Genomic DNA, 105,611 nt, shown 5'->3' on the forward strand with positions numbered 1-105,611 from the left:
CAGTATGCAATGCGTACCCGGCGCCGTCGTTTCCACCATCTTTGGCGCGGGGCTGCGGGAAAACGAAACACATATTCACCCCACCACCCCCTACCAACCCGAATACGAACCAGTTGCTCGGACCGTGGTAGGATGATATTATATATAAAAAAAAAACTTACCTACGGCAAACACGTAGGTAAACTGGAGATGATAATAAAGATAAACGGCCAGACCGAGACGTCATCGCGTCGCCGTCCAAAGACGTCCAAAGTAGTCGTCGGCCGGTCCGTCCATCGGTCGTATCGCGCGTCGGCCGTAGTGCGTGCGTGCAATTCGGTACCGCGTCGCGTGGTGCGTGCGTGCGTGCGCATACGGGGGAGAGAGCGACGGCCGGCTCATTCCAGAGGCGGCAAACGCAGTCAACAAGTAGGTAGTGCCGTGCGACGTGACCGCCGACCGGTAGTTTATAGTAGTGACTTGTACGCGCGCGCGCGACCACGACGTGTGTTCCACGTTTCGTCGTCCGACTATAGTTTATTGTGCGTCGTGATAATAGTAATACGAAATTTAATAATAAACGCATCATACTCCCCCATAATAAGAACAGTGTGCTGCAGTGCTTCATGCGATAATCGGAATCGTACCAATAATAACGCCGTATACGCGATTGTCGTTCGAATTTCGGTCTGTTTTCTTAGACTTTAGCCGCAGAGATTTTTTCGGTTTTCGCGCGTGTACCTGTGCGCGACCGTCCGCTTTTTATCCCGCCGTCGACGCGGGCTTTCCCGGGAACGTGCGGCCCGCTGTGATGTTCTGAACCGACCGCGCCCGCACCACTTTGAACGCGCGCGCGGGGCGATGGTGACTCGACGAACGCCGATCACGGCGGCGGCGATGACGTTGCGCTCGGCGCACGTCTTGGCCGCCACCGCGGCGGTACTCTTGCTGGTGGCCGCGGGATATGGACGAGACGCGGGTAAGTTCGAGAATATTTTCAAAACCACGATTTGTTATCATCGAATATTATATAGTCTTATTTTTTGATATACAATTATTGATAAGCTTTATGTGAGTAAATGTTGAAACGATTACCGGCCTGGCAAAATGAAATAGGACTATGGATACGTCCGAGAAGCGGATTGTGTTGTGGTGTAGGTATGGCATCGTCATAATGGATATATTTTGAATGTCTGCCGTGGATAATAAACGCCGCGAGTTTGTCGTAACACCACGGAGGGATCTGTTGATTCTGATACAATTACATCAATCAACCGCCCGCGGGGTCTCTTGTACTATAGCGTTATATATTTGATATTATTATGAGGAGACTGGTTTTTATTTTTTATTTTTATTATTATTTATTATTATTATTATTATTATTATCATCATCATCATCGTAACTTCGGCCCCACTACCACCTGCTATACTCTACGGATCGTTTACTATGCAGTTGCTGGCCGGCCGACAATATTTGAATACGTCCCGACAACAATGCAACGCGTTACGACTGTGATATTATTATCTATGTATTGTGTGTGTACCTAACGGAAATCCCGCCGGCGGCACTGTGACGTTATATGCAATCCACCAAAATACCAAACTTACAGATTTAGTTTTCGGCGTTTTGCTTGTACTATATTATATCATATACATACCTAGGTCACGTTTCTAATATTTTAGACGCAGATTCTTATCGTAAAATTCGAGACAGAAATGTAAGTGTTGGATATTCTTTATAGGTAGGTACGACTAGTTGGAGTAAAAAAAAAAAAATAAGCTTATATCATCACGTGATGATCTTTTAAAATTTTATCAGGCCACATCTTGAAGTTATTAATAATTTGTATTCTACTGATTTTAACTTTTTAAGCAGGCTTCATTGTTTGGGAGGGACAAGGTTATAGTTTACTGATGTTCGTTTGAAAAAGAATGGTTTGAATAAGCCCCCTACGCCACTCCTATAAGCCCTCCCTGTGGTAGGTTGTACAATTGTATATTATTATTTATTATGGATGTGTGTACGTCGGTCGTCAGTGCTGGTTGTGCAGGTGTACGGTTTGTGTATTATAATAATATTAATATGACGAAAAAAATTGCACCACCGCGTTACGATAATTGATAGGTATACCTGTCTCTATAAACACGTTATAATATTTCGTAGATACGGGGACTCACCGGTTGAACTTCGAAGTTCACTGATGATTATTTATTTCTTATTATAGATGACCTAATGTGTAGGTACTGTAGTAATAATAATATTATGTCTATATATTTGTGTATGCTTTTACAAGCAACTTTGTTTAGGTTTTCAGTAATGATTTATTACTCATAATATAAATAGTCTTCTATTCAATTTATTGTCCGCATTTATATGTCACAACAACATCACGATCTAACATAATGAATTTGGAAACACAATGAAATAAAATGCTTTAAGCAACCAAGTGTAAAATAAAACATTATACAAGTTAAATAACTCTTCAAAAAGATCTTGTTATTAAGTATAATATAAAAATAAATTTGTACGCAGGTTTGTATTGAGATTTATTTACTATTTAGACTTATGATCGACAACTGGCGGACCGCGGTCTGAATTCGGACCGTGGAAGGCAGAAAACTAAACCTTTAACATATCTTAATCTTTTTATCTTCATAAACTACTACAAAAATATAAAGATTTGACAAAAATTGTTTTCGTTGGACCTCATTTATTTAATATCTTAATCATCCGGTCTCTATTAGAAATTACTTGCCGACCCCTGATTTAGACTTATGCATCTATATCCGTACCACAAAAACAGTAAATTATTTTTCCTGAAAAAATATGATTTTCCGTATAAGAGGGAGGGGGGTATTTCACACCAAGTGACGAATTCATATTTTATTTTAAAGCTGCGGGCTGTTGACATTTCACTATTTATACCAAAACTTAAATAGGTGGTAGGTAAATATATAAAGGTTTAAACATTTCGAGGTGAGTTCCTACGAGATTTTGGAGATAACAAAAATTAAAGTTTTTAGAAATCACACAAATGATATGTTATCAAAAAGGGTTACTGACAAAGGGTTTTAGAAGAGGTGAATTATAGAGAAAAAAGTTGGTTTTTAGAATACATTTTCAACGACTAAAAACAACCTTTTTCACGTGCGAATAATTTTGTGCTATTATCTTTTAAGTAGGTATGTCGGGACTAAATTATTTGCTGACTATTATGTTATTACACCGGTATCACAGGTTTTCTACTTGATAGTATTGTGCAAATACCTAATTTAGTTATTTACTTTTTGCTCGTTATTATTCCATTCAATGTTTTTTCACAATAGAACAAAAATTAAATAATGAATTTCGTTTTAATTGTTCATGTTTTGGTTGTCTTTTTTTATATTTTTCTCCTTTCATTACTATTTTACGGTTTGACCGTTGACTAGAAATCGAGTAGTAAATTAATAGAATATTATCGAATACCAAGTTTCTTTTGAAATCGATTTTTAATTGAACGTAGTAAAACATTTTTAAACGTTGCAGTTTACTTCATGCATACGGCTGTTATAAAACCATGGTTATTTTATCAAATAATAATACAAGTCTGACAATTTTACATGTTAACCGTGTTCCGTACAGTGATCCTAATTCCTAGGTATCTTCGCGCGTATTATGCACTATAGGTTAGACATAAATCGCGATGTGGGTGTGTGTGTGTTCATGTATGGGACCGTTCGGGATTTTCTGTTTTATTGTCAACGCCATTGATAATCTGAATTAAAACTTTAAAATATAACCTACATTTTTTTTCCTAATATGTATATTATATATATATTTTTATAGTATGGATACAAGTTTTCTACTTCAGTGCACACAGTACCTAGGTTGTCTGGAATCATCTGTTTTCCGTGTATAATGTATACTTTACCAATGATAACTGGAAGGGAAGGTCACACGGTGAAGAGTGCCGTAGCGAATGACGATGCCTCCTCCCCTCTCGTCATCACGAATAATGCTTACCGTGTCTTAGATCGCCCCCGTAAAGAGACTACATCACTCCTCGCACTGTTTACTAGTGTGCGATTTACACAATGATAATTAATATGTGATTTTTTGGGTCTTTCCTATTCAAGAACAGCTCTGATTTAAATGAAGATTAAAAAACCGGTCACTACCGTTATATGAGTACCTACTGGCCGTCAATATTATACAGGTTTAAGTGTAATGAGCAGTGGACGAAAGAAAAAAATCAACAATACATTATAATTTTACGAAGAAAGCAGTAGTTTAAAAAAAAATTTAATTCATAGTTTCTGCTTATTACACTTGGTATAGTTTTACATTCTAATTCTGAGCAAACAGGTACCTAACCTATTCTAAGCATAATAGTTGTTTGTCGCAGTAATGGCATAATGCGTTATAACAACAACGAATTATAATAAGACGTATACACAATATCCTGTAAACCGTTATAAAATATTGAATTTAATGTTATATCGTTATTGACTACTTAATCTTAATACAATAGTTTTTTGAGCATTATTTTACTAGACTGAAACATCTACATTCTACATCCTCCATTGATCAAATTTTTTTTTAAAGATAGGTAGGTGTGATTTTAAAATGAGTATGCTAAAAATGATAATATTATTTCATCCATGTTTACATGTTTACTTGATCGTATTATTTAATATTATATTTGAAGTAGGCACAGTAACTTACTTTAATTTAACTGTCAACCACTGTAATGATATCAATTAATTAGTTATACATTTAGAATTTAGAAAACGCATAATATGATATGTCGATAATTATACTTTTTGTTTTTCTTCCATCTTCATAACTATAAGTGTATTTGCGATAGGCCTCAATATGGTTGACTCGTTGAGTGTTTCAAAAATAATATTGTTAGCGTGTTACCGTAAAAACCGCCATAATAAGGTTGTTTGGAAAATAATAAATGTGGTGCTGATAACGAGAACTTCTAATCAGTTGCGATGGACTATGCAATTGGATTTATTACTGGGAACGGGTTCCCGAGATAACCGGTTTTTCGCTAGCCAATTTAATAACGCCACCACATTAGCTCAGCACAATATATCCGACTTGCTTTTCCCCGCGAGTCTTGTTGCGCATGCGCGCACATACTAGCGTATTCGAAAAACACATTGCACTTGTCTTACGGCACGAATACCATGACATTTTTTTTCCTCGTAATCCGACTTGACGTCTTGGAAAGGGCAAGGTAAACTGGCTATTTAATGTTATTTTTTTCTATTGTGAAGTCCCGGTGTTGATTTCGTTTGGTTTTTTTCCACCTCAATATCAAATGTATTATTTCACGTACTAACAACTAACAAACAACACACCGTGCAGGGATGTGTAGGGGTGTTCGAACAGGTCATAAACAACACAATGTATATTACGTTTATTGTACGTATTGTATCGCAAGGATTTGATATTTTCTTATGTAATTTGTAAGTTAAATATTCGTTATGCACCACCTTGTACTCTGTTGACACACACACAAACTGGTATTAATCGAACGAGGTTTACGAACTGTTGTTTTTACGTTTATGCATTATGCTTCCTTTAAGAAGGATCTTGTAATAATTTTACTAGGTACCTATAAAAACAACGCAGGACGTCGGTTACCTCTGATGGGAGCGGCCCCCGCGGTATGCCTGCATAAAAGACGGTTTTTCTAGTACGTCTTAACATAGTGTTACCTACGTTACTTTTTACTCACTTATTCGCGGTTATTCTCGGTTTTCGACGAAGATATAATAGGGATATAATTATTGGGATTTATATGCTTGAAAAAACAAGAAAATTTAATAAAATTATTGCAGATATAGCAGGTTGTAAAAAATGCACTAAAACGGTTTCTTAAAATTATTTTTAACATTGAAAAAATTTGTTTTGTTATAAATTTATAATACTAATTCTTATTAGTTATTCATATGATTTTATTATTCGTCTTCTCTTATCTTCTTTTTACCTTGAAAATTGTATTGGTAAAAACGAAATATAGGTATAATATTTTATTTTATTTTTGTAGAATGAATAATTATTATAATAAATATATTTGTATCAAATTGTATCCATTATTTTTTTTTAAATGACCTGAAAACATAAAAATTCAATAATATATAAAAATCACTATTGGCGTGATTCCCTAATCAGGAAGGGATTTTATGTTTTTAGCAAAATCTGTAAGCCTCGTACAGTAACCTACCTCATAATATAAAATGTTAGCAGTAAAATAAAAGTTTGGGGAATTTATCCTCCTCTGCATCATTCCTAAATTACGCTACTGAAAGTCGCATTTTTTAATTCTTTGGTATATTAAATTAATTTTGTGCTGAGAGTGTAATGTTTTCGAACATATACTGACAAAAATGAAATTTGGATTCAAATCCGTTATTTAATCTTAACAGCATTTTATCTCTAAATAGGTTCAATCCATTCGGTGATTGACTTCCATCGGTGAATAGGATACATTTTTCAAAGGTAAAATCTGCGATGTTCGAATGAAGAATAAATTGTTTATTATGCATCACGTACGACTGTGCTAGGTATCCATAATATTATAATATATTTGAATAAAACAATATTTCTAAACAACTGTGAAGTTTGTTTCAGGCGACTATTACCGTATAATAGGTATAACTATCTGAAATAACGTTTTATACATATACCTACTATACATATAGAATATACGATATTCTTGTCATAGTCTTGACTATTGACGGTATTCGTAAAAAATATATGACTACTGCGTATTAGTAGTAACAATGGGTGTTATCATATGTATGGTCAATTTTACAGAGTACTACTTGTTATATGACGTTGTATAAATGTCCGTTAATGTTCGGCGGGGCCTATTGCGTGAAACGATTTCGTTGTTTTGTACATCTGCACGACCATTATAATACATTTTTAGTATTATTTATAGTTAATACCGATATGAATGATATGATTATTGACTATTCACATACAGTATTCGTTTTATTGGTAAGAAATCGAGAAATACAATTTTTTACAGTTCCATGCAACGATAGTGCATGATAGGTACCGCTTGGCCATTATACATAATACATATAATATATATACCTATATATATATGTATAATATATTATATTGAGTGTAACAAACGGAAAATATATAAACAGTCGACCGTGAGATCTGTTATTATCTGTTTATCATATACGCAACTTATATTCATTTAGAGACACACGAGATTTTTATATAGGTAATATTGCTAATAAAACCGCATCATAAATTCATACATAAAATATATTATATTATAAAGTGTTCCTTGCATTGTTGTCCCTCGTCCATGCTCTGCCGCGTAAGTGCAAACATGATAATATCGTTATAACTTAAAATAATATATATGAATCCTATTGCGTAACGTTGCTTATAATATTATATTTTTTTCTAATAATTAAAACCATCGCCGTGAAAGTTAGGTAATATTATTATACGAGTCGAATGAATGTCTGTGATGAATGAGGATGGATAATATTTGGAGACAAAACGTGCCATATTACATTTTTAGCAAGGAATAATGAGATCGTGCGTTTGCAAGTATTATTATTTATTATACATTCGCTATGGCATTTTCGGTATGCATCACGTGCATATAGTGCGTATATATTTTTATTAGAATCAACCAAGATAATCCATGACAAAATGTTGACCTAATAAGATAATATTAAGACTTATATTCGTTCTAACCTTATAGTTTTTTTTTAAATATATAACATAGATCTTATACAGTAATAGATAGACAATAGCGTTTGTTGGCGTGTTGGTTTCTTAGCGACAGACAACGTTTAGAGTTGATCGATTGATCCCACCCCCTACATGCCACCCCTGCCATTCTGTGAGTATAATATGCGAAAACGGTACAACGATTAAAATAGTATGCATATAGTATTTTAATTTATTCGTCAGTACTCCCACTTTTGAATTACGATAACAATGGATGTCAATATGCACCCACTAAAAGGTTTACTGGTGATATACTTCCTATTATGTTATTATACATCGCGTGATCGGCATAGACAATCGAATAACGAAGTAAATAAAAAAAATAAATTTATATTCATCGCACATTGTTTCCGGTTATATTTAAAGATTTTAGGCAAACATAATATATTTATACCGATGAACGAGATGAACTCAAATATATTAGTTATTAATTAGGTATACTCAATGTACTTTTATATTTTATATTCTCTCTCCAGTATTGGTTTATCATTCGGTATGATATGTTCATAAATATTATATAACTACCTACTTACTTAAATGGGTGAACAATAAAAATACATAATGGTAGTTTATATTTATATGATAATGGTTTTTTATATTTCAAGGTGATCTTGTTTCCCTCGTAGATTCAATAACACATTTACAAAAACAAATTATTTTTATTTGATTTCCTGCTGTCTCTAAAATTTAATCACGATACGTCAAAAGATTTTCGACGTTATAAATTTTCATTTCGTAGAGACGAATTGCGGTCACCTTCTTTAGGTATCGCATTACTTGTTGAAAATTCATAAATGTCTTGGACAAGTGCAGTCATTGTCAATAAAAATATGGCCGGCGGAAAAAAAAGTATGAAAGAAGGAAGAAGGAAAATGAATAGGTGCCTGAACATATCATCATTAATTATTAATATTCTATAATCTATTTTATGTATAATATATTATTGTAGGTATATAATGTGCATATTCCATTATGCACACGGTAAATTATATATACGTTTATCCATTGTTAATACACGAGTTATTATGTTATATTGTTTCAACTAATTGAATATCTATTGATTACAATTTACATGCAATACTAACTAAAATTTATACAAGGGTTCTGAGTACCTATACCTAGGTATCCATATTATGTTATTTTTCATTAAAAGGCCTGCAATTCTTAATATTTTGTGTTCAATACAAAAATTAGACGATACATTTTAAATTTAAGTTTGAAGAATACTAATAGGTTCCTAATTATATACAAACAGCATATTTGGATAAATAAATTAAAGTAGCATCTTAAATGTTAAATATATTTAAATGATAACGTACCAACACGGTTTTTGATAAAAACAATACTGGATACATTTTCAAAACTTTTAAATATGAATTGATTCGAAAATCATAGTTAAAATGACCCTCAGAAATTCCGTTGCTTAGAAATTGATTACCTAATATTCTCAAAATATTCTAACATTCTTATACCGATCAAACACCTAGTTTGTTCGTAAAAACCAAAGTTCAATTGATAATACTCAATAGGTTTATGGACTTTTAAATTACATATCTTATTCAGGTTTAATTTTGGTATTTTATACACTTATGGGTAGGTATGTAATTCGTTTTGTAAATAACTTATTTAAAATGCTTCTAGAAATGTCCGTTGAAAAATAAGAACGGTAATAGTTTTGAAATTGCTTACTGTTAGCCGTTCGTACCTTCTCAATAATATATTGTATATTGTATTACTAGATACTCCGTACATCAGAACTTACATGAGTTTAGTTTGAGAGATCTCAATATATTAAGTGTGAAAACTCGTCGATTTTTCGTTTTTGTATATCACAAACTGTTGTTATACAATGTAGAGTGATGTTAAACCGAGTGTTGTTGTTATTGAAAAACGACACTAGGACAATTATTTATTTCCTATACCGTAGACGCAGTACTGTATGTGATAATAATCGACCGATGACACACTTACAGTCGAATCGGGTTTACAAAACAATTCAATTTTACCACTCGACATATGAGGCATACAAGAAGAGAAGTCTACAAGTGTGTCACGCGGACTAAATTATTATTATTATTATTATTTTAATGTACAAAATAATGGCACTATATTATAGTAACGTCCAAAATGTGTTTGAAAAAATACTAATGTTCTTCTAAACATGTATTTTTAGGAGATTAAAAAAAAAGTTAATGTTGAACATTACAATGTGGATTGCATTTAGGTTTTTTCACCATAATATATTATTTATCTGAGCGATAGGTGTTGTGTCGAAAAACTATTTAAAATTTTTACCTATTCAATTTTTTCGCTATTGTTATCAGGGTAGAAAAATAGCGTTTATACTATTTTATTTTCGAAACCGTTGTACAATCGGATATCCGGTCGGTCGGTTTGAACGTTCGATGTGTGTCAGTGGCGACCGTGAAAATCGGACTTGTCCACAACGCGTGTGGGCCACCGGAGAAGGGGTGACCCAGTTACTGGCCATGAAGAGATCACCAAAGCTTAACGATAAATAAAATTACAAAAACATATTTCACATTTATAAATATTAATAATACAGTAGTATGCAGGTATTATTAAGTATAATATACAAGTGCAAAATAACAATGTGTTAACACAATAGTTCCACCAATATTATCTATACATTTATAATGTAATATGGGCCTGATATTGTATATTTATTTCGATTATATATTTGTATCGATAATAAGTTTTCAAAACTCAAAAGAATTTAACCGGCTTTTAAACAAACTTATGCAATTTATCATTTATGTCGGTTTTGATTTATGATCTAAAAAGTATCGAAAAAATATTAGAACAGCGCGCATTGTTGATTCTGTTTTTTTTTTTTTTTTTTTTTTTTTTGTTAGACACACATAATCATTAAAATCTATTAAATTGTAAAGATTTGCAGGACAAACTTAGCAATTATTCTTACGCCTTAGGATACTGCTTACATACTCGTATTTGATGATATTGTGTGATAGTGAAATCTATTAATTGTAACGATATTAGTTATTTGTATTGTTGAGTATCTGTATATGTACCTACTTATTAAGTAAAATGTAAGAAAAATAAACGATTTTTTAAGTGGAAAATATTTAAAAAACAATTATCATTTCAAAGACAATATTTTTATATTATTTATATTTATTTCTTAGTATTTTAACCAAGGTGTAATAGATAGTACCTAATATAACCTAATCATTACAATCGCACATAATTTATAATATAATGTATATTATATGATTGACTAGCTTCCAATAGTGATTTTCAGTATCCTTGGATATTTTTACACTTAAGTATTTTAATTTTTCATTGATTATTATAAATTGAATAATTAAATGTATACTAATTAAATAATATTTTTAGATCAAAATTGTAATGGGTAATTAAATTAAATTAAACATTATATTAAGTACTTATACATACGTCTACATATTTTTTTTAATATACTAAATTTTATCAATATTATGCGTAATTAGCTTTAAATAACTTAATTAGACTATATAAGTAGACGAATAATACATTTATACTTTTGCGTTTTACATTTTTCTAATTAGTCCTAATGAAGCTAAATATTTATAAATTTAATATAATAATCATGAAATTATAGGTATAGGTAGATGAATGTTTAAGCAATAGCAGGCTATTTATAAAATAAATAAATTTACTTAATTATAATCAATATAATAAAAACAATGTTATAGGTTTTTTTAAATATCTAAATATTTTGCAAGCTTATAATTCACCATAAGGCTGGGACTATACACGACGTATTAGACTCGGAATCCGCCCGACGAATTTCGCGGCGATTTCCGCTGTCGTCGAAAACCTATATGTTTAAATCGGAGAGGCTATACGATTACGCCGCGAATTAATCCGCCGCGATATTCGTCGTCGGCCGACGATTTTTTTAAAAACCAATCCGTAAAACCGCAAAACTGTCTATTTCCATAACTTTTAATGTTAGTTGGTATACAGGTATTTTGATTCAACGAATTTCGCTGCGATTATTACCATAGTACGGTATTTTAATACAATATTATTGTAGATAATATCGTAAATATCATAAACATAATATATCTAAACAAATTATTTCACTGGGTACGAAAAAAGTATATACATATATAAAGTAAACGAAAATGACTGAAAAATGAACAGGTACCGTACGTGCTCACACATGCAATGTGAATGTTCTTGACTTCTTGAACTAAGCCCACCAGATGGGTGTAGAATTTGTATTATACAATTATATTATTAACTTCGGAACTGAATCATGACAAAATTATGGTAGAAATATTTTGAAAATCACGGCGAAAATATTGAACGAATCAGTCTTGCGAATTCGGTGTGTATAGCCTCGCAGGGCGATATTCGCCATGTATAGCCCCAGCCTAAAGTTTAAAATGTTGAAAATAGCGATAATGTCGTTACCTTTAAATTTGATGACAAATAAATTTTATTACTATTATTGTTATTAATTATTATCATAATTATAATGCAATTATTTATACATTTGTTAAACCAAATTCCTACTATTATACCCATAATCATCTGTTAATTATTATTTATATTACCTATGTAAAATGGATTTATCTTTTTGTAAATAAAGAATAATAATTTATAATATTATAATATTTTATAATATTAAAACTTTGTATCGAAATTAAACGTGCACTAGTGACGTAAAATTTGCTATATATGCTTTTAAAAGACGTAGTCAAATTGCGTTAGCCATAAAAAATTATTTAAAGAGGACCAATTTAAATCGTTATTTTTATAATTTTTAAAATATTAAATTTCTTTTAGTTATTATAAATTTACTTTCTAATCTCGCAGTTCGTCCTATTCTAAGGAAGGTAATTTAATGCACCAAAGCAACATATTATTAAGTAAGTAATATTAGTATTTAGGTATAGTGTCGAAAATAAACTGAAGATATTTTTAAAAATGTTCACTTGAGTACCTATATGGTACGTTTTTCCTTTTAAAAAAGTTGGTATACTCTATATAGTTTTTACTCTATCACTTTATACAATATAAAATAAATACTATAGTTGTGCCACTGCAATGTATAGTTTAAATTCTTATCAGCGTGTGATCAGTGTATTCTGCTTTATAGTTTTTATATGCAACAAAGAAAGTATTTATTTAATTATTATTTTGCTAATTTATAATAAGTAGAATAGCTTGATTAGTTTTATTTTTTTCTCAAAAATTATATAGAAGATTTATAACCAAAAACAAATTGTATTTGTTGTTTTACAATAGTCTCTAGAATGTCTACTAGGTATTATTTTGGCATAAAAACTATATAACATATTTATCACGAACACAATACACATTATAAATAATATAAATCACAAGTATTATGAGATTCAATTTTATTTGGTCATAATATATGTGATTGATTGTGCGACGTGTCATCATTTTAATTATTCATCTGACTTATTTTTATACATATCCACAAAAATGTATTATAACATAAAACCCTATTAAGCGATTATATTATTATATATTCCTTGCAAATAGATTACGATACATGTACATCTCCTATTCATGTACGATATACTCGCGTCTTTTATCTTTTGTGCATGCTTTTGCCTTGTTTTCCTTGTCTATTTTTTTAACGGTGAACTTTTAACGTTAGGTAATTTTTAATGGTTAATTCTGCAAAAATATAGCAATTACTAATATTCCATTAATAATTTAAAAAAAAAACCATTTATAAATAATAGAAGGTACTCAAGGTATTTGTTTTATATTTAGGTACGCTTTTTTTTAAGTGTATCACTAATAAATAATCATATATATTTTCCATAAGCTATGAAATGAAATATCTAACGAAATAAATCAAATATAATAATAATATGAATTTTGTTATTTATTTTTTATTCTGCGAGGGGAAATATTGAATAACTCAAAGAATAACTGTTTATAATATAATAACATATAATTATAATTATATATATTTATAATATTACATTTATGATGTCGGTATTGGGTATAAAATATATACATTAAGTGATGTAAGTTTTCTTAATGGATTTCATGTGTTGTATGCTCAGAACGATTTGAAAATATATGTTAAATGTTTATAGTAAAAAATATGTTTTCTGAACAACATTATTAAAATCAAATATTTGTTATTGTTATACAATCCTAATCCTATAGTGACTTTAGTTTTATGTAGATACCTATACGGAAATTAAGCAGATAAATAATATCAAATATTATCACACGAATTTGATTTCAAATATAACATTTTAAAAAACGTGGCTTCCCTTCCCACGTATAGGTGCACATTTTTAATACTGCGTAAAACTGTTTGGGTACCTACTAACTAGTTGGTATTATAATAATACTGTATTAGATTTATACGATGAGAGTTAACTCGATGCATCGTGAATTTTAACAGTAATTGGGCCGAAGAACGGTTGAGTCGCTTATTTTTCTCATTCGTGTAATAATATTAATTATTACGTTTTGTGTAAAAAAAAAAAAGTTATGTGTAAAAAAAAGTGAACTTAAAGATTTCGAAAGTCATTAATTTGTTAGGAAAACGGTTCTTATACCACGTTTACATTGTTATATTTTGTTACAAAACGTTTCGTCTTATGAACTCCAAAAACGTATTATTTTTAATAATAATCGATATTGATTCGCGTGGTTATATTATAATACGTCGTATATAGTGTCGTATCTTCATACGCGCCGGTTGATTAAATCTCGCATAATGACTGCAGTATTTAGCATTGGATGTTGTGAAGATAGGTATAATATTATGAATGCGATTAGGAGTTAGACAAACGAGAAAGTAACTTTAATTAATTCAATGGTGTTAATTATACATATAGAACGATGTTCGACAGCGACAGCATAAGTGAGTTATAAGTTACAGGTTGTATAATATTAATATAGATGTATATTACACAGGTGTATGACAGTATATATTCATATCGTCGCGCGCGAAGCATAGAATTTTCGTCCCTTTTTAATTGAACTACATATTAATATTATTGTATTATACTGAAATTGAATTCCCGCCGGGGGACCGTGTTTCCAATTAATTACGCGATAAAAAGTCTGTATAATTATTCGGGTTGGTGAACCCTTTTCGGATGGTGTGCGATCGCCGCGTCAAGGTCGAAACCGCGGGGTAATACGCATCGCATACTTTCGTACATCGTTCGCGGTGCGTATATTATGTACATTGTGCGTACGTACATAATAGACGTGAGTCGACGGCTCCTTTATACGATTATTATTATATAAAATACACCTGTGTGTGTGTGCGCGCGCGCGCATGTAGACGATGACGTAGACAACACACATCACCTTACTCGGACCCTTTTCATACCTATACAATGAGATTGCCTTTGACTGAAGAATGCGCGTAAGCAATTTATACACATAAATACAATATAAAAAACCATACACACAAGAAATGAAAAAAATAATATTAATTTGCGTATACAGAGTGATTCTCCAAGTATTTTCATTGTCACTCCTCCATGTTTACTTCAATAATGCATATTTTATTCAAATGATGATTTTTGGGATTTTTAAGTATACTAAAATACCTACCTATCATATTTTAAATTACTTAAATTTTTTATATTATTAAAGCCATCAATGGAGTGTTCTAAGGTGAAGCCTTAGGTGATATTTTTTGGAAATGTTAATGTATCTAAATTGAAATTTGAAGGAGCAGTTTCCATGATATTAAACATTATATTGTACTAAGGGTAATAACCAGTCCATGATAATGGGGGGTTTAAAGATTAACGATAAAAAAATTGTAGTTATTAATAAAAGTATATAAATATTTTGTTATAATATTATCTGAATAAAGTAAGTACCTATATTATATTTATTTTATATTTTTATCAAACCATTTTAAGGACTATTTTTTTTTTTTTTTAATTATCCCCAGGCAACTAAGGCCATTGGGAAGGGGGTGTACTGTAGGTTCTTATGGAACTGTAGGTTGGTTTTACACGTGGGTGAGAGTTTTGGCAGAATTTCTATTGGGCCACCCGTTGGTTTCTGCCATGCCCCGGAGTGGGGGGATGGCGGCACTTGTTCTCCGGACACCGTGACTTGCCCGGAGAAAAATGCCGCCTGATGGTCGAGGATCGAACCCGGTCCGGCTGAACCACAGCCGACGCGGTAGACAACTCGGCCACCTCGTCCCCCTTAAGGACTATTATTCATGGTATAAACATTTTAATAACTTAGAAACTAATCGTTCAGATTTCGATTAAGATAGATCATCATTTTCCAAAAACTTATATGTAGTAAAAAAGTGAGATTCTCGTTTGAAAAACTAATGTTTGTCTCACCACAAGACATTCATTGTATGGTTAATAAAACTAAGTATTTAAAAATATTATGGCCTTTAAATATATAGGTACCACTTGGATATTCCAAAAAACAGAATTCGAATAAATGCATTATTAAATGGTAAAAAGGGTGGTTGGGATGAGCATGCTTGGTAAATCACCCTGTATAACATACCTATCAGGTTTCTGTTCGAGGCGTCTGGACGTGTGTGGACCACATACATCATCGCAGCATCAGGGGACCATTGATTTATTATAATTTATGATTATATATCTTGGGATACTATGTTTTATATTAGGACACGTTGAGTATTAGGTGTAAGTCCCGGTGTAAGTATACGAACAGTAAGTACTACAATATTTTGTTGTACTACGATTGTCATTGTACATGTATCGATTGCCCACACGCTTTTTCTGCCGATACGTGATGTTGGTCATCCCCACCCGATTGTCAATTGATCGCTGTCGCGTTCTGCTTTGGCCCATCGCCAAATAGGAGACGCCCAAAGAATTTTTCGCATCGCGATTTGTAGAAAAGCGAGCAGAAATGATAAAAATCAGATAACCCGGCAATAATCGAATTAATTATATTGTTAGTTGTATTGAAGACGTGAATCTTGACAAATCTATAACAGGTCGTCTCATCGCCAAGTTTCTGTATCGGTAAATTCTTTCATTCGTATTGACAAGACGTTGGCCACGTGCCTCTTAGCGACAATTTTTCAACTCAAACTGTTTTATATAACGGTTGTGGCATACTGGCATTTCTAATCACTGTGTAATTTATTATTATCCGTAAGATTATTGAGTTTTGCGTAGGTTTACAGCTTGAAATAATAACATATTAACACATAGACATTTGTCCGAAGCATTGTAACACGTACGTTCTCCACAATTTGTACAGGAATTTTATTCCTCATTATATTATTATAAATACGGATTTATTCGAAGACTTCAGAATGAACCGATTTCGCGGTGTACGAGTATTGTGTTTGAATATTATATTATATGAAATAATAAGTATATTTTTTTTTTTTTTTTTTTTTATTAATTAGCTTTCAGTAAAAAAAAAAAAAAAAAAAAAAATAATAAGTAATAATGCAATATTCGAAAAATCCACGTGATTTATTGACCATATAATATAATACTTAATACTATATTCATTATATTGATTGCGCAATGTTGGGCCAGTCTGACATATAATTTGCGGTAGCCGAGTAGGATAAGAACAGCAATTTCACCCGGAAGAATGTATTTTAAATCTAATTACTTTAAGCAAAATGAAAATGCCATTCATACTTTTGCGGTGCTCGTTTTTTTTTTGTCGGGCATTTTCATCTGAGCGTGAGTGGCTATATAGATTATGATGGTTCCGTGGTGTGTTATACGTCAATTATTATTTTCGGTAACCCTTTCCGCACGCGTTTATAACATAATATTATAACTTCCACAATATGACGCAGCCTTTTCTTCATAACAATAATAATCATATTAATAACACGCCGACCTATAAATGTTAACAACCGCTGGACCGGTGGTGTGTGCGTATCACTTAACTCTATAAAAAGAAGTGTCTAAACTAATTCTTCCGGCCAATTTGGTGGTCATCGCTCGTGTGCGCTAGCCCCCAGGCCTTATAATAATAATAATCATAATAACGTGCGAGTATAATATGTATGATAATAATAATCGTTGACGCTCTCCGGTGGCTGGAAAAAATACACTTCGTTTGAAAGGCCGTGTCACCATCATAATATGGTTGTAAAGTTAAAATAAAATTAATTTTCTTCTTTACTGTTATTATAATTTACTCCAATGACCAAACCTTTGTTTCGAAACATTTCCCCGTCGGGATTAGGGAAAATACGCGCTTGCAGACGTACTCGATCGGTGTGAACGCCTACTGTGTTGTGGCGATCGAAATCATTTGGGGTCCTGTAATATAATAAAAATAATAATGATTTAATAATTTAGGCAACACCACGTGGTACAGGCAAAATGTATGTTGTAAGCAAAATTTAAAATCGGCCAAACTCCAAAAAACACGGAGTATACTCGGTACTTGATCAAAAATTATATTTTTAAGCTTATCGGTGAGAGAGGGGAGGGTAAACCGAGTGGTATCCAACATCACTTCTGAATATTTCATATCATAAAATATAAATATAAAATATATTTTTATTATTAAATGAAGATAACGTTATGTAGGTATTCTAGGTACTATATTTTATAGTATCAATTTATTCAATATAGTAATGATTAGTTTGTGAATTTCTTTATAATTTTTTTTAAATTGTTAAAATTAACAATCAACAATAATTACCATCATAAGCTCAAATAAGGGGAAACTGGGAGGTCTAACGTCTAAGCCTCGCTAAACTTTGTATAGCCCCCTAAAAAAAAACTAGTTTCATACATCCACCACATTATAATAGTGTCCAATATATAAACCTCACAAATCGTAAACACTTTTTGTGCCTATGATTACCATAGTCCATGACTTGAGTATATTATATAATAATATTGATTTTATCATAATGTTTGTGCTATATGAAAAAAAAAACATAGTGCCTATTAATCGTGTGTTGGTCATAACTAGGTTTTCTCGAATAAGTTTACGTTTCACCTGGGTATTTCCGAATTTGAGGTTTGCCCAATTTCAACTTTTGTCCGTATAATAACATAATATACAATAATAATATAATATATCGTCCTAGTAACGTTTATGAAAGACCAAGGGCGTCGCTTATTTATTCCCTTAACCATGGTCGCGAGGCATTGTCGTCGTCATGTTAACCGAAAACCGAAAATGTCGCTGATCCGTATTCCGTGACGATCGAGACGCTTCGGAACGATGAAACTCGTGGTGTGTTTCGCAATATGTAATATATTATGGTTTAAACGTAAGTTTTATCAAAATAAAATTATATGTAATATATAATTCTAAGGTACTATCACTACTGCAATCGTCGTTACGTGATTTGTCAAAATGTATTCGTAATCTGCACGCGTGCATACGCATTCGCCTTTCGGACATGAGCCCATACTAATTATAATTTGGAGTTATTTGAAGTAATGGAATAGAGCCGTCTATGTGGATAAGATATATCTGTAATATTATATAGAATATTTAAATTTACAAATTTTCAAACAACGTCTATCGGCCAAACAGTGGCATACCTAGGCTTTTCTTACGGGGCGGGAATATATTTTCAACCACTCGTAAAATAGAAAATTACTTAAGAGTACAATAAATTTATTAATTGAGTATAGACACATGAATTAGGCTATTTTATAACTAAAATATAACTGTAATACATAAAATGAGAAATTTTATTTATTTAAATATAATATAATACATGTTTATAATACAAAATCCAATTTCTGGTTTTTCATATTAGAAAATCTTTCAATGATATCATCAACTGTTATACTGATTTCCTTGTAAATATGTAATAATGCAAGCCCACATAAGCGCTCTTGGCCCATTTTTGAGCGTAGCCATGTTTTTAGTCTATAGCACGTCAAGCATAAAGAAAAATAGTAAATATAAATAATTAAAAGCATTAATACCTAGATTTATAAGCAAATTATGTAGTTTAGAGGATTGGTGATTAAAAAATAATATATTCTGTAAATATTCAACTCACAGAACTTTTTTTTTTTTAAACAAGAAGTAGAAAATATAAAAGCAATTAGAATTCAATTATATTTTTTAAATAATGTTGGTTCCTAAACTTATCCAGCTATGTTATAATAAAAGTATATTATGATAGAACACACTATCTATAAACTAAAAATATAAGTATTAGAAGATAATATGTTACCGTCAAAATTATAAAAACACTAAAAACAACTACTTAATAACAAAACACACTTATTATACGGCCCAGGGGGGGGGCGAATGCCCCCATCGCCCCCCCCCCCCCCCCCCCACAGATACGCCACTGCGGCCAAAAACATACGATCGCCGAAATTTATCACTTATAATTCTTGTCGTTTTGACAATAATATCGTTTTGCATATCCGTTCCACTAAGCTGTGAAAGTACAGAAATCAATGATTGGTTACGTTATATTAATGTGTTTAGGATAACCTATTTATTTGTGTATACTCGTATTATCTAGTATCTTCAAGTTCTAATCTAAACAAAAAACTGATAAATAGTTTTTTTTATAGATATATTAAGTTTAAATATAAATATTTAAATGAAGAATAACAAATTTAGTTATTTCGATGATATTTATTTATAATATTTTTATTGTATACTTCACATTTTTAAAGTAGGTATATTTTTATTTTTTATTTATACCTATAATGCAATTTTAAAATGCAATGTTTTCGACAATAAATTATTTTGATGGCAATAAATGCTAAAATATCAAAAAATAAATACTTAGCAATAATATAATTAATATAGGCTGTTTCTCAGAATCGTTTTTTGTATACCTACAATGATTTTGTATAATATAATTATTAATTCAAATTTAACACAATATCTGTTACATGAATAGTCACCTGATATACAGTAGAACGGTTATCACTTGCTCACCTCTTTTTAAAAACCATAATTTAACTGGGTTATATTTCTTGAAGGCTTAATAATGTGGGCACAAACATCTAATTTTATTGGAATAATGTTATGTTTGGTAAAAACTAAATATGCTTTGGGATCAATATTAGTTATAGTCAGTAAAATATCAGCGTATATAATTGAAAATATAACTATAATAATTTAATTAAACACATAAAAAATGCATTTTTATATTATTAGATTTTATGATGTTTGATGCACGCAAACAAAAATGAATTTTACTGAAGTAGAAACATTAATAATTAGTGGTGAGTGGTTAACCTTTGACTATTAAAACTTGTTTAGTTCATGTCAATTATTTTGTTTTTTTCCAATCGTATTGGAGTGAATGAATTTTTACGATGACATTTAAATAAGTAATTCTGTTTAGATCCATAAATTGTTATAAAACCAATTCTTTTTTCTTAGTCAATTCACTGAAAAAGATAATATAATAACCATTATTAATTAATATAACCCAAGTTCCTAACGAGGAGTATTTCTTAATAGTCATCAAATATTCATATCATTAAGTTGTAATGTATTGTAATAGAAATAACGTGCAATCAGATAACCGCAACATAAATGTATAATGTATATGTCGCATCCACATAGTAAAACCACTTATTTAATGAACTGGATATCCAGTTGGTGAAATTTGTTCAGTTCACGAATTTTGACGAAAATACATTATTTGGAGATCCATTTCATGAAATGGATAATATCTATATCATGTACTTTGTGTTATTATTATAAAACAAGATTTTTATGTTACTATATCATAGTATTATAATTTATAACTACTTATATAATATAGGTAATTTTCTATATTGTGCTATTAACAAAAGTATAGCAATTATAGTCAATAAACTATATCATATCATATTAGCTTATATTTTTATTTTATTTTTCATAAACCATACGCATATTTATTTTATAAGCGACTAACATTACTATACTTACATAACATACTTTTCAATAAAAATAAAGATAATATTTTATCCATGATCTATATCTTAGATCATATACAATGGATGAAGCCATCGGGCTAATTCTTGAAGCCAGAATAACCCAGAGCCCCGACTGTTTGTGCGCATGCGCGTAATTCTGATTGGTTAATAAATTATCACAAAAATGAAAAAATAATATCATATATTAAGGCTCTAAATACATATATAGAGCCTTACATATACCATAATATACTATACTATTATCAGTCATTTACGCATGCACAGCAATAACCAAGGCTCTAGCGTTTTCAGTCATTTTGGCTTCAAATCTAATACACAAGCATATACCGAATGGCTACATCCATTGTATATGATCTAAGATCTATATTATGTGAGAGAGATATTAGATTAAATTTCGGTAATTCCAAAAATTGGTGTGTTATGAAGACCTTTTTGATAAAATATAGGACATAGGTAACATTGTTGTTTATAAGATATTAAAATTATAATATACATATGGTTTTTGAATAATAAATTATTGTAATATGATATAATTTATTTACTGTAATTGCTATATTTTTGTTTATAGATCAATATAGAAAATTACCTATATAGTTATAATAAAACAATAATTACGCAAAGTACACAAGTACGCAAGTTTCGTCAAAATTCATGAACTGGACAAAGTTCACCATCTGGATATCCAGTTCATGAAATGAGTGGTTTCATATTATGTGGATTAGAAATATACAATATCTGATTATTTTCGTAATTTATTAGTTACACTTACGGGAATATTCACTTTGCTTATTTTGCAGCTTTGCCTGTCAGACTGAAGAGTCATGAACTATAATAATATTTCAAATTTTAGCAACAAATATATATATATATATTTAGAATAGATAACACTTTAGATATTCCTATGTAAAAAAATCTTTGAACGTTATTTTGTTAAAAATTTTCATTTTTAAATTATGCTTATACATTTTAAATTATTATATTTAATTTAATTATACATCTGTACCATAATAATTCAGATACAAATTGAAAACATATTCAATCATTCGGACATTTTAATAGCTAATATGTAGTTAAATAGTTTTAAAAATAAAGAAAATGTTAACTCAATATTTACTTTGAACCAAAAGCCCGAAAATCTATAAATCTTATTAAATTTTGATCCTTTTTTTATTGAATTAACTTTGAATATCTTTAAAATATATAAAATAATGTGTCAATAATCACTTGCCAATTTTCAAACTCGAAGAATATATTTTACGTGTTATGTAGATAATCTAATTCATGAATAGTGTAAAGAATCGATTATAAACGTTATGAATCAAACTAGAAAACGTGAAAGTTTATCATCAATTGATAAGAGTCCGTTCTATCCCCTGTATATGTATTAATTCATGTCTTTTATCCACCTTAAGGGTTAGAACATTATCTCATTGTTCTTTCATTGACCTTTATACAATATTTTAACTTTAAAGTGATTTATAAAATACTATTTAACTGTGTCACTTATTTAAATTCTAATTAGATATCAAAATTTTGCTTTTTCCTATTAAAAACTTAGATTTTTTATTAAAAATGTTTATTTCGATAGTTATTCACATATAAAGTTTTACTCATTATATCAATATAGATAGTATAAAATTGATATTTTTCACTGTTTTTAACATATTTCATAATATCGTGAACTGCAACATTGTAGTGTTATAACATGAATGAAAAAGGCTGGGTGAGATAATTAAGCACAAACCTAAGGCCCCAATAACAGATTTATGAAAGATTATCAAATATTATATTATAAATCATAATATTTCTTAATAAATTATTAAATGCTAAAATAGCGCGTGTCTTAAATTATAAGGTAAAATTAATTTTTAATTTCCACAATTGAAAATTGTCTAAACTATAATTGTAGACAGGTTAGAACATATTTTTTATGTTTCCTTTCTCCCTCCTCAAAATATTTCGATACTAGGCCGTCATATTTGATTTGGTTCCTATTAGGAACACTTTTCCCTATTGTGTGGAATTAGTACTATCGGCAATGTTCGTAGCGTAAACATTTAGATATCTAACATTTAGATATCTAACATGCTAATGCAGATATTTTGGCGTCGAATAGTAAATTACATTAAAAATGTAATGCATCATCGAAGGCATCAGGTTTCGTGCGCGCGCACGTGTGTGTGTATATATATATATATGTATGTATGTATAATAATTACACTATCGCAAAACTACAAAAAAATGGCTGTATATGTACATATATTGAACGTAATTTATCAGAGCGACTACTGGTTGGTACAATATTATAGGTTATTTGGTCGTTAGGAGGTATGTAGCTGTACCTATAATATGCATCAAACTCGGTAATAAATAATAATTTAATAAATGACTACTTCATCGACGACGATAATATAACAGTAATATTATACTAATATAGATGGCCTATAGTCTATACTCTATAGTGTCTCTATACAGTATACGACCGGAATGTACAATATCGATGAAAGAAAGTGGCTCATTAACGAGGGTATTATTATTTTAATAATTGCAGGACACACTTTCTGTACATATAGGTATCATATATATTCAGTGTGCTTCAACGTGTTTGTTCTTGTCAACACTTTTTTTCAAAACAATGTTTTTGAAATATGATTTTGGATAATTATTATTGCATTATGGAAAAAAACAATTGTTATACTAACATCCATGTGTGGAACTTGAATATACAATAATAATAATATATTAAATGTATTGGATTTTGTGTTTCGTTATAAAATAAAGTTTTGAGGTCCCAAAAACGGCTACAACCAGTGCCAGTACTAGTGCTCCACCTGCATGACGACTATTATTATACTGCGTCGCAAGTGCGATCAATAACGATGGACCAAGGACGTCTGTTATCGATCCACGTACGATATTATAATAATATTATACAGCGTACATAGCTGCAATTATTAAGTGTGCAAAGCACACACTCGCACACATGCTCTCAAAGAATTAACGATCTTTTTTTATAGTCACACGGATGTTTTCTTTTTTCCTTCATCTTCTTATTATTATTTCTCGCCTCTCGCCGTGCAATGGCGTCGTCGGCCTACGATGACAATGCGAATTTCGGACGTTTTCACGTACATACCTACCTACCATACCTATATATACCTATCGCCGGTCGACTAATCTCGCCGGGCAATTATTCACATTGTTGAACACACGTCGTGTTCGTCGTCACACAACGACGGTGCATCCGTGGAGGAATATGACCTCGTCATTATTATAATTTTTTTTTAAGTTTATAAATGCACTTTATACATTTTATTATTAGCGAGATGTGCGATAAATTTGACGCTGTATTGGAGTTGCGAAAATAACTGCGCAGTCTGCAGTTCCGTCTTTCCGTTGAATTTCCATCTGGCAAGGTCGAGTTCGAAATACCATTATAATATGAGTATCAGTACGTCACTTTCGTCTCCATCTTAATGTCTCGCACGCCCTCGTGAGACTTTAACGGACCTGCTGACTTAAACAACCCTCAATATATTATATAGGATCGATGAAAATCACGCGAGACTTAATTAGTTATTGTCGTACAACAACAATAATTACAATAATATGTGTAACAATAATATCGAGGAATAGACTACCAATATCATATTATATAAGGTACTATATTATTAAAATATATTAACAATCTACATGACTATGGGTACCCGTCGAGATATTATATTGTATGTAGTCGACGAGGTCGCATGTTATGACGTGCAGCAGACGTCCTGCGGCGACAGCAACAGTTTGTTTACATAGCGCGTGAGTCCTTCGAGAGAATATCGAAGTGCGTATCGTCCGCACCAAATTTTTATCTTGAACATCGATAGAGTCACAGTCTTAATTTTATCAAGAGTGGTCGTCAGTATGACAGTCATCTGCCAGTGACATCTTTATGAGAGTTTAAAAGAATGTACAATTTCCCCAAATGTCAAATTTTTGGTGTTGGAAATATTTTCATAAGATGTAGTGCAGTGGCGTGATAAGATAGGATAGATATGACAATAGTCTTTAGTCTAGATAAAATAATCTGATAATCGTCGAGCGTCGTCGATCCACGATAAAATAATACTTTACTGCTCGGGGTTTATTTTTGTACCACTACACAATGCATTGTACATAAGTGCAATTTAAAACGAACTAGGTACGAAGTATTTATGTACAACTAGCATAAAGGATTTGTTTTTTTTGTATTATTTCTTTAAAGTATAAAATATAGACTATTTATAATAAAATTAATTCGCTGAGGAATTTGATTTCAATATAATATATATATAAAAAAAAAAAAAAATAATATTATTAGATAAAGAAGTACATAGGTGAATGTAGTTAACCAGTCTTAAAAAAAAGGTCATGGGGGGGATACGACACCCAAATCCCCCCCCCCCCCCGTAATTACGCCACTGATGTAGTGTATAACCTCGTACTAACTTATGAGTGATGTTTTTAAATAAACATTTTACAGCTTATTATTTGAGAGCAAAGTTATTATTTGTGATTGGTTCCTTTCATAATATTGTCCTGCGTGTACTCGTAACAAAACTTATATCAAACGAATTAAGAATTTAAAGCTTCGGTGATATACTAAATTAAATACATACTTGTATTTTACGTTTTACTGTTGGGGCGTTCGATTCCGTACATTTTTTTTTTCTAGGAAACTAGGTGTATGTATCTATCATAATCTTTGACCAAATCTATAATCAAAATGTCTATCTTGACCTATATATATTCTAGCGATAATATCGTCGTGTATATAATTTAGGAGGAGCACGCACGCTGCATGAACATAATTATGAAACATGCGGAATTAATAATGCCGTGTCTATTACGTCTATGATGGCCAATTGAAGAACGTAAATTTGCGATTGCGTACCAAATCGTAACTTGAACGTAGGTAGGTGCATATACATGCATACGCCTGAATAGATGCAAACCCTACATTATAATTTAATATATTATTGTATTATAAGTACAGCGGTTCTTCCACACCTCTTCATTCCTCGACAACGCGATTTTATTATTATTAAGTTCCTTGGGCGCAACATCAATCGATTCGTTTCGACATATTATTATGATATTGTGTAAAAAAGAAAATCATTTGTGCGCACTGCATGTCCGGTGCATTCAATAGGTAGTCAATACCCCGACGTAACACTGCAGGCTTACAGGTTAAGTGCATATTATAAGTACACGGAAACACTAATAGTTTTATATTTGTGAAATGATGATTATATCTACATTTATAGTTGCACCGTATATATACGTATACTATTAGATATCTAATTTCGATACTTGCACTTAGATTTGTATTTGTACTTTTGTAGTAGGTAATTATACATTGCTCTACAGTTGTTTATACAAATTTGTCCGTCGTACTATTGTCGTTAAATTTGTAATATCATAATATGAAATGTGTCTGGCGGTCGTACTACGCCATTGTCGTCTCTTGTCAGGACATGAATCGTTTCAAAAACTTTTTTTTTTCAAATCGCTCGAACACAACAATTATTATTATCGCATATAGGCACACTCGTCCGGTGTTTTTGCTCCGAAATTATAATGTATGGACTTATGTTAAGCTGGAACAGACTTGGTCTCGCGTAACGAACTTGTGCATTGCATATCAGAGTACCGTACCGTTTGTGGAAAACTGCTGCAGTGGGATTATAAAACACGATCGTCCGTGAGCATTCGCATAAAATTACTGTAGAAATATTATTGTATACATACGTTGATGGCGCTAGGCGCAATACAAAAACGTTATTCATTATAGTCGTTATATTTTCGCGACTTTCAACGCACACTTGTCTCTTTCAGCCTTATTATATATTCGATTCAAAATTTAGAAACCTTTTGTTATTTATAAGGCTTCAACTACCGCGCAGTTCACACACACTCACATACATACACTGTGAATTTCCACGAGCTCCCGACTGCAAATGTGCAAGAATGGAAGTGAAAAAATAACTCACCGTATAACGAATAGTTATTATCCCGCGATGTTTGATTTTCGCTGACCAGGAGCGCAACCTAAGCAAGCCCGTCCGAGCAATCAATAATAATCGACGCGTTATTATTGCGTCACACCATTATTGATCATTAGAGGGAAAGCGTTATAAGATAATAGTCCGTATATGTTATAATAAATTGTATTCATGTTTTTTTCATCTTAAATCGAAAATGGGCAACGCACAATTTGCGGCATAACGTATAATATTGTAATAATAATAATGACTCGGAATCGCGTATTATATCGGTATGAATTATTTTGTCTGTGGTTTTACGTATGTGTCTTACCATATGGTACGTAATACGCTGAAATAAGACTGGTGGACCGCAAAACCCACGTGCAAGTTACACGCATGGTAAACGTTATAATAATGCACGCACGAAGATCGGAAAATGTATATATTTAAATTGTTAGGTTTTGGGCAAAAGAGATTTGATTTTTTAGTAGTTTAACTTTATAAAATATCTGCAATTAGGTATATAGGATTTAAAAAGAGTGCGTAAACCGTTAAATTCGACACGACCTCCACCTCCCGATGTATGTATACCTATTATAATAGATATATAAAGTGCAATTGGTGCGATTAGAATCTTTATTTTATACTGTAGATCAACATCGCCGTTTGTTGATGATTCTCACTGGCATATTTTCTTGATACCATAATAATATTTGTCTCTAGCCGCTGGCGTTAAAGTCACCGGTGTGCTGCCAATAATCGATTGCGTTGAACAGCTCATAAGCTGCAAATACATATTAATAAATTAAAATTTGTTTATTCAGGTCATAGGTATAGTTGATTTTAAGCGACCGACTGTTATTTTCTCAGTTAATATTATAAGCTTCAGTATTGTCGACAGAAGAACCGTCTTTGTTTTAATTCTTATTGACTCGTTTTTTGGCGACGGTGATGACTCACTTGGCATTCTATCCATCGTAATATTATACGCTCCAATGAGATGCTGAGCCATTTTTTATTGGCCTTTACAGTAAAATCAGTTGACTATATAGTATATATTTCACTGCGCTTAATAATATTAAAATGGCTCTTGATACCTTTGATGAATAAATTGCGAAATAAAAATATCCGTGAAAAAATCTCAGAAATACAATAGTATATACCCACACAGAATTTTTTTAAAAGTCATTGAATAAACATTTTTTAAATGTTTACAAAATTAATTATATGTATGCACTACAAATATTTAAGTAAGTTGCTTATGATATATCATATTTAATTATTGTATAGGTAATAGTTAAAAATGTATTAAATATTATTAATCCTAAGAATCTTTAAATTTAAAAAACCAAGTTGTATTTTAATGTTCAAATAGATACTGAATAGAATTTATTTTTAAACTTTGCTTGCATTATTATTTTAGGTAATTTTTGTCTTGGGGATTTTTTCCTAGAATTTTTTTCCAATTACCATTTTTGAAACAGATGATTCAGTATAAAAGTTTTCAAAAAAAAAATATCACTCAAGTTGATCATTTTTGATAAGAGCACTATATTTTTACTTCAATTACAATCTCGGGTGTCACTTGATATTATACACTATACTCTACGCGCTTACACCGCGGATCGTGTCAACCGAATTTACCGAGGACACTCCCTAGGCGAATTTTACCGTTATATAGTCAAAATGAAAAACGAAAACCATTTCCGTAAGCATACAACCTAGCATCCTACACAATATTATAAATAATGTAGTAGGTATTATTATTATTTTAAATACGAGTCGTATCTACCTATATCATTGCGTTTACAGCGATGTGCTGCCTTATCCCCGCAAGCTCTATATTATATAATATTGTATGATCATGACGTGTGTTGACGTCGTGAGCGAGCTGGAGGAACGATCGAACTCATATCAGTTAATGCCTTTAATGGGCTTGTTGTTTTTCAAAAAATTCTTACCGTTCGCACAGGCCGCGGTGATATCAAATGCAACCGACCGGGTTGGCGTACCTAATATATACCACCCGCTCGCCACCGCGTTAATGGCGTTTTAACGATAAACACGCGTATAAAGATATGACTATGTACGTGCTTATAGGCTTGTGTGAGCGTGTTTGTACACGACTCGGCGGCGGCGCAGCGTCGTGTACCCGAAGTCGTAGTCCCCCCTTCCCATAGCGTTTGTTCTCCCTGCCGGGTACGAAACCAGTTAGAGGTCGGCTCCGCGCAGATGGGTGTGACCCGGGGAGCCGGGTGAACGAACTCCCGGCCGCTCTCGGGCTGGATGCAGGTCATGTGTGTGCGTGCCTGTGTGTGTATGTGTGTATCTACGAAAAAAGAAACCAAAAGTACAGAAAAATCGACTAGAAAATATATCATATTGACGTTGGGGCTCGATTGATGGTGTACCTATTAAGTAGGTTGTTTTATGTCTATAGCTTTTTTTTTTTTAATGATTTATATTATTTTATAGAGCAATATTTTCGATAATTTTTTTCGATTTATTTTTTACTCGCGTAGTCATGCTACATTATATGAAAATAACGATCACATTATAGTCACTATGGCCACGGCAGCGCCGTCCTTCGATATCCGCGTACACGCGCACTATTGTCAATGGAGCGCGCGCTCGCGAGTTTGCGTGTGTGAGCTATGTTTCCTGTAATTACCGTGTTTGGTAGCCCTTCAACGTCGCTAATACACTCTGTAATACTGTTTCTCGTTCGTTTGTCGACAATATTGCAAACCGTCCACATTCTGATATGATATATAGATAAGATTTGTATTGACCATATACAATAACTACACTGCAGTTGAGTTATTGTCGTTGTTATTGTTATTTATCTGATAACAATATTGACATGGATGAGAGGACTTCACCTACACGACCCATTCAATCGGTAGGCCAAATAATATTATATTGGTATGTACTATGTGCTGGCTAAGCACCTATGGAATATAGTAAATAATAATCATTGTAGTCGACACGAAATGTCACGCACCATGGAAAGACACGAAATGGATAGGCCATTCTTATGCTAACAAAATAAGGATCCGCGGGCTGGGTATTTGAATGAGAGACGGGTTGCTTTTTTTTATATAATGCTTCCATTTCAGAAAGGGGTTTTTATCATAAATTTTTTCTTTGTTATATAATTGATGAGACTCCTCAAAACTTCATAACATAAAAATGTTCATTCTCGCGTTATAAACTCTGGTGGTCTATTTATCTTTATATTATATATGAGTGAGGCGGACAATTTGGATGATTAAGATTATGTTTTCCTATTCGTTGTAATATATTATTATTTATTATTATCTATGTTTAAACTACGTTTGAAATTATCTCAAATGCTACTATGTACAATACACCACAGGCAACCCATATTGGTCGAATTAGGTTAAAAATTAAGTTACCTCGACGTTGAGTTTCTCGTGAATCGAGGTATACTAAAACCGAGATACATCTACATATATTATAGTGCTGTATTTAATGTTTGTTAATTTGTTCCCGGGTAAAGTGGATTATTATACCTATACAGCTAGTCATAGACCTTATATTAATAGATGACCGAGTGAATTATTAGTATCAAATGTTAATATCATACACAAATTATTACACTGTCCGTGATACTAGTATAATAGAACTAATGAAAACAGTAATCGTACAATATTGTATATATGGATGTGTCGCTACTGCTCATGTGTCACGTGCTTCAGTGTGCCGTGAAATCCTACCTGTTGTGGACGGTGTGAGCTACACTATGTTCCGTCTGTAAGTTTAAGGTCAATGATAATGTATACATATAATATACACAATTACAATATAATAAACACTATAAGAAATACAAAATAATGTAGTATAATGAGACATAATAATAAAATAAAATAATATAACCTTAAACATTACTCTGAGACTAGGTAGTTACTGTTGAATACCCATAGCTATCTAAAGTTGACTGACAGTAAATTTTTGTGGTAGGTATAGAGTGTATGCTAAAATATTATTGAGTTTTGATTTATAATAGACAGAATAAAAATAATTGAGACATCGCATGGTAGTGGAATTATTAAAAATAAATCGCACAATTATTATGAACAAAAAAAATGAATAAAAAAAGTACCTATACCTATATGAACATAAAAAAATAAAAACACTAGAATGGAACATCTAGCTAAAGATGTTTATGCTAATAATAATATATACCTAAATTTTTTTAGTTTGGGAGTTGTATATTCTTTTATTATTTACAACTCTTTATTATAATCATCATTATCTAGTTGGGGAGAAAATGTCCCACATTAATGTGTTCGTATTTTCGTATTTAATGTAGGAATATATTGTAAAGCAATGTATGATATCACTATTATCACTTGAATTTTTCCCATTTTGTAATAACCACACATCGAATATAGATGTTTTAACAGAATCGTATACGACTTACCGATGTTTGACCTGCTAGTATAGGCTAATACGTGTTTTATACCGGTGCGTGTACGCTGTTATTTTTTTCATTTTTTAAACGATAAACTCGTGACATTTTTGAAATATATAATTTGCAGGATTTAGACAACATCACAACACGTGGATGTGTATAATACTATAATATATATATTTGTATATATTTAATTAAAGAATTCATTTACGATCATAGTAGACCAAGAGTACAATAGCCAATGTAATATAAAACGTACCTTTAAACATGCACATATTATGAAGTAAATAAGAACATAAGATATACATTAGTTAATTAATACTAAACTATGTAAATACTTTTTTTTATATTTTAGGGCGTAACGTTATAATTTTAATTTACCATATTTTACGAAATTACAATTATTTAAACCGTTACAGGAGTTTAAGATTCGATACAGGTGGTTAATTAGAACAACAATTTTTACTTTGGGTTCGACGAAGAAACAACGGAAATAACTGCAATGCATTTTCGGACTGTCAATGTACCTATTGATGAGTTTATACACAAAAAAATATATCAATAAAATTATGTCTCGATTTCAACGAGTTCATATAATAACATTAACAGTTAACTTTACAGATAACCAGCTAAATTAATTGTATGCCACTACCATGCTACATTCGAAATTATTGAAGGGCGTATCAGATCTTCGCTAACGTATAAATTCTTTGCTTATTTTTATAATATCCGCATAATAATAAGTTAATAGGTAGCCGCATAGAACTGACGTAAACGAACTTGAACAAAATGATAAAAATCGCACCGTTTTAGGTGTTCTGCAAGACTGCAAAACAGCAGAGGTTCGACAGTTCGAGATGTTTTATCAAAAGAAGTTGTAAAACATTAAAATATAGTGTAGGTACTTATATATAATTATACTAATCTCATGATTTTCTGGAAATTCTATCATTGCCGTCAAATGTTTTTATAATGTATGTACACGCATTACATTATATTTTTACGTTCATTAGTCAGTCTATCTAGTCCTATACCTAATGATTTGAGCCTAATGGCATATAATGTTCGGTTAATACATTCTCCAGTGCATGCGTGAAATCGGTGGCATTGATATTTCAAAACGTTTCGTATTTTACTATAATAATAATAAATGTTTTGTATCGACGTTTTAACATTTATGTAGGTATATTTTACATTATAAAACGATATTTAATAATAATGCCATGTTTAATATTGGAATAGAAAATATATACCTAATATGCAAAATTTGCTTGTCGATTGTTGAGTAATGCGCAGGTCTGTTAAAAACAAATAAAATATATTATAATTATAAATAATACCAGTTTGAAAATGACGTCACGTTCGGGAAAATCCACTATCCAGGTCGTTAGAAGACGAAAAAAATAACGCCAATTATTATGGTCTTATATATATTCGACGAGTATAGGTGATTATAATATGCGTTATGGATTTGTTTTTTCTACTGCTGTTTATAGTTTATATTATACATTTTATACACATCGGGTTTTCTCTTTTGCTTAGATGAAAACAGCATCTGTGAAAACCATTATAATCAAATTTTTTTGGACATTTTTTCCATTTTTCCACTATTATTGCATTACACGTGAAATTTCTCAAGTTAACCTATATTGTTATTACACGTATGTATAATATATATATATATATATATATATATATATATATATTGCAGCACGGATACGTGGACTGGAAAAAATTACGAATCGTTACATTGTTGTGGTAAATTTGCTTTCACTTCGGATGACACCGAAGAGAGGTGAATGTTGTGCATTCTTTTTTTCTTTTTCGTTTTATATTATGGTAAAACCACGACGACCGCGCTGAAAGAGTACCTTCAATCTTGCCGCTCGTCACGATTTAACGCGTTGTGTGTGTGTGTGTGTGTGTGAGTATGCAAATATTATAAGAATAATTGTTGATAGGTATTTCCGTCGGAGAGCACGCACGAAGGGGTGTTGTGGAACGGATGGGGAGGACGGATAGTGAGAGAGCTGGAGAAGAACGATTTTTTTATTTTGTTTTAAGATATGCTAGATGCCGAAAGATACGAACACTATTGTATTTGGTGATTGATTATTCGTATCATATTGTTTATAAGACTCATTGTTTGTGCGCGAGAGATTTTTGGCCGTCCTGGTGCACGATTCGTCGATCATATTACCCATAATATATACTTGTACTCATATTATGCAATAATTTTATGCTAGTCAACCGCAGAAACACCAGTTTAAAAGTTTTTAATCTAGACACCTTATTCTCATCGTAACCATATAATATAAGCGTGCAGTACAGTAAATGTGAACTATTAGAATTTTTTTTAATTTTCTCGGAGAAATTTTATACTCGTAAAATGTAGAGTTATAAAGCTGTGTAATTTTACCGTGAAAATAAAAAACAACTACACACACAAACATTTTAAATTGGTAAACGAAATGACGTAGATACCTATATAGAGTTACGGAACATTATGTCATCAAATTACTGTTTATCTTTGTTATGCTATTACACTATACTATATTGATCAAATCGTGTTTGGTCGGTTGGAAATTAATCTGTTATCGTCACATTGGCGATATTATATCATTATATACTTGTATATTGTATTCGGTGTTTTTATAATTTAAAATTAAAATGTATTTATAAAAAAGTAACAAGATAATGGGGTATGACGTACCAATCTGTCTTCGTTCTTCGCACGAATATTCAATCCAGTAATTATTGATTTTCATTATTATTACCTATACATTTTTTTCATGAAAATATGATGATAGACATTTATTTATAAGTGTATATTTTTATTTCAACAATTGGTTGTATTTTTTATGAGAATAATGGAAAAAAAACTATCCGAATATGGAGTTTAAACTACGGTTGAGTTAAGTTTCCAATGCTTCTTCTTTTATGGGTTTTTTTCTTTATCGAACGCACTTACCTACATAATAATTATGCATTTAATGGAATATCGCATATGGTTAATGCATTAATCGGATTGAATATCAACATTATCATATTGTATAACTGTTAATTTTAAGCACGATCAAATAACCCGGTTTTTTAAGTATATTTTTATATAGCTGTATATAGCATTATTATAGCATCTTGAATTCTGTATAATTTGTATGTCACGTAAGTGAATAACTTGATATCATGCCTGTGTAAAGTTTAAACGATGTCATGTGTGCATCCCGTGATCATTAGGTATAACAATAATTAATGTAAATAATAATTTCTAATACAAGTAGGAAAAAAAATATCGTTTAACGCGCTGTCGAACTGCTGTTGTTTACAAGGTCGACAAATTTTTTACGCAAGGACGAATAATTATACTTAAAATTGTTGATTATGAATTTTAAAAAAATTTGTAAAATTCATAATAACACCTACGTTGTTAATAGTTATATTATAACTATTTGTCAATATTTTATATGATAATGTAAACAGCAAGTTCGTTATTTTTTATATACTTAAATAAATAAACTTCTATGTAGGTATATAGATAGATTGTCAAATATATATTTTATACAGCACAAGGTGATCAGGGTTGAAATATTATTTATAGGTACATCTAATTCGTTCTAAATGGAAATACATTTTACGATACCCTTTAGCATGACAAGGTCGCGTATAATAAATTAGAACTTTTTTTTTGATAAAGATTAAAATAATAATAACTCAACATCATTATACTCGAATACTATTATGTTAGCTTTAATAAATTGGTAGTGTATAGGTACAAGAGACAAATAAAATAATTAGTTACAGTAGGTATAATATGATAGATGATAATATGTAGAACATTATGCTGCTGTTGTTGATGTATATGTAAGATAATAACATTTTATTTTTTAATCACCATATTCGTTAGGGACTTTATTTTGCACGATGGCAGTATGACATGGACAATTTTGGTTGTAGCTATTTAATAATATGTAGTTGTATCAAATTATATAATTCGTATTGCGACGGGCTGAATAATATTAATTTGATTTATACTAAAATATTTTTACATACTTCAAAAAAATCTAATTGCGTGCATTATACACGATATATACGTAACATTTTAGTATATTATTATATGTTGTGAACTTACATATCATATTTAATATGAAATGTGTAGATATCGTAATTTAACTTTAAAATCTATATCGTGTTAGATATTTAACTTATATTTTAAATCAGGCAGGTTTTTAATAGATTTAACCTAGCAAATGTTTTATTTTCTATTTAAAAAACAGCATTATTAAAATAAAGATTTTATGTAAGTTATGATATATTTGGAACAGAATGTGTAAATTGTATTAAATTATTTTCAATGACCGTATCCAATATATGAGCGCGAAAGGATGACCTATGTATTGAATATTGATTACTTACAAACTACGAGTATATAGTGTGAAACTTCACATTATTACTTATAGGTACCTATACTATTATAATATTAATGTTATAGTCATACTTGGTATAGTATTTTATTTATTAAAGTAAATTTAATACGTTTAAAGCACGGTTCAAGAATATCCCCAAGCTGTATACCATGTATTCAATACGCATAATGTTGGGTTCAAGTCTGCAAGGTGATTTGGTGTTCGACTTTGTGTCGACACGATCCTATAATATATTGTATGGAGCGATAGCGTATAGTTCGGTTATTAGAACTGACATTACTATCGTGAACTTTGCAACGATAAAAATATGCAATATATAGGTATAGAAAGCGGCAGGCTAAGATGATATACTTCTTACGAACCTATTTCAATGATCTCTCATATCGACTGCTGTTAATCTCATCGTCAAGGAGAGCTTTATATAGACCACGGTGACGACACACGTACTTGAACATGTTAATTAATATAATTTATAATATTATGTTTGTCTGTACACGCGAGTACGATGTATGATGTATAATATTACATTGTGCTAACACCCCGGAAGCGTGTTTGTGTCAAAGGCTGCAATGCAAAACAAAATTGCTTACACAGGCTGTGTATAATTTACGCATGTCAGCGGAGTATCTGATGAGTATGGCCAGTATGGGTGGGTAGCACAAAGATAACATTATATTTACGTTAATGTTCTTTATAATTAATTTTCTGTTATTAGAAACAATGTTTATAGTGCTAATCTTAAAAGTGTAACGAAGTAATTTCGTAAATAGCTCAACGTTCCAATTTTGTTGTTTTTACTAAGGGTGTAACACTGTAACCGTAAAGGTAAATACCTAGGAGAATAAATTAAAAGTGTTATATATAATAGCGATACATTTAAATAATACCAAGAACATTTCATCAAGTTACGAACAAGCCTTTGCCTTCTCCCCCTAAAAAAAATTCCGTTTTTGATCTATTATATATTGTATTGTTCTTATATAGAGAATAGAGTACATAATATATATTATTAAATAAAGTAAATGATGTCGGAGAAAGTCTTCGTAGACAACTTCACAACGGCCGCGTGGTATGAAAATGGTAGGTAGAGGTATACACGCACTGCGACACCGTGAAAATGTTATTTTATTGCATGTTCTATTGCACTATAGGATAAGTTATTAATAAATATAAGAGTATATATACATATTTATAATTAACATGAACATATTGTATCATATTATTAATATATATCTATTACGTATTTACATATTATGTATTATAACTTATACTAACCGGCTGTATAATTTATAAATATACTTATATACATTATACATATATACATATATAATATATATATATATTATTTATATATATATATATATATATTCAGAAGGTAAATTAATCAATTTTCCAGTGTCATAATTTTATATAGTAAAGAGAGAACTAGCAGGACACTTTATATAGGTTTTATTTACGACGGGGTGTCGGATTCGGATAAGAAAAAAAAGTAATTTGAGAAGTGTATAATCTTGTATCGTCGTCACTTTGATATATATCTATATAAAAGATTATATTAATATCAAGACAGAGAGATACGTAGATTCTTATATATAAATATATTATATTATTATGTCATTTAATATCTATAATAGTAATTACATACATGTGGCACGTATAATACATTGATTTATTTGTATTTATAGGTATTAAATAGTAAATACGATTGCGACGAAATGATTGATACGCCTGCAGTGTGTTAAAAAAGTATATTATACTTGTATTATACTTGCACAGCTTGTGTTTTTCTCAGTTGCTTTATTGAATATTTATGAATTCTGATTTTTACATTCATGTATGAATATCGGTACCCTCTTTATTTAACTTCTGAGTAACTATTATTTATCAATAGCCCCAATAATATTTTTCATTTTTTTGATGGCAACTGCTATATTTGATGTTTTTTATTCTAGCAAATAAATAGTAAAAGAAAATTATAATACCATTTGAAATTTTTATTAATTTATACATAAGAAACTATTTTTGATGAATTTACCGATAAAATGATAGTGAAACAAAAATATATTTACTATTATAGTACTTATATTTCCTTATAGTGCCATGACGAGTTGAATGACGTCATATTTATTCCACACAATTATATAATCGAACTTTTCGCGTGCTCGATCAACAATAATATTTTAGTAGTGTGGGTTAATTCGCAAACGACCTGATTTTGCGGGCGCCCGTAAAATGCGGGCCAATATAACAATAATATAGTACAAATAATTACAATATAATAAACACTCATGAAACAACATTTTTTTATTGATGTTCAATTATAGTAAAAAAATAATCGTATTTTTTTCCGCTTCAAACAATACTAGTGCATGCACCGCACTCATAACTATGGCGAACGGCGGTGACTTCGTCCCATATAAAAATAATACTTACCTATGTATATGTATGTAAGATAGTATATACATAATATAGGTACATATTGTATTATGTATATAAATACGCGTATTGTGATCGTGTCCTCTGCCGCTGCCGTGTTTCAGTCGATTCATTGGTTCGTAAACCCGCGAAAATGTGCATTTGAAATTATGTTGAAAACTGCTTGTATTTTCTGACCTACCTGGTTCACATTTAGGGCCGACGAAAGCTAAAGGAGAACAGGGCGATTGCCCAGGACGCTAGCGCGGAAAGGGCGCCATACTGAAAATTATTTGTAAATAATTTATCTTTTATATTTAATACTCATTAACAATCTATACAAGGATACTTTTACATATTAAATTTGTGTTCATGCTGAACTAATTTTATTTTTCAATTTCGTAAATCATAGGTAGGTACATAGTTTAAGCTTTAAACAATAGGATTGGGTTAATTTAAAAATAATTTTTCATTTTACATTTTAAACTTGTAAATTACCATATTTTCAACAGTTTCCATGGAATATGTTTGTAAAAATTCTCTAGTCTTCAGAACCACCCAAAATTCCTAATCAAGTTTATTAATTATATTTTTATTTTATTGAATATTTTTAATTTATAAAATTCATCTGAAATCGTTTATAAATTGTCATTGCCAAATATTCAAGTCAAGTCCGATATAAGTCTATGAATAGTTCATAATGTCGTCTATCACGAATGTTAGTCAGTAGTTTAAACAGTCAGTGGCGTAGCCAGGATTTTTTTAGGGGGGGGGGTTTGTAATAAAATGTAACTTGTGGAGGATTTCACACTTCCTGAAATGTACTCATAAATTGTTTAAATAAATTATAATATACGTTTAACTTTTAAATATTTATTTAAAATAATTTTTTTTCTTTTTTTACTTTCTTATTTGAAGAATCCATAACAACAATTGTCAATTAGCAAAATATTAAAAATTATTAAAAATTATTATAAAAACTAGAGAAACATCCAAACATGTGTCCATGTATTTTATAATGATAATATTGTTCTGTGATAATATTCATATTGATAACAACTAGACCGCAGAACTGTAGATAAATCTACAACCATGGTAAATTAATAATAAAATAATTGAATGATAATGATTATTATCATCAGTGCAGTCGATAACGTAAATTACACAATATGATGGTGTAGTGTAAATATTATCTGCACGAATGCAATAATACGACACTGTGTGCACTGTTTAAGATAAAGTTTATCTTAAACCGTGGTAGTGTGTGAATACGGCATAACAGAATACATTTTACCACGACCAAATGATTGTATTCCTATATTATAAACATTATATTTTTGATATAAATACGGCTGAGGGGGAGGGTTATAACACCCCCCCCCCTGGCTACGCCACTGTAAACAGTTGTTTACTATTATACATAATACCTACTCCTCAACTTCTGAGAAAGTTACTACTAATGAATCTACTCAATACTTCAATAATATAATATGCCACGCTCAACGTATACAGTTTTACTACGTTATAATACATATATACGTATGTTCGTGTACGTAATATATACCATACATTATATAATCGTGCCCCTAAGGTGTAAACTGAATATTATTCATGTAAAAACAAAAAAAAATCATTACCTTCGCGTGTGGGCGTAAGTGAGACGCATCTGATTCGATTATTATTTCTATTTTTATTATTATTAATTATTATTATTATTATAATCATTATCCGAAGACGACGTCGACCAGTGACGGTGACGGTGCGAGGCATTACTTACGTGTTGTACATATATAATGATATACAAGTAGACGGAGCAGTGATATATTTTATTACTTACCAGTTATCCGTAAATGTATATTTTACTGTATAGCTATAGTATTAGGTACCCATATTATAATATATATATATATATATACGTTTCTGGCGTCCGTCCGTCCGAGAGGTGTGCTCGAAACACAATTCTCTGTAGTTGTACAATATAATTTATATGTATACCTATATTAGATATTATGTCGCCGTGTGTCGTTTATTGTGGACCCGGTGCAGGAGTGCCTAAAGTGCGCATGCCCGTGACGGACGGCGGCCGATTTTCTATTTTTCGTGTATACATTTTACGACTCAACGTGCTAATCCTTTTGTTTCCGTTTTTGTATTACAGTAGCAGCGGAAACGACGACCGGCACTCCGGCGATGACAACATGCGGTCCGGGCATGTTTCGATGTTCGGACGGAAAGTGCATAACTTCCGACTTGCTTTGCAACATGCAAAAGGACTGCGACCGAGGAGAGGACGAGTTCCAGAGTTGCCGTGAGTAATAATAATAATAATAAATATTATTACTGTAATGATTGAGCAGAGAATGTTCACGTTTTTCACAATTAAATTTTTTTCTTTCGTCACCCGTGTACACTTTTAACGTATACTGCAGTCTGCCAGTCTATTATAGGTGGACTTTCGATTTCATATCTTAAGACTAAAATGCTTTCTAAAATAATGCAATGTGTTAGAGGGATGGCAATGATGGCATTATTTTGTAGTGTTCGAAGTAGAAATATCTTTGGCTTAAAGCTTATTGAATATATTGATAGTTAACTAAGAGTAAATTATTTAACCAAAAGGTATTAAGAATGCTAATTTCACATGCCTTGGGGGTGTCATGTATTAGGCATTTATGACTGCAAATATTATTATTTTGTTGAATTTCCAATAAATTACTGGCATATGGTTTGCTATTATTTAATTTTATCATATGTATATTCTGAAGTGTAATTTAATGAGAAATCGCAAAAAACTACTGTTGCCGTTTGAACTTTAAATTGTCTGGTTCTCATTTGAACTTTTATGCATAGGTAACCCTTTCAACCTAGTAAACAGCTTATTTAATGGTGATTTTATGCTTAGATAGAGCTGTTTTAGTATCGTGGTTAATGTCGGTGACACATGATGCACGATTAGGCACACTGACCCCGCGCTCTGCGTTGTTTTTGACAAGCCTTGTATTATACAGACTGGTCAGTGACGAAGAAAAACAAATAATAATTTCGTATCCTGTTTGATTTTCCATTAGCTCCGCCCGAGTGCGAACCCACGCTGTTGCCATGCCGTCAGTACCATTGGAACAAGACGTACTGTTACCCTCCGCACTATCGGTGCGATGTTACCGTCGACTGTGTTGATGGCTCTGACGAGGCCGATTGCAGTGAGTATACAATAATATTATGTACTATTTAACCCAAACTTTTCCTACACGCCTAATTATACTCGTACAATACTTATACCATTGATTTCAATTGGTAAATATGAGGTACAAATAACTTGTCTTCGATCGCAGTATAATTATTATGTTGCCGTTGGCTGTCATTTGCGCATTAGTATATTAAACAATAAAATGGTTTTAATCTGATATCTATATGAATTTGCGATTATTAGAAGATTCTAATTCATGAAATTAAATAAATGTATATTTTTAAATTAAAAAAATGTGCATCAAGTATTAGTTTTTTTGGTTCCCAATAGTTTTCCAGATATAATTTTAAATATGCCGATGAAAACGATGTGCAACTGTATTACAAAAAAAAGTTCAAAAATCAAAATTAATAATAGAGATACTCTAACGATGTGCGGCCAATTTATATGCATATTTTATAATGATTATTATTTTTGATTCGTTTGCAGTGTTTACAATTGTTTGATAGTTATTAGTTGGGCTCGCGTGTTTAAACGTGTATATATCTGAATGCGGCCGTCAACGGTTTGAAATAATTGTGATTTTAGAAAAACCCAACGAGATAGTCTCGCTAATATAATATTATTATTTTTTGCTTCCTCTCCCGAGTGCGTCATCTTTTTAAATATTTTTCGAGTGCCTGCGGACACCACGTGTTACAGTCCTATGTGGTTGTCTGTCAGGAGAAAAAAATAATATAACGAAGCAGCGCCTCGCACGCCCATTCCTCGCATACAATTTGTTTACAAATTAGTCGGTTCGACAATTATATAGAGTTAAAGTAGGTACATAGTTTATATACTTACTCATATATAATGTTATCATAATCCACGCTGTGCTGCCAGTGTAATAACATCGTTGTATTGAAAAAACGCAACGATTCGCGGTGATGAGGTTTTTTTTTCACCATAAAAAAACGCGATTTGGATTCCCGCAACTCGCGAATATATAGTTATGGTTGTAGAGAGGGGAGGTAGGGTACATAATAAATGGCCTATTATGGTAATTAACGAGTTCTCTGAGAATTTTCGATGATTCTAATCTAAAAGTCGATTAATACGTGTAGCGCGTATATATAATAACATGGCTATAATATTATATATATTAGGTACATACATTTTCCAAAAAAAAAAAAACGGCAACCATCACACGGGGCTTAATTGTTTCATCACGTGTCTACTTTAAAAAAACAATTTGCGGAAATAGGACGGGACCATCAATCATAATTGGTCATCGTTTTCATTTTAACTTCGTGTATCAAAACTCACGCAAAAGCCTATGTCTGTCGTGTATCTCGAAATGTTTTGATCTCCCTCGTCCTGATTTCCTGTTAATCACAGTTTACGATTTATCTTTTACGTTGGCATCGCATTCGTATTGATGATCCCGGGCACATTATACAGCACTGTATGTAATACTATTATGATGCACATTATGTGAAATTTATTGCTTAGCGTACCGAAAATGCCAGACTGAAGACTTCCGCTGCGAGGTGAACGGTCCGGGCAGCGGTCCATGTCTGCCCAAGCTCAAACGTTGCGACGGTTACTTCGACTGCCGCAACCACAAGGATGAGGAGAACTGCGGGTCGGCCATGAACATGTCGTGTCCACTGGACAAATTCCGGTGTCTAAATGGGCAAAAGTGCATCGACCCGAAACTGAAATGTGACCATCAAAACAATTGCGGTGACAACAGCGACGAAGAAAACTGCAGTGAGTATTATATATGCATCGATAAATGGAGGTGGTGGACATCTTTTGCGTATTCCTATCGGTTTTGATTTAATCGTTTGTTTTCCTAAAAGATTTCGCGGCTTGCCACGTCGGCCAGTTCCGATGCGGCAACGGGCTTTGCATCCCTCTCAACTACCAGTGCGATGGGTACGCCGACTGTCAAGACGGTACTGACGAGTTGAACTGCACCGCGCTGGCTTGCCCTGGAAAATACCTGTGTCCCCAGGGTGGACCGAACAAACGGCCCAAGTGCATAAACAAGTCGCAACTATGCGACGGACATAAAGACTGCGATGATAACGCCGACGAAGAGGCGGCGTGCTGTAAGTGTTGATAAATAAATAAATAATTATTTCTTTCATACTATATCATTATACTTACGTGTCTTGTTCACAGCGACCCTCAGTTGTCCAGCTCTGGGTTGTGAGTACAAATGTCAGGCATCACCCACCGGTGGCTCATGTTATTGTCCGGAAGGAAGAAAAATCGCAAACGATTCGAAAACGTGTATAGGTTAGTATATACCCTGCAATGGTCGGGTTATGAAGCGTGACGTACAAGTCACTATACGATTAATTACTTTGACAATAACGACAACGAAGATGTTATAATTTAATTATGTTTGTCTGTATACAACAAAACTAATTTTACTTATCAAAAGTTAGGTCGTGTAACTTGTGTAAAATAACGTCTCATAAAAAAAAATTATGTATTTTTGCGATATTTTAATTTCAAATTTTCATTATTCTATTGTCTACTGGTCTACATATTAAATTTGTTTCAACCATTAATCTGAAAACAATTTTTTTGTCTTCTCTATTGGATCTTTAACAGTTCGACCCGTTAGACTAAGTCATTTAGGTTTCAAAATATTATATAATTATTATACCTAATTATACAATTCCTCCCTAAAAAAAATAATAATTTTGAATCGATGATTTTTCGTCAAGCGACTACTGACTCTTGTCCAACTCATATGACATGACTGTCAGCGTGTGTGTATAATATTATGATTGTTATATACTTTCAGATCGTGATGAGTGCTCCGAATGGGGATTCTGCGAACAGATGTGTAAGAACTCGGAAGGATCATACACGTGCAGCTGTTATCCAGGGTACATGCTTATGGACCGGAAAAAGTGCGTGGCCAACAATCGGACACAACCGTTCCAAGTGTATTTCGCCCAGGATAAGAACATTATGAAAATGGATTCCAAGTACCAAAACTTGGTGGTGGTGGCCAACGCAACGTCAGCCAGCGGCATGGATTACCATTACGCGTTCAATACGCTGTACTGGTCCGACGTAAAGCTGAAGAAGATCAAATCGGCAAGGCTGCTGGACATGGACAAGTTCGTGCGAGACGGCAACGCCATTTCACCTGAGATCACGTTGCCCGGCATGTGGGAGCCAATATCGATGGCGGTAGACTGGGTCGGCAACAAGCTGTATGTGGTGGACGGCGTGGGCCAGAAGGTGGATGTGTTCGAGCTGAACGGCCGGTGGCACGCGATCGTGCTGAGCAGCAATCTGACCAACCCCTCGGACATCGCGCTTGACCCCACCCAGGGGTACATGTTCATAGCGGACGGTAACCAGCTGATCCGTGCCAACATGGATGGCAGTGATACCAAGGCCATAGTCACTGACGCCGTGTACAAGGCGTCTGGCGTTTCAGCCGACATTCTTGACAAGCGGCTTTACTGGTGCGACTCGCTGCTGGATTACATCGAGACAGTCGATTACGACGGAAATGACCGACATCTCATACTCAGGGGACCGCAGGTGCCATCTCCATCTCGACTAGCGGTGTTCGAGAACCGCGTATACTGGTCAGACGGTACTAAGCAGGGCATAATGAGCGTCAACAAATACGACCCGACCAGCGTTTCATCCGTGTACAAGAACCGTGACATCAAAGATCCGAAATCGGTGAAAATTGTCCATTCACTAGTCCAGAGAGAAGGTAAGAGCAATAGCCGTTGTAATCGCAAATATATGTTCCAAATAGATTTAACCATTTTAAGATAAATTATAGGTGTCAGGTATTACCATAGGTATTAACAGTTTTGTAAAAAATACTTTTAAAAAGTATTTAAGTAATTACTCAAATACTTATAAAATAAAGTATTTAAAATATAGTAAAGTATTTGACATAATTTTCAAATACAAAACAAAAAAATCAATTTAATTCTGAATCATTCATAATATATTAATATATAATATTAATCGAACATTTGTGTGTTGCATTTTAAGAACATAATTTGTTCGAAATGCTTATCAGTCATATTAGTTATTTTTTTGGTGATTGTTGCAATATGTAGTAGCCAGTAGGTACACCGATAACGTACCGTTGCGAATTGCGATCGTCGTCGACGATAAACAGACGGTTTCTCGGAGTAAAACATATTTAGTTAGGTTAGGTTAGGTTAACTAAAACCGATATCGAATTGTTCATAAATGATAAAATAATATTATATTTATAATATTATTATGACATTATAATTATTTGACAATGAATAAAGAATTAAAGGAATAAAAAAAGTATTCAATAAAATAGTATTCAATACTAATAAAATGTATTTAAAATACCGTTCAAACACTTCAAAAATAAAAGTATTTTAAAAAGTATTCAATACGTAAAAAAGTATTTGATTACTTTTATTCAAATACTTTTACTCAAATACTTTACAACACTGGGTATTAAACGATCGATAGGCAAGGATTTAAAAGTAATTTTCCAAATCCTCCTATACATGAAAGTGTGTTTGCATCAAAAATTCTAAATACGCGTGTGTTCTGTAGTTGTATAAACTTTAGTCGGTCCTTGACTTGCAACAAAAATATTGGAGGTACTCTGATAGCTCATAGACAATTTGTATCCCTAGCTAATTAGTATACCTGATATAATTGTGAGACCTCTTCTTTTATTGCACCTTAAATTTTTTTTAAATTTTTTTTCATTTAATAAGCTATAATGTAAATGTTTTTTATTTATAATTAGAGCCTGGAATTATATTCTTTAAAAATACTAATAGCCAAGATAAGATGCTAATATTCTCTTAAAAATTTGAAAATATTCTTCCAATATTTTTTAAAAATCATAATAAAATATGCTTTTTGCTTGGAGCTAGCTATTTTTGTGTAGTAATTCCATTTTTTGTCGGGCATTGTTATCTTAGATAAGTCACATATCTTATATACTTCAGTGGATTGCAGCACATTACTACGTAGGGTATAACAATCGTATATACGATGAACAATGGTATATAAATATATAGTTTATTTTCAATATCATATCATTATTACTATTATCGGACCTAATATAATTTATATTATTTACGTCACTGCAACCAAAAATATCGAACATCTATACAAATTAATCAATATATTCTCTAATATTCTTTATTATACGAAATATTCTTTTAACTTAAAATATTCTCAAATATGCAAAAAAAAACTTTTGCCATTATTAACATGTTTTATGATTCGTAAAGATTTCGAACCCCTTCGAGTCTGACTGCATAGACTCATAAAAAATATGCAAAATAATATAATTCCGGGCTCTATTTATAATATTCCTTTCTATTGTCTTTTCGAATAAATATTCTTAGACCTCTTGTATTTTATCGTTCGTGGTTAGAATAGGTTACAGATTGATGTTACTTATTATTACCTAATATAGTACCCATAATCAACTTATTAAATGTAATGATTACGTACTTATTATATATCCCTATATCAGACATCAATACTTAAAAACATCTTGTAAACGGTTTTTCAATCATAAAACAAGAATAATTTTGTAAAAAAATTCCAAATAAAGATAGAGTCTCACACTTCTATGTGCCCTAATAATAAATAAAATATAAAAATGAGCCAAAAATATCTGAAAATTTAGTTATACTCAGCACTCTCCACCATTAAAGTACTGACCGTAATGCTATAAAACATTATATCTACTATTTGTATTTTGTGTTCACAGTATCGTCACCTTGCAGCAAGAACAACGCTGGTTGTCAGCACATGTGTATCGTGACTAAAGGCAGTGACGGTTTGTTAGCGAATAGGTGCGCCTGTAACATGGGATATCAACTTGCGCAAGACATGCACAATTGCGTTTGTGAGTATTTAATTTATCTATAAACATTAATTTGTGAATTTTATATTTGTTGTGAATATTAACGTCAATGTGCATCTGATGTATTTCGTTTTTATTTTAGTGGTCGACGAATTTTTGTTGTACTCGCAGCAAAGGTTCATTAAAGGTAAAGTCTTGAACAGAGTTTCGCAAGGGTTTACTGACGCCATACTGCCGGTGTCATCGAGGAGAGCCAGGTTCGTGGGTCTAGATTTCGATGCGCGTGACAATTACATTTATTACTCGGACGTTCTTCAGGATGTTATCTATAGGATACATAGAAACGGGACAGGTAAGCATTTAAACACATTTTTCACGCTTGACGTTGTCATTATGTAATAAACACGTTTTTGTAAAAAGACCATTATGTAGCATTGAATAACCATGAAATATTTGCAGGTAGAGAAATTGTATTAGCGTCACAAAACGAGGGCGTGGAAGGTCTTGCCGTCGATTGGGTGGCTAAGAATTTATACTATATCGATAGTAGAAAAGGTACATTGAACGTGTTAAGCACTCGCAATGTGACCAACAAAAGAGTACTATTGAAGAACATGAAAAGACCCAGAGCAATTGTTGTTCACCCTAACAAGGGGTAAGTGTTTTAAAAAAGAAGACAACATAATAGTTAACGACTGCGTTATAGATTATGATTTTCAGATATAAAGCTTTTACGAATACCTATAGTACCTATCACAATGTTGTATAATTTGGGCATTTGTATAATTTACATTTTACTTTTAATACCGACCTAAATTATTACCGGTCAATACCGAAAACTTCTGTTCAAGATGGATTTGTACAAATTTAATAGGAAACTGTTAAATTATTTATTTTCATTTGGCTAAGTACCTACTCTGTTGGATACTTAAATATTTTCATTATGAGTTTGAATTATATATAATTAATAATTACCGTAGTCTACTTAATCGAATTTAAAATCTAAAATTAATTATCTCAAATTGTTAAAAAACAATGATCTGTGTTTTTGGTCAGAATTTTGCTATTTTATATTTATTAGAATGTGTATGATATAATATTATGGTTAATGGATTTTAGGTATATATTCTTTTCCGAATGGGACCGACCGGCGAACATAAGCCGCGCGTTTACGGACGGTTCGAATCTGATTGTATTCCGCAACATTACGCTGGGATGGCCAAATGGTTTGGCCGTGGATTTTGCTACGGATCGACTATATTGGTGCGACGCACTACTGGACCATGTCCAGCACTCGAATTTGGACGGGACGGACGTGAGAACCATCAACTCAACGTTGATACGACATCCGTTCTCGATAGTCACACATTATGGTATGTTTTTTTAGCCATTTACACAGATTCGATAAGATCGTATTTTGACACTTTAAATAAACCCCCAAATACTCCCCCTAACGATGATTTCCAGTTTTCAGTATCTATAAAAAATGCTGCTTGATTTTAATTTTATAATCATGATTTTTAATATGAAATCATTAAATTGTAATGCAAATATACCAGTAACTTATATGAGTGAAGGCGAGCAAGTTAATGATTATGATTAACTGCCAAGTTAAGTGAACAAAAGACTGTTAAGTAATTAAAGTCTTTAGTTATTGATTAATATATATACCTAATGAATTTAACTTGGTGAGTTTAAAGTTAAATATTAACCAAGTTCAAAAAGAGATGATTTACTTTTTTAAACTGTATGTAGATCACGTCATAAAAAGTATATTATAACATCTCTCCCCTCCCTTCCAGACAAATACAAAATATACTGCTCAGCAGAATTCGGCCACGAGTGACTGCTGCAGCTGCATTTGTGCAATGTATGTACTTAATTGGCTTTATGGTTTTTTCGCGTAATAGATTGGATGTACATCACCGATTGGCGTCTGGACGCAATCATTAAGATACATAAGCTGACCGGCGTCGTTTCAAATATCGAAGTCCGGGAGCCGCAGAACAACCGATTGTATGGAGTAAAGATTTATAGCGAACACGAACAGCTCGTGGACTACTCGCATCCGTGTTCGGTCACGTCCAATTACGGTGGTTGTCAGAAGCTGTGTTTCGCGGTGCCGTCCAACAAGTCGATTTCTTCGTCACTTCAGGCCCAGTGTGGCTGTCCGTACGGCGAGAAGGTCGACGTGGATGGCAAGACATGTGTGGCCGATCCGAACGCGGAGCCACCGGTAACAGCTTGCCCGAATACGTGGGACTTTACGTGTAACAACATGCGGTGCATACCCAAAGCTTGGGTATGCGATGGCGATGACGACTGTCTCGACAACTCTGACGAGGAACAAAACTGCACCAGTAAGTATAATAGTAGTGCAGTAAAAACAATGATTCAATAGGCACGTCTCGATCGGACTCGGATCGTGATAGGTACGAGTCTCGTTGGGATGGTTCTCCTTTTAAAAATGTTAATTGTATCGGTGTAGCTGCTTTGGTTTACCCGAACGTCTTTACATGTTATTGCATGTTGTTGTTTAAACATTATCTGTTATTATATTACCGTTTTCCAGAACCTACCTGCGCTCCGGGCGAATGGCAGTGTGGTTCTGGCCGTTGCGTACCGGGCACGTTCCGGTGCGATGGCGAAAACGACTGCGGAGATTACAGCGACGAAACCGGATGCACGAACGTTACATGTTCTTCGACTCAATTCTTGTGCGAAAATGGCCGCTGCGTACCGGCTACGTGGAAATGTGACTCCGAGAATGACTGCGGCGACGGTTCAGACGAAGGCGACTTTTGCGCGGAAAAGACGTGCGCCTATTTCCAAGTAAGTTTCACGCCGATCGTATCGGTCGCGAACGTTGACGATCTTTATGACAACAGTAATAATTGATGGAAAACTATCTTTTCAGTTCACTTGTCCTCGGTCCGGTCACTGTATTCCGCAGACGTGGGTGTGTGACGGCGACAACGACTGTTTCGACAACCAAGACGAAGAAGGTTGCCCACCAATCACGTGTTCACCGACACAGTTCAAATGCGCTGACCTCCGGCAGTGCATACAAGAGACGTACAAGTGTGACGGAATATTGGACTGCAACGACGGCAGTGACGAGCTTGGTTGTCGTAAGTGCCAATTTTGTTTACTACTGTTCATCACACGAGATTTAATTTAATTAAAAACATGTCGAGAAAGTATGGCATGTAGATCTCTTTTAAAAATGAATCGTTAAAATATTTTTGCGAAATAGATTTACTCACTTGTGATACTAACAAAGTTTTCCATTCAAACTATGAGCAGATAAATATTATTGATTAAGTTTTTTCATTTAAATACGTTTTTGAGCTGTCCAAAAGTTTCTATCGTATATATTATAAATATTGATAAATAACACTGTAACGTATCATTATGTAATTAAATGTTTATAACTGTTGAATTAAAAACAAAAATGATATGGAGGTACTAAATCATTTCTGTATTTATTTTAGCTACATTGGCTCCTAACCAATGTGACACAGAAAAACAATTTCGTTGTGAAAAGTCGGGTATTTGTATACCGAAAACGTGGTACTGTGACGGAACCGCTGACTGCGACGACGATTCAGATGAACCGAAAACTTGTGGACAAGTTTCTTGCCAGTCGAACTACTTCAAATGTAACAATTCACAATGTATTTTCAAGGCATATATCTGTGATGGCAGAGATGACTGTGGCGATGGTTCCGATGAGGACTATAGACTCGCTTGCGGAGCACCACCATTCAAGTTAGTATAGTTGCAATATTTTATTCAGTATGAAGTAAAGTCCTTATTATTAATTATATTTTTTATTTTTAGATGTATGTCAGGTGAATGGCAATGTCCCAATGCAACAAACCGCTGTGTTAACATAACAAATGTATGTGATGGAATACCTCATTGTCCAAATGGTGCTGATGAAGGACCGAATTGTGATCTTCCTGAATGCGACAAAGAGGGTAGTTATTGTTCAAATGGATGTAAACAAACTCCAGTAGTAAGTTAGTTTAGATTGAATGTCTAATAAAATGTTGTACTGACTTCTAGTTTGTATTAAAATAATGTAAATTATAGGGACCATTGTGCACATGTCCTCATGGTGAAGTCTTGAACACCACATATGAATGTATGGACCTCAATGAGTGTGATCCACCAGGTCTTTGCTCACAACATTGTACAAATACCAAAGGAAGTTATTTCTGTTCCTGTGCTCCTGGCTATGTTTTAGAATCTGATAAACATACGTGCAAAGCTTTAAGTAAGATATATTATTATTTGATATAATTATTAAATGCCCATTTTGGTTGTGTACATTTTTATAATGATGATATTTTTTAGATCACAGTGCAGCGTTTTTAATAATTTCCAATCGCCATTCTATATTGGTTGCTGACCTCAAGGAACAAGGCCTAGAACGAGTTCCCATTATTGTGGAAAATGTTGTAGCGACAGCATCAAACATGCATACAGGAACTATATTCTGGTCAGATATGAAACTTAAAAAGATATCCAGGCTGGACAAGAGCAGTGAGCCTAAAGATGTTAGTATTTATAAAAATATCAATCATAATATTATCGGAGAGTTTTTGACTACTAAATTAATACCAAAAACAGATATTTAAAAGCCACTATTGAATTTTAATTTAACTGGCAATGTTTTATTTTATTTTTTACTGGGATGAGTTGAAATTTTTTTTGAACCTTAACGATTTCACATTTCTCTATGGTAGCAACATAATATGTATTTTAGTATTGTTCATTTGTAATTATATCACTACCTATAGCAGTGATTACATTGTTTTATGTTCAAACTTTGGCCACCGCCTGTTTGAAGTAATAATACTAAAAAATGATTACTTAAAAAAAGACTAATTTTATTCACTAGTTTACTGAGTTAGTTTATACTTTTTATTTATATATACTTAATGGGAAAAAATGATCTTACAAGAGACTTGAATAACTGTTAGTCAAGAGATATGTGTATGTCAGAGTTGTTAGTTAACACTTTATGGGCTAGAAAAAAAGTTGTGTTAAACTAAAAAATCTGTAAACAACACATTTTTACATTTAATTTGTACATGTTATAAATATCATATTATCATATATTTATATTGTAAGGATTTAACAAGGTTTCTTAGTCTATCTCATCTTTATCATTGTGATCTCCTAACATAATAAAAAGATATAATATACATAGTATAGTAGTATACTATATACTATATACATAAATGATATGTATATTATACCTACCCTGATTTACTGAAATTAAATAGTCCTTCTGAGAGTCTATTTATAATGTAATTTAATAATATTAATGCAATTTTTTGTGGATATTTTATTTAGATAATTACTTCTGGATTAGATTTAGTTGAAGGTTTAGCCTATGATTGGATTGGAGGACATATTTATTGGCTAGATTCTCGACTAAATACAGTTGAAGTGGCCAATGAGAATGGAACTAATCGTATTATTTTATTAAAAGAAAATATTACTCAACCAAGAGGAATGATGTTAGATCCAAGTCCCGGGTAAGTTATTTAAACTTCATTATGGCCGGTGGATTTTATAAAACTGTATATTTTTTAGTGCTCGATGGCTGTTTTGGACCGATTGGGGAGAAAATCCAAGAATTGAACGTGTTGGCATGGATGGCTCAAACCGTTCTGTTATTATTAGTTCAAAGATCTATTGGCCTAATGGTTTAACATTAGACATTGTTAATCAACGAGTATATTTTGCTGACTCCAAGCTTGACTTCATAGACTTCTGTTACTATAATGGAACCGGTCGTCAACAAGTTATCGCTGGAAGTCATTATCTATTACATCCTCATTCACTCACTTTATTCGAAGATACTCTTTACTGGACTGATAGACAATTAAATAGGGTAACATAATATTATTAATCAGGTAATCATAATGTTTGTTGACTATATATTTTTTATTTTATTCATAGGTATTATCTGCTCATAAATTCAAGGGGAAAAATCAAACAGTCGTTTCTCATTTAATTTCACAACCATTAAGTATACATGTACATCATCCATCCTTACAACCAATTACACCTAATCCATGCGAAAATGCTACATGTGAACAACTCTGTTTGTTGTCACCTTCAACACCCAATGGTTATACCTGTAAATGTAAACCAGGATACCGAGTAGATGGTGGCCAATGCATTGAAAGTAATATAAAATATAAAATTGTATTTTTTTAAAAATATTCTAATAATAATCTTCTCTTTTAGATGAGTCTCCATTTTTATTGGTCATGCGAGGTTACCAAATAATCGATGTTAGTTTGACACCTGGTGACAAAACAACTGGACATATTGTTCCAATTGTTGGTATCGAAGGAGGTACTCAAGTTGATTATGATACTGAAACTAAATCTTTATTTTGGGTCGAAGGATTAAAAGTGAATGAAGAAGACGAAAGTATCAACAGTGTCAATGTAAGCTGTTATTATATTTTTAATATATTATTTATTTATTAATATTTATGTGATTATTTAGTGTACGTTAATGATGTCTCCATATCACGGAGGAAACAAATCATCTTTGTTAGGCGAACTCACTGGTTTTGTGGGTGCCCCATATGTCATTGCTTTTGATTGGAATGGCCGAAACTTGTATATTGGAAATAGGGAGTCTTCTAGCTTAGAAGTAATTAAAGTAGATGGTATTAATAAATACAGAATGGTATTATTATCAAACAACGGTAAAGACATATCTGTGGCAACACCAACCGGCATTGTATTGGATCCCAATGAAGGGTAAGTTATCGAAAGTTTTCTAAATTAATGTCTACAAAAAATTAATACAAGACTTATATGTTATTACAGAAAACTCTATTGGGCTGATCAAGGAGGATTTGGTGTACCTCCTAAAATAGGAAAAATGAACATGGATGGATCCAATCCTCAAGTGTTAATTAATGACGGTCATACACCTGAAGCCATCGCTATTGATCTAGAACAAAAAAATATCTATTATAGTACACAATATCCTAGCAATGTAAATTATATTGACATACCCATAAAAATAAGGTTGCTTATTATATTTTTAATATTATTTTCTCCAGATTAAAGTTATGAGTGTGAGTGGTATGAATCATCGAACATTAATGAGCGACTATAACAGTATCGCTTTTCCAAAATCAATGGGAATCTATGATCGGTATCTATATTTCATCGACTCTAGATATGATCACCTTGTGAGAGTCAATGCCGAAGATGGTTCTAACATGGAAAAAATTTTAGATAACGATCCAGATCTTAAATCATTGACAGTGTTTTCAAAAAAAACCAGTGAGTTTCTTTATTATTTTAAATATATTTAAATAAGATAAAACAATCTTACAAATTAATTTTTAGATGTAAATCATCCATGTGCTGTGACAAAAAATGGTGGATGTCAACAGTTTTGTATTCCAAGTGAAAATAGTAACAGAGTTTGTGCTTGTTCTGTGGGATACAAGAAGGAACTTGATATAAAGTGTACACCACATTCTTCTTTTGCGGTTGTTTCTCAAGTAGATTTAGTCAGAGGATATAGTCTAACTGATACGCTTGATGCTATTGTTCCAATATCAGGACCAGGTAAATAATATATGCTATACTGTAAAATGTTTTCAATGATGATTTTTTAGCTAAATTATTTAGTTTTAGATATACATAATTTACCACAAAACTGCTTTGAAAATTTCAAACTAATGTCCTGCAAATCTTTATTTAGTATTTGAAATATTAAAAAAAACTTACTAATTTATTGTGCTGAATTTATTATATTTAATTTTTGTACCAACCGTTATTGGGTTGATTCACAATGTACTCTCTCAATGTATTGATTCTTCATAATCTGTGATATTCAGCAAGCCTCATTAATCCATTGTTATTATTTATACATATCTACATATTTTTAAGTTAGATACCTATGAATTTAATTGTCATCCTGGCTATTAGCATCTTTTCATTGAAACTTCTAATATAGTATGATAGTAATTCTTCTTATGATTATATAATGTGTCCCATCATAATATCACATTATATTTCAATCAGTGGCAGTCTCGTCATATATTAAATAAAAAATAGCAGTTAAACTGCTCAACAGCAGTTTATTATGACATGTCCTAAAAAGTCCAGAAGCTATATATATCATCTAAAAAATTACTGTTATATATTTTATTTTATATACTTTCTGAATTAAGCTATACCTTGTTCCAAAAGAGATAACACCAGGCGGCTATAGGCAAACCTGTTTTTGCTACGTAAATCTGGTGACTTCTTTTTTGGAACAAGGTTTAATGTGTGAGTAAAATTCTTTCTCAATATTTGTCTTCAGCACAAATATAAACATCAGATTGTAAATTTAAAAAACTTATTTACGTATGTTCAGTGTTCACCTACGAAACGTGGTGTTTTCGTTTATCCATTACTCATTGATTAAAGTAAATTTAGTAAATTTAAACGTGACTTCAATATCATATATCTAAGAATTTATCGTGCTTTAATGCAACTTATTTTTCATGTTGCATTCCCGATAGATATGTTGAAATTGACTCAAATTAACAATTTTTTATAGGACATCATATCCTACACGTGGACGTTCACGTTGCTCAAAACTGGATATACTGGGTGGAGTTCAATCGAGGTATATGGAACGGCATTTACAGAATACGGCCAAATGGTACGGAGCTTCAGCATGTAATCAAAGACGGAATTGGTTCCAACGGTATACGGGGATTGACAATCGATTGGATCGCGGGAAATATGTATTTCACGAATGTATTCCCACACGAAAATTACGTCGAGGTGTGCTGGCTGGACGGTTCCATGCGTAAAGTGCTCGTTAAAACTACAACAGACGCGCCGAAAGAGTTGGCGGTGAACCCAATCAAACGATTGTTGTATTGGATCGACTATGGCCAATATCCAAAAATCGGCAAAGCATATTTGGATGGGTCTAATTGGATGCCAATCGTGACCACCGGAATAAGTCAGCCTAGAGATTTAACTGTCGATATGATCACTCACGACGTTTACTGGGTGGATGCCAGATTAGATTTAATTCAGAAAGTATCGTCTAGTGGAGGTGAAAGACAAGTATGTCTCGAAAACTTTTAACTACCCAAGTTATGCTTATTAAACATGTTATTTACATGTATGAAAATTATTTTTTCCAGGTTGTACGTCGAAATATTCCAAATCCGATGGGTATCGCTATACATTTGAGTGATATGTATTGGGTCGATAGAAATTTGAAGACTATATTTAAGGCTTCAAAACTACCAGGGAACAATTCAATGCCTACCCCAATTAGAACTGGACTCCCTAGATTGCGTGATATTGCAATATTCGATGTGAACACCCAACCTCCAGATGAGTCTAACTCTTGTTCACGATTTGGTAATGGAGGGTGTGATCAATTGTGTTTCTCGTTTCCGCCTTCTTACTCCATAAATAAATTTTTGTTCCGTTGTGACTGTGCCACTGGAGTAATAGCAGCCGGAACAGGCACTAAATGTGACACTGTTTCCGAATACTTGGTGTTTGCCACAAGAACTGAAATTCGATCGGCAAGTTTGGACCCTCTATCGACCACATTACCCTTTAAACCAGTTGTACGTATTTCAGTTAATTCACAGTTAATGTTAATTTGAATTGATAATTTATAAACGTAATTTCTCCAGGGTAATCTATCGAATGTGGTTGGTCTGGACTTCGATTATGCGGACAACAAGTTATTCTTCACTCAAATACGACCAATGTCCCAAATATCTTCTATATCAAGTAATTCGCCCAGTAACAGTCAAATAAAGATGATATTGGGGCGTCGAATTAATCCAGAAGGTATTTCGTATGATTGGACTCAAAAAAAGATATACTGGACAGATTCATCAAACAATTCAATCTACGCCATGAATATAGACGGCACTGAAGTAGTAATGATTGCTAGAGTTGAAAGGCCCAGAGCAATCGTGGTCGACCCATGTAATGGGTTAGTAAATAAGTTTATAATTGTTAAATATTTTGCTTTCGTTTACTTACATTCATTGTTTTATATTTTAGAACGTTGTATTTCACCGATTGGGGACGTTTTGGTACTGCTGGAAAGATCTTTAGGACCACAATGGCAGGATCTTTAAAGAAAGCCATCATCGACAGAGACTTGTCACAGCCCAGTGGTTTGACGATTGATTTCGATGACCAAATGTTGTATTGGTCGGATGCCGTAAGAGAGAAAATTGAAAGATCTACACTAGATGGTGGTAATCGTGAAGTATTAATAACTGCGACTATCTATCCGTTTGCCTTGACCGTCCATGGGAATTATATATATTGGACAGACCTTCAGCTGAGAGGTGTCTATAGGGCAGAAAAGCACACCGGTGCCAACATGATAGAAATAATCAAAAGGCTAGACGATTCGCCAAGGGATATAGCTATTTACTCAAAAGACAGGCAAAAGTGTTCGGTAAACCCTTGCTCGATTAGCAACGGTGGGTGCACTCAGAGCTGTCATCCTGGACCCAATGCTACAGCTGAATGCAAGTGTGACGATAATTCGAAACTTGTTAATGAAGGTCGTATGTGCGTCAACAAGAACATCACTTGTGAGAGTAACAAATTCCATTGTCGTAACGGCAAATGTATATCGCGTATGTGGTCGTGTGACGGCGACGATGATTGTGGTGATAATAGTGACGAAGACGTTAAATATTGTGGTACGTATTAAATTTTATATACAAAATTTTCTATAATCCTAGCTGTATTTTAAATTTTATTTAATTTTAGACTAAATTGATGGCAAACCTACAGCTATTAATTATAATTACTGTATTCAATTGGAAAAAAAAATTGGAATTATAATAAAATCGTTTGTTTGTATTCTTATAGCATACCATTCCTGTAGTACTAACGAGTTCCGATGTGCCAATGGCCGTTGTATATTTAAGACTTGGAAATGTGACCATGAAAATGACTGTAAAGATGGATCTGACGAAGTTGGATGTGTTTATCCTCCATGCGCAGACGGAGAATTCACTTGTGCAAACTTCAGATGTATTGCCATGTCACAAGTAAGTAAAATCTATTATTTAAATAAAAACTAGATGTTAATCTCATGTTAAATGAGAGTAAAAATGAAAACAAACATTTTATTTACTTATCTCTCTTCAATTAAATAAGTAAATACGAGATAACATAAAAAATTACAATTATTATACTACTTTTATTTAAGATATTGCGACAAAAATTGATAACGTTAAATTAAAGCTATAGATTATGAATTGAAAATTTTTTAACCACATGGTCGGAAATGTAATAGTGTTTTCAATTATCAGGTGTGCAATGGCGTTAATGACTGCAAAGACAACGCGACTTCAGATGAAACTCATGATCGTTGCCCGAAGAACATAACTTGCCCGGCCAACCATCTGAAGTGCGAGAAGACTAACATATGTGTGGAACCATACTGGCTGTGCGATGGTGACAACGACTGTGGCGATAACAGTGACGAGGACCCTGTGCATTGTTCTCAGAGAACCTGCCCAACGAATAGCTTCCGGTGTCCCAACCACAGATGCATACCGGCCACGTGGTATTGTGACGGCGATGACGACTGCGGTGACGGGTCAGATGAACCACCAGAGTACTGCAAGTCGGAGGGCCGTACGTGTTTCGGCGATCTATTCACATGCGACAACGGTAATTGCATACCGAGGATTTACATCTGCGACGGCGATAACGATTGTTTGGACAATTCCGATGAGGATATAAGACACCAGTGCAGTGAGTATAACTAGTGTACATTTATAATATATACCAATAGGCCGTATTCAGGATGAAAGTGGACAGGTGGTTTTTGACCTGAATGACAAATATTTTTGTTTTTATTATTCTGATCCTTTCATAATTTCATTGATATATTTCCCACACTTATTATGATTTTTATATTTTGTAGTTTGTTACCATAACTGTTTATTAAATATACAAATACGTATAGTTAATCAATACCGTAACTTAAAATATTGTCTTGTATTGTCACATAGCATGTATTCGATTACATTAATAAACTAAGTGGTACTAAATTTGAATGTGATCTTACAGCCAGCATAAATTTTAAGACTATAATTATAGAGTAATATACTGATTCTGAAATACAATTTGGGAATACAATTTAAATATTGAAACCTTTTTTTTTGTTGCCCAAGTTTATTTTATTTTTTAGTTGTCCCTGATATTTCCGATGTATAGCTTTAATAAGCAATATTGACCAAGTTAGTAAGTTCCTCGACGAGTTAGACAGTCTCAACTAAATGATTCATACATGTGTCAAAATCATCGCAGATTTTTTTTACTAGTTTCGCGATCGGTATACCTGATGGAGGAATATTGGATTGATATTTTGTGGGGTTTTCCCATTATGAAACGTTGTATAAAAAAAGAACATTTGATTAACAATTTTTTTTTTAAAAGGGAGATTCTCTCACGATGAATAACAATTTTTCAATTATCATCAAGAGTCACCTAATTGAACGCCATGAAATTCGAAAATTTTTATAGATGACTCCTCCTAAATCCGTACCTATATAAAAATATCAAAAAGCTAAAAATTACTCCTTTTTCTTACTAAATAATGCTGTATTGTAGATAACCGTGGTTTTGGAAAAGTGTTATGAACCATTTTGTTTTGTTTTTCTGCAGACAACCGTAAATGCGATGAGTCAACCGAGTTCACGTGTCATGCGAACAAGGCGTGGAATAGGGCACAGTGCATACCGAAAAAATGGCTGTGCGATGGCGATCCTGACTGCGTAGATGGGGCGGACGAGAATGCTGCGGTGCTCAATTGCACGACGGTGGCTAACTGCAGTGCGGATCAGTTCACGTGCGGTAACGGGCGATGCATCAACCGTGGATGGGTGTGCGACCATGACAACGACTGCGGTGATGGCACGGACGAAGGCAAGGAGTGTCATTCGCAGTACAAGACGTGCTCACCCCGCGAATTCTCGTGCCAGAACTTCAAATGCATCCGGAACACGTATCGGTGTGACGGCGAAGATGATTGTGGAGACAATTCGGACGAGTTCGGATGCCCGGCAGGTGGCCGAAACGGAACGTCGTCAACGTGCGGTACTGACCAATTCCGGTGCACCAGCGGGCAGTGTATCAATGCTACGTTGGTATGCAACAAGGTATCAGACTGCGCGGATGACAGCGATGAGCCTGCTCACTGCAACGTGGACGAATGCGCCAAAGTCGAGCTCAACCAGTGCGCTCATCGGTGCATTGACACCCCTACCGGGTTCACGTGCGAGTGCAATGAGGGATACAAGTCAGTCTAATTGATCTTACTTTACTATTTTTTGTTTATATATATATATATACTAATAAACGATGGTTGTGTACTAGTAGTTGCCTATAATAATGATCCACCATTTTTTTGAGCACGTAGGTACTACTTGGTACCAATGTTTTTCAACGTATAAACGAATAGTAGTCCGTGTTTTTTTAAAATTAAAATTTCTTTACTGGGGATATAAAAACGGGTCGTGACCGTTACGTTCCGGCCAGGAAAACCAATATTTTCTGATTTATTATATGTTAAAATTATTGTTTCCCATTATTTTTTAAATGTTGTCTTTTTTGTTTACATTTGGATTATATTATTCTTAACTGTTGAATAATGACAAGGACTCCCGGGTTTGATGCCTAGCGGTTACAACCGCGAACCTCACGTTAGCGCTGTGCGATAGTCAAGAGCCGAGGAGGTTCACGGTCGCCGGTCATCGGAGTTACCCGATGGCCGCCGTCCGCGCATCGTTTAAGGACCACAGCGCTAACGTGAGGTTCGCGGTTGTAACCGCTAGGCATCAAACCCGGGAGTCCTTGTCATTATTCAACAGTTAAGAATAATATAATATGACATAATATACAGCTCATAATGGTTAATATTTATCGAGAAACAACTAGGATATAACTAGGTTTAAGTATACAACGTAAAAAATTCGGACTACCTTTTTCCGTAGTTATATTTGGGAGTTTTGGACAAGTATGAAACCTAGACATCAACCAACCGACTGAAACATATCTTTTGTTTATATTTTTCCACATTAATGTTTTTAAACGGACCTTTAAAAATTTAGATTTTCAAAATTTCAACTCTTCAACGATGTGTTTGATTTTACTTAGGCTTATGGAAGATGGTAAAGCGTGTGACGATATTAACGAGTGTGTGGAAGTACCCGGGGCATGTTCACAGTATTGTTTGAACACTCCAGGATCATTTTACTGTAAATGCGATGAAACCTATTACGACCGGACGTCAGACGAACGAACGTGTAAGCGACGTGACAGGAACAAACCTTGGTTGATATTCACCAACAAATATTACGTACGGAACATGTCGCTGGACGCATCAGAGTACTCGCTCAACCATCAGGACCTATTGAATGTGGTCGCATTGGATTTCGATTACATGGAAGAAAAGTTATACTTCTGCGACGTGAGTGCAAAAACCATTTACAGGACTAAAGTGGGCAGTACAGAACGTGAGAAGATCATCAGACATGACAGCCATGGTCTGGAAGGCATTGCCGTTGACTGGGTTGGCAGGAAGCTGTATTGGTTGGACCGGCACAGCAAACATCTGGAGGTGGCCGAACTTAACGGTACCAATAGGAGAACGCTCAAGGCAGGCATTCAAGACCCAAGAGCAATAGCTGTGCACCCGGGAACCGGTTACTTGTACTTCACAAGTTGGCATCTTCAGGTATATGATAAAAATATTCATAGTATTTTCAAATATAACACTAAGTATTCCATTTAACCTGCGTTGCAAATTTCCTTATCAGTTTTCTTAATTTAAAAATAAAAAGTATTTATTCATAACACTACCCTTTGAATTTTTAAAAACAAAACATTTTAACTATAAATTATTTTTTATTCGATGCGTAAAAATTTGTAAATTTATATTTTGGATAATGGGAAGAAATTATTAGTACGTTTAGTTTTCATCTTTCTTTTAAAGTATATGTCGTAAATATTAAATATTCTCATTGTATTTACAGGCTTACATAGGGAAAATCGGCATGGACGGAAGCAACTTTACGCAAATATTGACACACGAAAACGACATAGCTTGGCCAAATGCCCTTACCATAGATTACTTTACAGAACGTATTTATTGGGCTGACGCTCATTTAGACTACATAGCTTCAGCTGATCTGGAAGGCAGACACAAACACATTGTACTTTCGGGTGAACGCGTTCCACACGTATTCGCTCTCACATTGTTTGACGATGAGTTGTTCTGGACGGATTGGAACTTGAAAGCGATAGTCAAGTCGAATAAGTTTACAGGTCGGTAACATACTAATAAGCCATATTCATCCAGTTTTAATGTATTTGTTCAAAAACACATAAAGACCATAATTAATTTTGAAAGTCACCTTAAATATTTGAGTATTAAGTACATATATTACATGACTGATCAAGATTATATTTGATAGATCAATTTTATACATTTCAAAGTATTCTTAATGACACTAGTGGAATCTATCTATCCGCAATCGGTCAAGCGTAATTAATATATTGAAAATCGTGTTTATAGGTCATGATTACAGAGTACTCAGGAACACCACACATCGGCCATACGATTTGCATGTCTATCACAATTTGCGGCAAATTCCTTTTGCCAATCCGTGTGGCGGCGACAACGGTGGTTGTTCACACCTGTGTCTATTGCGGCCCGTTCCTGGAGTGGATACGTCTCCCGACGGTTATCTAGATGCCAAGAGCCCGGTATCATTCACGTGCGCCTGTCCTAACCAGTTTTACCTAGATCCACGTGATAACAAGACTTGCATATCCAACTGCACTGTGGGCCAGCATGAATGTAAAGAAAATGACCAAAAGTGTATCCCGTGGTTTTGGAAGTACGTTCATATAGAGATAGGTTTTTCTCGTTTATTCAATGTTTGAGCTGAAAATCAAAACTAATATTTATAACATAAATTACTTTTAGGTGTGACGGTGAGAGAGATTGCGCTGATGGAACAGACGAAATCCAAAGCCAGTGTCCCACGAGATATTGCCGTGGAGGAGCTTTCCAGTGCACCAACCGGAACTGTACGCCGTCGGCCACTATTTGTGATGGTGTCGACGATTGCGGAGACGGTTCTGACGAGAAAAATTGCGAATTACCGTGCCCGAGCATCGAGTTCAAATGTCGTTCTAACGGACGGTGTATACTGGATTCGTGGAAGTGCGATGGTGAACCGGACTGTAAAGACGGAAGTGACGAAGACCCAGCGATGTGCCGTAAGTGGTTTTTGAAAGTTAATGTAATCATACAGATTTTCACAATCTATTTAACAATTTTTATTATGCCAAAACATTTAGATGTTGACAAATAGGTATTTAACCTTTTAAATTATAAATCGAACAATTGCAAAGTATCATGCAGCATAATATTTAATTATCTTTTAATTTAAATTTTTAAATTTTTTTTATTTAGATAATAGACAGTGTGACCCGAAATCAGAATTTTCGTGTAAGAACGGTCGGTGTATACCGAAGTTGTGGGTTTGCGATTTTGACAACGATTGCGGTGATGACTCAGACGAACCGGCTTACATGTGTCGACAACGGAATTGTACGACTGGATGGCAAAGATGTCCAGGAAAGACCAATTACCGGTGCATTCCGAAATGGTTGTTCTGCGACGGTAAGGATGATTGCCGTGATGGTTCGGACGAGCTGCCAGAGAACTGTCCGAAATGTCAAGCGGCTACGGACTATCAGTGCAAAAACAACAGATGCATTCCTAAGAGATGGTTGTGTGACTTTGAGAACGACTGTGGTGACAACTCAGATGAGTCAGAAGACCTGTGTAAAGGACTTTATCGTCAGTGTTCGGAGTCTGAGTTCCAGTGTTCCAACGGTAAATGCATACCGGGCCAGTGGAGATGTGACCACGATGACGATTGCGGTGACAACTCGGATGAACTCAACTGTGGTGGGTTCCAGTGTAAGAACGGCACCTTCCAGTGCAAGAGTGGCCATTGCATTGCATCGTACTTCCGATGTGACGGCGACAGAGATTGTCGAGATTTCAGTGATGAAATCGGCTGCCCACCCAGGTACCCTGAAGGTCGATACTGTCCTAAGTCCAAGTTTGAGTGCAAGACTACTAAGCTGTGTGTTTTCAACTCCGAGATCTGTGATGGCGAAGATGATTGTGGTGATGGCTCCGACGAAGCGCCTGAACTCTGCTGTGAGTACCTAGTGTTCTCTTTATAAAAACAAAATATAATTATAAAAAATTAATTGTAATTTTTACTTATTTATCACAGCCAACATGAGTTGTACACTCGACAACCGTTTCTCTTGTGACAACAAACATTGCATCCCGATGTACCAGCGTTGTGACGGCGTAGACAATTGTGGAGACGGTTCTGACGAAAACGATTTGAGTGTTTGTGGTATGATGCACAATATCAGACAGTGTGATCATTATACCGAATTCACATGTGCTAACCGTGAATGTGTCAACAAGTCAAAACTATGTAACCTTCAGTATGACTGCGAAGATCTGTCTGACGAAAAAGGATGCCGTAAGTCAATACATGCGATAAGATTGAAATTCTGTGGCGACTGTTTTTGTGACACGTTTGGCATTTTTATGTTTTAGATTATTCAGGCACATGTTTAGAATCCACAAAAGGTGGTTGTGAACACTACTGTTTGAATGTGACGTCAGGAAAAGGATTCAGCTGCGCATGTTACGCTGGATACCAGATTGGAGAGAACAGTAAAAAATGCGAAGGTAAGTTTGAATGATATTAATGTGTTGCTAAAACATATCTTTAAAAATACTTATAATGTATATATTTTTCAATACTATTATAGATTTGGACGAATGTCAGTTAGGACTTCACCATTGCTCCCAAGACTGTACGAACATAAACGGTTCATTTATTTGTTCATGTCGGGAGGGTTTTGTGTTAAGCGATTTATTTAGCGGTGTATGTAAGGCCGTGGATCCAAAGTTGACCATAGTATACACTAATGGTCCTGAATTACGAGGGTATGAATCCAATGAGAGGAAACACTTGTCGATCCTCAGCAACGAGAAACGTATACGGGCTATTGATTTTGATCCAAAATCCGAAATAATTTATTGGGCCGATTCGTATGACCAGTCGATAAAACGTTCGTACATGGTGGACGCTAAGAGTGGACAAGTCAAAGTGGGGTACCCGCAAGATCTAGAAATCAAAGGACCGTATAAGCCTGTGGCGGTTGCCATAGACTGGATGGGTGACAATCTTTATTGGGCCGAAGTTGACTTATCGAAAGAGGATAAACCAGCTGGGCGAATAATGGTCGCTAAACAAGATGGAAGGTATAGAAGATCGATTGTTAGCAGTGGTATGTTTATATATTAAGATAGATCAATAAAGTTATGAGGACAAAATATAGTTGAATTATGTAACTATATATCTTATTGTTTTTTAGGATTGGACACGCCTTCCTCTCTGGTTTTGGATCCTGAAATGGGTAAAATGTTCTGGGCGGATGTTGGAGAAACTCCTAAAATCGAAATGTCTTGGATGGACGGATCCAGAAAAATGCCGTTGGTGACGACAAGACTGCACTACCCCACAGGACTGACCGTAGACACAGCTATGGACCATTCTTTGTATTGGGTGGATACCAAGCTCAATGTCATCGAGTCAATTAAATACGATCAAACTAACAGAGTTGTCGTGATACGTGGAGGTGAATGTCGACTGTCGATATTGTCATAAATTGTTTAGTAATTTTTTAGTTATTTATTGTATTAATTTTCGTTTTGTTTACAGAGCATCTACATCATCCTATATCGTTGGATCTATTCGAAAATCAACTTTACTGGTTGTCTAGAGAAACAGGTGAATTAATTAAGCAAGATAAGTTTGGTCGTGGCGTTCCAGTCACCATTGCTAAGGACTTGGTGAATCCGACTGGTGTCAAAGGTTAGTTACTCTCAGAAATTGTGATTTTTTTCTTCAAATCAGTTAATCTAAAATTATAATTTCCATAGTTTACCATCGGCAAAGATACAATTATACGAGGCCAAATATGTGTCAATCGGCCGGATGTTCTCATCTTTGTCTATTGGTACCCGCGGGTGTTTATTGTGCATGTCCAGACCACACTCATGTACAGCAAGGTGTCAGTGAAAAAATTTGTGATGCTGGTAATTATAGATAATATATTATGTGCTTCGATATTTTCATAAATGTGAATGTATAGATGGAAGAAATATACTTATGCTTTATCAATTACAGCCGAAATACCGCCGAAACCTGCACCGCGAATTTGTCGCTGTCAAAATGGTGGTATTTGCAGCGAAGACTCACCCGATGGTGAACTCAGTTGTTTGTGTCAACCTGACTTTAGTGGTCGCGTATGTGACATCACTTCGAAACGGATCAGGCGACAGGGTATTTTCAGTTCCATGCTTATCATTCCATTGACTGGGCTATTGTTACTATTAGTCGCTGGTGCGATCTTCATTTTCATTCGGAAGAGACCATTGTATGTATTATTTTTATGATGATTTATGATAAACAACTATTTATGTTGCATTTTTCGTTACAGCGGTAAGGGAGCAGTACTTAGTAGCTTGACCAACAATCCTTCTCACAGCGTGTCATTCAGACAAGGAACGAATGTCGAGTTCGGTTCCAATGCATTCAACAACGGTCCAGGAGGAGGGGTAAATGATTAAACTGAGAAATAAAATAAAATAATCTTTCGGTTTTAACGTTATTTTAATGTATTTGTAGGAGCCATTGGACGTGGAGTACAATATGACCGACATAAGTGGCAAGAACCGTGACTTTAGCAACCCGATGTACGATGCCCTCGGCAACATGGAATCTGATGCCGGTAGTGGTATATACGAGGTGCCTCTGGACGTTACAAAAACCAAGGGTTTAGTACAAGAGCCTGCTTCAGCCATACTAGCACCGTCCAGTATTATACAGAAAGCGTCACCACAAATACAGAGGAGACATAGAGAATTAGAACCGGCCACAACGGACACGGGGAAAGATACCCAGATGTTAGTTGAAGAGACCGACGACTAAAAATACAATATTATTTGACGAACACAGTATAATTTCTTCCCTCCTGACGGAAGAACCTATCTGGTGCGTGTATTAATTTATTCAATTTTGAATTCCCTAAAATGATACGAGAGTTACAAGTATTGTTTTGATAAGTTTATATTATTATTATGATTTTTATTATTATTATTATTATTATATATATATTTTTTTTTTGTATAATATTTTCATGTTTGCCAGTGTTTAACATCGTCTTTGTTTTACTTCTAGTTTTTGTTTTACTAGTAGCGACTGACCAATACCATGGTGTAAGTGTATAATATTAATAAAAGAAAGATAAGCATTATTTTTGTTTACACCATGACCAAAACGCGTTAATCGTTTGAACTTGTGATATCGATTATATATCATACTTTTAAAGCATAATATTTTTGTTAAGTGTATAATATTTAAATTACTATATATTTTTGTTTATGTACATTTTTTTAAATACTACTAGTGACAACATGTGTAATTTAACAGCAAAATTAAGACAATAAAATTTTATGAAATTTGTTGATACCTATAATGGTTCTTTATTAAAAAAAAAAATAATACTAAACATTATAAAACAAATAAAATTTTCACGAATGGTGGTAATGGATATACAATAATATTATGGTAACAATATAAAATTAATAAAAAAGCATCAATCGACCTCCAATTTTCTAAATGATCCGGTTAGTTCTTTTTGCATATCGTCAAATTCGCTAATTATTTTCCCTTTTCCATTAACGTTGATTTTCATGTCGTCTAGAGCCATTAACATTTCACGTTTGGCGCGAAGTTTCTTTTTCAGCTCGACTGTGGTAAACAAAAATTACAAAAAAACATCAGTGACTGCATGAAAGTTTCTGTAGTAATATAATAATATCATAGTCTACTATCAATATTGTAATTTTAATTGAACTATGATGAGAATGGATTTACAGACACGTTATACTTTATAATATCGTGTTAAACTTATTCAATCGAGATAATAAAAATCTAAGACTTATCGCCTATATGTAGATTTGTTTATGGTGAATGTTACACACCTATCATTGTGGCCAAAGGTATTTCACCGCCATACTCCTTCGGTAGGTATTTGGGATCAATGAATTTCTGTATGTCTTTCTGGCCGCTGAAGAACTGTAAATAACGCAACACATACACGATTAATATTATTTGTTATTATTTGTTTTTATAATTATATATATTTATGTTCTGGTATTCTATATAATTCATTATAAAGTATAATATAAGGTAGTTCCGTTTTTCTCGGTTTCTTAGTTTACATACATTCCATGTTGTACAAAATGTGGTTGAGCTATCCAACCACTCACCCCGTGTCTACCTGCCCTGATTGGTAATTAAATCATGACGATTTTGCAGACTGCAACTACTGGCGAATATAGGTGTAGGTATGATTGTAATTAATATAAGTAGATACCTACCTTGACTCGGCTCTTGAGTTTGGAGTTTAAAAACGAAACCGTGGCCGTGAAAAACTTGTCCGCAAAGTTCGGAACGTTTATGAAGTACGTGGACTTGTGTCTCATCGGTGTCGAACTCTGTACAAAAAAAAAAAACTGAGTTAGATGAGTTCGGTTAGTCTCATTCGCTGCTTTTATTGAACAATATGAAAAAATGAAATCGCGTACTTGCAAACACCTTATGATGCGTTTTAAGTCGGAAAAAGACCAGAGCGTCATGTGTCCCATCAGCAATCCGGATTCGTCGTTGACATAACTGTACCCTGTGAGAGTAAATCATTTGTATCAATATTAAATTTATAACGAAAGGTCATCCCACGGATGTACCTTTGATCTGGTTTTCGGGGTCGTCCATGAGGCTCTCGCCGATCAGAGCATGCACACGAGCCATGTCCGCCGACGTGTACTTGTACGGGTCGAAACGGCCAGCACACGAGAACATTACGCATCTGCCAAATTCATCTCGGCCTGGCAACGGCACTAGGTATCTGTTGATAATAATACATGATATTTAGTTATGATGTATATATATTGTTTTTTTGGTGGGAGGGGGGAGTGACAAAGGCTTAAAATGATTTAAAGTAGAGAAGTTTTTTGTACATCATATTTTTAAGTTCAGGTTTTTTAATTATTATTATAATTTAGAGTTTTTGCAAACAATCGGATACACAAGTGTTTAGAAAAAAAAAAATTATTATTTCACATATCTTTTTTTAAATGGGATGTTTCGCATTGATTTTCCTTCAATTGTTTACATTTGATTGTACTTACGACAGTTCAATAACCAGTGAGTTTTAAAAAATTGTTATTTTACTGTTTTGGGATAACAATAACTTTTTATAATCGTATATAACCGTATTGTATACACAGACATAAAATTTAAAATGCATATTACTTCCGAAATTGTCCCTATAATATTTTATGACCCTAATTGGCCTAATGGGGGGGGGGGAGGATTGACGAATCGAACTCTGAGTCACTTACCCACTGTCCAATATGTCAGATATGACCGGATCGTCGACGTCCAATTTGGAGAACCACTGCGGGTACAGTTGTCTGATGACCAGGTACCGTTCTAGCATGTCTTGAGCCATGGGAATGCTGAATTTCTTCGTTCTTAAAAACCTCAACAGGAATGGTGCGTCTAGAAATAAATCAAAACAAAGAAATTAATAACGCCAAGTCGCCAATCCATATAAGTGTCAAAAATTATCATCAAAGATGGCTGTCTTGCGTCCATCAACCGATTCGTAAAATTTTATGTTGTTACGAATTGTTCGCTGCTTAATTTTTCGGTCAAAACATAAAGTTTTGTTAATTCATCCTACATCCCTAAAAGATATTTTTGTACAATATTACAATAGGTACAATAGGTTACCTATACATAATTTAAAACTTATTCCGATGACGTTTCTTTCACACTGCCGCTATCCAAAACATATTTTTACATTTAACAATCTACAGTTATAAAGTGCGGGCTTTTTAAAATATTAAAAAAAAAAAAAATATTAAAATCATTGAACATTATTGTATCAGATATGATATAGACTTGTTAAAAATTTTACAATCATCTTCTATATATTTTTACTATACATAAAACTTCTGGTTGTGTTTGATGAAATGATAAAAAAAACGATGTCTAACAGTGTGCTCTAAAGCAAGATTCTACCAATGGCGGTCCGTGGACGAATTGTATCTGGCCCTCCAAGGAGAAATGTATTTTTTTAAATCACTATTTTTGGTGGTGAAGTAATTGACGTTTTCATTAGATTTTATGATTTCCTAGGATTTTGCCTATACTTTTTTTTTATGAAAATGTACATATAATTTTAATATCCTCCGAGAACTTGATAAATTATTCTTGAAATGGTTCCCAAAAATATTAATTTCCTCTCTGCTATGTGGCAGTTGCCATTGTTACCTGTGCGGCAGTTGACGATGTCTGGGTGTTTCCTGATCCAATTGCGCATTGCTCGCAACGAGTGCGTTCTAATGACGTCATCCTCTCGCAATTCTTGTTTGGCCACTAGTCGCAGGCCGTCGGCCAGTGGACACTCTTCTACGGTGTTCTCGTCACTATCGTAGCCCACGCCCATAGTGATATGTTAGGGTTTATCCTGCGACCGGAAGACTGTAATTGTCGGAAATGGCCGCGGGGCTCGTCCTGATAGTTGTCTATTATTATAGACCTAAAATCAATTAAATTTTTATTAAAAACATCAGTGATTAAAAAAAACAAAATAATATAGGAACAATTAATAGTTATCAGAAGAAAATGTACAGGATGCATTAAAAAATTTATTTGTTGATAAAACTATAAAAATATTTTAAATTGTATTGTTTAAACCACTTAAAACCCCGATATCAATGCAAATCCAAATAATTGTACCTATTGAAATCATACAATTTTTCATGTTTACTGAGTGGTGTACGGCTTATAATAGTATAGTGTGTGGCACACTTGTATTAAAATTTCAAGTTCTGACCAAAAACATAGGTCTGCCAACTGCCAACTGCACAACTTATACTATTACAAACTATAGTCATATTCTACCGACGTTTGAGGAAATGTGAATTATTATAGGTAGTAAATTGTGTAAACTCTTCCGACTCCGTTACACATAAAACGTTGTATTATATTATGAGAATAACAACTTGTAAGCAGCAGCTAGTATATTGTATTACATAATTTTGTATTAAATGGATAATACTCGTACATCTACCCAAACTGGTCTACCGATATCATAGTATTTATATAGAATATAATACGCTATTACCGGACAACCCATTATCATCAGGCGTCGTAACTGCCTAATAGTATTCTGAAATGACGCAAAGTTCAAGGGACGATAATATTACTTCACAAATCACTCAACTCCAAAAGGTAACTTACGGCGCCGCTATGGCTAATTTAAACTTGGGCATTCATCATTTACCATGGGGCACTTTTTACCTGCTAAAAAGATTTGTAAACATTCAAAATATATAAAATTATAGAGATTTCGTAAAAAGGAGAAGCCTTTAGATAGGCGTTTGACTTCCGTAAACGGTGAAATCACATGTTTGTAGGTCCTTCAAATAAGAGCATTGCTAAGCCAGCGAAAACGAAGACAAATGTGAAGAAAAAGATATCCGGCTTGTTTAAGAATGAGTGCCTTAACAATCGAATTGGACGCCGATACCATTATATATATATATATAGATATATACAACGTTCGCCGTGGTTGGTATCGACCCTAGAAAACGTCTGATTATATTTAATATAGTTTTGGCTTCAACTCGTTTGCTAAGATTTTTTTTTTAACCTGAAAACCCTGAAATAGGTGATTTTCACACACAATGATGATTTGTGTTACTATATCTGCAGTATCAAATACACTTCCATAACAAGTATAAAAATCTAAGCCTATTATTATTATAGAGAAAAGAATGTGGTGCCGGCCACAATAACTATACACGCAAATCATCGGATTTCTATTTTTTCGAGATGAAGTCACCCACTCATCACAATATACGACACTATAAATTTAATAGTCGCACGTCCATTAAAATTGTGCTCTCCAACGAGTTTTTTGGCTGGGTTTATACTCGGCCGTTGCTCGGTAAAATAGTTTTGCTCGGTAAAATATTGAAATGGTCCTGATGACATGACACTGAGCGAAACCGAATTTTAAACACGACGGGACATAATCATTTTATTAATATATATCCATCGAGAACGCGTTGGCTCTGATCCACTTCGCTATAATATAATATACCAAATACGTATATTAAATAATTTGTATTATTCGTGTACCTAATATTTCATTAAATATAATACTCGTATAACAATATGCGTGTGTGTAGGTACCTGTGCGCATGCTATTATATACATAATTCAATGCATAATATATAACATACTTGTAGACACTAGACACTCCGCGATTCGCTCTCTGGTCCGGAAGTATTAACCCATCGCGATTGCGCAACACACACACTGGTTCCGTCCACAACTACAGCGGTGACCGCGTAATCGTTTTATTCGTTTACGACGGTAAAAAACGCGATCAACGGCTGCAGCTATTACCGTGTAAATATAATAATAATAATAATATCTTCGACAAAGTCGTCGTGTGCATAATATACATATTATATAGGCGACGTGTTATTTCGCGGATTTGCGTCGTAATGATATATAACAGTTGTTATAATAGTCGGTCGTAACCGATCTCTTTTGAAAAAAAAGTCAACTTTCATTAATGACAATATATTGTAGACAAAATATATAGGTGAAATACGAAGACATATTATAATATACAGAATAATAATCTAGTGCAGATACACGCCATAATATTATGCCCGTCTGGAACAACGATATTGTGTGAGAGCTGTGTGTGTGTGTGTGATACGTTCGCCAGTGTCTGTCGTTTGCATAAAAATAATTCTTATCGTATACTCAAGTGTTTGCGAATAAATACCTAGCTATAGCCTACCTATAATTTCATAAAAACAGTCGGATTCAGATTTTTAAAAATTTAGACGGTTATCATTTTCGTACAAAAATATAGTAATTAGAAGATATTTTGATTTTAGTGTGTCATGCAAGTACCTACTTTGAACCATGTAAGACAAATTATTGTTCTCTGTCAATAAACACTTCTTCTATACAAACATTTTAACAATCTATATCATAATATGTTTAATATTTACCATGAGCCCATACGATGGTCTAATACTATACATATAAATAGGTACTCAACTTGTTTCGTCAACGAACGTGACATTGCACATGGTCTGTCACAGAATTCGATATGTGAGAGGTGAGACCTTCGTCGCCTTCCTATAATATTTTATTGTCACTTTACAATAAATTGCGGTCTTTTTTCGTTTAACAATAACATTATATCATTTATACAAAAATGTGTATTCAACGGGTTACTATAACATTATATTATACTTCACGGCCGTTTTAAATAATTATGTCTTTCGGTCGACTACGCCGTCGTCCGCGATATAATGCAATAAAGTAGGTAACACAATATGTCAATATATTCCATGTTTACGTTCACTCAACAATGGAGGAATAACTAAATTAAGTTAGTTTAAAGCAAGATTGTTAAGTTAGAAATTATTAATTAAAAGATAATAAATCCAACTCGTTAGGTAAGCTTAAAAAGTAGTTAAATATTAACTCAATTTAAAATTAAGTTAATCTACTTTTTTTGAATTAAAAAATAGTTGAAAACACGTAGACCGTAAGATTATTTTGAGTCTATATAAGATATTATTCTAATAAGAAACATAATAGAAATCATAAAGCATTAAATTATTATTTTTAAAATCGTGTAAGTATACGCTAATACTGCAGAATAATAATTGGTGCATATAAAGCCATTAAAACTACTCGAAAAAACCAAAAAATATTTTCAATTTTAACTTGAAGGATCACTTTTAAATCGACACTGGAAAAGTTAAGTTATATTTAACAGTCGATTAAACTATTTAATTGTTTAGTTAATTAGAAAATTAACTATAGGCAGTTAGGAATTTAAGTTGAAAAAAATGTAACTAGTTAATGTCCACCTTTGGCACCTTTGCTAATGAGTATTCTTGATATGTTTTATATTATAACATTATTTACACTGTAGCGCGTCGTGTCGTGGCGAGGTCGATTCAATCGTTTCCGGGATGTCGTGATCGGTAAAAGATATGGAATCGTCGAAAATCGACGGCGGAAAATCGTCAACCGTATAATGGAAAGCGCGAAACGGAAAACCACCGCCTGCGAATGACCGTCTTTGCGGATTACGTGTCACACAGCGGGTTCCATTAATATTGTAGTTGAAAAAATATCATCGTTACATCATCGACAGCGTACTTTCACCAGACCCGCGACAAAAATAATGTAACAATAATAATATTATGTATGTACCAATAATACGTTCTGTCGGTGCACCTAATGCGAATGAACAAAATGTTCTGCGCAAAACAAATACTCAATACATAATAATATTATGACAAATAATAATAGGTGTAGGAAATATTTAGGTATATAGCCGTATAGGCGTCATGACTATAGAGGGTTGAAGCAAACACAGATCTTTTTAGGTAACTGTGCATTAATAATCTGCTGGTACATTGTTTATTTTGTTTTTGCCAACCAAAATAATATGTTTGACACAAAATATATTTAATGACGTTCATAACTGTGTATGGGGAGGAGGGGGGCTTGACTCCAATATTTAATTTGCTGTTGAAAAATTTCGGGACTTCAGTTCTCCATTGTAATTTAAAATTCTATACTGCGTACTGCGCGTATTACAGGTGCAACGTTTAGAAAACTTTTTTTCTATACAAAGTAGACATTTAGATTTGTGGTCTCATAAAGTTGCTGGGGGGAGGGGAGGGGCGTTGAATTTTAATTTTGGCCGAGTTCATTTTTAAAAATTCAGCATCGCGCTTACCGCCAGGTCCGATCACGCCATCACGGTCCTAGCCCCATAGGCCTCGAAGATTGTATATAATTATCAGCTATTGCAGATTTCGTGTTATTGCGATACGGTTTTATATACGAACATTAATAGCTCATCGTCGTTGGGCAGCACAATCAGTGGCGTCTGCACGAACCTCATATTTTTTTCCATCGGCACATTCACGCGTACCGGACGAATGTAGGAAAAGCAAATACGCATCCGCACCTACCTACGCGGTCTTATAATTTTATTATGCGTACGATTTATGGGCGGTAAAAAATACGTCGAAACGAAAGCGACGGTGAACTCTGGAGAGATTGCATAACTGCATACGCAAACCGGTTGTTCCGGGCCTTATATCGGTGGGCGGCAGCGGCACCGGACGCGTCGGAACGCCGAAAACGGACACGCGCGCATAGTTGTTCGTCGTGTGACGCAATAATATTGTCTATGAGATTATAGCGATAAAAATATAATATAGGCGAGTAAATAAGCTGTCAGACGGCGTAATAGAATGTAAACTATATATGTCTGTACATATATAGTTTACATTCTATAGTATTACGGTTCGTCAGTGGCCAGTGCTGTAGACGTCGTCACTACCGAATTCTGCGACAGGGTGTGATGATTATGTCGAGATTTTCCGGAGAAACGTTTCAAACTATGAAGGATGTAATACCAAAGTATATGTAAGGGTGGTTTTGTCCTACTTCGGTGGTGATTTTGTCCGCCTATTCGCCCATGAAAAATAAAATGGAGAGACTTTTGTATAATAAATACCAAGTATAAGATTATATTTGCTATGTCCTAGATCCACAAATTCGCCATGTGCATGCGGCGACGAACAATTCGAACGTTTTTCTGTCAAAATAACACCTGTTTAAGTTTTTTGGAATCGTTCGAGGACCACTGCGACTGTAACGACAGTCGTTCGTTTTCGTTGCAGTTTTTATATCGGTCGTACCCATATGTATATGACATAAGGTTTTACGAATCGAATTACGTGCGCTCATCCCGTTTAGATCAATATACGTATTTAATGCGCACCAATGACAATAATTACCGTAGCCTGTGTGCGTAATTTTTCAATCAGATTTTCGCAATTTTTTCCATCACCCAAGATGAGCGAAACAAAATCAACTTGTCGCACCTAACAAGCGCATCGAATCGTGTACATCATCCCGTTTGGTCGTCAAACGCGTGTCACCTGACGAGGTTTCGCAACGGTCTGTTCTAACGTGTGTTACCTCCTAAGATATTATTTTGATATTATAATATCCACAGCTGTGCTTGTGGTTTCTTCGACGCCACTGTGTCGAAAACTCAGTCACCACCCGCGTGTTCAGAAATAATGGCAACAGTAACGGCAATAACAACAACCACAAAAACTGAAAGCAGCTTTCCCTCTGATGATAATATTATATAGCTCTGCACGCTCGGCGTATATTATTTGCATAAAGCTGTGTACAATTATTATAAATATTATCTGATAATAGTCTATCAGTATGACGTACCTATTCTTATATTTTAAAAACAATATCATAATATAATATACCTACATACACAGTGAAACCTTTCCTATTACGACGGACACATCCAACTAGCAGAAATTTGATTGAAAACAAATTATAAACTTTCTACAAACTGAACCATTTGAATACTCGCGAGAGTGTTCGGTATAAAATATCTCACTGTACCTCGTGCTTGTTTTCATTATACTTAATAATATATTATTATGCAGATACGTATATGATGCACAATGCACATGGCGCACGGTATTTGCTTACCACGAGACTTTGTGACTGTGGGGTTCCGATGCAGTTTTCACGTGAAAAAAGATTAATATAATATAATATACTTAATTATACCTCTTTCTATACTACCGTCGAAGTCTAATGTTAATAAGCCTAATTACGATTCATTTCATCCGTTTTCATTAGGTCATCGTACGCCACCGGACTAGACCGTGAGATCGATCTCCGTCCGAAATTTCATCGTTATACTTGAAGCTGTTTCATAATCCCGAAATTCGTGTCATAATAATATGATTTATGTTTTTTTCTTAACGATATAATAATGCATAATGCTGTAAGTATGCGTTTGAAACTATATTAAAAGATATTTCTGAGTTCTGACCTCCTTAGTAAATTTATATTATTTTTTTTTTTTAATTTATAATTGTAATACATTTTTAAAATTTTTTCATTGTATTATAATATATTTTATTTATGGCGGAGCGATAACAAACAAGTACCACATAATGATATTGTATGTATCATATTATATTATGAAACAAAATCATGCTGATCTACCAAATTACCTGACTCGTGTTAAGTTCACTAAAAAACGAAGATAAAATAATTGAAAACAATTTGCTTAGAAAAACTGATAAAGCCGGGCATACCTGCTAAGTGTTTCAGGAAGTTAGAAGGTCACATAGGTATATATACATTATTATATACTGTACTTAATACTTATGACTATAAAGTTACACTTAAATCACAAAAATTGTATTTATAAATAATTCAGTTCGGAATTTGTAACTAAAACGACATCAAAATGCATAATATGATATACATGATATACACACTTTTAAAAAAGTTCGAATAAAGGATATAATTTCACGCAGTGCATAATATTATTTTCATCTCTCTAGTTTTAAGCATATACACATTAGTACATTACATTTGACCGAGACGATAATTATTATTTTACATTTCTATAAAACACAAAACTCTACAAAAGTATAATATATTTTATTGTGCAACACACTCTCCTCAGTCGCACCCACTCGTACCTCAAAATTCTCCTTAACGACGATAATATATTTTCATTTTTATTTTAGCTTCTGTACTTGATGTGATTACTTTGCGATTAACCTATACATATGTCGACCCTATACGTACATAATATGTATGAGTGACACGTCTAGGCCTTTCCTTAAAAATCTACTGAATGATTATTGTGATTTGTGTAAAAACTAAAAGTACGTTTACTCTCGGTATATCTCGAAAATTATTGTAGTGTTATCCACGAACTATATACGACCTTGGTACGCGTTTTTCTTTCTCCACACATACTTTTACCTTTGTAAGTTGGCAATGTTCAATTTATAACACACTGCAACGATAGACGATGGCCTCCACCTCGTTTTCAAACGCACACCATCCATATACATAATATTATATATATATATATATTATATTAATGACTATAAAACAATTTATTTATTTTTTACTTCACCTGATCTTTCACCCATGTCGAACGACCTAAATTTTATTCACATAATCCAGTCCCAAATCCGAAGGACGATATCATAATATTATTATACCTACCATGCACCGACGACTTAACGACGGTTATTGAACCTATATTTATCACGATCGCAATAATGTTAATAATACCGTCGAAATACAGTTAGGTTACTCGGCACTAGACGTCATTTTCCGCGATTTTACAAGAATTAAAAGAGAAGAACACGAAGGCGCGTAAGAGATATTTCTCGTTAGTTGGTTATTTATGATTTTTGGTTTTGTATTTACCTGCGAGCTCGTAGTGGATGTGGTGACTCCGAACTGGACGGCTGCTGGTCTGGAAGTACTAGAAGACAACGGACGGACCAGGTTGGCCGAGGATCCTCTCCCTTTCTCCCGGCGGCGCCCGGTTGTTCCCTCCACACGACACTGTGCCACAATAACGATATAAGTGTATTATCTATAGATACACTTATTATAGCACGTACTATGTATTAATGTATTGTATACAATGCTTTTGTTGTTACACCCGATTATCACACAGTATAATCTACATATATATATATATATTTATGTACCTATGCTGCCACCTGCAGGAGTTGTGTGTAAATAGGAGCGCCTAGGAGGGGCTTTTCCAACATTGGTCAATAAAATATTTTAGGTTACATGCAGAGTTTTGTAATATTTATAATATGCAAACACTCTCGTTGTTATAAGTTTATAACAATGTATCATATATCAGTTAATGGATTATTGATGTATATTATTATTATATTATGTGAGTATAATACAGTTTGATTTTGTCACTCCCTTTTGTCCATTTTTTTTTAATAATGCGTTTAATCAAGTTCCTATTTTTGGAATTATAAGGCATACTTAACAATCATATGTTTAAACTCTTAGATTTTTATACCATATCAACAATATATATGTGTGCGTGTATATAATGTATATATTACTCTGGTGAAAGGCGATACATAAACTTCTGTTTTTCAAATGAAAATCTTTCATTTTACAAAAAACTGTTATGAAGACAATATTTTGAAAATAGTGATGTACAACTAAAGTAAACCTTAACGAGTTGTTTCTCAGATATTAAAATGTTTATAATAAGATCTAAAGAGAATAATAACCGTTGAAAATGGTTTTACAAAAATATGAAATAGATTTATAATATTTAATCAAATACTATTGCTATACTCAAACATTTTTACAGATTACAAATATCAACATGATATTAATATTAATTAGTAAAATGTTCATATCAATAAATTAACCACATCTTTAAGCCCATCATCGTGGACTATTATTATCCTTAGTAAATTATGTTTATTAAGAAATAACCCAGAAACTACTAGGTTTGGCAGTCCGGTCCAGGATGCTATAAACCAAATAGTGCTCCCCTACGTATCTATGGATTTCTTTCCTAATTTAGTAAATTAGGAAATTTAAATACCTAACGGATCCCTAATTAATATTCCCCTCCCCCGGATCAAAAACATCCAAACCGCCCTGGTTTAGATTTGTTACGTTCGAATTTCAATTTTGAAACATTTTCCAAAAATCATCTGCAAATTTAAAAATAATTTAAATTTTACCTATACCTACTTAGTATTTATCGAGATGCGCGCAATATGAACGCCCGAAGGAACCGGCCAAGGCCGACGACGATTGTCTCTTTATATTGCTAGTCGTCAGTCGTTTGTACATAATAACAACAATAACAATAATAATTATAATATTATGTTGTTGTTACCTATTTATTATTAATTATTATTATTAGTTTATGAATAAACCAATTAGATGTTCGACTACCAGTCTACTAGACTGTTATAACCGTGGGTTTGAAAACGAAACGAAATTTACATTCGTTAACATTTTTAAATAATTTACTAGATTATTAGGTATATCTATGTTGTGTGTATCAACATAGTACAATAAGGCATTTTAAATTATCATATCACCCCACTCCATTTGGCTACGAATACTTATACCGCGCACCGTATAAAAAGCGTGTTATTGTTGGACCTGATTGGGCAGTAAAAAAAAATCGAAAATATGTACAGGTCGTATTTGCTTTATTGTAGACGAAAAAAACTAAAACAGCAGAGTTTCTTGCACTACATGTCTACATCATATCGGTAATTTCGTTAAAACTATAATTATTAAAAATTATTATTATTCTGTTTCGGTTAAATTATACGTATATAATAGGTATATATGCGTCAAGCTACTTGATATTATATTATTATATTGTATGCGACCGAATCGTCAACTTCAGAACTAAAACATGTAGCAGTTACCTATTGGCTATCATCCATGTATGATAATATTATTTGAATTATAATAATATTATTGTATCTGACACAAGTCATGGTATCGTCTTTGGGGGAGGTCAGGGAGGTGGGCATAATAATGGCAATATTATTCCACAACTTAGATTTTTTTATGGGCTGGTAAAAATGTTGATGTTTGATGAATAAATTAAGCTGTAACCTATATATCCATTGCAGACCGTCGTCATTTTTAAGAAAAATATTTTAAAAATGACACTCTACTTTTGATACTGTTGATTGAAATTTTTGTATCTATTATTACGATCATGATTCGCGAATATATTATAATATATGAGCTCAATACATTATTACTTATTGTTTTTTATAAAAGCTGAGAATTTCACGCGTGTATTATATATAGTATAATATATTATATACCATCATATAAGCTATACGCACATTGATATATATATATATATTCGAGAGGGATTAATACAAAGCATTTTACTTACAAAAATGACTTCACAGGAAAAACTCTCACCCCTTGTGGATATGCTGGATTTTGATAATTTTTTTTTCAATCTAAAACATGTTGGATGACGAAATCACTGTAATAGCATTGGTCGATTATACGCATTTATGTATGCATAATTTTATTACAAACGGTAGTCGACGTAAAACAATCACCCATCATCGCGTAGAGTAATCTATACCTATAAAGGTAATACGTACAAATTATAGTCGATGCATAATATCGTGATTCGTAATAGCTAGACGTCATACATACATATATATTATATATATATATAGAAAGGCGACGAGATTCCATAACCTAGGTATAAGATTTGACGGTTTTACATGGTATGATAAAAATGATAAAAAAAAAATCAATTATTATATTATTCGAAGAAACTGAAGCCATATAATATATTATATATGAATATTACTATTGCAGTGTTCTTACCGTTTGGCTTTTTATTAAATTCATAGTAATATTATATATACAGGAACGGCGGGCAGGCTGTAGCTATGCGTTACAAAAACGCCATAATATAATTATGCATTATACAGGGCAAATTAATTTTTTTAATTTTTACAAACAGTGGGCGTCATACGAATTTACATACATTTGACTTTCGTGGATAGTATTTGGTTTTTTAACGATTCCGATACGATTAAGCTGCTTATCGTTAGTTATGAAATCACAAATTACAAATTAGATGGTTACCTACCGCACCTAGGGTACCTATACTGATCACTGTGTATTTAATTGATTGAATCGTGTTTTGTGTCTACATCGGTTGGGATAAATTTACATTGTTAGTTATAATAATTCAAGAGCTACTCAAAATCGTATTTCTTAATTTTTTTTCTTATTTCGATTATAATAATATATAATTAGAAAATAAAGATTATCATAATAATATACCGAATGTGTTAAAGTAATGATATGCTGAAATTAATTCTACGTTCATGAAGTTGGCCCATCTATAAGTACCTACATACTACATTTTTTAGTTTCTGCAAGTCTATTTTTAGAAACTGTAAGTTCAAAATTTCACTATGATACCAAAGAAAAAGCGTCTTAATCTTTTTTTAAATCATACGAGAGCCTATAATTTTAGTATTTTTTAGTTCTCGCGCAGAAAAAAATGTCCATATATAATAATATTATACTTTATATTATGTTTATGTGTTATGACGTTTCCGTTCTTCGAGTATCTGCATATAATAATAATATTATCGTGTTTGGAGATTTCACAGAAATTACGTAGAATCTATTAACGACATATACAGAATTATTATCACCTGGTCGATATATAAATACATATTTTTACCAAAACATGATAAATTAAAATAAATCGATTGAATATTAGAGGTGCTTAAATCTTTCGTAATTCATTACAAAATGAGAAGTATAGTGACTTTGAAAAATTTTCAATAATGTTGAGAGGTTTTCATTTTTATTTAAGGGGGGCCTTCCAAGCACCCCTAAATTATGAGTAATTATATATAAAAACGTTATTGCATATTTATGTGGGTTTTTAATTTTATACATTGACAAAAAAAAGTTCATTATATTTATTGGTGTGAAACCGATGACTAACAATTCCCACTACAGTCTACAAAATTGAACACATAATAATTTTGTACTCATAAGAACATATTATCTATAAAAATTAAATATTATTGAAAAATTGTATTAAATAAAATAAAATCAATATCATTTCACATATCGTGTTACAGGTATTATAAACGGCATATGAAATTACCGTGTGAAATTATTGACAGTTATAATGATATAACAATATTATATTACGAAGTATTAGTTTTTTGTTCAAAGTAACATTACTGTACAGAACTAATAGTTTTCAACCGTAATTACATAAATCGGCTCATGCAGAAACACAAGTTTTTTTTCTCGTAGGTACAATTAACATTATATTACCACACAATGTAACGAATTTCAATGATATTTTTAAATATTTTAATACATTTTCCATATATTTTACACGTACACTTAATACGATAAGTACCCATAATATATATGACGTTAATATGATAAATATTTACTATCCGAATACTTAACAAACGTGTAATTATTGATTGATAGATGCTATAATATATTATCCTTGTGGCTATTACGAGTTATGATATTATCAAGATAGAACGAGAATTCGGTGGCCAATTAAAAATATTTACAGTTCGACGGATTACCTAAAATAAATCATGATACGATGTACTCCTCAGTGCTCTCACGAACTAATTGAAATTATTATTATTTATTACCTATATTATTTATATTTAAAATAATGAAGATCATCTAATAGCAAAACTTAGCGATCGGACTCGACGTTCAAATTAACAATCATATTACACTGGTTCGGTAGTTGAATATAACAACTAACATCACATTGCATACAATTATTCGACGTGATTGACAACCGGAAATAGCAATGTGCACACAATAGATCGCACTAGTATAGCGCGTTTATGATTCAATGTGGAAACGCGGAAACGAACTATTTATAATGCCAACAATTGAAAACGTTGTATTGGCCGAACGATTGAGATGATTAAAAATGTACAAAGCACTTACCGTTTAACCAAAAAAAAACCAAAAAAACCAATACTATTGTTTATTGGTAATTAATTTACGTGGAACGTTGCTAAATCATATGCCTGACTATGGGACAATTTAACACGTTTGAACAAGTTTAAGAGGATTGGAAACTGCGATTTTCTGTCTTTGTCTAACACACGTACAACAAAGGATTATAGACTAGACGTGTTCTATTTCTAACATACCGATTGATGTAGTAAATCGACAAGAATTCTGGAAACATATTTGAATTTGTCTTCTTGATATCTACTTTCTCACATTTTTTATATAATCCCTCAAAATCCTAAAAACGATACATTAAATATAATTGACATATTTTAATTTTTGGAGAAGATTAAATTAAAAAAATTTAAATGTGTGAAAGTCGATCTCAAGAAGACTTGATGACAAATTCAAATCTATTTTCAGAATCAATATCGCTTCACTAGATTAATCGGTACGTTGGAAATTAGCTATACATCCCGAATATTCAAGTTCAACGAAAAAACATTAATTAAAATAATTATTAGTTTAGCAAATTATATTTTTGTAATAAATTACATACAAATGAGTAAAATCTGTGATAAAAATGTTCAAAAACGTAGTCATAAAAAGTTATAATAATAAATAAATAATGAATCATAATGAGTTACCTATAATATTATGCCAATTTCTATATTATAATATTCAATATTTTAATAAATTGAATTTTTTATCACATTTTCTATTGTTGTTAATTAACTCTAAAAACATGTTTGACTTCTTCGTGGCTTAAAAACTGTTGACCAAAAAATCGACTAAGTCATCAAACTTAATGTATGCATTTCGAAATTGATGTTTGCTATTTATCTGTAGAACAGTAACAAATATCGTGCTCAATCGTCTGATAAAAATTATTATACCTAGACATGGTAATGTCTTTCCAATCTTATAAATGTATAAATTGAGTGTTCTTTTCAATCTTATGATTAAAATGTCCGTATTTTCAATTGTCTTTTACCATTTATAATATTATACTATATATATTACTATATACCAGTGATGCCCAACCTTTTTTCCTCGGCGGGCCACTTTGGTAAACATTTGTAATCGAGCGGGCCACCAAATATAAAAGTACTCATAATCTCAATCTTAATATAATTTAGTTACACATCGTAGGTTGCAATATAATATGGAGGTACATATTGGACTGGTTTTCTTATCTTTTTTATTGACTGTTGCACAGATTACAAATTGAGGTACACGTTGTAGGTACGCATTAACTTGATCAGTACGCTTTTTATAGTGCAATCGTGACGGGTGATATCGATTTTAAATCATAAAATTTCTATTTTAAAATGTCCGACAGAAAAAAGCGCAAATACAATGATGATTACCGAATTTTTAACGAAAAATGTTATTTTAAAATTGTATTCAACGCTTTCACACGAAGATTTCCCTGCTTTGAGAGACATTATGATGAAAATTTCAATATACACATAGTATATACCTACATTACCGTTCACCATACGTGGTAAGGTCGTTTAACATTATTGTACCTACGATCTATCTTATAATCGTTCTTCCTCCCGAAAAAATAGCGGTTTGCCTTTTCCCCCTATTTTCGTTTTGTATTCTGTTTTACGCATGGATAATATCAATTTGTTTATCATTATATTCCGCGTAGGTACAAACAACCGAGAATTACATAGCCGCTGACGATATGTAACACTGTTAAAATTATTATCAACCACATTGTTTTTATAGAAAATTGTTGTTTATAATTCCTACGGTTTGTGTTTTAGTTTGATTGCTCCTAGTTGCATGATGATGGGTATAATGGTGGGTGCGGTATTGTTGTTTGAAAATTTCTCGTAATTATATTCGACTTCCATTGTTGTCGTTGTTGTTGTTTTTTAGGTGCAATTTTAAATAATATGTCACGTGATTATGAAACAATGGTATTGCAGTAATATGAAATATACTCGTAATATGTAGAAAACATATCTATACCTTTTATATCAAAATTAATTTTAATCTGTATTAATTTTAAATTTGGAACCACCAAAGCTATTATGAGTATGCAATTTGATCAGTATTTTCGCTTTATGATGTAGAGACTTACTGAGAAAGGATTTTCCAAAATTCATATTTTGAAGAAGTCCTCAAACAAGGATTTTGATATTCACGAAGGAAATTAAAATTATGTTTACTTATAAATGGTTATCATTACAGTTACTCGGGCAGATCAGGCACAGTCGTACATTGAATCGTGGCGTTTACATCGACTAAAGAAACTAAATAATATTAAAACCAAACGTATAATTTGTAGCTTATATACTCAAAAACTACTAGACTGATTTCGACGGAAATCTAAGTGATTGTTTTTAGATATATAAGAAAATGTTAGAGGGTAAGTAGTTTAACCTGCACTTTAACTAATATATACTTAGTGCTAAAGCCGATCCGTGAATTGCTGTTGCTCATTTAGGGTTTTTGTACATAAAAACGCACGCAGGTGAAACTGAATTAATTAGCTTAGTATTAATATATTAGTAAATAAGTATATTTTTAAATCAACATATCGCTTGGTCTCAATAATTATAATCAAGAGAACGCCATATTTGCATATATCAAAATTTGTTTTAAAAACAATGTTACTGGATAGTTTTGATAAAATACAAAACATCATAAATTACGTCCTGCATACATATCGATAACATCTATTCTCTCTATGACTGCTTTCACTTCAAAATGCTGTATTTTAAGATATGTTTTATTAACATGCTATCTGACTGAGTAAATTAGCAGTAATGTTTTTACATAATATTCTAAGAATGTAAAATTATTATATCTAAATAATAAAAATGATTGTTGCCAATATGTGTGTTTAAAGTAATCTTCTCCAAATGGCTCAAAAAATGAGCATTTTAAAATTTACAAACAATTGAAAATTGTAATATTTTCATAACTTGCCTTAATATCAAGACGTTAAATTTCAGGAAGTTATTTATGATGATACATTTATTTTGAACTACCTATACTATTATTGTTTGAGTCCATACTGACGATTTATTGAGATTAGTTGCTTAATTATTTTATTGCTTTGTAATTATTAACTCGGAAATATCACTATTTCTGTTGAAGTTTTTACCTCGTCCTGTAGCGAATCGAATTCGGAATAAGTATACGGTTTCTTGCACGTTATAACAATCGTGTACCTAAATACGATTCTTATCATTTTTATTTTCAGTGCTTTTTTTTTCAGCTGTTGCTATATCTGTCTGATACTGATATTGTAGGATATATTATAAAATCATATCGCGATGTTCAAACGCCGTGAACCGCATTTTTTAATATTTTTTTTTCCGAAAATGTGAGATTGACTAAACTCTAGAAAGAATTTAACGTCGCTCGTTATCTGAATTCAAAAAATAATATCATATTAGTTATAATGCATTAAAACTTCTAATATTATATATGTTCATCATACGCATTCTGGCACAGTAGCATGCTTATGTGCCATAATTTCTATGGTTTTGCATTGATTCCGGTCTGTTCGTAGTTCGTTTTCATCGTCATTTTTTTTAAATATTAAAACATAATAATTTTAATCTTGGGTTCTAGAATAACTACCCGATAATACCAATAAATGAATAATCATATATTATTTGTCACTGAGTCTAACATAATATGTAATTATTTATTGAAGTCGATTGATTGTTAATATGTGTTTATACAGACACAGGTACATGGTTTGAGAATTATTAGTTCTATTTCTACGAAACTGTGAAAATGTATGAATTGATTCTTACAATGACCAATTATTATTTCGGTGGCTAATATTATGTATTGTTTGATCAAGTTCAAATTAAATTGCTTAAAAATAAATATGAAAAAATTGAAACGTAAAAGGAATGACATTGGTACACTCCCCCATCTCTATAACATATTATATATTTATATGTAATACACATAAAATATAATATGATAAAAGTATATATTATATATTGTGCTATTTACGTATTGATGTATTATAAAATATATCAACCTCGACAGACACGTGGGATTATTTAATGATAAGAATATCATGAAAATGTACTAACGAATAGTATACTTAGTATAGTTATACTATCTAGTAAAATATATTCGTTAAAGTGGATAGTGACATTGAACGATATAATATAAAGTAGGTATTAAAGTTATTATAAAATATACAGCACGAACCTACATGTTTATAGTATGTACAACGCGTGTCGTGCATTTAAGATTGAATGATAATTCATTATAATAAATTATTGTATTATAATAATTATTATTGTTATCATTATTAATGAATCATTGCCGAATAGGTATCTGAAATTTGTACAATTATAATACACAGCAGGTATAATATGTACCTACAATATTGCTAAATAGGCATGTTACACATTATTATATTTATATTATATAAAATATTAAAATTACTTTATTGTGAAATGTACTTAATATGTTGTGTTATTTCATATGTATAACTTACAGGTATGTTGATTGTAATTTTTCCTCTCGTAATAAGGTGAATTGAAATAATGATCAATATCATCATTAAATCCATGTATTTTATAGTTTATAACTAAGCATATAACTTAGTCTTATATATTAACATATAATGTCGATGACTAAAAATAAATGTTAAATTAAAATATAAATTATAAGTGGTACTATAATATATTATATGTCCAAGGTACGTGACGAAAATAAAATTCTATATCAATTTTTAAACTGTTAAGTTATCAAACCAATTCAAATTATTTTAACTTATCGTAGTATAATATAATACTTGATTTTTCTATTTAAAACTTATAAGTTGTTACTATTATGTAAACTAATGTTTATAGTCTAATTCTAATATGTTATAATATACGAGTAGTTATATGTTATAATACGTGATGGGAAATTTAGTAATTTAGCTATATATAATAGATTTCAACCTATTGTTATGCGATATTCGAGACTGCATAAACGCCTATATATGTATCTGATAAATATACATGCGTGTAACTAAAAAATGAATTATTATATATTACAAGAGATTTTGTTTTTATGAGGATGAAAATCAATCAAAAATAATAGTTTTACGTTTTAAGTTGTGACATGACTGCTTGTTTAGATAATATTAGAAAAATATATTAATGCTTGCAGATGTTTTAAGACCAATTCTATAACATAATAACAAACTCATAATTATAGTATACCAGTTTATATAACTTAACCATTCAACTATTCAAGTTACTAATCTTGTCAATTAAAATACTATTAAAAATAATAATAGAGAATCCTCTAATTTTTGAGTCGTTTCAATTAAATATTTGACTTTTACACTCATGTAATATAAATCAACGATACACATATATACAACACGAGTAGAAGTAAGAATATAATATAATATTTTTTCATGAAATTTATAATACTCGGTATAAATCTTGACTTTCCTCCCTATACGCCTATCATGATTGGTAAGTAAATAGAATATTAAAGATATTAATTTGATAATTAATTTCATTAATGTAAGGTATTCATATCTGGCGCAATATGATTTGATAACCGCATTACCCACTGATAGGACTTAAAACATCTATGATTTTATTTAAGGACAGTAATTGAAACCTAAGTGCTTTTATTTATTAAGCGGAGCGTAGTCCTTCTAGCCTCCAGTTCGATGCGATTTAATAAATCAAATGTTTATCTGCGGACACAACTATGGTAAAATATGTTGAATATATAAGTTGTAATAACAATAATATGAATATGAATGTATAATAATAATATTGTATTAAATATCATTACATTTGCGGACTCAGTTTGTTATCTTCGTTTGTCTTACCGGTTACAGCAAAACATATTTCTGCATAAAATCCACCATTTACTTGCGAGCTTTGAACAAAAAATTACAATAATCTTTGTAAATTTAACTTTTGATTTTCAATTCTTGTTTTGTTTGAATTTTACCAGCGGTCATGTGATTTGAGCGCACGGCAGTGCGCCAGGCCAAGTTACAGCAATGCCAGCGTATCTTTACACGAACCAATTCGCCCTTTTTTCTAACCCATATATCTCTGTTTCCTCTTAAGACAAACTTTTAAAATTTAAAACACAGATTAACCTCTAGTAGCTTAGGACGCTGTAAGAAAATGAGCCCTTAATATTGTGCCATTTCAAAATGGCAGGATTTCAAAATTTGCAATATTGTTACTGACTCACTCACTCACTCACTCACTCACTCACTTACTGATCATCAAAATTATAAGACACTTCCCGTATAGGTAGAAACGTGAAATTTGGCACAAAGGTAGATTTTACAGTGTAACTAAAGGGAAAAATCTAATAATCGAATTTTTTTTTTTAAATTAATGCCTCTCCAGAGTGTGTATTTCTAAACGTATGAAGTGGCACGCTTAGCACGCATAAACGTTTACTTTCAAACAGCGTTACAATATGGTAATAAGAAATTATTTGTAGTTGACTTTATATATATATATTTATAAAACATAATCATATTTTCGTACATTTATTTTATTCAAATACAAAATATAATATACTCATACAAATACGGAATATTTTAATAATTTTCGTCGGTTTCCGAACGATAATTTTACGTGATTAACGTCACAAAAAACTTTGATGACAAATTGCATAAAGCATACTCTTACGATGCTGAAGCCCGCAAAAATAAATTATATCCCCAACAAAAACATAACAGTGAAAAAAGGCCAAGTTCCAAACTCCCTCCCAAAAGAGTCGGCCTATCAAAGTAGTGAAATCTACATTGTGGCCAAGTCTGCTATTTTTTAATTCATAACCTCAATGCACTCTTACATTAAAGAGCAACACTTCTCTTTTATTTGTATTGTTTAACACTTGGTCAGTTTCTGAATGAGGAATAAAACATCATTATCGAATGTGCTCACTTATGACTTACGAGGGTGATGGGGAGAAGATTTAGAAAAAAGTAAAAGGTTTAGATTTCTTCTCAAAAAAGACAGCGAATCATAGTAAGTAGTGGTATCTACATTGCGGCCAAGTCTAGTCTATTCCTCATTTAGTAACTGACCAAGTGTTAAACAATACAAATAAAAGAGAAGTGTTGCTCTTTAATGTAGGAGTGCATTGAGGTTATGAATTAAAAAATAGCAGACTTGGCCACAATGTAGATTTAACTGCTTTGATAGACCGACTTTTTTGGGAGGGAGTTTGGAACTTGGCCTTTTTTCACTGTTATGTTATTGTTGGGGATATAACCTACAACTAACATACGTTTAATATATTGAAGTCGAATCCTCTCCCCCACCATAATGTCATTAGACAAACTCGTAAACACGGCGTGACTAAATAATCTGCCAATATAATACATAATAAATATCATACATAGCTCCGGAAGTATTATTTATCATAATTTACACAACGGGCACACGATTAATTATTGCGAATTTGGATGACAATCGTCACTGGTCAATCGTAGATGTACTGCGTCAATAACGTACGATGTGTATTAAAAATTATATATATATATATATATATGTGTGTGTGTATTTTTTTACTGCTTTTTAATACCTTGTTATTATTACCCACAACGTGACATAAATTATATTGTGCTGCAGTTACCGGACGTTGATTTTACATGCATGATTCGAATCGGTGTAGGTCATCGAATATTATGGTCTATCCAAAGCTTGGCATTGAACAAGTTTATAATTATTTAAATTAGCTAAGTTAAGTTAGTTGATATATATATAAATCAGAAAAAGTTGAAAGTTAATTTAATCTTTAGTTAATTTGGTTAAGTTAAAAATTAATACACAATTTTCTTAAACTTTTTGTTAATTTATAAAATAAGTTACTTTTTCTTAGAATATTAGGCTGCTAAATAAATTCTCTTACCAGCTTAAAAATATTTAGCATTATGAGGGAGATATAGAATAAAGATAATCTATTAATGATAATATACTTATGATTAAAAATATTTCTCCAACGCATTGTGGGTATACCCTTCACTTGGTTTATCTATACTTGAAATTGTTTTTAAGTTATAACTAGTAAACTTAAAACTACTCGTTTAAAATTCGATTTTTATAAATCGAAGTAATTCAAAAAAATATTCTGCTTTGGTCCAAAAGATTCAAAATGCACGTTGTTATCAACTATAAAAATATAGATCATATTCTAAAAAAATTATTTTTTTTAACGACTAAAAATAATAATTATGTAAGAAAAATATTTTCAAAAACGTTTATATTTTTCGAATTAATTGTTAAGTTTTATTGCCAAGTTATGCGCGTAAATTAGGTACATTTCACTATATAGGTGTTAATTTATTTATGAATTACGCACTTAAGTAATAAGTACTATATGCAGTTATGAGAAACAGTGAATATAACAGAATACTGTGTATATATATGCATACACAGATATAAGATTTTAAATAGAAATCCTGTTTCATAAGTAAATATTGATAATTAGGCGGATTCATCAAATAAAAAAATAGTTTTGTTTTTACAGTAAACGCCGCGGTATGCGTTCACTCAATAGTCAGACGCGACACGCGAATATATTTTGACCACCGCGTGAGGACTAAAATGCAACACAATCAACACATAATTGTATTATGATTTACTAGTTTTGTAGTCTACGAGTGCTGCAGAGTGCAGATCATCTTAATGTTATGTAACTAATTATACATTCGGAACACGGTAACTACCATGAAATTTATTGACACACACAATCGTCGTCATTGTCGATCGGTTCCTCGATCTGTTCAGAATTTCAAACAAGTAGATAGCTGATAGACAATTCAAATTGCCTGTATACGCGTTATTCTAATAATTAATGAACCTCGATTTGGTGGCCCCGAAATGGCATGTAAATACTAAATTGCTAATTGTTGATTATTTATAAGAGACCAAGACATCTGTATTCTGGGTTGATGACTTTGAGATATTATTTGAAATTGATATGTTTAGGCGAGATACTAACTTTATTTGTCAAAGGGAATTTATATAGTATAAAGTTGACAGTTATATTACTATAACATGAATAATAACTTTGTATGATCGAACAGTGTGTTTAATGCAGTTTATCACTACTTATATGTAATTAAAAAGATTTCCTGACATATATAATTTTTATATTATTTAAGTTGATGATTTATAGTAAAACATTCAACATTTCCTGTGCCGGGATTCAGTTCCTCCTGTTATACCAAACCATACATAATGTAAACTATATAAACACAGCCCAATACATCGTAGAGGTACATATGTGCACGATTATAATCTATTTATATAAATTAAGGATTGATTATTTTATTTATTAATAATAATAATTTATATACCATTATAATTATTATTATTTAGTATCTTGGTCGTTTACGTGTTACATGAATCGTTTGATATTGTTTATTTCGTTTCGAATTTTTTCCTCTCGTACATTCGACCAGGCGTAGCCGTCAGAAATATAAATCTAAACTAATTTACACATTAAAATGACATTCACAAAGGGACATAGTTAGGCGTCGCGTGACGAACACAGTGACACACACTGCAATAGTGACAATGTGCAATTGGCAACAGATGAAATGAAAAGTAACATCGCGCGGGAACGGTATTTTTGATGCCAAAAAATGTAAAATTAATTCTTAATATTTTAAGTTTTTTATTTTGATCGTCAAAAAATAATTGTTATTCTCGTTAACCCATTTAACGCTTATAGTTGTTTAAATATTTTTGTTCTTCCTTTTCGATTTAAAAATCAGTTTGTTATACAATATGTATATAGTTTTTCATTTTCATTTTAGATTCTGAACGAAGTGATGAATGTATTGATTTTACAATGATGTGTGTTTGTTTTTTTTTTTTTGTGTGTCTGTGTACAGCATAACTAGTCGAAATAATTCTTCAACTTCAAACTTTGGGGGTGGTTTCCGATGTAAAAGTGAATATCCTTGGTGCATTATAGAGGTCGAAAGTTAACATTTTCCAACAGTTTTCAAACAAATCGAGAAAAACAAAAAAAAAATGACAGAAAAACGGGGATTTTTACGCAAAACCAGTTTTGACTTTTTTTGAGTTATTTATAGACCACTGAAATTTTCGATTTTTTTTGAGAATTTTTTTTGAAGTGTCGGTAAAAAAATTTTGGACGACCAAAAAAACTTGAAAATTTAATACAAGGTTCCTATGAGTTGTTCGCATTGTAGTTAAAAAAAAATTAAAAATCGTTATTCACAATTTTTTTTTTATAAGCGTTTATAGATCAAATTTCTACGAAATCTGTCGAAAACGCGAAAAATTGCAAGTAACTTTGAAGTTGAAAAATCATAAAATTTTTTGTGTATATAAGTAAGGATTAAAAATACAACACTAAGTTTTCCATAAGTTTTCCTTCAAGTAGCTATAAAGAAGACTCGAAGCATCATTATAGGAAAAATTTTAAGTGCGTTTTAATTTTAAATTTTTACGAAATAGCGTAACGATAACGATTTATCCTCAAACGATTTTAAATATTTGTTATTATTCAAAAAGTATAAGTTGTAGAAAATTTTACCAGTTATTTAGATTGTCATTTTCTTTACATGATTTAATTTTCAAAATATTTTAACTTTTTTTGAGATATTTATAGACAGCTGAAATTTTGAATTTTTCTGAAAATTTTTTTTGAAGTGTCGATAAAATTTTTTTGGCCCTATCAAAATACTTAAAAAATTTTTAAAATAAAGTTCCTCATAAGTTATTCTTATAGTGATTAAAAAATTATAAGAATACATAGGCACAATTTTTTTTTATTAGCATTTGAAGTTCAAATATTGACTTAATACTTAAAAATTACGGCAATGTTCAAATTATCTTAGATAGAAATTCATAAAAGTTTTTCTTTTTAAGTCTAAGATTTGAAAATTTAATACAAGGCTCCTAAAATATTTTTACAATAACAGTTGAAAAATAAAAGAAATGCATAGTCACATTTTTTTTTTACAAGCATTTAAATTTTAATTTTGACAACATACGTAAAAATCACGAAAATTCGCAAATTATTTTTAAGCTGAAAATTCATAAAAAATTTTCTTTTTAAATCTAAGATTTGATAATTTTTAATAATCTATAATATATTCTAGACAGATAAACAATCTCGGTTCAGAATCGTTTTTCGTATACAATGATACCTAACATTGCATTCAAATCTAGCCTACCCTAGTCAGAGGTCCACCCCACCCCTAATGTACAGCAGACAGATACCCACTTACCCGCTTTTTTTAATAAAAGTTTTATGATTTTGTTTATTTACTATTTTAGCATGTATATATGCATGTTATTTAGCATTTGTTTATTTATGTTTTAGTTTTGTACGTATTATATTATTTATATATATATATAAATAATAATAGATATAAAATATATTCAATATTATTTGCGAATAGGTAATATTGTTTTTAAGAAAAGTTGTTAAGCGTTTTTAATTTTCATAATATTGTTCAAATTGTTTATAGTGTTTCTAATATTCTGACGAATAAAATGTGTAGTTTCTGAACAGAGCCATGAATGAATTGATATGGAATTTAGGTTTGTTAACATTTTATTTTAGTAAAAAAGTTATCAAAATATTTTTAAGTGAAATATTTACTATTTAGACATCATCATAAATTATAAATTTATTACTATATTTTTCGTCAAATTAGCTAAATTAAGATATTATTTAATAATAAGGCCAGAATATTGCAAAAAAAAAAATTGATCTCTTATAGGTCACCTCGCACACTGGTATAACCGGCAACTAACTTGCTGATAAAGCAGCCTTTGAATCAATAACATCTCCCAGCTCAATAATAATAAACAAAATAACATTCCACGCACTTAAAAAAATCTACAACCCAACAAAAACCATTGGCAAGACTTGTGGGAGGCGACTCTAATCACAAATAAACTTAAGGAAATCAAGCCATCAATCAACCCATGGAAAACCCCCTCACCTTCATCCAGGCATGAAGAAATAGTCATCACAAGGTCTTGGATTGGACACTCCCGTCTAACGCACTTATACCTTATTATCAAAGAAGACTGTCCGGCTTATGAATTATGCGACAAACAATTGACAATCAAACGTATTACTCTTGAATGCCCCAAGTTCAACACCTCCAGAAAAATACTCGGAAATCCATCATCGATGAATCAAGCACTGAGAGAAGAGAACTGCAAAAATATTTATATATTTTTCACAAATATAAGTTTATCAAAATTAATGTAATTAAAAAAAAAAAAATTGTACATAATATATTTTACATCCCCCTTTATAGAAATGTCTCCCCATAAAATGATTAACTTATAATTACTTTTAGGCTAATGACCTGTGATGTTGAAGCCTTTTATTCCAATAAAAAAAAAAAAAAAAAAAAAATATTATAAAACATATCTTCATAGTTTCATTTGATATACTTTTAATAAACTTTTGTTTTAAATCACACTTTTCCACATTGAATAATTTTCCCTCATTAAATAATCAGTTAAGAGTAATTTTAAATATACATAGGTAGCTTTCAGTCAGTCAATTTACTCTATCCCAAACTTTCTGTTGATTCCATTTTACATGTTTTTTTGAAGACATTTCTACTAACTGCACGGATTAATCTAGATGTGAGGAAAAATCTAATATTAAATCTACTATATTAGTGTTTTTGTTTATACATTTTAGATGCATGCCAACACTTTAGCTTTATTTGAAAATACAATAAAACATATGGTGTTTTATATACCTACTAATTTTTCTATTATTATTATTATTATTATTTATTTATATTTGTTTTTATTCATGTACAAGTGTATTCTATTTTTAATTTTCTTAATTTTTAAAAAGTATTGCATCCTAACAAATTCTACCTGTTTGGCACACAATTTGTTTTTAAAAAGAAAACCAAAGCTTATTTTATATTTTCTTATAATCGTTTGTATTATCTATATTAAATTTGTAATTTAGTGTCAAATAAATATTATTATTATAATTTTATTCAAATCTATGGACCGTGTTGTAATTATTATGATATGATTGACAGAATTGCGTGTAATGCAGAATTAAAATAATCGTCGACAACGATCCTAGCACACTGTCGATCATATTATTACCGTTATTCGTTGTTCATTATAGTACAATATTAACAATAAATATATCATAAGTGATAAGTATAACCATTATTTATCAACGACGCGCCAAAGATATTATTATTATTATCGTTGTTGTTACCGTACCAGCGTTGAATAGTATAATATTGAAAAAATAACCCAACAAAATGTAATTACGACATGATAATATATTACAATACTCATATAATATTATCCGAGACATGTTTCAGGTTTCTTCATATCATTGTTGTGAATTTCAGCACTGCATGCAGTTATGCATAACTACAATAAACTGCACCTATTACGTTATGCCTATTACAGCTTTAGTGCATATTATTGTAATCTTAATTTAATATTGCGACACAGCCACATTGTGTAGTCGTAGCATCTGACGTGATTAATATCCGATTGGACGATAAATAAGACTCGTTCAGTGTGTAAACTAATTTAGGATATTAAGACGATTTATTTTCTATTTGTTAAACAACAATAACTTTATTTTCGTTTATGGCTAAATTTTACGTTTGCGCATTAAGTGAAGTGATTGCATCTGCTTAAATGTGATCGACTGCTAAAAGATAAAAATATACATAACTTACCCTTCGTAGACCATCGAACCAAATGATTGCGTGTCAATTGTTTATCTTCTTCACTTCTTCTTTATGCATATATAAAAAGGATTGTGCATGCTTTGTTAGTACTCTTTAGTATCTATAATCCCCATAACCACCTATCCTAGTTGCGTTAAATTTTTCGTAGACCATCGAACCAAATGATTGCGTGTAAGTAATGTTCACACAGACCCTCCCCTGCTGTCGGTTCAAATGGAAAAAAAAAAAAATGATTGCGTGTCAATTGTTTATCATCTTCACTTCTTCTTTATGCATATATAAAAAGGATTGTGCATACTTTGTTAGTACTCTTTAGTATCTATAATCCCCATAACCACCTATCCGAGTTGCGTTAAATTTTTCACATATAAAAGAAACTTTTATGATAAAATCTATATACTATAATGTAAAAACGAATCTATATTTGTAACTTATATATTAAAAACTATTTCTCCGATTTTAACTACAAAGATAATTTTTAGAGATACAAGAAAAGTTTAAAAAATCATCTGAACTACGTTTAAAAACATAATATCAAGTAATATATCCAATCCACCACAGGCACTTATCGGGTAAATTTTATTACAAACTTAGGTACACTGACGTCATATCTACTGTGAACTAAAGTACACAACAAAACCGAGATTCACCTATCTACATGAATAGTGGTTACATAGCACCATATTTTATATTTATTTATATTCTCCAAAGCAAAGTTGGATTATATAACTAATTGTTCTATTTGTTATTTGACTTTTATAAAAAAAAAATATTTATAGGATTTGATTTTTACATATAAAAATTTTAAGCTTTTTATAAAATTATTACATCGAAAATTGAAATTAATCGACTTTCATTAATTTTCATATCCCTTGGTGACATAAAAACAAAATACGGCGTTTTGGGTAGGCAATTTAGTGACACTCGTGTATTGAATCCACGTAATTGTTATTTACATTCAATTTTTAAAACAATAAATATTGTAAAATATAATTCTAAAACTCTTCTGGTTACCCCAGCTACTTTGCACAAATTATGTGTGTAAATTGACTATCAATTAGTAAATAGTATTATTATTAGTTAATAGTATTATTAAAATTTATTACAGTAGATAACAGAAAACAAAATAAAGATTTTGTCTCCTGGGAAAGACATTGAGTCTCGGCGTCACTAAAAGTAATATCATACCTAAATTATCACTGATGATTTAAAAAAATTAATTTAAAACTACACTACCAAATTGTGAAAGTAATGTTGATTAAATAAACCACGAAATTTTTAACATTAAAATCTCCGACCTCTCCTGGACGTCAAAAAAAAAAAAGATTATAAATGTATATAAAATATTTAAAAAGTTGTTGGACGTCAAACACAGTTATTTATTATACTAATTGTATTTGTTATGATACATCCAAAATATAATATATGAAATATATTTAAGAAGTTTTTAATGTAAAAACTAGTTAATTATATTAATAGTTAAGTTTCTAAAAAATGTAGCCGAAGGCAAGTTCTCTACTATTGTACAACATCCTATTGTAATAGCTAGCGAACGGGAGACTGGCCCGTCGCAGCTACTTAAATGTGTAATTGGTTATTTTTATCAATAAACGATGGGGGCCGAAGGAGAAGTATTGGCACCATGGTTCCTTCTCCGGTTCTCGATACTAACGGAAAAAAAAAAAAGTTAATTATATTAATTATATTATCTTGTGTAATAACATTTACAAATGATCAACATATTTTATATCAATACAGAGAAATATTTTGAACAATTCTTAAAATACATTTTATCCACGTTAAACCTACGTAATATTCAATAATAATTAAGAATGTTTGATATGACACTATACATCATAAGTTTTATCATACGAACATATTTGTAATATCAATGGCTTCTATAAATTGTATTAAACATAATATGAATAAACCAGGACTATTAATTTTTAATTTTTAAAATAAATTTTGATGATGATCTGTTATAATAATTATCTTATTTATTTAATTTGTATATATATATTTTTTTATGTCCACGTCCAAACAACTACGCCCATTATTTTGTCCTTATTCACTCTTGGCGTTTGGCAATCTCTGGTAGTTCCAGAAAACCAGAAATAATTATAAATCGCCTTAAGATAGATCACACTCAATACCTCATCGACACGTAATGAAAAAGAGGACTCCTCAAATGAAACGCCTATCGTGTTTATGATAGACAAGCACATCCTCAGTGAATGCAATCATCACTACACGCATAAAAATCGTTAGTTGTTTTAACTCCAAATGCAGTTAATGTCCAATACATTTGAGCGTCGATTTTGACTTAGGACTCAATAAGTGTTAATTTAACTTCTATTCAACATGATTAAAACGACTAAAAATATATTGTTAAAATAATTACATTATTATGCTATATTAACATATCATAACGTAGTGAGATTAACTTTCATAATGTTGTAAATTGAGTTTTTAAATTCGTTTCAAATTGAAAAAACGTTGTAGTTGAAATGACCCCAAGAAATGGTTAAAATTGAGATTTAGCAGTTGTTAAAATAACTCCAAGATATGGAACAATGCTGTTTAAAATAATTATAAAAACAAAAATAAATGGGTCCCTATGCGGGATTCGAACCGAGACCCTTAGTTACATACAGTTTACAAACCTAACGCCTTAACCTACCTACCTAACGGGACTATGATAGAAACTTGATAAAATATACCATTTAGGTAAAGGAATTTTGTAAACTAATGTAGGCATTTAACAGTTTACCCACCGTTTGTGGAGAAAAATAAAACCATCTTGCATTTTAATTTTTGTACAATAAGCATACGGATAGGGTTCACAGGAGTACTTATTATTAATATTTTTTCTTTGGGGAGGGGGGAATTAAATAATAATTTTTTTTTCTTAACTATTTAAAACTAAAAGTTTTAAGTTTAGAACATCACATCATAAGCAGGCTCACAATTATCATTCTTTGTATACTTGTTTAGAAGAAAACAAAGATGGATAAAAATTTGGACGTCAACCGAATGGCAACTATAGTTGCTTAAGAAATATCTTAAAGGTTTAAAATTGTTAAATAAACTTGTAACCTGTAAGTAGGTAATGTCACTATAGTTTGCAATTAATTTAATAACATTTACCACGAACTATGAAGGCATAAACGTGCTATTGGTATACAAATTTCAAAAGCCACCACCGGTCATCGAGAGACGAGACTATGAGAGAACGCTCCTCAGTTCTGCGCGGCGGCAGACGACCAAAACTAGTCCGTACTCGCGCATTCCCTCCACTAAACCAGCCCAAACGCTGGCCGCCGCCATGGTGAGTAGTGGAATTTACGGCGGCGACTAGGTAGTAGAGTGGGAGAAATTAATATATAAATATATTTTATGTTGTTATGGCATGCATCCACATATACAATGCACATGACGCATGCGGACGATTTTCGGGTTTTTTCGGCGTTGTAAAAATAACATACTGAATGGTTAATTTTAACACTATTTTGGAGTAGAAACAACAACAAAATTAGTTCATTATGAATCGAGCTCATGTTTAAAACAACATTCTCTATGTTATCAATTTAACTACCGGCATTAGATTATATTGATTACCTACAACTTTCTAAATTCAACTAATTTTGGGTGTTATTATGACTTATTATCATTTCTCAACAATATGTGTTGAGCCAACCTATTATTGTGGTTAATATAAATGACTATGCAGTTGATTTAACTAATGGGTGTTGAACATTGTAGTTTGAAGTTAAATCAACTACATTATTTTTATGTGTGTAGACAGATCTTGAAGATATCCTAAACAAATAATTTAGTATTAGTTGATGTAGTATTTGGTTTTTTTTTTATCATTTTAGAATGCCCAAAAGATCAAGATCTCAACTTTCTAGAAATAGTTAACAGGCTAGGGTAAAAAAAATACGTTATGATAGAGAATCTCCATCAGAAACTGAAAATCGTCTTGCATGTCAGAGATAATACGCGTTGCAATCGCGTACAAGAGAGTCAAATATGGAGCATTCACAGCGGGCTTGAAAAACAAAATATTAGAAATGTACAAGCTCGCTCTTAGCGTTTCGAACGCCTTTAAAAATTGCAAATTAAAACTAATATTGTAAGTAAAATAAAATAATATTGAATCATATATCATTAAATTCATCGGGTTAGAGCTTCTCTGTAAACGATATTTGATGTTGTCTTATTGCGGAGCAGCAAAATAAATTGACCATCAGCAGATCCAACTTTGATCAGCTTACAAATTTATACTGATCTGCCAATCTCATTTAAACGGCTTCAATTTCCGGTGAAAACATCTTTCACGTTGACTTTTAACAAGTCCCAAGGTCAAACCTTCGAACTAGTAGAGATCGACCTACGAAAGGAATGTTTTACTCATGGTTAGCCGTATGTAGGCCTATCACAAGTTGGATCTGCTGATAATGAATTCATTTTTTTGCCACAAAACAATATGCATATTTACTATACACTGCCCCATGGATCTATTGGCTATATTTTGTCTTGATAAGTGGCTTTTAAATTTTTATTGCGAAATTGAGTTTTTTTATAGAAATAATAGATATTTAATAATAATAAATTTAAATATAATTTTGTTGATTATAGGGTTGCTATATTGGTTTTAAATTCAATATGGTTGAATAAGAAATTATCAATTCGTTATTAGGCACTAATTTTAAAAATTGTTTCACCTTTACGAAGCAATACATGCGATAAAATATTATGATCACTAGAGCTACGCCGGGTATTAAACGACGAATTAAACACAAATTTTGAATTATATAGATTATATTTCATATTGTATTTTTAATGTGTAACAAAGTGCACGAGGATCAGCTATTATATAATAAATAGCGAAAATACAAATAAAAATGCTAATGTATATAGCTCTTATTTTGGCTTGAAAATAATACAGATATACTCGTACAATAATACGGCCATCTTGGCCCAACAATGATTTGCGAGTCTTTTAGTTCAATAATATAAAAAATAATTCACAGTTTTGAGGAGCGCGGTCTGGGTAGCTGATTTTATACTGCTTTAATAATAAGAACAATAAAAATACACCACACAATATGTCGGAATAATATTTATTTAAATTTTAAACATTAATATTGGCTGCGGTTGCGGCTACAATTTGATGTAAAATAAAACCGATTATCATTGATTATTTGAACCAATACAACAATTTATGGTAGCGAATATTACAGTGTGATTCTCATACTCACATTAATTTTAAAAAATAACAAATAAATTGTGATTTTTCACGTGTAGCATAATATATTGTAGTGTATTAATGCGATTCTCGTGCTGATAATGCGATTAATATAATAAAAATGACAACATTTTATAATTTATAAAAAAGTGATTTACACTCACAATAATAATATTTCCGGCGATTTACGCCTCACGAGTGTTTATCATATTAACACACTATATTATGGTGTTTCACATACGATTAGTATTTTACGTGTTGACGTACAATACAGAATGAACAACGGTGGCCATATTATTTCGTGCACTTGGCGAATTGTGGCAGCGCACAATAACACGTCTTTGCGTGATCTTAAAACATATAGGCAATTAATACTTATTGTAATATTATATGAATCGCAATGGCAGTAATAATAATAAATTATAAAAAAAATAAAATTATCAAATATCATGGAATAACAGATTCAGCTAGATCCGTATACCTATGATAGGCTACTTTTTATTTTGTATTTCATTTTATTTTTCAATACAATATTGTTGATTAAAATAGTGGGGCTCACGAAAAACTATCGGTTTTTTAAATTAATATATTGTAAGTTTGTTATAATTGGTTGAAACCGAAAAACCTTCTGCCTCTATCTATCGGTTTCCACACTATAATAATTCGTAAATATTACAGGATATATACAAACGTATAATCTATTGAGCCTCACATAATATTATGTGCAGAATAAACATTATCATACAACATTTTTTTTTGCGGCAATTGGGTGTGGTGTTGGACGGTATGAGTTATTTTTGTGTATTATTTGTTTGTAGATTTTTAAGTTGGCAGGTTGTAACACGTATTTGTGTATGATTGGTAAGGATGGGAATTACCTATTTCCGCCAAAATTTGAAACGACCGATTTCGCCATTGCCCGTTTCCGACAATTAAAAAAAGGTTCTATTCCCGTTTCCGCCAATCTACCTGCTATGGAATAATAATAAATATTATTATTCATAGTTCATAAATTTTAAGTGTTTTGGTTAATCGTGGATCGTATAAATGTTTTAATTAATTTCAGTTCACTAAAACACATGATGCGGTAGTTTATAAGGAAATGTTAGATACAAATGAGCGATAAGCGATATAGTTGTACACATTAATCTATGATAGTGCCAATTTTAAATGCCCATATACATAAAATATATATTAGGTATTCATATATACTGTATAAAATATATAATACATATATTACTTAAATATTGAATCATTGTATATAAATCGATAAGATTGAAACTACGTACAGTACAGATAAGAACATTTTTTACTCCAAAAACTATTGTATCTATTTATGAATAAGTGACTTACTTTATTATTGTACTTATTAAACCCATGACAAAATATTATGTATTTATTATTTATAAACATATTTCCCAATACTTAATGTTATCATATTATATACCACGTACAAATACTTCAAGTTAAAAATAATACTGAAATTAATACAGAATATTAAAGTATAATATATTATATTATTATAATGTAGGTATAAGATATAATAATTTTACTATAACAGGTAGATTGGCGGAAACGGGAATAGAACGTTCTTTAAATTGGTGGAAACGGGCGATGGCGGGGCTGCAACTTGTTTGCGCACATTCTACAATTTTTACCTGAAAAATCGGAACTCGTTTGCGCACACAGTTATATTAATTGTACAACACGTTTGCGCACACGAAAATAAGGAGTAAGGGGTCAATAGAATCAGTCGAACATCGCATAAGCTTATGGACAAGATATAGATCTGACGAAATAGACCAAATGAAATACATAAAAATAATGGAAAACTGTTTTTACGGAAAATAATAGACACGTTTACCAATCATATTATATTAAAATTAAAATTAAAATTTACACAAACAAG

General features: G+C 32.2%; 2 protein-coding genes across 3 annotated transcripts; one reads left to right on the top strand and one right to left on the bottom strand.

The window, feature by feature from the left end:
- The first annotated feature begins 411 nt into the window (after positions 1 to 411).
- On the top strand, positions 412 to 68,681 carry mgl (low-density lipoprotein receptor-related protein megalin). 2 transcript variants are annotated; one of them, XM_089220956.1, is made up of 47 exons: positions 412 to 958; positions 41,089 to 41,238; positions 41,999 to 42,130; positions 43,612 to 43,872; positions 43,965 to 44,216; positions 44,290 to 44,406; positions 44,924 to 45,859; positions 47,879 to 48,016; positions 48,117 to 48,326; positions 48,434 to 48,629; positions 49,094 to 49,347; positions 49,885 to 50,334; positions 50,547 to 50,806; positions 50,892 to 51,105; positions 51,469 to 51,745; positions 51,818 to 51,995; positions 52,073 to 52,256; positions 52,337 to 52,539; positions 53,342 to 53,526; positions 53,585 to 53,885; positions 53,954 to 54,182; positions 54,245 to 54,450; positions 54,512 to 54,771; positions 54,841 to 55,012; positions 55,080 to 55,305; positions 55,372 to 55,596; positions 56,579 to 57,099; positions 57,180 to 57,617; positions 57,687 to 57,994; positions 58,066 to 58,721; positions 58,894 to 59,075; positions 59,340 to 59,787; positions 60,703 to 61,336; positions 62,194 to 62,773; positions 63,072 to 63,363; positions 63,614 to 63,938; positions 64,028 to 64,323; positions 64,520 to 65,278; positions 65,358 to 65,618; positions 65,696 to 65,830; positions 65,914 to 66,435; positions 66,523 to 66,786; positions 66,870 to 67,022; positions 67,091 to 67,246; positions 67,338 to 67,587; positions 67,651 to 67,768; positions 67,839 to 68,681. In XM_089220956.1, exons 1-47 carry the CDS (start codon positions 841 to 843, stop codon positions 68,139 to 68,141), a joined length of 13,935 nt encoding a protein of 4,644 aa, XP_089077082.1. In that variant the 5' UTR covers positions 412 to 840; the 3' UTR covers positions 68,142 to 68,681. The 2 variants fall into 2 exon arrangements, with proteins under 2 accessions (XP_089077082.1, XP_089077083.1); XM_089220957.1 differs by having other exon boundaries at positions 41,092 to 41,238.
- LOC107170193 (clavesin-1) lies at positions 68,662 to 79,772 on the bottom strand. The gene is made up of 8 exons (XM_015520255.2): positions 79,629 to 79,772; positions 71,556 to 71,823; positions 70,619 to 70,778; positions 69,962 to 70,122; positions 69,803 to 69,897; positions 69,596 to 69,712; positions 69,197 to 69,290; positions 68,662 to 68,963 (listed from the first exon to the last, which is right to left on the bottom strand). The coding sequence occupies exons 2-8, from the start codon at positions 71,728 to 71,730 to the stop codon at positions 68,809 to 68,811; spliced, it is 957 nt and encodes a 318-aa protein (XP_015375741.2). The 5' UTR covers positions 71,731 to 71,823; positions 79,629 to 79,772; the 3' UTR covers positions 68,662 to 68,808.
- Between the last annotated feature and the right edge of the window lie 25,839 nt (positions 79,773 to 105,611).

This window comes from Diuraphis noxia, unplaced genomic scaffold, assembly GCF_037042655.1.
Source record: "Diuraphis noxia isolate RWA-SAM2 unplaced genomic scaffold, SU_Dnox_SAM2 contig0002, whole genome shotgun sequence".
Classification (NCBI taxonomy): domain Eukaryota; kingdom Metazoa; phylum Arthropoda; class Insecta; order Hemiptera; family Aphididae; genus Diuraphis; species Diuraphis noxia.

Coding starts and splice junctions, on each gene's coding strand:
- mgl (XM_089220956.1), top strand. CDS start 841: ATGGTGACTCGACGAACGCCGATCACGGCGGCGGCGATGACGTTGCGC. Junction 41,239..41,998: donor GGACGAGTTCCAGAGTTGCC/GTGAGTAATAAT, acceptor ATTTTCCATTAG/CTCCGCCCGAGTGCGAACCC. Junction 50,335..50,546: donor CGAGGAACAAAACTGCACCA/GTAAGTATAATA, acceptor ACCGTTTTCCAG/AACCTACCTGCGCTCCGGGC.
- LOC107170193 (XM_015520255.2), bottom strand. CDS start 71,730: ATGGGCGTGGGCTACGATAGTGACGAGAACACCGTAGAAGAGTGTCCA. Junction 69,713..69,802: donor GCATCATAAGGTGTTTGCAA/GTACGCGATTTC, acceptor TTTTTTGTACAG/AGTTCGACACCGATGAGACA. Junction 69,291..69,595: donor AACTCAAGAGCCGAGTCAAG/GTAGGTATCTAC, acceptor CGTTATTTACAG/TTCTTCAGCGGCCAGAAAGA.